This window comes from Falco punctatus (assembly GCF_963210335.1).
Source record: "Falco punctatus genome assembly, chromosome: 11".
Lineage (NCBI taxonomy): Eukaryota > Metazoa > Chordata > Aves > Falconiformes > Falconidae > Falco > Falco punctatus.
In genome coordinates, this window is record NC_137591.1 from 18,339,934 (window position 1) to 18,458,754 (window position 118,821).

The 118,821-nt window shown below is 40.0% G+C and overlaps 2 long non-coding RNA genes across 2 annotated transcripts; one reads left to right on the forward strand and one right to left on the reverse strand.

Moving 5' to 3' along the window:
• Positions 1 to 16,144: 16,144 nt before the first annotated feature.
• LOC308071368 lies at positions 16,145 to 55,649 on the reverse strand. Its single transcript, XR_013931117.1, has 2 exons — positions 24,667 to 55,649; positions 16,145 to 24,636 (listed from the first exon to the last, which is right to left on the reverse strand). It is a non-coding gene; the product is annotated as an uncharacterized lncRNA (long non-coding RNA).
• Positions 55,650 to 55,664: 15 nt separating this feature from the next.
• Positions 55,665 to 95,284, forward strand: LOC308071365. Its single transcript, XR_013931114.1, has 2 exons — positions 55,665 to 56,725; positions 64,467 to 95,284. It is a non-coding gene; the product is annotated as an uncharacterized lncRNA (long non-coding RNA).
• The last annotated feature ends 23,537 nt before the right edge of the window (positions 95,285 to 118,821 follow it).

Genomic DNA, 118,821 nt, shown 5'->3' on the forward strand with positions numbered 1-118,821 from the left:
GTGCTCCTGCCCAGGGCCCCACTGTCAAACTAACAACAATAAGTTTTGTGGGAAGTGGCAGATCCATGCCTGACTGTGCAGGGGGGAATGGCAGAAGTTATGTGTGAGTCGCACGGCTCAGGTAACAGAGAGAGCAGTGGTAGGGGGCTGTAGCTTGCTGGAGGCAGATTTTAACGAGCTTCTTCACAAACTGGACAGACTCATTTCCAGCACAGCCCTTGTTTCAGCAACTGATTCAGTCACCATGGGACCCCTGCATGTTGACAGAGAGCGACAGGACAGAATTTACCTAAAACTAACATAATTTGGAATAAAATCACAAGAACTGGTGCCAGGAAGTAGTTGCCTTGCACATTGTGTTGCTCAAGTTGTACCTAGCTGCTAAGGCGGGTAAGACACATCCAGGGCTGGTTACATCCTATCGCATAGCATTGAGAGTCTTTCTGCAAAAACTATTTATTCGTGTTTGCTTCGTTGTGCAGGATGCCAGTACTTTCCACGTTACGCAAATTATGGTGTTCATTAATCTTCATATGCCATAACTACATCTGTTTGTCTACAGTGTGGTCTATGGATTCCTTTTAGTGGGTGTTTGGGGAGCAATGGATCAGGGTGTTCCTCACCCTCCCTGCCAGTACTAGGTCTTTACGAAGCAGAGCTATGGTCCAGCCAGCCACCTTTGCCCCTTGAATCCCAGTCATACACGTGTTCACTGGGGAGTGAGCAAACTGTCGTTTTGGGGAACGAGTGTTACTAAAAACTGTCTTGTTGCCTAGAAGGCAGGATGAAAGGAAGGCAAATGCAGTCTTCTATCGAAACTGAAAATTATTTCTGTGCTTGCTTTGCACTCTTACAGAAACGTAAAAAAGATTATTGCAATTGTGTGTATTTGGATAGTATTTTGGTCTGACCTTTCCTTTTTTATTTTCTGCTGGCTTTAATTCTAGTTGTGCAGCTGTGTTCCTGCATACTCCCATGAAAAATCCCCTCAACAGTCATGTCAGAGGTCTAAGGACTGAGTGGCCCATGCAGGTTAGGGATGAACAGTCACTATTAGTGTAGCGTTTCTGCACAGCACCTTCAACAGCTATTTGCATGATATAAAGCCCTGATTTTGATGCACCTAGAAGATAATTCTACATGGTAGTGATTTATATTCTGCAAGAAATAATCTGCACCAAAACTAAAATTTTCCTTTTTCTTAACTATCATCTTATCCCTTTTTCTCCCAGTGTGTTTTGCAGGGTTTTTTTTGGTTTTGTTTTTACACCGTTTCTGGCTCTTTCAGATGTAGATACAAAGATAAAACCAAAGAAGCCAGACCAGCAGCTCCAGAAATGTGCCCTGGCACCATGCATCTCTGTTGTGTAGTGTTTCATTTGAGAAGCTTGAAAGGAGGCAGGTTTTTAAGAGCTAAGTGCCGAGTGTCTTCTAAAAGCCAGGCCTCTCAAAGCTGTATGAGAACAGCTACCAGGAACTGGGTGCCCTTAGATTTGCCAGCTCTTCTGAAGTCTTGCCATTATTTGGCATTTTTTTTTCCTTTGCAGTAAAATCTTTGGGTGTGTTGGTAGTGTGGAAGAAATAAAAAAAAAAAAAATCCAGCAGCTGTCAAGATCTGGCTATTTCCCATGCATAGAATGCTGATACCTCCCATCTTATGAATCAATATGTTACTAAGATGGATTGAGGGATGAGACTTCAAACTAATTCAAATGGCTGCCCACTCACTGTAGTGGGCAGAATATCTATTTGGTAGCAGTGACTGTAAAAGTAATTTTTAATGTTGTGTTTTATTTCATATACATTTAATCAAACTCAAGTGTTCTGTTTTTCAAGAAAATACTGGGGGGCACAGCCTTAAATAAATGTTTTGTTATGACCCCCTTACACACAGTCTTTTGGACTGCAGTGATAAGTTGTGGGTTATTTTTTTACTGCTGAAAGAACTTGTTTAGCATATGCAATATACAAAAGGAGGAAAGCTGAGTATTACAGCATATCACCAGTGTGCACTTACAAGAAAATTATCCCATGAAAAACAAACCCCTCTACTTAAATACTGCTCATAAACTGTAAGGCAACTAATTCTACCTTAATGGGTGAAATTACTACTTGATGGAGGAATAAAACCAATACTATTAAAATATTGAGCTAGTGTAAACATTAACAGGTTGGAATCCGTTAAATGCATGCTATTGTGGGAGATGGAGAGGCTTAGTTTGTTTGGTTTGGGTTTTTTTAATTATACCTGTGATTTATGAGAATTTCCATGCTTTTTTCTGAGTCTGTCAGGGCAGTTCTTTTCATCGATGCGTGAGAAGCAGAAGCTTAAATTTTGTGTAATCAAGTGAAACGTAAGAAATCTCTCTTTCATGGGAAAAGGAGAAATAATAGTGTGAATCAAGCATGGTGGTAGATGTTTTTCACTGCTCTTTTCTTCCATTAAACACTTTCAGGTCTCTATACAGTGCCATGGAATTCTGTTACCTTGCAGGTTAATTTAACATTCAGAATTTAATTCTGAACAGGCTACTTGTATGATGATGGAGAGCCTCAAAAATAGGGAAACATCATTAAAACCTGAGCATACAAAATATAAATCTCATGGAGATTTACGATATGGAAAGATGCTGGAGATGTGGAGGATACAGTACACGTTGTAATGGCTAAATGCACTGAGTTCAGACACTTATAAAATAGTAGGGGGGGGGGGGGGAGGGAACATTACCAGCAATAATATAACAATGTAAGAATTGCTACCAATGATCCAGACGTTTCATTTGAATCCTTGTCTGGATTGGTATGTGCTTTGGTTATTTTAGTTAAGTTTTTCATTTACACCGTGCAACTGTTCTACTGCGTGTGTGCTCATCTGGCAGCCATCTGTTCACTAGAGGGCAGCATTTGATAAAATGTTTAAAAGAGGCTTTTTCCACGAAAGTGAAGGAAATGCGTGCAGATCACTTTGATAACTCTCTTAACGGTGTTCTCGGATGTAAGTTTCCAGTTCTGTTTGTTGGGCTGGAACCTGGAACATTGTTTTGTTTGATGAGACTCTTTGAAAGAATTTTAAGGATTTATTCCACTAATAAATATGAATTGGTTTTAGATGGATGTGTTATTTCGGGTTTGTAGAAGTTACACCCTATAGCCTCTATCTTCTATCCTTAGCCTTTCAAATGTACATAAATTAATATTTTAAATTCTTATATTATTGTAAAAGAATAAAACATGAATAGATTCACTTGTCTATTAGCTCTTCTCTTTCTTTTGGTTTTGTTTTTGTTTGGGTTTTGTGTTTTGGGGTTTTTTTTCCTATTACTACTGCTTTTCAGGCAATCCTGTCAGCATTATTACTTTATTCAGCAAAAATTTTGGTTGCTGCAGAGTCTCAGTAGGTCTGTATGGCCAGGCACCTGTGGAGTCCCATCGTGGTGTTAGAGGCAATCCCTTTTCTTGTGCTGGTGTTGGTTCCTCGATGGTAGCCAGTTTGTAAGGCTCTACCAGGGCTTGCAGCCATCTTGAACAGGCTAAGAGCTCCACGCAGCCTCCTCGGGGCCAGGGGTGCAGATGGCCAGGAGACAGCCTACCTGGACTAACTGACCAGACAGGAACCCTTGAAGAGGTGTGATTTGGCATTTAGGATTAAATAAGCAGGTATTTCCTGATCCATCACTAGCCAAGAAAGGCCATTTTGCTTCTCTGAACTAGGTGCATCAAGCGTAAAGTGACTCCTGCCACCAAGCATTAAGGAACCATCTGAGGAGACTATGTCACCCTTGGCTTGCTTTCTAGTTGGGGGTGGAGGGAGAGATTGTTGAAAAGGGCAGTGTAACTGACCTGAGACTCGAAATGCCTTCTGGAAGTACACATCCTCTAGAGAAAGCATTTGAGTAATGAGACATCTAATTCATATGTGTCTAAAATTAAGTGGCATTACCTGGACTTCACAGCCACATACATCACTTTTAACCGTGATTCCAGTGCAATTTTCTGGTGAACAAGAAGCGGGTATGACCAGGGTTTGTACTGGAACCATTATGTATGCTGGGAAGTGCTCTGGTGGTTTAACAGATTTCACTTTCTTACCAGGTTAAGCAGTGTTGGCTTAGGTGAACTCTTTGTAAATGACTTCTTTGCTGGGATTGCTAGCTGTGTGGCCAAGGTGAAGGCTGGTCCTGAGGCTATGTGTACTCTGCCCGCTACAGGCGTGCCAAGGACACACCCAGCTCAGAAACGGAGCTGTGGTTAATCATGTTGTGCCTCTCATAGTTCAGATGCGGGCTGCCAAGCAGATGAAATTCTCATTTCCTATTTTAAGCTGTTAGTCTCCAGTACTGACTGCAGCTTTGTGGTTAACAATATTCCTGTGTAGTTAGCAAAATAGAAGGATTAATTTGGACAGGAGATATATAAATGGAATACCATTACCGTTATCTTTAGAATTACATCTTTCACATGCCAGGTAAATCCAAGAGTCAGTTAAACATTTTCCCCTATGACATTATTGCAAATGTCATTTGGTGCTTCAAGACTATTTAAGCAAAATAAACCTCCAGCCAAGCTGGAGAGTGATGTTTGTATCATCATATGTATGCTACTTTTTTGCTGGAATATATTGTCACAAGCTGGATTTTATTTAAGCCTCCAAGACAAATCAGTGTGTCTTTTTTTGTGTGTTTTGTTAAATATCTCTCTTAACATGTATCTGTTTGTCTTGAAGCTTTGCAGGTGTGTGGGCTGACTACTGGTTTGGAGAAGTTTGGGATACTCTCCTGATTTACGTGCAGTGTAAGATACCTGCTTCTTCTGTCCTAATTGCGTGTTTCTATCTACTGAAATGATGTCTCTGCTCAAGATGTGCTGCTGTTTTAAAGGAAGAGGAAGGAACCATCTGTAGCAGTCCTGGTAACTATAGCTTCCTGGGATAATTCAACAAAATCTTTAGTCCCTTTTTGCATATCCTGACGGGTTAAACTACTGACTGATGGTGAAACACTGCAGTGCCACTGAGGAGCATGGTCGACTCGGTGCTTGTATGGTCTTCATCCAACAGTAGAAAGAAAACAAACCGTTTGCTTTACATTTTAATCTGGGTAAGAGTATACAAGAATGTCTGTTACTGGTGCTAGGAGAGAGTAGTTTCTCAATGTACACCAAAGGCACAGGCACACAATCCTGTGCCTTCGTTTCATTCTAAATGGTTCATCAGGCTCACTCTGAAGCCTGAAGTTGAACCTCCCTAAAGATCAGTGCTTACTAATGAGGTATGGGGCAGAGCTGTTCTAATAGCACAGGAAGACTGAAGTTTTATGCCATCCTACCTTCAATGCTTCCTGAGGAGCGCTCTGCCCTTGCTGTGAATGCTACCGAAGTAACTGTACTAAAATAGAACCAGCTCACAGTACTGATGCTATGGCATGGTTAGTTCGTGTAACTGAAAGAGCAGAGTGGCCAAAGGAAACTTTCCAGAGAAAAGAGCTAGAGCCAGATTTCTCAGCACCGAAGATGATGTGAACTAGATAGTAATACTTAGTGGCACGTCTTGGGCAGAGATCTATTGAACAATAGCTGCATCTGACTACGGTGTGAAAACACTTCATTTTATTCCTGATAGCATCATCCTGTTCCTAGAATTTTGGTGTCCTAGAAGGTTGTAAATGTAGTTTCTCCTTTCTAGAGCCAATACAAAAGAGATTTTTCAGGTTTGATGTCCTTTGTATCTGTTCAAGAAAATTCAGCTAGTCCTTTAAGCTACCTCCAATGAAAGCTGCTTGTTACCAAATGACTTGGTCCAAGAGCTTCCCATCCTTTGTGAATTACACATAGTGATGTGCCATGCTGCAGTGTTGTCAGCCAGGCCATTAATATCAACTAAGCAAAGAGAATAGAGTCCTGGTCTCTTCACCAAGGTAAGGTACCAGAAAGGAGGTTAGTATAAGTGTCCTGCTGTATCTACCATGACACTTTTGCACCAGCCTTGAAAGCTGATGATGACTGTAATTGGTTGCCTCTGCACCCTAGAAGGCGGGAAGCAGCAGCATTCTGTCAGTCTTACCCTCATATTGCATCCCTTATGCCTTCCTTTCTCCTGGACTAAGGGTAAATGAGAGACTTGCTAGGAGTGCAGATCCCATTGCCTTCCAACCAGCGAAATAGGTGTGGCAGCAGCTCCCACAAGGGAGGAGCCCTGTTGCTCTTGTTCCCACCTGCCTGGATGGGGAGTCAGCCCACTGCCCTGCTCCCCAGCCTGCAGAGCACTGCTGAGGCTGCTGGCAAGGGCTGGCAGCTTCTGGACTTACTGTGCGTGGCATGACTCACGGCAAACTGCTCATTCAGGACTGTGAGCGCAGGCTCTGGCAGGGAATACAGTGGTAGTTGTAAGGGGTGAACGCGGTCCAGTTTGTTGGTGTTATGGTGGGAGATGGAAATAATCTTAAAACTGAATTTGTTGTAATCATGTGCCTTCAGTACAGAGGCCTTTCTGTACTGGCCTGTGCTGTCCATGTCTTAATACACCCATACTGTTCAGTTTAAAAAAAAACAAAACCCAATGTACGAGAGCAAAGGAGTCCCAAAGAAAGTCATGTTTAGTACTCTCTGGTTTTGGTTTTCTTTGTGCTGAGGTATTTAATTCAGTCTTTTACTTACATTGCAAACTCAGCTGTACCAAGAATATACAACAGTTGTTTCTCCCCTTTGGATTACTTCTCAATATCTGCAACCATGTTGTTCTTGTTGCTAACAGGATGACAATAGGCTTAATAAAACCTCAAACACACAAAAAAGCTCATTTGAATAGGTATTGTAATTCTATAATTTCACAGCTTTTTACAGGGCATCACTGGCCCCCGGGAAGAGGTGTATGCAGAGGTAACGTCGACAGACTTGGGCCTGTTGTTAGGAAATTCTTGGTGAGTAAATCTGTGATTATGCTGGTAGGATGAGGCCTGAACACCTCTTCTTCTGAGGCAGCCTTTTCACTACCAAAGTGGATTAACAAAAGAGGCAGATGCCAGTGACAAAGTGCCAATATTTGTTAACAGATGTGATCCTTGTAATGTAGCATGTGTTCTTAATTTGGCACTGCTTGACACCAGGAGGATCTCTGTAAATAAGGTGCCATTAGCTACGTCCAATAGGCTTCCCTTCTAAACTGGTCTTTGGTTAGTATCCATACTCTGGTTGAAACTGGCATTCTACCTTGTGAATGGGCACTATGCCACTCTGACAGATGGGCATGACAGTAGACCAGCCAGGGAAACATTAAACTTGTCCAAATTGAGTATTAGGGGCCAAACAGTCTATCCACAAATACAACATGGGCAGATTTGTGTTACCGTAATTGGTGAAGTGGATACGCTGCCACTACCTGAGCTCCTAGATGATCATTAGAGTGATCATCATTATTTCAAATTCTCAGACTTTGGTCATTTCCAGATTTTGGTTCTAGAAAAATTAATTTGACTGCTTTAACAAAAAAAAAAAAAGGGGTGGGTGGGTGTGTCTAAGAAAGGATTTGCTTTTTGAAAGAAACTTCCATGTTTAGTACAGAAAATATCGAGTGAGCCAGTCGTGTCTCTTGTTAAGTAGGTTGACGCCAGTCTTCTATTTATGTTGACTTCCAATTAAGTATTTAGATGAAAATGTTTCACACAGTATTTCCTTTCTCCAGTTTAAAAATTAAAAAATGTTGAATAGGATATTTTTCTGTAACTGAATCTCTAGAGCAAAAACGAGGTTGGTTGCATCAGTGAGAAGTCAACTGAGTTACTTGAGGAATTACTTGCTCTGATGTTTTTAAGAGGGGAAAACATAGATGCTTAAGTAACGTATATTTAAAGATTTAAATCTTTAAAGATTTAAAAAGGTAGTTGTTATAAGAATGTAGAGGTTTTCTCTGTAAAAACATACCGTCACAATTGCTGCTCATATAATTCCACTTAACTGCACCTTTACTTGCAGTTAAAATTGGTTTACTGTTTGAGTTGGAGAAAAAAATATTAATTTGGACTTAAAGTGAGAAGAGTTCTGAAATATCTTTGCAGAAATTTTAATGCTTTATATTTAGTAGATACTGTAGCATGCATGACTTGGACCTTGAAAGTCTTTCTGCAGCCAAATGGACTTGTGATTTGTAGCAATGCATTATATGAAGAAATGTCCTGTAAATGAGAGAGAGAGAAGATCCCACTCTCTAATATGAACAGTGCAATTCTGATACTTTTGTAAGGCTACAGTGTGTTTTCGGTGCAGTTTTGCAACATCTGCATATCAGCAGAGATGGATCAGTCAGATCTGCTTAAGTAAAAAATGCTGGAAAATCTCTCTAACCTCGGTGGAAAACACAGGTGCTTGTGCTTCCCCTCCCCACTGCAGCAGGACCAGTGGTCAGCGAAGCCCTGGAAGGCTACCTTTGCTAGGTAACAGAGGTTGAAAGGATAACACGTATACAGACTGCTTTTGTCACCCAGACTCTGCAGTATGGGCACGTTTTCCTACCACTGGAGAATTCATGAGCTTCTGTAGCCTTTGATACAGATGCATACGGTAACTTGTTGCCAATTTTGTGCAATTAGGGCATACAAAATGGTTTCCCTGTTAGGAATGTTGCATGTGCTACGACACTAATTAGGGGTTTCTCTCCTTTACATGCATGCCTGTCTGCCATTAATATTAATGGCAATTTTGCCCAAGCACAGGGGAAGGCAAGACCCGTGTAACTGTGACTTAAACTTTTGTCTCAGAAATTCCCTGTATAGTTGTTCTTGGAATCTGCTGGCTTGCAATTTACTAAACCTACCTGGTGGAAGTGGGTAGTGTGTAGATGCTACAGTTACCTTTTCAAGGGGTTATTTTTATTAACTATTCTGTGGGTTTTCCCCTCTGGGTCTCTGGTTTGTCCCTGTGGCTACATTACAAGCTTTTGCAGCTATTAAAAAAAGCCACAATTTATGCATATTTAATCAGATTTTTCCCCCCCTGTAATGAAGCTTCTATTATAAATAATAAAAAGAAAAAACAACCCTTCAGTGTCTTTGGTGGTTATACACTTACTCCATGTTCCTGCAAGGAGGTGCATCAGGCTATCTCCTGATAGATAAAATGAAAAAACCCGAATTTGTTAGTTAGTGTTTTCAGAGGAGAGATACAGGCTATGGCACTTTAAAACACTGCTGAAACTTCGGATTTAGTGCAGATTAAGGCAAAACTACTGCAGGTATGCAGTGCTCTGTGAAGGCACCCTAGCAAAGCCAACTCCAGGGAATGAAAACGAAGGAGGTCAGGGTGCTTTGAGCCTCCAGCTCACTGCCAGGTGATTGCAGGGGTGAGCAGAGCAAAGCAGCAAGGCAGAGAGGGTGGTGCAAAGCCATTTTAGGAAGAGATGGCTTCTCCAGAAATTGGGAAGGCACTTAGTGGTTACTTCTGCTCAAAAGTCACTTGAAATGGTCATTAAGACACTGTTTAATAGGATAGTGATGTAGGCTGGGACAAGATCAAATCTCTGTCTTAGCAAAGACCACTAACAAGGACATGTCATGTACGTCAAGGACAGCAGATGAGGATGATTTACAACTTGTGCTTTCATCTCATGAACCTACAATAAAAGAAGATATTTTTTTGAACAATCTATGCTTCTGGTTGCATGTACATTCCAGTAGCTAGAGCTGATTGTAGAGATTTACTTTTAGGTGTAGACATGCTGATCTCTTTGTTTGAACTTAGCTTTGGGTGTACTTGAACAAACTTTTCAGTGCTCTCAGTGGGTGAGGCTATGAGTGAATTATTCCAGCTTTTCCTGCATAGCTTACCTAGAGGAGCTGAGAGGAGAAGAACCATGTAAGCTAAAAAGCAGTGCTGAAATGAAATGAAAATCCACAGGGCTGTGCATGTTAATAGAAGACTGATGATATGCCATCATATCTTTGCTCAGGGAGAAGAATCTGTGCCTTTAATGCAACTTTATCTATGTGAATTACTTTCCTGACTGAGAAAATCATGGACTAAAGTATCTAAAGGGTATACTTTTTTGATTATATCAACAAAAATATTTCAGATTCTGAATAGGAAATTCCCCAAAATTTCTGGCATAAAGAATGAGCATGACTGTGCCAGCAATTGGCTTCACCTGGAAGACAAGATCTACTGCAACAAACAACAGGAGAAATAATTGCCCTTGCTCCTCAGAGGAAAGGTTTAAAATTATTAACATCAAGATATTCTCTGAAATTTCTCAGTGCTTCATTAATTCTTGAGGCTGTGAAGGCTGAAAAAGGAGAACATCTGCATTAAATGAGAGTTTGTACAAATTACCTTCTAAAATGCACCTAAAAATGTAGTTGAAGGCATAGACCCCAAAGCCAATTTGCTTTCCTCTTAATTTCTCTGCAATTATCATCTTGTCTCAGATTTGTACAAAGCTTAATTGGACCAGTAAATGTCTCTTACCAATATATTTGGGGGTGGGGGGGTGGGGGCAGTGGGAACCAAGAAGAAGGTATGTATGGATACATAGGTAGCTGAGAGAGACAGAGAAGGAGTGTTTGTGCTCTGGAACCCAAAAAAGCAGAAGATGGACTAGTGATGGTGTCCCAGAAATGTAATCAGAAATGGGCACAGATGTGAGATTCTGAGGGAGGACGTTTATAACAAGATTAAATGGCTTGAGCAGCTTCTCATCACAAATCTCATGACCACAAATTTTAAATGCAGATTGACATGTTATTGTTACTTTGTTCTTGTAAATGATGCATGGAAGTGAGTCAGTTGTGGTTTTTGGCACAAAGGCTTTGGTCAACTTGTGTCCCAGTGTCAAAGAACAGATCAAAGCATTTACCTTTGCTCATTCACCTCAAAGAAATCGTAGTATTTAAATGTATATGAGCCTTTCCTACAGTGATGTTTCTCATAAAACTCTTAGTGAACTGTGTATCATAACCTATGGTGGAGTGAAGTTTTATGAGATGACTGAAGCTGCAAGAAGGTTGTGTCTTGTGTCTTTCTCCAGGGAGAGTTTCACAAACAGGAGTCTGTTTCCTAACACCACTGGTAGCAGTGCCAATAAGGCAGGATAGATCCTTGTGCTCTTCCAACAGTAGCGAAAGTTCATTGTCTACTTCAGGCGTTCATTTTAGAAAATAGAAGCTTGATTCTGCATGCCTTTCCTCCTTGCATTTACAGTGACGTGAAGTGGGCTACAAAACTGCGTGTGTCACAGCACCCTCTAAACTAGCCGGCTGCAACAAGGTCTTTTACAATCTCATACCAACATACTCTTCATGCCAGTCCCTCTGCTGCCTTCTCCTAGTCTCTCCTCATCCTGGGCATGCATTTTCTCTCTCTCTTCTCTCTGCTTCTTTCTCATCTCTCTTCCTTGGCTGCTCAGCCTCAGCTGCACCTTATCTACATTGGCCAACCCACCGTCCCTGAAGCCAGCCCACAGTTGCATATTATCAATGCTAATTAACCCAGCTTCATTCCTCCACATGCATGTAAAGCTTTCTCCTCCGTTTTGCTGTACTGACTTAATGAAGATTTAGGGCATACAGAACCAGGGCCGCCGTGTGACTTCCCTCCACAAAAGCTGGCCCTTATTAATTTCTTTTCCCCACTGCACTGTGAATGTGTCTACACAGTGGATGCAGGGGGTGATGGCAGTGCAGTGGGTGGTTAGCATGCCAAACAGCTGCAGTGGAGATGAGGTGCCACTGCATTTCAGTGTGAACTGGAAACGCCCACAGGGATCCTGGATTACTCTTGGTTTGCTCATTGAGTACAATTGAAGTGTGGGGTTTTTCAGTTAGTGATAATCTTGGTCTTGTTTGGAGAGTGGTTTTGCTAACAATTGCTCTTCCCAGACAAGGAGCAGAGCGGTTAGCAGAAGAGAAGACCCAGGGTTGGGGGAACAAGGAAGCAAGTCGCTTAAGCCTGGTGTGAGTTTCTAAACAAATGCTATGGAGAAGGTAAATTGAGCTCAACAAAACATTAGATTACATTCATTAGTAATTAAAGACAACAACAGCTGCAGCCTAGAGGAAAATGCTGGAGATCTGTAAAGCTTTGCCATTAAAATGTATAGACACTGACCCTCTTTAAATTCATAGAGAATGCTCTTTACTTAGCTATAAAGGTTTAATGTAACTTAGCAGATCTGAGTTACTTCAGGAGAGCTTTAATGCTTGGCAGGTCTCTACATTTTATTTATGATATCAAAGCTGCAACTCAAATTTTTTACTCGGTGGAAGACATAAAAGAGATTCAGAAGTCATCCAAATCATCTTGTAATTAATGTTACCATGCACGCCCAAGACATTAAAATGTTAACAGTGTTAGAATCGTGTGCTTTGGAATACAGAGTGAGGGCTTTATTAGAGAGAAATACACTGCAGATGTCATCCACCCTAATTGAGGACATTGGGTTGCCTGCTGCTTGTTCTTATCAGTGGTTCAGATTTTTTTTTTTAATTAATTCATTTTCCTTACTGCTAGAATCTGCTCTCATTATTAGTCTATCTTGTCACTCATTTGCATTTCAAGTGCTGGGACTGTGGGGTACCAGCTAGCTGCCTTAGAAGAACACTTCAAGGGGTTACTCTATCAAATAGCAGCACAGTATCACAGTGAATTTGACATCTGGGTTATCTTATTCCCAGATGCTCCATGGTGTCATTAGCAGGATTAATCTTAGCTTTAATTTCATAATGATTCTTATTCTAATATATGTGAATGAACACAAAGTCTCTTGACTCATTATCACCAATTTACCCAAGATATGTAATCAGGCTCTTACATTCACCAACATTTATTTTTGCTAATACATCTAAAATTGTAGATTAAGCAAATACAGTTAGTTCCAGCTGAGTGAATGCCTAGTGAGGTAGCAGTGTAGTATTTATGCTTTAATTAAAGTATATTAATGGTAGTGTCTTTTAAATACATGCTGACCAAAATCTGAAAACAATACATTTATCATTCAAGTGATACCAACCCGTAAATTTTGTCACAGCACCTTCCTGTGACTGTTTATTATTTGCAACCATTTAAAAATAACTCAAAATCTCATTTTATAGTATAATTTTAACCTTTAAAGACCAAGCAAGAACATTTTATTCTTAAGAAAAATCCCTTGACTTCCGAAAGCATACAGAATTTAATTTTTGAAGTTAAATTAAAAATTAAACCCAAATACATTTTATACTGAAACTTTTGATTTTAGTTCCTGTTCTAGGTGGAGCTGTAATATAGAATGGAGTTTATTTTTACAGCTGAGCAGAAACACAAGATTCACTTCCACATCATACAGAGTTTCAAACTCTATTGCATTTTTAAATTGCAAGAAGAAAGCAAAATGTGAAATTCCTATGCACTTTTTTACGATGTCGGACTAAGTTTTTCATTTACCAGCTGTTGTAGCACAGCAGCAAGTAGTGGTTCATTATTGATGGATAAAATGTTCAAACATTTAAAGAAATGAAAGTCAGCTTTGAATTTTTAATTAATTAATTAAAAGTACTGCAAATGCCAGCTTGTTAATTGCTTTGCACCTGCAAGCCAACACAGGTTTTATGCACTCTTTCTTTGAATATTAATTTTTTTTGCATGTCTTCATAATGCTTGGAAAGTCTCCCCTGCAAACATATTAGTAAAGAGTAAATATTGAATCTAAGACAAAACTCACGGCTTCATCTTTCACTGTACACAGAATAGGATTTAAAGGAGGATTTAGATTTCCAAGGCTTCTAATTAAGTAGTGATAATCAGGCTTTCTGCTGAGGGTCACTTCCTGGGAGTAATTTGAGTTATTAAAATGCATGTTTTTATTTGTTCTGCTTTGCGAGCTAAAACTGATCCCTTTTAATATAGCAGCAAATATGCAAATTGGTGTTTCATTATATTATGCAATTTATGGCAATCTTCTCTAATTTACTGAAAGGGCAAGAGCCTGACCTTGTCATTCAACTTTTTTTTTCCTGGTAAGCTAAACTAATTATGTGGATCTTTTTGTGAAACTCTGAAAGTATGCAGCATGGTAAAAAATGTGACAAATTTACCTTGATTATTCATCAAGATGGCCTTCAATTTTGCTTGAATCCTCCTGCAGGGTGATGGATAATTTAAACTTACATATGGGAGCCAATTTGTTTCAGGGTTTGAAAATGGCTTCCTTTTTTCACAGAAATCCTGGAAAGAGCATCTGAAATCATTGAAATAATAAATGTCAGGATTTGAGCTATGGACTAAAAAAAAGTTCATTAAAAATACTTGCATGATGTATTATGAATTGATATGATTTTTCTTTGTGCTATCCTTCAATGCAACTTTTCAGCCAGGTTTTTATCAGTGATACGATGTTCTGCATTTTCACTGTTCCTTTAATAACTTTTCTTTTTAGATTTAACAAACTCACCATTCTTTTATGTTCCTTTTTGCCTTCACCAAGAAGTGTAAAGCAAGTTCTCCTCTGTCAAAGCCAGGAAAGCATGACTTAGTCTTCAGAGACTCTAAGGGAGGTTCTACAATTGCTTCTCTGTTGGTAAATAAACCTTTCCTGCCACTCTGCAGGCTGACCAGCCCTCTCTATCTCAACAGTTTTCTTTTGACTCTTCCTTCTGCTGCGTAACAACCCAGAGTCATGGGATTATTTTGCCATGTTAGATACTTCGGCTGATAAGACTGATTTGAGTGATGTGACTGGACCAGGAGGGATGCAAGAACAACATTGTAAATATTAAAATCCTGAAAGTATCTGAGTTGGAGTGGTCACAAAGGAACAGCTGGTCAGTAACCCTGAACTGAGTCAGGAATGGGAATACCTGGCTTATTCCCAACAGGTGTTTATCCTATTTGTTCTAAAAAAGTCTTCTGTGAAAGAGATTTCACATCTCTAATGCACATTCTTTATTCTCTAAACTTGGTCGGATTTTTTTTTTTTCTACATTGCAGATCTGGTTGATTCCTTCCTTCACATTCTGCAAAGACCAAGTGGCAGCCTTCCTTATGCTGGAAGAAGATTCTTAGAGCCTGGAAGAGGAAAATTGTTGTCCACCAGGGTTTAATCCATGAAGTTGAACACAATTTCCCCTTGATCACGATGACTACTATAACATTGCAGTCATCACTCCCACTAAAGTAACCTGTCCTGCTCATGTTTAAACACAACATGTATTTGTAATGGAGATATGTTCTTAATACTGTGTATCAGCTAGAAAACACAGGTTGTAATACTGTGTTTGAACACCAATCTCCTGGCTTTGGCTTGGGCTGTAAGTTAAAGCAGCAGTGTTCATTGCCATCAGTAGTCAAAGCTTTATTTTTCTTTGTAACAATGATCTAGCTTCTGTAGGCAAAAGTCTTATGTGATGCCGTGTGCTCTGCATGATGGTCAATGAAATATCACTCATCATGTTAGAACTAGATTCATCCTTCGGTTCGCAGAGTGAGGAGCATCAATGTATCCACTTGTAATTATAGCTTTGGCTTCTCCAAGTCTTGTGAATTTAGATTTCCTGTTATTTAAGGTACTCCAGAAGATCAGGCATGTGTGTTTGCATTGGAGGGCAGTACTCACATTGTGACTTTTTTTGGTTTTTTTTCAAAGCAAACTTGAATTATGAAGGAATGTTTTCATGGATTTCTTTGTCTTCTGGAAATGAGGATGAACAATTTGCATCTTATGATGAGGTGGTGAATTTTGATGATGTCAAACCTGACTAGAGAGATGGAAATCCTTTATACTGAACAATAAATTAGTCTGTTAATTACTTAATTCCCAGGCACATAAGAGTCCTGCAAGGGGTAGCAGAACAACTGAACAACTCCCAGGTTCAGGATTTTTAGTACCATTATCTTATAATTGCTGATTGGCACAGGGTTGTGCTCACTGTTCCCAAGGGGAGTCAGCAGTATGTGTGTCTGAGTGGTGAGGATTCCTAGGCAGCAATTTATGCAGTGGTTTTGATAGATGGAAAAAGGCAGTAAGAGTTTATTAGCAGAGTATCATTGTTGAGGGGGAGGAGGGGACCTGGAGCATGTGAATTCCCTAGCCGACAAATGAAAAGAATAAAACTGGAATAAGAAGAGTGGCAATTCAGACACAATCATTTACTCTAGGAAGAAGGCGGAAGTATTTGCTCATGTTTGGCAGGTTTCTTGTTTCGCTTTTTTTTTTTTTTTTTGCTGGTGACTGTATCAGGAGAAAGGCAAGTATCACTAACTAGAGGAGAAAACTAGCAGTATATTTAAATGTTTCATTGTAATGTCCCTTCCTAAGTGAACCTCCATTTAATGTTTAAAGGGCTAAAAATGCTGAGTACACATCAATAAAACAACATAGTTTTAACTTCTAATTAAGTTTTAACTTTGAATATACACGGATGTCAAAGCCACTAGTCTAATCAGTGTCTTTTTTATGTTATTTAGAAATAAGCTAACTTATTTGTAATGAGTAATGAAGATACTGGGAAAAAAAGATGCAACCTACTGCCAGTACAAATCTTCTTGCTTGCCCCTCTGTCATACTTTTAAAAAAATAGTTTATGTATTTATTTTAGTTTAACCTTGGTCCCCCAGTTCACTTGGATGCTCCTAGAGGTTACTGAGTATAATGTTCTGAATGCTCAGTAGTCCCAGGCAGGCTTATTAAATCAGTTTAGTACAGAACTTGTCTTGTTGCCTGCTCTGGGTAACCTGTATTAAGAAATTAAGTTTATATTAGAACTGAGCTGTCTGTTGCCAAGGGCTTTTATAATTGTGGAACAGTCTGTTTTCCTGTTTGTGTTACTCTTTCTCCCCCTGAACTTATTTATTTTAATAATATTTTGGAAGCTACAAAAGTACTGGCAGAATTCTTATTAATATGTTGTTATTAAAAAAGACAGACCTTTAATTGCAGGCAGTTAACACAAAATCTGTTGGCAATGTCTTGAACAGAATGATAGCACTTAGTCATTTTTATTATTATAGTGATGTTTGCAATGTTAGTGCTAGGGAGTTGTCGTGTATTTTTTATGATAAATTCTTTAATACAAACTCTGAATACAGGACTGAATGTTGTTTCTAGTTTTAAAACAAGCAAACAATAAAACAAGCTCCGTGTGAGCATTTAATAGGTATGAACTGAAACTCCTACTAGAAAATGACTTTTTCTGTGGAGGATCTTTTGTTATTTTCCTTGCTTAACAACCCTGCCCCAAAATGCACATTCCAGAACAAAGGAAAGAAAGCTCAGCTTAATATTAAGCTTTCTGAGTGCTTTGCCTCTAAAAGAGTGTTTTGGAACTTTAAGAAGAGAACTTTACAAAAGTTGAAGGGTAGGGGGTTGCAAAGGAGGCCTCTTCAACTCTGAGCATTCCTTTGCAAATCAAGGATTCTCTGTAGTATTAAAAATTTAGTGTAGACCTCTAAAAGGTGGAGCTATTTTATAGAACTGTTGGGGAGAGAAAAAAGGCAAAACAGTATTTCTTGTCTATAAATATAGTAGGCTCTCAGGAAAAAATGAAAATCCCATGAATCCCATTAAATCCACCAGACTGATCTGGTACAACAGAGAGAAGAAGCTGGACTTAGCAAAAAAAGAAACCGTGACCTTACAGGCAAGAGCCACATATTCATCTGAGACCCCGGCACTCTAATTTCACTGGGCAAAGTGGCTTCTTAGTGAAATGACATGTCTCTGTGTGGAGCCTTTTAACACACCAGTCAGTGAGGACTAGAGAGTACTGATGTATCTTCCAGCTAACTTTTGCTCTTTATCAGTTAGCTTTGGTGAAAGCACTGTTAACGCCCACAACACTAGACAAGTATAACTGGTACTATACTGATGTGTGCTGTGAGTTCCCACTGTGTGGTCATGCAACACAGAACACTCTTTTTCTGTTTGATTTTGACAGTTTTCTCCGCTTATGAGTCAGTGTGGTATTAAAAGGCACATGTGAAATGCAAAGAACCACCTCAATGGGAAGTTTGATGCATTGGAAACCAAATTATCTATTCTTTGCTGTGGGACAGTAGCATTGAGGAGTGTGGGCTGACACGGCTGCAGCTGGTTCCCTGCCCAGCCTCAGAGGAGCCCCAGCTGTGTAAGGCCACAGAGCCCATTGTCACTGTCTGCAGGGCCCAGAGCTCTGCCTCCTGTGAGCCTCCCTGGAAAATCGGCAGGTTTCAGCGGGGGAAGTGATACTCATCTTGTGTAGGCTCTGGTCTGAATGTAGATGTGCAGAGACACATGGTGACAGTCATATCGCATAACTGGAGCATGGTGCTCCAACAGGCTGATTACATTTCTCATCTTACTTCCTCTTCCCTCTGGTGAATAGACATTTGGTTCATACCTAGGTCCTCTTCACAGACAGCATTAGCTATGGTTGGTTATTAAAGTCAAAAAGTGTTTGGACTTTTTTCATCCTGTTTAAAGTACTTCAATTTTTTAGCATGTATACCTTGAGGATTTAAGTCATAGCCTTTCCTTGTTCCTAGGCATGTATGAGCTTGTGCGGTTCTTCCATGTTGCAACTAGTTAGTAAGAAAGGTGCAGAAACATGCTGGAATAAAAGACTGAGAATTGCAAGAAGCTGGCAGACACTGTGCCATACTATGAAATATGTTCTGTATTTTTCCATCATAATGAAGGAGTTTGGGAAAGCTGAATGCTGTTACATTGTGTGTGTGCTTTAAGCACAGGTATTCTGAAAGGGGAAAATGCTAAACTGTTCTGGAGTTGAAAGCTTATCATTCATGGAAATGTAGCAAGGTGAAAGTGATAAATCTGATTTTTTTTTCATCCAGAAGTGAGTTTACCTAGAAACGTTTCTCTTCCTTCCCTTGTCAGCACTTGCCACTGTGCCGTTTGTTACTGCTTGTAGGCTGTTGGGCCTCTGTGGCAGGGACCATCAGCTTTTGTGTATTTCATTAGTCCAGACTGGGAAATTATGGCGCTTAGAAGACAGAGAAAAACCAAGGAAAAAATGTATTTTTTGGTCATGGGAACAATAGGGATGACTGAAATCCAACTCTAAGAACATGGTTCTCAGTTGATGGAGATTGGTTTAATTCCTTCTGACAGTAGCAGTGCTTGGTAGACTTCTCAGATGTTCCACTGGATATGTATGTTTCACTTGGATATATATGTTCTTAGGACGTCACTTTCACATTTGAACTGATGGTATGGCCTAGTTTATACTTTAAGTTACTGCTGTAAAAAGAATGAAAAATACAGAACATAAACTTTGCTGCATGATATTTGTATTCACAACTCTGGACGATTAATTTTCTCACCAAGGAATGAGGACAGAAAGCTTGTTTTTCTGGGGGAGGGGGCAGGGACAGGGAAATAGAAAATTGCTCATGTGCCGTGGACCGGCCAGTGCTCTGCTGCTCTGAAGATGCTCCATACCCACAGCTGTGGCTGAGGACTGTGGGATTGCCCTGTGGGAGAATGAGAGCAGCTTGCTGGGGGGCTGTACTGCCCTTCTGTCACCTGCAGAAGTGGTGTCAAGAGCTAATCTCACCCGCCGGGATCCTTGCTCTGCTCTCCAGGGTATTGTGGAAGGATCGTAATCAGTGATTTCAGGCTAGATGTCCAGCTGTGTGGATGTGATGGCAGCATGAGCTAACAGTGTGGCCCTGCTCCTGCCTGGAATTTCCTAGGTACAAATATGTTGCCAAGTCTTCTAGAAGGTGTGGAGCCTACTGCATATGCTCTGCCCAGGTGCAATGGACTAAATCCAGTCCTCTGGGGATGTATTTCACCTGTATGCTCTTGAAACCCTGGACAAGTTTATAAATCCCTTGAATTTCACTGACAGAAAGCTTCTGGGTCAAAGACAAAACCTTTAAAGAAACCCAGAAGTAGGAGTACTTTCATCAGATCCCTCCCAGGAATCTGCAGTTGGACAGACTTTCCCCTTTCTATTTCAGAGCTGCTCCTGTTTTCTTTCCTCTCAGTGGCTTTCCCGCCCTATCTTTTGTCTGTGTTGCTAAGTGCAGTAGAAGGTAGTGTATTTCTTTGCTGAGTGGAATACTCTTCATTAGTCCAGGGTCCAACATTTCAATTCTTTCTTCCCTGCTTTTATTTAAGTAGTGAAAAAAGGTGGAGTTCTGTTGTGAAGTGGCGAAGTATTCAAGACACAAAGTACCTCAAATTTAAACACATCCGGGAAGACTTTTAAAAAAACAAGAGAGTGAAAAATCAAGAAGGAAAAATATAAGAAAGGACACATCCTAATCAAACCTAAGGTTCATACTCTTCCCCTCCCCCCCCCCCCCCATGCTCTTTTGGAGGGTGGGGCAGGGGAAGGTTTATTACATCTAGCATGCAGAGTGACAGTCCTGTAGCAAAGCGATTCAATGCTGGAGAGTTTGCAGGCAGAATTCAATAGCACAAAGGTTTTCAGAAAGTATTTTTCTTCCCCCCCCCCCCTTTTTTTTTCCTACAGCAACGATTCCTAGCCATTCATCATGAAGCACTAAAAATCAAAGAGCAATATTCACGAGCCTCCTAGTACAGTATGTTAAACCCTGATAACTGTCAGGAAGAGGCTGTCTGAAAGGGAAGAAGAGCCAGGTAGCAGCACAGAAAACAAAAAACATGTTGGGAGAAAAAACACTGAAGAATAAAAGGAGAGAAAATGTGCCAAGCAAAGGGGGCCAAGCAGTACACTTGCATTATATTTGTCATGCTTCCATTTTGTTAACAAGAGAGATATGTTACACCAGTGTAAAATGTGAGTTCTGGAGTTCTGTCTGTTTTCACAGAACCCTGGAGTGACCATGTATGCCAGTGGTAGATACAGTTCTTACAAATTGCTCTCCACAATCTGGAAATATGTTAGTTTGAATTTATTCAACTAATGTTTTATGAGAACATCTTTCAGCCTAGGGCTGGCCTATGAACAGTTTGCTGTGAAGATTTGATGTTCAAGATATGAACTGTTTTCAGTAGATGCATAGGAAATTCCGAATATGTCTCTTTTCTCTCTCTGGAATATTGTAAGTTTTGACGTTGGGTTCTGAGATGTACTCTCTCATTTGTAAAATCTAAGGTCCTGTTCAATGGACATTCTCTCATATTTTTTTAACACTACCTTTTGGTGAGAAGCTGTCATAATACAGGTCTAGAATATTTCTCAATAGTAAGCAGGAAGCAGGTGATTTTTTATTTTTATTTTTAGTGTATTCCAATTTGAGTGAATATTTATAAGATGTTTTCTGCAGAATACTCCTGACTCCAGTCTTAGCATTGTTGAGGCTAGATGGCTGGTAGCACGTTAAGGAGAACAGGGCTTCCCCATAGACCTCCCAGAAGAGTACACCTACCTGATGGACTCCCATGATGTCTCCATGTGGCAAGTCCCCCTGTGCTTTTCCTTTTCTCTGTCCGATCCAATTTGGAGCTGTTTCCAGCCATTTTCTTTATTTCAGGGGAATATTATGAACAAATAAAATGCATGCATGCGAGAAAACGGAGCTGTCTTGACAAGCGCAAAATAAAAAATGACCATACCAGAATGCTTTGGTAGTGAGCAGAGACTTCTGTGATAAATAAAAATTGAACCCATTGTTATAGATAGTAAATTCTGCTAGATTATTTTAGATGTCCCATAGCCACCAAAAATATGATAATGAAATATTTGGTCTCTAGAAAGGCTTTCAGCTTTATGCCTCTCTTTCTAATTGAAAGTGTGTTAGGATATCCTCAACATACCAGTATTAATCATGAGAGTTGTGGTGATGATTGTTTGTAGCCGTTCCAGAAATCTTGTTTGCCACTTCATAGATGATACTCAGAGAATGTGCAAGAATACACCGGTTTTGATACCCACTTGTCAGTTTAGATTCTCCCTACTCTTTTAAGAGTCTTAAGAACACTATTGCTTAGTGGGAATGTTTTTGATTGATGCTTGGCTTCTCCCACATCTCTAGTCATCACATGTGTCAGTGTCTAGCTAGTTAAGAGAACACATGAAAAGTTTCTTTCCAACCTAGGATCATTTTATTTCTTAAACCAGCTAGTAGGAATTATCCTCTGCTTTTCTGGGAGATAATGCTGCTTTTAAAACAAGCTCATCATCCACTAATCCATTTTCAAACCCTGTTAGGCAATCTGGGTTAAGTAGAGTATAACAGTTATCCTGCTGGATTGATTGTGTAGAGTTAGATCTTTTGCATATGGGGAGCCCAAGACCCCGGGGTCTAATAGTAATATTGCCTTCTCCATGAATAATTTATCGAATCTGTAAAGACTGTGTTCTATTACAAAATGTAGATTGGAGGGAAGGGGCTGTATTTTTTTTTTTTTTTTTTTTTAAGGTTCTGCAAAACTTGCACAGGCAAACCTGAAACATGACCAAACAGATGTTGGGAATGAAACTTACAAATTTTGTTTAAATCTGGAGTGAACTGGGCTTAGCTTTTCCGTGGTTATTGTTCTCCAGCAGCTTCATGTAGTGATAATTTATTCAGAAGCAACCAAGTTCCTGTTCTTTTGCAAAGTTATCTAGTGCTCACTTAGATTGTGCTGGTACCAAGCCTGTATTTGAATCCCAGTTCTGGTTTGGTGTCATATCTCAAACTCAAACCTTGCCTAACCATTGTCCCCAGGGCCCTGTGCATATACAGTTGCTTGTAATTATATGTAGCTGTTGTAGCTTTTGAGGAATATCTAGTGTTCTTGTTTCTAAGTAAGAAAAAATCAGTTTGTGTTGGTACTGAAGGTGTTTGAAAAAACATTCTGTAAATCTGTATTTTTCTATTGTGGTAAAAGTATAAGTAAAAGAGCAAACAAAATAGACAAATGTTCCATAGAAACACTGAAGGTATGTGTATCACTCTAGTGTTCAGAAAGTCAATATAAGCGAACCTCAAGTAAGCCTCTCTGTTCTCTGAAGAAGCACACGTTGTTCTGCTCTCAGTAATTCTGAGTGTAATAGGATTGTAATGCACAGTGATCAGGAAAAACAAGGGGCAGAATTCAGTGCAGAAGAGCTGAATTTACTCAACCCAATCATGCAGGTACGGATGAATACTCATCTTCATTTTGCATTTCCTCCCTATCTAAAACAGGTGCAGCTGGATGAATCAAAGAAAGAAAAGAACATTTCAATTCCTGTATTCATAGTGTTTTAAACAATGCATAAAATAAGTTTTTATTCATTATCTTGTTTTGCTTGTCTTTCCCTGCTTCTAGCGGGGTGAAAATTGGAAAAAGAATGCAAGGATCACGTTGTTTGTGTCCTACCGTGCTTGCTGTCTGCAGCCTTTTCCTACCCTCCAAGGCATCTCTATCAGGTAGTTTCTACAGCTCTCACAGATTCATTGTGGTAGTGTGAACAGCTAGATAGCAAATGCATTTCCCATTCTGACTTTGGATGTCCCAAAACCTTAAAAAATTAAGCAGAGGAAAGAAGCTATTTTGCCAGATCAGGACCAGGGCCTCTTCCATCTCTCATGTTAGTTTGTTTTAATCTCTAGTCTATTGGTTTCTCTGGAGTGGCTGTCTGCCAATCTTTCACTGGGTCACTTAGCTTTATGTAGTTAAATCTGTATGAAAACAGAAGCCTCAGTGTTATTCTTGTGCTTCCCAAGCCACTTGGCAAGAAGGTATTCTTGGATGGCCTTTTGGTCTGGATTTATCCAGAAACTCCCTTGTTGCCTATGGTTCTGATTATTTTATTTCTGCAAGATCCCACTGTGACCAGTATATGTTTTAAGGAGGTGCAGATGTGCTTCTCAGTGTCAGATACATGACCTCTTCAATTTCCTAACTCCTGGTGCTGTATCCTAACCGTGTCACAAAACCACATTGACTTCTTGCCTTAAATTTAGGTTTCCATTTCTGCACTGTGAACAAGAGAGCTGCTTAGTCTGAGTCTGAGTATGTGAAGAGAAGTGAGATTTGTTCCTCAGAAATGCTTTTCTTTATATCCCTTTTTAAAATATCATCCACAAATACTCTTGTAACAACATGAGCGGTGTTAGTCAGTATATGAAACAGCTCTACCTTTACCAAAGACAGAAATTACAGTGACTCCTGAAGAAAAAAAAGAATTCTAAGATAATAGTAGAGTAATCATATTCTCAAATCTCAGCATTTTTCTCCTCCTTTAATGACAAATGTCCTTGTTTTAAGAATTTCTTTTTAAATTTAATTGCAGATTTTATACATCATAGTATCTGCAAGTATTCCATCCATGAGTAATGTTACAGCCACTTTAGCTGTTCCTTACCTCCATTTACACTTGATTTTCTGTCTTTTCCTGGTAGTGTTTCTTATTCATCTTATTCCTTCCTATTTTTGTTCTCAGAAGACGTAAGTAGTTTTTACTTAGGCTTTGCAATATACATGAAATGATAGACACTCAGCATTATTTCTAGGACTGTGTAGGTGAAAAGGTGTGGTTTGATGTTCTTGGTTTTTCTCCATTGAACAAGTAGAGGGATTATTTTCTCCTTAATTCAATAGTAACATAAAGGTATTTTCTTAAAACTTCCCAAAACAAGCAGATGAAGAAATCTAAAAAATCATGCTTGGGCAAGGATGTAAAAACAGGGTACTCTTAATGTGAATTGTTTCACAAACATAATGGCTGAGACACCCCAAAAATAAGTTTACTATAATTAAATCATTTACGCAGGAGATTCCTAGCACAGAATATCTTTGACTCAGCTGACCAGTAAATTGTTAATATCAGGATTAAAAACCTGCACAGTGCAAATACTGACATATTACAATGCTAAAATTAAAGGATACAATCATGACTAGGGCCAGAGAAGATACTACTTCATCCAGGGCAGGATGTCAAGAGGAGGCAGGAGCTGTCTCACGAATGCAAGATGTGGCAGAGTGTTATAGAAAGGAAGTTTAGCTCCTCTTGCAGGTACAAGGCACAGCTGATGAGCTGACTTAGTGTCTTGCCTCTGGAGAAGGCAGGTTGCCCCAGATCCATCTACACTTGTCCTGCAGTGAAGATGCAGACACTGAGTCCTAAGCTCAGAAGGGGCTAGGAGCCAATGTCCCTCAAATATTTGACTCAACTTGGCAAAAAATTAAACTTAATTTATTGCCAGTTAAAATAAATACTTAGTAATTAACTTGGGTAGTGAGAAGCAGAAAGACAAACGTTAAAACATCAACTTTCCTCCCTCCTTTCCCAAGCTGAACTTCAGACTCCTCTACAGCCACCCTGAGCGGTGCAGTGGGGATGGGGGTTGTGATCAGCCCGTTGCAGTTGTTCTCTGCTTTTCCTTTCTCCTCATACCTTCCCTCTGCTCCAGAGTGGGCTCTCTAGGGGCTGCAGTCCTGTCGGGAGTACCTGTCTGCTCCAGCGTGGGGTTCTCCATGGGCCGCAGTGGATATCTTCACACCATGGAGCACCTCTTCCTCTGACCTTGGTGTTCCCTCTGTTGTTTCTCTTTCCCTTCACTCCTCTCCACCTGGTGTTTTCTGCCCTTTCCTTAAATACGTTTTCCCAGAGGTGCCCCATGCGTGGCTGTGGGGCTCAGCGTGGCTGTGCCCGGTGCGGGGCACCCCCAGCCTCTCCTCACAGAGGCGGCTCGGCAGCCCCTGCCAGCGCTCTGCCACCAATAGGTAGGCCCAGGCTGGGGACAGGGGGCTTCTTTTCTTTTCTTCACTGTTCATTTGTGAAGATTGAGCTTTGGTTTCTTCGAAAGAGCCCCCAGCAAGCCAAATGTAAAGTCCTAATACCTTTTTCTTTTCCAAAGGAGGACTGCGTTTCCTGCTGTAAGAACTGTTTCAGCAGAGACGGGTAGCTCATGATAAATTTAACTGTAATCTGCGAAATATATGCTAATGCTTTACTTTCGATGTATGAGCATTCATGCCACTTACCCATTGGTGCTAATTATCTAACATACATTACCATAAAGCTGGAATTGCGTGAGGTATGTTAGTGCTTCCTAAACTTTATTTCAGACAACTTTCTGGCTTATTCGTCAGTAGGTAATTTTATAGCTCCCGGACACAGCTCTCACAGAGTAACGTGGCTCCTTCGGTGTTTTCTGCAAAAATGACGAGACGCAGGCCAGCTGGTCCCCCACTGCTCGCTCTGGTGAAATGATATTCCCATCACAACTCCTGCTGTAATCACTTCTACTAATCTTGCACTCTCTCCTTCCCACATAGATTCTCCAGATCATTACACAGGTTAGCTCTCCCCCGCCTGCCCACCAGTCACAGGATTCAAACAACGAGCCTCAAATTATGCTGAGAATAAATGGAGATAAACAGCAAACCCAAGGAGACAAATAAGACAAACACCTTGAAAAGGAACCAGTAAGTGAAATAGGATGTGACAGGCTCAGGAAGATGAGAGGGAATGATTTCCTGGAATGCAGCAGCAATTTCGTGCCAGCAGCGATGTGCTGGCTGTACTTGACCTTCAGTAACCTTTATCCCCATCTCCTACTGCTGCTCCTACAGCTTCTCAGCCTGGTTCTCCTCCTTCAGTGCTGCTCTTGCGGTTTCTCTGTTCTTATCTGTACCTTATCTAACCGGTACAGATACTGCGTTTTCTGAAACTAGGCTCTTCCTGTGAAGGTGCTGCAATCTGTGCGTTTCCCCACACCCACCTGGAGGGGGATGCAGCCTGGCGGCTCTGCGGTGGCGTGTGGAGGGAAGTCCTCTGTGTATCTTCTTGACAGCTTTGACCTGACATTGTCATACATAGAAATTAATGTCCAACATTAACAGAATGATCCCTCGGGGAAAACCACTCAGAACTTTTTTCTTGAGACCTTCCAGAGGGGTTCTATTTGTTGAGTTTGGCTGGAAATTTTCTGGCAAAACAGGTTTTTCCCTGGAAGGTGTCAGTTTCTTGAAGTTAAAGCAGTTATTAGGAATGAGTAAATGCCAATAATTTCTTGGAAGATGCTTCCTGCAGTTTCAACATTCTGATTTGACAGGTCTGAAGCAAGACGTAATTTTTCTAGTTTGAAATATTTCATGAGTAGAATTACAAAACATGTCTTCTTTGAGAAACTGAAATAAAACTGAAATATTTTGAAATTGTCAAAGCAGAGAGTTTCTACTGACATGATTTTTTTTGGTGTGCATGACTTTTGTGCCCTTTTTTTCTTCAGTTTTGCCTCTTTGTCTCAGATGGGAGTGTGTGTGGGGGGCAATCCTGAAAATACTGAGAGGACATGGCTTTGGGTAACCATTCCCACCCTGGTCTTGTTCTTCCTCATTTGAAGGGAAATAGTCAAAAGTGAAGGATTTTCCATGTTGTATGAAGCTATTGTCAAAAAAACTTGTTAGCAGAGGCCACCAGCAGCTTTGGAAGGAAGGGAGTATGCCCAGTCCAATAATGCCTAGAATGTTTTAAGAAGGTTGCTTTTGTGTTTAAGCTGTATATCAGGATATCATTCCCTTTTGGCAATGCATAGAGGCCAATGGCAATATCATGAAATATCTGTATGAGTACTTCATTCCTTATTTGATTCAGTGTAGTACATCTCCTACCCTGTTCCTGAAATATCATTGTAACTGTTGTGTGGTCTCTGTATGTTCTTGTGTACCCTCATGCAGTGTAATATCAACACACTTTCTGTTACTAAGAGAAGTCTCTGTGTGTGAATGCATCTTTGTGTATGAAGCACTCCCCTCTGTCTCTTCTCAGCCTGTCGGGAAAAGAGTTTGATTGTTTTATAGAATTTTGCTTTGTTTGAAGAAATTATTGAGGGATGTTCAGCTGGACAGATGAGGTTTGCACTGAAGTTTGCAAGTGAGTTTATTTTTTTCTCCTCAGGGAAGAAGGTCTGTAGTCCACATCCAGCTCTTCCAAAAGTCGTCATCTCCTCTCAGGAATATCTTGTCTGTTTGCTGGCAGATTCACTGTTCTGAGGAACACAGCTGTCACGGGAGGTCATGGTCAGAGAAGGGGAGGGAGGTCTCACAGGTAGGTGGGGCCAGTCCTGCAGCACACTTTGAATTTCAGGGTAGCAACCTTGAACTCGTCTCTGCTCTGCAGGGGGCCCACACAGTAAGCCCGAGCACTGCGGTGAAGTGTTTGCTGTGACCTGCATTGCTGATCAGATGAACTGTTATGTATAGCAACACTTGGTATTTTTTTCAGGATATATAACCATTCCTAAATCTGAGTTGAAGTGACGTAAATGCCACACAGTTCACTATTTCATCAGGCCTGTTCATTTACTGAAAGTATTTTTTGGCTTTTTTTTTTTTTTCATAATTTCTTTTACCTTCACTTAAGCACAGGAAATTTTTGTATGGCCTGTAATTGATGAATTTCTTACAGCTGGTGTAAAATAGTTCATTTATACTGGAGAAGTCCAAAGCAGTCTTTTTAAGTGTCTTAGAATAATATAGTCCAGTAAACCTATGTGCTAGGGAAGCATAATATTGAGTATACCAATGACTGTCTCTCTTAAGAAGAAATTATTTTAGAAATATGAATAGTGTGAGACTTTTCTGATTTTCTTGTGAAGGTCCAGTTTGTGCTCTCTATCCATAAAGTATTTTTTATTGTTTTGAGTTCAGATGAGGCTTTACTTCACTGATATAGTTTACTTCATGGGTCCTGTCAAAGGTCCCCCAAAACCTGCAGCCTCATGATGCAAAGTGCTGATCTGATATAAGCTCATTCTGCTGGTTCTACTTTTATCAAGCATCGTTGATTGGTTAACTTTACATTGGCAAGTTTTAGGCTAGAACAGATGTCTTCTTTTCTTTCCTAGCTAATTTCAACTCAAAAACATGTCATCAACTCTGTATTACCTGCTTTGGTGAGCTGCACGAAACAAATTGCTTACCTGCACTAGTCAGGCTTGAATTTTTCCTTCTGGGTGGTGTAGTGGAGCAATGACGTGACATTAACGACCAAGGACAGAACAGCAGCCTGCATACTTGCAAGAGATTCACCAGTTGTGATTTTATGGCTTGCCTTACAATACCATTTTCCTTAAAACTTCAGCTGCAGCATTTGTAGGAGTATGTCCAAATTCAGCTTGTGCTTAAAAATTATAAAGTAGTGTGTTTACCCTATGAAGCTATAGGCCTAGATTGAGAAGAAATACTCCTAATCCTCAGAAGGAGGATAAAACCCCAAAGATCACTTGCATGGTATTTTGTGATAACTAACCACCTCCAGAATTTTTGAATACCTGGCTTGTGATTTTTGAACTCCTGAGGTTAGAGGTAGTGGGACAGTGAACAGTTATCAACACCAACTTGTGAAATCCCACAAAAACCCACCAGAGCCACACTTTCACTGATGACAAATAAATGGCGTAAAACATTTTCATAGGGAGTCAGCAACTAATTATTTTGCATTCATGTATGTTGCTGTAGAATTCAATGAGACCTCAACTTTAAATATTAAAAAAATAACTATTGCAGAGAGCTCATCAGCAGAAGAGAAGTTATTTGCAGTATACTTTGCGTAGAATATATGTATATTATCTTCACCTACTGTGGCATATCTTCTGCCATGCTTGTTATGTGGCTCTAGACTCCCATTAACTGAATCCCTGGTGGAAAGCCGTTTCCCTACATTATATTGTAATGCTCTTGTTAATGATAAATTGATGAAGAGCTGCTTTTTTAGATTAGGTGAGTGGTCCTTTGATAATGGGGTTGGAATCAGGCCAGAGGTTTTATACTACTTTGCCTGGAGGGTGAGAACCAACTAAAATATTCCTTTCTTGTGTTCTGCTAGAAAATGAGACAGTCAAAGAATTTCAGCTTTTAATTCTAAGAGAGCAGTTCAACACTAGTTTACATGGTGAGTATTTTTAGACTTTGTCTTTATCTTGCCCCATATTTCTAATAAATTATTAAAGAAAGGTACTTCTCATGTAATTAGAGAGCCAAGCACCTTTTAAACAAGATCAACTTCTGTACGTTTGAATTGACTGGTTTCATTTTCTATGGCAAAAGATCATAAGGAAAATACTTTTGCATGTTTCAAAGTTAAGATCAATTGTTATCCTTTTCCAGTTTCAAATGCACTAGATTAGTACTTTTGCTGTAGCAGAAAACTGTTAGAATATTTATGGTTTTTATTTTTACATAAAAACAGGCATTTCCTATTATTTCTTTCTTTGGGCAAGGAATGTGCAGTGCATTCTTAAATCTATGGATATTTTTTGCTATTAGCATGAATATAATTGAAATTAAGTGAAAGTAAAATATATTTTTGAAGTGACATATTTTTAAAGTTTCCAGTCTTGGTTCTGATGGTCTTTCTTAGCTCTGTACCTTGCCCTTTGGGAAAAAACATGGAGTGTGCATGCTTATCTCTTCTGATCGTGATTTGACAAGGTCATGCCTTGGTAGGATTGGGCTGCCTACTATTATCTTGATGTTGCTTTAAAATTTAGTGGAATATGGAAGAAAATAGAGGGGTCAGTGGAATTTTAATACACCTAATAGATGTAAAAATCTTTGTTATTGCTGACTGGAGGTGGCTCCATGTTGCTTAGGACAATGCCTGATAAGGATACAGGGCATTTAAGTGTAAACTTTATTAATGGACAAGAAAATCTTAGAATGTAATTACAGTAAAGCAGTTTTAGGTTAAGGTGACAAAATTGGGGTCTGGATTTGGATTCTGTCATGTTCAAATTTAGATGTTTGGTTTAGTCCTCTATGAAAATCAAAGATACAAAACAAAAAAACCCCTACACACACACACATACACACACGTGTTGCTTATTTTAGAATTAAGAGTTCGACACTTCTATTACCCAGTTTTGATCACAGGAAAATGAGAATTCTTTCCTGTTGAAGAATTTCTTCAGCCTTTTAGATGAGAGCAGACCTAATCTCACCACAGGAGAGCAGATTTAATCTCACCATAGGAGAGATTCAAATGTCCCTTACTTGCCTTCTGCTTTCCAACAAGCATTTGTTGTGGCTATCAGAAGGAAAATTCTGTTCTACATGAAAATCTCTCTCCCTCAGCTAGGTCCATGTTCTGCCTTCAGTTCACATCAACAGTTAGTGTCAAATCTTCTACGCAAACTTTCATTTCCAGATCAGAGAGAACTGCTGGGGATCCTAGCACCACCTGGTAAATCCCAGCACCACCTGGTATTTGGGAGTCATTTGCTCAGGTGTCTGCATGCAAAGATAGAGTATATCAGGCTCCAGCCCTAACTGGGAGGCAGTTAGTGGCAACAGAAGTATGTGATGGCAGCTCAGTGAAGGGCAGGAATAAAAGGTGAAGGGTTTGGGACTGTTGTGCTTTTTTCCCTAAGGATTCAAAAAATTATTTGTGGTCACTAGCATGAAAGGCTGCCTCTTGAGGCCATTGTATCCCATGGCAAATAGATGTGTTGGTAACGGAAGGATGTGCATGTTTTAATTATGCCACCTTTGTGTAGCTTGCGTCTTTAAGGCAGGCTTTGGGTACCGCTTTCACCAAATTGTTTTGTCAAGGACATGATCTCTGTGTTGCAGCTGGGTAGGTAAAAGGCAAAAGATGTGTCTTCAGTTTGAAAAAAAAACAAACAAACCCTGTTTTGAATTCATGAGTGTGCAGTGTCTGAATCTATAAAGGCTTTGTTCACCTGAGAGTTTGCCTTATAGGACAAATGTTATCCCCAGTGCCCCTGCCCCTGCAGGGGAAAGGGTGCAGAAATCTAAATATTATGTTTAAATTGATACTGGTTGTAAAGAGCTACAGCCGAAATACCTAAAAGACAGCTTTCTTAAGTTGATATTTGTTTCAACCTGTGAAAAGAACAGTGGCTGAGTGCTTGTTAAAGGTATATTTTCTTTTAAGTTATATGGAGAGAGATGTCAACTATTTACCATAAATGTATTTATACATTTGAATATATAAATGATACTGTTACTTACCTTTAGTAGGTTTCCCACTGACAGGTATGCTCAGAAAACATCTTTCACTAAACCTGAAATGTTGATATAAATATCTGAAGAAAAATACTAATCACAGAATACATTGAACAGATTTACTGATCTTGTATACCTGGAAAAAGATTTTCAAACAGACTTTGTCAGCTCAGCCTTGGCATTCCTTGTCAAACAAAAGCATGCCTAAAGACACATTTCAAAAGCAGACAATGCAGCACTTGCTAACCTGCAGAAAATCGAAAAGGATCAGGGAGGCAGAGAACAAACAGAATAGGTAAGCAATAAGAAATGGAACACAGTTCTAAAGAGCTGTTTCAGCGAGCCAAATATGTTTAAAGAAGCCTACATCAATAATTAAATATCAGTAAGTAAAATTCCAGTATACTTTTTTGCCAGTATTGTTTTAAGATTTGTAATATAGAAATGAAATTATTGATTCAGTATCAGTAAGAAAACGTAACTAGTGTTAGGGGAGGAAGAATCGGGTGGAGGGAAGAGAACGAGACAGGAGTATTTTTAGCGCAGAGATGCTAGTCTGGAATGTTAACTTTTCGTAACAGAAAGTCCACACTTCAGTATTCGTCCACTTCAGCTGAAAATTTGGGTCAGGCAGCTGTTATCTGAATTGACAGCAGCTATCTGATTAAAAGTAAAATGCTCTTTAAAAAAAAAAAAAAAAAAAAAAAAAGAGAAGGAGAGAGGAAAAAAGGCTGTGCTGTGTCACATTCACGCCACTCATGTTGCTTATGTTGTGTCACACTGTACAGTGATTTGATGCTACATAACACGACATGACATGAGTCACAGTTCACTGCGATCCACATTACACTCAGGTAGTTTGGCATAGGTCTAACTTTTGCTTTACTCTCATTTCCTATTCAGTGCACTCCATTTAGACTGGTTGGTTAATGCAGACAATTGCTATACACTCAAAACTAGAGTTCCCTACCCAAATACATTTTTCATTGGATATTAAAGTGGAAACTTCAGTGGATATCTTTTGCACATCCATATGCAGCTCCTTTGCTCAACATAGGAAGGGCATTAATGGCAACTTACACCTGAAAGGGAGGAGTTAAGGGGAATTTCCCATAGGAAATACAGCTGGTGTCTGTGGCAATGACTTTCTGAGTTAGAGAAATACTCTCTAAATGGAAAATAATTAGACTTTTTTCTGCCACCAGAGACATTCCCAACCCAAAACCTCATATTAACCTCCCAGCCTTCCCTTCAATTTCAATTTGAATTGAATACCTTTCTTTTTCAGAAGGATGTGAAATATAATTCCAGATCTGAATTTATAAGCAGTCTGTAGCAGGCTGAACGAAAACTCCACATCCCCGAATGCTTAGGACATGGACAATTCAACATCTTTTCAGAGCTTTGCACTTTGGGTCTAGCTGTCTTAATTGGATGTTTTCCAAAAACAATAGTCTATTTTCTTCATGGTCACCCACCTCAGACAATAAGCATCAGCCCTGGAGCACAGTTAAATTGCGCTATTGCTTCCTGTAATAGACTCTTGCCTGCCTGTCATAGCATCTCATAATCTTTCCTTTGTTCTAAACGGAAGTAGAGAGGAGCACAAATTAACAGGCAGCTTTGATGAGTTTCTTTCATTTTTATTGACAGCGTCCTGAAGTTCTAGATCCACTTAGCACCTCCAAAGAAGCGATAAGTGATTTAGCTTTTGGGGGACAAATTGGTTCTATTAATTCCAAGTGCCAAATTTACCAAAAATAACTCATTAGCTGTGCATTATGATTCACTAGGGTGCTCTGCTCTTGGCTAGATCCCAAAACTCACATTTGTGTACAAATGTTCCTATTACGGGGTGTGAGACTTATTAATGGTATACCATATGCACCAGTACATTTTTCCTCTTTCTAAAAGCAGTTTTCCTACCACAGATGAGAAGTGACCAGATTTTGAAGGGTTAAACCTATTCTCATGTGATAAAACCTGAGAAACCACAGCAATCAAGCTTTCATTCAGTCTCAGCTACTCACTTTCCCCTTTCCTGTGGCTACTACTTGAACCTAATATTCCTTCCTCTATGTTTAAGAAGCAAATGAGGGAGTCAGCAGAAAAATTTGGTTATGGACTTGGTTTCTGCTGCTAAGTTTAAGTTTGCTGGAGAACAAAAGTGCTCCCTCCATTCCCTTTTGAAAAAGCTGTAATTCACAAACTGCTTCTGCCCCCCAACTTGCTTCATGCTTTGATGGTTTGGATTCTTCACAACTGAGGAAAAGTGATGTCTGATACCGCGATAAAATGTGACTTACGTTCCTGTGCATTTAAGAGGTTTTTGTGTAGTTACACACAGATCCAAAAGAAAAGCAATGGATGATGTGAAAAAGGCTGGAGGTTTTTTCTGTCATCTCATCTCTTGGTGGTAGAGGCAAGGCTGTGATTTCCCTTTTACACAGTTCTGAATATGGTTCGTACCAGAGACAGAGCAGCCCCTAAGGAAGCACGCCCAGTCATGAAGAGTCCTTACGCTAACGGCGCTGAGCAATCAGGAAAGTGTCTGCAAGCCAAGATAAAACATCCTTTCCATAATGCAAGGAGCAGGCAGGCAAACCATCTTTCTGATATATGTAAGGAGGCAGTGAGGGTGATGACTGTGCCAGTGGGGCAGCTGGGACACTGACACTGTTGTCCCTGCTTTGCTACAGGCTTCCCATGTGGCCTTTGGCTGGTTGTTTGGGGCCCACCTGCAATGGCACAGTGTGGTACAAGTCATTCCCGAGTCCTACACCTGGATTTACGATCCTTTATCGTTCACCAACCCCCCTGTGCAAGCATTCTTCCTGCTGTGGGCTGCGGGGGAACATTTCCTCTTCGATATTTCTAATGCTCTGTGTCAAAAGGCTTTTACTTCTGCTTCTTAACTCAGTAACTGGAGTTTTACTTCCATGCTTCCCCTTCCCAATTCTCTGAGCACTTTGGGTATTAATTGAGTTTTCTAGTGTAGTAAGCTGAAGTTTTTCACCACATAAATGATTAATCCAAATAAAGTGGAGTTATTGAGCAAAAGTTAAATTGGGCTTTAATTTGCCTCAGGTCTCTTTTGAGCCATCTCCTTGGCTGCTCCTTATTGTGGAAATGTTTCCCTCTTTGAACATGGTTTTCTTTAAAAAACTATTTGCAAGAAAATGAAAGAACAAATTTTGTTGTTCAGGCATCCTGACAGCTGGTGCCAGGTACAGGAGATGTCTGTCTTCTGAGGAAGTTAGTTTCTCTATGAACATCCCTTCTGTCTTTATTCAGATCTGATGGCTGAAGGAAAAGGTGGGAGGAATCTGGGTGACCAGCTGTGACAAAATCCTGGTTCCTTCATTTTCTGTAGTACCCCTGATTCTGTCCTGTGGCCAAAGGGATGGACGGTGTCTCTTCCATTTTGCAGGTAATTGTGCTTCTAATGCTTTTGTCACTGGCCTTCCAGAAGGGCAGGTGTCCTTTAGCCTACCCTCTAAATCTGAGCTAAACCTGCAAGTGAGGGCCCTCTAGGTGCAAGTATGAAGTGTGATGCAAAATGAGGTGCAATACTGAGAGGAAAATGGGTACACATAGGGGAATCGGTCACATCCTAATTTTGACAGGCTTGCGTGAGCAAAGGCATATTGTGAGGCAGCTGCTTCTCATGGTGGGGCGTGTCATTACAGAGAGTCACACAGACTGATGCTTCAATACTATGTCACCTTTGCTTGAAAAATCAGGTCATATTATATGTAAGATAATACTGTATTCATCACTTAATATTTTATATAATTAAAATATTTAGCTAAGTAACAGTGTGTTGGGGTGGTGTGTTTGTGTATGTGTGGGTATAAATAAGTATAAATAAACAAGTATTAGTGGTGCAATAGCACTGAATAATTTATCCAGACCAAATGAGTTATTTTCAGTCTCTTAGTCTTGAAAATTTCAGACTGAACTCCTCAAGTTAATTTATTTATTTAATAGCCATATTGCAGTAATAGTAGCTGTGTTGTCTCAGGTTATCATAGCTAGCTTAAGGATACGATGGCTGAAGAGCTTGCCCATTTTCCCCACTTAGATCAGCTATTCTAATGAAAGATTATATTTTTCTCTGCAAAATGTTCTTCTTTTATAATCGGTAGATTTAGTTTGTATATGTCCTGATTTCTGATGGAAGTGGTACAAATGTTTAACAGCAAATTAATACAGAGCCCAGAGGATCAGTGAATGCTAATAAACCCCCCAAGTCTCAAAGTGAGACCAAGTGGAAAAAGGGAGGATGGACTGATGGGAGACAAACTGACATGAGCAGCAATAATGGTAGCAATATAAAATGACTTAGAATGTCACTGCTCAAGAAGATTTGCCCAAGACACTGCAGTGGCACCAGAGCACAGATAAAAGCTTGCAGTGTACATAGTTTGCCTATGCAGTGTCACTATAATCAGTGATTCCCATCAGGGTATAGTAACCCTTTGATTTTGATTCACCCCTTTGCTTCAGTGCTTGCCTTGGGCCGCACCAGATCCATCTGGCTACCTGTCTTGCTTTTGCCACCCGTCATAAGGACACCTGCCAACTGCTTGTCTCTCAACATGCTGCGTTTACTACCCCTGAAAGCAGTGCCTTCTGCTAGTCAGGGAAGGAGAGCACTGAGGAGCAGTGAACTGGCAGATTGACAAATAAGCTGAGACTGACCCAGGGCTGGCACCCTCCAGAACTCACTTATATTTTTGTGTTGGGCATGATCATCTCTAAGTGTGGCCCTGATTCCAGCTGTCATTTTAGGTCAGATGCATAATATCACTTTACAGAACAAGTGTAGTTAAAGGACCCTCATCCATCATAGCCAGATGGAGGAAAAAAATACAAACAAACAAAGTAGGTAACAGCAATGCTTGGGACATACTATGACTCTCTGGTGCTCCTTCAGCCTGGGAGGCTGGGCAGTGCCACTGATTAAGATGGTAACCTACACTACAACAGTCATCTGTGAAACTGCTGTGCGCTGGAGAAATTAATCTGAATACCTTCTCAGCACAAAGACAGCAAAATTATCTTGACTGATAATAGAACCCAAAGTAAGTGTACCAAAAGGGTAAACATCACATGGAGCAAACTTTCCACACTTGCTGTTTGGGAGCCTTCTCTTTATCAGGAATTAGCACTGATTTTGTAAATAAGATGTCCTTTCTGTGAGGAGACTGATGCTAGACAAAGAAAAAAAAATATCTTTTATTCCTTATTGACATCACCTTAAAATAGATTGAAATTGCTCTATTTGCAAAGGAAGCAGAAATTCTTCTTTTTCTTCCTCTGTGTATCTTCCATCCAGTTTTTGTTTTTGTAGAACTTCCCCAGAACAGTGGACTCATGCTGGACAGGTTTGTGCTTCCCTGGCAAGAGGAAGTGGATGCTACAGCTTCCCTGCTTGGACCAGTCCCTCTTCTCCCCATCTTTTTTGACTGCCGCTGGCTGCATACTGCTGGAGTGCTCTTCAAATGCATCCTGCCCCACTCATCTGGCAAACGTTCCGTTTACACTCTGAGATACCCCGAGATAGTTCTTGCTGGACCTTTTGTGAATGACACAGGGAGGTAAAATAACTTGCTTCGCCTCCCCGGTGTGATGTGGGTTCTCATTAGGGAACTGGATGGAAGCTTTAGTTTGTGGCTGCACAATTCTTTCCTATGGGCTTGTGTCTTCTGCAGTCAGCTGTATGCCTGGGTCTCTCAGGCTAGAATTGGGTGGTGGTTACCTATCTCGCTCCTTACAACTGTACATCCGGTCGTATTTTGTCAATAGTGAATAGTTAAATCCTGAGAAAATCAGACAATTTTGAAAGACAGTAATTACATATTTGTTCTAAGGCTCGTAAGGATTGGTTCCTGCCCTTGAGTTTTGCATGAGAGGTTTTAGACCATCTTCCTGCTGTCTTTTCTCTTTCCCCCAGAAAGCTATTTCAATGCCTGCAGCTCTGCTACAGTCAGGTAGTGATTAGAATATATTGTCAAATCTTTTAGCTTTTTTTTTTTTTATTGTTGTGTCACACAGCTCACCTGCCAACTTGTTTCTTGTTAATTCAACTCTTCTCATCTGCTTCTGTTTCTACACTTACTTGTGGGGAGATGAGGTGACTGGGATTGAATAGGAGATAGCAGCGGTAGTTGAAGCAAGATGAAAATGAATGATATTTTCAAATCCTAAGCAGGGCTGCAGAGGCTAATAATTACATTAAAAAGGCCCTCTGCAGGTAGGTGCAAATAGGCTAGTCTAAACAAGTGCCACTATTTTAATGTGGGCTGTTCAAGACGATGTCATTACCTGACTAGACTGCCACCTTTCACCTCCAGCCATTGTGCTCTGTTAGATCTCACTAACAGGGAGAGTGAGGAACTTGTTTGCAGGGGATTTGTTGTCTCACGCTCAGAGGCAGCTGAGAGACTTGCCAAATGACAGGAAGACGCTTACATTCACAAGGTGTGATTGCCTAAGTGTTTGACTGTGTCTAATTAGTTTGCCTTTGCTGGTTGGTAGCTCCACAGTCAGAAGCAGATTGACTCTGCAGGCTTTAAGCAAAGAGGTCTGATTGGTGTTATTATCATTTGTTTATTTAACCCTCCCACTAGCCATGAAATATTCCCTACAGTATGGCCTTTCCCTCTGTCTTTTAAAAAGGCATTTTTATGGCGCATGTTATGATGAATAATATTTTCTCCCATCATCTCTCCATAACTTTTAGTTATGTTGTAATTAGATTTCTTTCAAACATCTTCAGAACAGGCATTAGTATTAAGTGTTGGAGCTTTGAAATATGAGCAATATCTGATTACCTTCAGAAGCAGGTGATGTTAGCTTATTTTTATCATAAGTAACAGAGATTCTGTCTGCCTCTGTGTGTGAGTGCCTGTTTGGCCAAGCTTCTCTGGGGATAAAAAAATCAAACTGGTAATCTTTTTCCTTAGCAAGTGACTGCTGTAATGAGAAGTGACTGAAAAAAAAATTGAAAATAGGCCTTGAAAATCTTTATAAAATAATAGGTAGATCGCATGTAAAATCAAAAAGGGTTCTCTGAGTATGAGTGAAGACGAAAGCACCTTTCTTTCTCAATGCTGTTCTGCTTGGCTGTACCTCAGGGGTGCAATTCTACTGTGCAGGTTCTAGGGAATTCTCCAGCCTATGATTTTCAGATTTATGGGGCATGAGACCCAATTCTCTGAAAAAAAAAAAAAAAAAAAAGTTCTGAAAGGTGATTCCAAGAGGAGAAATTAGTTTTCTTTGTGGGCAAATTCCTTTGCCTTCTTCCTGGAGTGTACTTACAGGCAACTTTTCAACTGTGCCCCAAAAAACTCTGGGTTTGGAAGGGTTTGGTGCTCTTGTCAGATATTCTTCCCAAAGATACCACATCCTGATCTGAAAAGGAAAGAAAAGGCCTATATCCAGAGTCTCTGGGGTTGCGTTAGTTGACTTTGGCTAACATCTATTCTGTTTTGGTGCTTTGGATGTACTACTTGGAGATGTGCAAAACTTGACGGTACCAATGTATGTCTCCTCTTTTGAAGGACAGCTTACATCTCTGGCTATTATTCTTGTTTCTATCTGAATTCTGACTCCATCATGAGGATTTCCACACTATCTAGGAACTTGTTTTGGTTTTGACTACCATTTTTTTCCTTTTAACTGTCGAATAGGCTGGCTCCTTTCCTAAAGACAACTTAAATTATTCTCAGGACTGTGTCAAATTATAGAAGCAATGCAAAGTATATAACTGAAAGAATAGGTCATTATCCTATCAGTGAACAGATAATCAGATTAAATATGCCTATCTAGATATGTCTTTCTCTACTCCATTATTATTAAAAGTTCCAAGTAATAAACCCCATCTTATCATCTCATTATATGATGCAAATTTTATAAACAACTGACATTACTGTATCCACAGACATTATTCTGAATCAGTTAAAACACAAAGGAGCGCAGAGTAAGGATTCTGTCTTAGATCTGTAGACCACGTTTCAGGGCAGCCCCTTACTGGCTTGTGCAGCCCTTTTCCCTTGGGGACTGTGAGATGCAAAAGGAAGCTGCATCTCTGGGGGATGGTGCGTGGGTTTGTGATTCAGCTGGGAGAACGTGATGGCACATCTCTAGCCAGATGCTCTCAATTGGCTGATGATCTCAGCAGGTCCAAACAGTGTGTTGCATTGAAGGTCAGGTAACTTATTTACCCTAATATTATTGATAAATGATTTAGGAAAACTAAGGACAGTCTTAAATCTTCATTTTAATCTGAAAGTTAAATGTTTTATTTCCCTGTAAGCTGAACAAGTCCTCTTCCTTAACCAAGGCCTTCCCTCAGACATCTGCCAGACTTCTGCCTGCTCCAGCCATCCTTAAAATCTTCTAAGTTTCGTGACTGTTTTGCAGCAATAGAGGACCAGTTTTCATTTCTGGTTCAGGTCCCCTCCTGAGCTTGCAGGATGTGGGGCAGGAGGCTGCAGAAAAGAAGCCAGCCACTGTCCTCAGTTTTGCTGTCACTGTGGAATGGCTTTCAGCTAGCTCATTCTGTGAAACAGAAATCACAAAGTTGCCCCTTGAATTCCCATGTGGTACCACACCAACACAGCGTGTTGTTGTGTACCACTGGGCCAGACTTGACTCAACTTGTATAATTGTAGTACCATGTAGCTTATCCTAAGTCTTGAAAGATTTCTTCAACAGCGGAGAGGCTAAGATCTCAAAACCACTATTACAAGATAGCAGCAAAAGAAAATATGACCTATCAAGTTACCAGATTAAAAATAAAACAAACTGTTATTTTCTAGAGCTTTTACTAATTGTCACTTCTCCGCAATGTTACACAACTCCCATGTGCAAATGGACTTACTGGCAAGTTTCTGTGTGTACATACCAGTGCCCTGGCTCTACTAAACCCCCTTATCTTAGCTTCACTAATTTGCCATGTCAAATTAGTGTGATGAAACAAATTCTAATTACACTGAAAGATCACTTAGAGCATTAGCACTGCTGCTGTGGTCTGTTCTTGTGCTGTCTTATTTGCATACTAATCCAATGTGCCTAGGTAGATGACAAAATGAAATTATTTCTAATATATTTAAAAGTTTTTCCTGGGAAGGTGCTGACTCAGCCTTGACAGATGTTCCCATAGGCAGATACCTGGAAGGAGGAAATACGAGTCACACTGCTTAACCTAAGTGAGGATGTCATTTTTCTCCTTTAACTTCCCAGCTTGTTTGTTTGGTCCATTGGGAAAACAGAAGTCATTTTTTCATTTTAAAGATAAGCCAAATAATGACATCAAGAACCAAAAAATAAAATTATTACCCCTGTTTGAGATTTAAGTTTGTAGCATCAAAACGCTAAAAACATAGAAAAAGTTATAATTAAAAAAAAGTAGAATTAAAAAAAATATCTTTAAAAATGTCCTGCAAAGGAACAGTTGAGCAGAATTCCTAATGGCAGGAGTTACAGAATAAGAATGTGGGTTAATGTATCTGTAACTTCTTCCTTCTGTCTCGATGTGTTCAATGAGTTTATGCTTATAAATTAGTAAGTCGTTGTTTGTTTTCATAACCAAAAAGACTGATTTGTAAGTATGCCTGGCTGCAGAATTGATCTCCATCTAGGTGCTCTAAATGTGCATTTACTCACTGAGGAAGAAAAACCAGAAAAACTATTGCAAAATTTAGGCTCAGAATATGGAACAACCCAAAAACATGACTCTCGGAGTTTGATTTCCTGCTGGCATTACAACTTCTATTCCACTGGAAATACAAAGCCCATGTTAATAGGTTTTGCTTCACATTTTAAAGCCATGGGATTGAGATACAGAATCCTGAAAAGAAGGAAAAGGCAATGTCTTATGATTTGTGGGTGGGCCTGCTAAAATAGTTTTCCCACTCGTCTTCACATGTGAATGATTTCTTGCCCTTTTTTATCACACCACCATGCACAGGCCTTGTCTGGAGATTTTCATGGGAGTTAGCAGGGCTATTGCTTGCTCTGTTCCTAATCGTAATGGGCAAATTTATAGAAAAGTCTTGGCTTAGGTGAGATCTTCAGCATCTTGTTACAAAAGAAACAAGCTGCAATCCTTGTTCCACCAAGGTTCATGACAGAACTCTGAATGATTCAGATACGGCCAGGTTTAGTGTGGAGTACAGATAAAATGGGTGGAGATTGCTGCATATCTTGGTCACCCTGGAAAGCGTTGGGAATGAAATGAGCTGACTAGGAGGTAAAAATGTTTGATGTCATGAATAGGTGTATATTTACTTAGGGTACTGTACACAGTCTGCAGTGTGCATGCTTAATAACCTAGGCTTATAGCTTTTTCCATATGAATGTTTATTGGAATAGAACAGGCAAGAGTTGCTTGTATTCATACCTGCAGAGAAACCATTGTTTATTTGTGTGTAAGCGTGTCACATAACATACACAGAAAAAGAAACACTTCACAGTAGAAAAGTCATGGCATTTATTACAATTCAATAAAAAGTATCACAGAAATATTCATACACCAGAAAATTAACCCAGTGCCACAGTGCTCTGCTAGAAGAAGGGCACTTTTACTATCATAATGCCACAGAGGACGTTGGTCATAGGTGAGTAGTTGAGTCTGCAGGTAACTGAGAGAATTTTTGATGTGATTATGTAGTAGATGTACAGGAGATGACCTGTGTGTTGGATCACACGATGCACTGGTAAACTGGGACACATAAAATAGATATTGTATTATATTTTCATTCTATTTTTTCAGTTTTTTCATGAAATGCTAATTCTGCTACAGATCCATTATTTATGAAACTGAAAGGCTTTTTTTCCCCCTCAGTGCTGGAGGGATTTTCCACATGTAAGTCCCATTTAGTGTTAATGGCAGATACCAGTATACAAGCTCCATTCACTGGGAGGAAAATAGTCTAGCACACCTAATTAACTAATACTGAATCTCTTGCATAGATAATATTTCCTATATACATGGGTTTAGTATTCTGGTTAAAAGCACAGTCCAGCAAACAAACTCCAAGACTGCATATCTAGCTGAGAAATTCCATAGGAAAATTGCCTTTGTTTTATTGTTTAAATGTAGATCGTTCATTTCCTTTCTTCAAGAACAGTATAGCTTGTATGGTTCAGTCCCTTAGACTTATTTGTTTGTTACAATTTCACAGCAAAGCAGCAGCTTAGACATGGCACCCTATTGCTCTATAGGCAAGGCCCGGGGTCTGTACCTGAGCTTTCAGTAAGTAGGAAGGAGCAGCCCCTCAATGGATCAGTGTCAGAATCTCTGCATTGCCCTCGCTGAGTGTTGGAAATGGCTCTATGTCCTAATTGCTACTCTGAAGACTAAAAATCTACCTGTTTTCATGAAAAGTATGGCTTCTCATGAGAAGTATTGCCATCAGCTTCTAAATTAGTGATATATCTTACCACTAAAGACTAGGTAGGTACCTACAGCAATGTTGTACTTTGATACTAAATCCTGTAAGATATTTCTGTCGGCGATCAAGGTACAGCCTTGCTTTCTTTTCTTTAAAGCAGCTTCCCTGATACCATCATATCTATATTTTTTCCTCTTTCTGAGGGCTAGATACTGAAGCTAGCTGAAGAGCTGTCACTGTAGCTACAGTACTGTAGGTCAGCCAGAGAAAGAGCTGGTTTCACACGTAGTGACAGAAGACAGTTCAGCTTCTGGAACCAGGACAACATTCAACTTCCCTTTGCCCAGACCGTGCTCTTTGTGGAACACTGTAACAGAGGATGCAGACTTTCGTTATTAGGAAGAAAATTATGCAACAGCTACTAAGGTGTGAAAGTGGGTAGATGGGAATCTAATTTTCACCCATAAAGTGGATGAGGAAGAAAAAAAGAAGTGCAAGGTGTTTTGAGTTTGTTACATTAAAAACATAATGTGCTTATTTCCAGGGCACTAAAGTGTCCCAGGATGCTAAATATGGGCTTGTATAAGAAGAGCAAATTGAAATATTTTTGAAATTTACTTGGAGTTTGGGCTACTACAAAACTTCTTGGCTCAGTCCTCTCTCAATAGATTTACTATATCAGAGTTATGCTGTAATTGGTACCACGCTGACACATAATGTAAAGTGTTACCTACATTTAAAACTTGAAAATAGTATTTGAATTCCATATTCACAGGTAATAAGAGTTCATCTTCATGGTGGGGAAAATGAGTTTCAGAATGACAGCTCCTAACCTGGATATTTTTTTTCTTTCCAGTTCAGTTCATATGATTTTCTCAATATGGACATTATTCTGCAATCCTTATTCAGGCAAAATCCTCTCTGAAGTTTGTGAATATCAACACAATGATGATAGCCATTGAGAAAGGCTTAGCATTATGAATATATGTTTGTCTTTTAGTCTCCGTATTACCAGTGCAAGCTTTATCAAAAATGCTGCAATAGTCCATGCTAATACCAGTAGCATTATGATATGTCTGTAGTTCCATGTAAAACATTTAATTTAAAAATAACAGTAATTGGCATTTCAACCTTCTCCTTCCCAAGGATTTCAGAGCACTTCCCAAAAGTTAGTTTATTAATTCTCACGATAGTTTATGAATTTTCACAACAGCAAATATCTGTCAAGGCAAGTATATCTGGATGAGATACAAGCCCCTTTGGAGAACTTTCTGTCATAATATCATTGTGCTTTTGCACACGTTCCAATTTCTTTGGTGAATTTACAACAGAAAGTTCCACAACCCCCTGAAAAAGAGACTTTTTTTTCAGCCAGCTCTTCTCTTTACCCTTAGGTCATGTTAACTCTGAGCAACACGGTAAATCACAGGAATTTTGCTTTTGCAGTGTCTTGATTTGACATTTAAATTATTCTCCTGATTCAGATCTTCTGACAATCTGGCAATAAGGTTGACAGTTGAGTCCAGATTTACTTTTTCTGTGGCATTTGTGACAATCCCTGCATGAGTTCTGCTCTTTTAAAAACCAGATTTCTTCATGATCCTAGCCTGGCAGTCTGTATGGTGGGGATCTGTTTAAAGCTGGAGAAAGCGCCTGGCAGAGGAGGGGGCAATCTTTCCGCAGTGCCTGCAGCAAAGCTTGGAAAGATAACCACATATATTCCCTCATGCTTTATTCTTTCCTTAGAAACAAACATCTAAAGATGATGGACCACAATCTGATGTCTGTGGACAGACGGGAAAGGGGGGAGACATAGTTCTGATCTTTCTTATGCTAGAGAGGTGGGAAAGTATCAGTTTAGTCTGCATCTTCACAGATTACGTGGCTTCAGAAGATGAGAAAAGGCCACTGTTGGGGGAGAGCAGAGATGAGAACTTTTCTTCCCTTCCTTCCCCTTGAGAGTTACCATTCTCGGCAGCTGGCAAGCAGCTGAGCTGTGTCCCTTCACAATTAGCTCATCAGGCATGGTAAGTATCTGACAATCTCACCTTCTTCATTGCATGAGTGAGTGATTAATGAATGAATGTGGTTTTTGCAGAGTAATTCAAAGCTGCAGTATAATCACTTTGATAAGATTAAGATCCTGTTTGACATTTTAATAAGAATAAAACAAGCATTTGCTTGCTAGGACATGATCAGGAAATATTGTGGTTGCAGATAAATCAATGCATAAGTTGCTTTTTAGAAACTTTAGAAAATGTTACTTGTATTTGAAATACCACATACTTTATGTCTGTGATCTGACTTCAGCAGTTATTTTGCAAGGTTTTCTAACTGTTTCTGTAGGTTGAAGAAAGACAGGAGAAGGTAGAAGCCATGCACAGAGCTAAGATTCAGAGAAAACCCCTCAGAAGAACCCACACTAAAGCCACTGTCCGCATACGTTGTTGCTGTGGCAGTGTTGTGTTTTTCATGTGTTAAGCACCAAATGAAACATCACTAGCTGATCAGGAAAAGGTATAATATTCATTTTGAGTGATACAATTTGGACTACTGTTACACAGCAAATGTTTATGTATTTTTCATAAACTATATTGGTGACAAAATTTAATTAGATGTAGCTGGAAAACAATGCTTTAATTAAATTCACATTAACTAAAACTTTCATATTTTGCATCAAAATAGCTTTTAAAAAAATTGCGTAGAGTTGTTTCTGTGATTGTTCAACTTCTGTCATTCTCAGATTCACCTCTCTCCTACCAGTGAACACTAGATGATGACAAGGAAGGGTCTGAGTTGAAAATTCATAAAGAATTTGACTTCAAAATGCTCACTTCAATTTAAAAATATTGGATATATGAGATTGAGGAGGTTGTGGATGTGCCAACACAGATTTATTGCCTGTTCTTGTGTGCCTATTATTATCTAGGTGTAGTAATAATGTGAGCCTTTAGACTTGCCTTGCTAATTATGGATGGGAAGGTAACTCGATGGTTGCCAAAAAGCATTGCAAGGCCTGTGTTCATATCCACTATCAAACCAGGTGATTTAATCATTTTATTCCCAACATTTTATTCCCAAACTTTTACCAAAAATGACATCTCCCTGTCTTTAGATAATTGTTAAAGCAGGAAGGACCTAGGTATACTGCAATGAGTGATTTTTAACTAGGTCCTTTGTTTCTCCATCCATGAACGTCCATATGTGAAAAGGCAATTGGTTTCAAAGCACTGCTGCACATTTATTAGTGTTAAATATTATTTACAAAAGCCATGGGGAAGGTACTTGCATAGACTGTCCCAGCACCCCAAATGACACTTGTGTCTGTGGGAACCGAAGTGAGAGTAAAGATGAGTAATCATTTGATCTAAATAGGGACACAGCTGTATTTCTAATGGGATTCAGGCTTTCGAATGGCCAACTTCTTTCAACCTGCCTTAGAGGAGCTGTGAACTTATCATTCGGGCATGTGCACATAAATACAGCAGCTGCCATTGCTGATGGCTTTGAAGCACTTTGCAGTCAACTGCCGGAGCTGGTGGCTCCATGCCAAATCATGATGTGATTCTGATCCTGAGAGATTTTCATGCAAGACTGGGGACAGAGGTCATGGATCATATGTAATGGGCTGACACGTATTAAGAAAGATTAATGAGTCTGGGCACAAATTAATTGTGTTCTTATCAGATAATCAGCAGGTCTTGCTAACACTTACTTTCAACATTATAAAAGAAGAATATGTGTTGGGGTCTCTTGTGGTCAGCTATAAGGAAACAGAGTTTTTAATGTTATTTAAATGAGACAAAATATCAGTCTGGCATAAAATCTTATCAAGGTAAGCTCAGATCAAGGCTATTTTTCCAAGTTCCATATTAACAGAGAAAGGAGCTGCAACAACTGTCTAGATTTATTATAGTGTCAGGAAGAAAACCAGGGTAGAGCAGAAATAAGCCAAAGATTGTTGTTTGCAACTGTGATCTGAGAAAAGTAAAGCAGCATAAGGGTGGTGATGGGGTACAAAAGATGCTGCGAAGAAAATCATGTTATGACCCACTAACTAGAAAAGATTTTCTATTTTCATTCACTTAAGTGCTACTAAAATGTGAATCCAAAGAGGGATTCTGTTCTGTAGGATAGTTTTCTTTTAACAATCAGAACTTCTTGGATGCTCACTTCTTCCCCCAAAACCAAGAGTTGGGAATGCAAAGGCAACACAAATGTTAGGTTGCAGCATGAGTTACAGGACAGCTTCCCTGAAACCTTCATTTTGGTGGTAGATGGTTCCCTTCGCTGTGTGTGGCACCTGTGAAAAATTCAGCTCTTGACTGTTCCTTGCATATGTTTTCACTGGCCTGAATTTGTGGAGGGACTCCAGAACTGTATGTGTATTTGTCATGCCTATTCTCCATTGCTTTTTCTCTTGTCCGGGCTTTTTTTTGTTTTTTTAAAAATGAGATATATACTATTGAGGTTGCTGATTTAAGCAGTTAAAAGTCAGGAGATAATAGAAGCAGCAGGTTATTGTGTTTAAAATTTGTATCAAAGACCCTGCAAGTAGGCAATTAACATGTAGATTTTGAATGAGGGCATTTGCTCCTTTTTTCAATGCTTTTTTTATGGAAACAGTCTGTAGCCTGGGATGAGTGCACTCAAATACTTGTGTCAGATTGCATAAACCTGGAAGAATTTCAATATAGTCCATGAGGTTACTTTGGATTTGAATCAGATTGGAACATTTTGGCAGTAATTGGTATTTTTCTGGATTTTCATGCAGTCATTTGTAGGAAGTGTTTAATCAAATATTCCAAATTCAAGCTATTTACAACCCAAAGCTTTCACAAACCAAAGCAGAATGTTCTAAATATATGAATGACAAGCAAAGGCATACGAAGATAGATAGGCACAATAGCAAACTTTCCAGCCACCTCAGCTACTAATATAAATGGGTTAAAAGACAGGCCTCAGTTAAAGCCACCCAGGGGCAACTCTCCATCATAGGTTCTAGGATAATTCAATGGGAAAAGAACCAAAGGCCAATCCCCAATCCTTCCTGTGGGAATACTCCCAGGAATGTCAAGAACACATCCAAGAGAAGAATATGAATAGTGTTCACAATAAAACTTGACAGGAAAGTGGACATAGTTGTTCTTATTTTTCACCTGAGTTTAAGTCACTTGTCAAGGAAGAAAATATTTTTCTCTTTAGGGTTCTCAGAGAGTGCTTTACATGTAAACAAAAGGCAAGCTGTCCTTATTGAAAGAAATCCCATATATTTGAGCACGAGCATCACTTGGCTGAAGTGAATGAAGGTATATCTTTATCTGACAGAGCAATATTAGGATACTTAATGTTCAATGCCAGCAATGGTTTGGTACCACTTTGTGTGTGTGTGTGTGTGTGTGTGTGTGTATATATATATATATATATATGTATATATAAAAGCCGCAAGCTGAAATTGTTCAATTTTTTAAGTATCATTTAGCCATGTCCTCCAAAAGAGACTCAGAGCTTGCCTTTCTCCTTCTTCTTTAAGCCTGAGAAGTAAATTACACCTGTGCAGTTTCTTAACCCAGTGAGTGGGATTTGGAGGGACCAGTCCTATGTCTGGATGTTACTGTTTAGCACAATTGTTCCGGAGTTTTAGCTAAAAGGTGTGGTAAAATGGCAAGTCCTAGGGTGATTCCTTCCCTCTCAGAGTCTGGTGTAACATACAACTCCTGTAGTATCTGGCAGATATGAATTTGTGGAGGAACATAGGAAATGACAGAAAAATGAGTGAATAGAACAGCAACAGAATAGATGGAAGTATTAATTGACCAGTGAAACATCTGTGACACAGACCTTGATCTCTGTTTTTCCCAGCTATTCTTGTTTCTCTTTTCTACCTGCAGAAATTCACTAACTAGCATGTGAACACAGAAGCCTGTATGGCAAATATAAATTGACACAGTGCCACTGGAGCTAATAAAGCCTGGCTAGTTTACACTGGTTGAGGATCTGGCTCATTTTGTTTCAGTTCTCATTGTATACAGAAGCGAACCATGATTTAAATATAACGGGAATTTCTTCAGTTGTAATGAGCCCTTGTTTCTACATGTAGTACAGTGCATGAAAGTATTTTACCAGCCTGTCTTCCCCTCAAGAGAATGTCACTATATAGGTTTGATACAGTCAATAAGTTTATTTTTTTGTTTTGTAACATTGCCCACTTTGGGGTTTCATCACATTCACAGCAATGCTTTGAATTTTTATTCATAACAATGTGTAAGACCTTAGCTTTTCACTGCTGCTTGTTAGTGTACATTTTGGACAATGTTAACATCATTTCACATATTCAGGACAAGTGAGGAACTTGGTTTAAGTCCTTAGGAGAAGCTAAAAAGACTATTAACAAGCTGAGTCCATAAAAAACATCTGTTCCAGTCATGCTGCTGATTTTTTATTAGTCCTTCAAATCCATAGCAAAGATCTCTAGAGCAAGAAAAATGCTCTAGTGTGGAGTGCAATTTCCAATTTCTTAGCTAACCTGATTTTGTTGATTCATACATATGCATGATTCAGTGCTGTTCCTGAATACAAACAAAAAAAACCACCCTTTTGGGTTGTACTTTATTTATTTTCCTTGAAATGCCCTTGAAATTTCATTTGCTCAGTGAAACCAAACAAATAATTGCATACTAAAAGGAAAATGAAGAGTAGCAAGCTAAATAATTTGTAACATCAAATATTCCTCTGCTGTGGTTAACATTCTCAGTGAGGGGAAACAGTCAGCAATAAACAGCCCAATGTATCTTAAATGCAATAACTAATATCAATGTCAAATGCATGAAGTGAAAATACCTTAGGATATGCTTTCACAGTTCTGCTATATCGCTGCTAAATGGAATATGCTATATAACTATAATAGCAGTCATACTTGTCATATTTCTCCTGATCTCTAAGGAAAAATACCCATGTAGCCATTATGCAGCTTACATCTTTTTCTAGTCCAAGTCATATTTTTATGGGGGTGTTTATGGTGGTTTTTAAAAGTTTACACTCTGAAAGCAAACTTATCACAATTTGTGTATCATACAGACTATACCAAGTCACATTCCTGATAATTAGGGACATGCCGGTACTCTCTTGTTCACATCACTGCTAGCTGCTGTGTAGTAAATAACTAAAGATTACTTCTGATTCGGGCTATGTAATGCTCATCTGTATGAAAAGAAGCAAATAAACAACTTCTTTTAGGCAGAATTTTTAACAGTGACCCCATTAACCACAGTGGACAAAATTTATCACTGGTGTAACTCAAACAGTACCAGGGGAATAATAGCAGGATTGAATTTGACCCATTTTAGTTAAAATTGCACTCATTTCCCTCAACACCCCAGGCAGAGACTTCATATGGTGATGAGCACTTTTCACCGTGTTCCAAGTGTGAAATATTGCTGAACGTAAAGTTTATAAATTCAGATTGGAGGTTTTGAGTCAGTAGTTGTCAGTGAACATCCTGCTGAGAAAACAGTACCATTTGTGATTCCAGCACTTGTGTGGAAACCCCTTGCCAAAGGAGGCTGTAAGTCAGATCCTTCTCTGCTGGAAATGTCTTCTTTTGGGAGGGGAAGACTGAGTCTTTGGGTGCTGTCGCTGCAGACTGTGCAGTGCCATACTCTGGTCCCAAGAAACATCACTAGCTGAAGGTAGGGTGTTAATTTCATCACAGTCTGTCCTTCTCTTGGCCTCTGCTTTGGTCCCAGCACAAAAATAGAAACTCCTGCTCTTTTTTTACTCTTATGTATACTGTGGTGGTGATATTTGCTCTGTTAAAAGGTGAAGAATTGCCTCGGTGGACAATGTGTTTTAATGGCATTCTGCGAGGAGAGAGGTCCTGATAGGCAGCAAACACCTTCACTTCATTGTTTTCCTTCCACCTTTCAAAAAAGCTGTAGCAGACATGGATCAGAATGTGACTTCCACATTCAGTGATGTAAATCATTCCCCCTATGCTTGCTATGCTCATTTCTAATTTCTTTTCCTTATAGAAAGTCTCCTTTAACACTCTTGAAAGACTGTTTCTGTGCAGAAAAGGGAAATCAAATGCTTGTAAATTATTTTCCTTGGTTGATACAGGGAGGGCCATGAAGTTGTAGAGTAGCTGTACACACAGGCATAGGTAGCATGTTTGGTTGTCCCCTTAAGTATGGTTAAAAATTCTAGTCTATTAATTTCTGCTCTGTATGATTCAGCTAGTAGTAAGAAGAAATTATGCATTTAGAATGTATTTAGAAATGCCTTCTAGACAACTTAAGAAAGTTACAAACAGGAGCAGAGTGGGAAGGACAGAGAATGATGACTTATATCTATAGATGTCTGTAAAACATAGAGGACTGACTCAATTAGTGGAATATTCAAAATAATGGTGGAGGATAAACCAACATTTATGTGTCATTAGACATGAAAGTCAGTGAAATATACTTCCAGAATAAAATGCTGGAAGCTCTGCAATATTGAAGCTGAGTGAAGGATCTTCTGAGGAACATTTCTATTGGCTGCTTCTGTTGAGGGGATGGTTTGGAAGGTGGCTGGGAAAGGAGGTCACCAAAGACTAAGAAGTTGTTTAGGCTAATGAAATGTTTGAGAGATAACTAAGACCTTTGGATAGCTTGCTTTGTCTTCCTGGAAGGGTAAGGTTGAGAAAGCACATGACATTCTAGTCAACTTTGCAACTGAGTGTTTCTATGACTCTTTTTTTTCTTCCCCCCCCTCCCCAGCCCTCTAGTCCGTGTAGGCTCCCTGTGCACTGTGACTGTATAGAAGCATGTATAAAGAGGACTGTGGTGGACAACACAATAATATACTGGTAACCTCACTCAAGGCTACCTATTTATGCCTCACTGAGGCATATGCTTCATTTTCTGCCCAGCACTATTGTTCTTGTAAGCCTGCTTGCCGTAGTTCAATATAATGTTTGTTGCATCTGGCTAAAAAGTACCCAATAGACCCAACTGTTTCTCTTGTTGGAGATCTGTGAACTGCTTCCTGGCATGGTGTCAGCCTATGGAGTCCTTACGCAGCACATGGAAGCATCTGGAGAAATCACATTTTCATAATGTAGCAGCAGTAAGGCATCATTTGTTCCACTTAGATCAGATCCACTCTGCAAATCTGATAGGAAGATTTCTCCCTAGGGATCTCATCTTGCTTCCTTTACTTGTTCACTGAAGACCATGAGAACTACACAAGTGGGGTGAGCACTGTCTGACCCTTGGTAATTAAGATCACTTACCTTAATATGTTTGCTAGTTTGAACAGAAGAACCAAGCACAATGACTTAGGACATTTACAGGGCTGGTTTACTTCATGCATTAAATATTGGAAGACAATATGAAACAACCTTTTAACAATGATTCTTCTCTTGAGCCTATCCCATTTCTTTATTAACAAATGACTATTTTTCTTTTCTCTAAGGTGCTCTTTGGGAAGCAGATGCAGCAGATGGAAAGAGTTGAATTGGTTAACTAATACCAGCTTTGGGAAACTTCTGTAAAGTGACCATGATGCACTGCCAGCATCATTACCCTTGGGTTCTACCTGAATGAAGTAAGTTGTATCCAAAACAGTAACAAATCCTTAGTTCCTAATAATAAATACAAACTTTGGGAAAAACTAATATATATGTCAATCTGAACTTTAAATTCCTGTGAAAAAAACTTGGCCTCAGAGCTTCAGAAAATAAATATTTTTGCCACGTGGCAATGGTTGTGAAGTAAATATGTCCCGCTGCTCTGATCTTACATCCTGTCACATTAATGTTTCAGAGCACTCAATATAAATATTAAAACTAATAGCTTCGCTCTTCAGCTATTACTCCATCATTCCCTGAAATCATCATAAAACATTCAAAACCTTTTAGAACATTTACACACTTGAATCTGATGGTGGGGAAAGGAGACTAACAGAGCACAGCTCGCAAGCTTAAATAATAGTGGAAAGCTGTTTATGGAGTATGCTTTATTTATTCATCATTTCAAGTAAAGTTTCAGTTTTGATGGAGAGGAAAAAAAATCAAAGTATAGCTGTCAAGGGAGAAGGCTAAAGTATTGCTTTTCTATACTGTGGACTTGTGTAAAAAAATATGGAAAAAAGTTTGGGGTTGTTTTTTTTTTTAAAAACAGTCCATGAGAATCTCAGTCCAAGGTCAATCAATCTTAGGACTGTGGGTACGTAAACAGCTAATGGATTGTAAAGACACATACCAGTGTTATGAATTTTTAATGAGCAACTCTTCAGCACAGACCCCTATAAATCAATGATGACTTATTGGCTGGATCAATTATGCAAACTTTAAAACATTTAATGACAGGTAATGAACAAGTCTCTCGAGTCCACCAGTCAACAGTGTTTTGCAGTTGTACTTACAACTGCTTCAGTGAAAAGTCTGCAGGAAGCCTTTCCTCAGAAATGATTTAAAACTAAACTCTTAAGGCTGTGGTAAAATGTTAGAGCATGGTTGTGTTTCTCTTTGTATATAACCTTAAATAAGTTGGCAAGTGAGCACAGTTGTTAATGTAGTCATAGGCATGTATATTATTTTTTTTTAACCAATGGTATGTTGTGACCTTGGGAAACCTGCTTTCCCAAACTTTATACTTCAGGTTTCCTGCAAGGTGGTGTAGATATAAATGGTGCAATTTTCAAAGCAAAAGAGGTTGTGCTTGTGTTAGCAGACTAAATAGTTCCTTCTTTACAATGCTTTATTTTGAAAGTTAAGATAGATGTCAAAAAAAAAAGGGTTAGATGAGGGCAGTGATAGACTGTATTACAATTAACGAGCACAAGAGGACTGAAAGATGAGTGTAGGCTGAATAATACAAGACGGTTCTTATGGAATAACTGGTGGCATTATGGTGGTTTAATTGCTTATTAAAATTATTATCCAATGAAAGATGAAGGATTTTTTTGTGGATTTTTGAATTTAATAGTTTAAATTTTAAACATTAACCTTTCTAATGGGCAATTTAAGATAATTCTGCAGATTACAGGAAAGTTGTAAATTAAACATACCATTCAAGAACAAGAACAGGTATATAAGCCCCTGATCCAAGTACCACATTTCTGTTAACTTAGTGAAGGCTTTACTCAGCTTGACAGAGGCTTCCTGGCTGAATCAGTGAATTGAGTAAGCTCTCTTTATTGCCGTTTGCTTTACTTTCCTAAAGACAACAAATATAAAAGCTTGGAAGACAGTTTAATCTTTGGTCTGAAGAACCAAAGTTTAAGTGTTTTGTAAAAATGGTAGAATTATTGTATTTAAAAAAAAAAAAATGTTATCCTCACCTGTATTCTTTACAAGGAACCTGTGGTCAGAAAGCCTCCGATTATGCTGTGACAATATATCTGAATCCCTAGCTGTTTAAACTCACCGGTAAGGTCGTACCTCTTTCATGCTTGCTGCCAACAGTGATTCATGAGAAGTCCTGTGCTACCACAAATCTAGTACCACCAAAATGGGCTGAATAGCACCTTGCTCTGAAAGTTGCTCTCTCAATGCCAAGTGAGGTTTGATGTGAATAAGTGGATACGAGACACAGCAAGAAGAGCATGTTTGGTTTTTTTCATGTCATGCTCAAAGTTCGGGATGTAACACACACAAGGCACATGCAATCATGAGAGTAAATAGAGTCATCCAGGGATCCGTAGCAGTTAAAAAAAAACTATTCTGAACACAATTTACAATCTGAACACAAATTAACATTTTTTGCCTAGTATTTATTACTGTTTCACTTGTGCTGATGGATGAAGTACAGATGTGCCACTACCAGAACTGAAAAGTTGTCTCATTTCACCGTTCCCTGAGTGCCTCTGTGTCCTCATATGAAAATATTTTTTTGAACAGTAAGATCAGTACCTGATGGCAAATAAAGTTTCCTTCTTTCTCCAACCCAAGAGAAAATGCACAACAACAAAGCTTTGCTGAAATGTTCTTTTTATACTGATATGGATGCAACTAGCTTTTTAAGCCGTATCTAAGTGGTGTCAGGAAATATTAATAAAACTCTGCAGCCTTCTGGTGAAGTGAGGAGTGGCCCAAATGTTGGTTAGCACTTCCTTTTTCAAGTGGGAAATGGAGAGATTGCTCCTGGTGGTTAAGGAGCTCACTGAGAAATATGTTTGCTGTGGTCAACCTTTTATTCTGCCATCTGATATGCTGGCAAAACAGGGTATTTAAACAATAGCAGGAAAGTCTTGAAATTCGTGATCTTATTTCTTTAGACTTTTTAGCTTCTTATTGAGACTGACGTTACACTGCTGTCATTTTTCTATGTCACAAGTTGTATCAGTATCTCCAGCAGCTTCAATATACCCTGTGTGGAAGTTCTCCATTTTTATCTGCCAAAACTATCAGTCATTCTCCATTTTCTATATTTAGGGTCTCTCTTTGGCTGTAAGCATCATTTCTACCTGCACCTGCAAGTATGATGCCAGCTGACACTAGGAGAAAAAGATTTTAATGTTATTACCTATGAAACTGTGGACAGATCATATTTGTTTCAAGGATGAACTTAGTGCAGAGGAGTGATGCACCTTTTAATGTAGATATCTTGGCTGGACGGCTTTTTTTAGGAGCATGCTCAATGGAGAGAAGTAGGACTTAGGTTGACAAGCGAGTTGCTTGCCGCTGAAAGGAGTAAATACCCATCCCTACCCCCTTCCAACTGTGTCCGAGAGAAGGAAGTTACCTTTCTGATGCTATTTTACTTAACAGGTTTCTACACATGAAGAAGAAATGGGCACAGCTGGACTGGTAGGTTTCTGCAAATGAGCTAAAGAGTCAACAGTGACTGTATTATTTTTTGTTGTTGTTTTGTTTTAACTTGTCAAATTAGAGCCACCAGTTTAGAGGAAGAGCTGCAGCAGGTGGTAGAAGAAGGGAAAAAAAATGCTGACGTGATGTGTTGATCCTTCTGGTTGCTTTCATTTGACTTTCCCTGATAACAACTGAGTTTTTATCAGGTCTTTTTATATTGTTTTCTTCCTGACTGACACTCTCAGGTTATTCTAAAACCTTGGATCAAGTGAGGTAGCTAAGTTGTAGTAAGTGGATTCTTTTGTGTTGGAAATTCATTGTCAAATTTGCTACATAAGACAACTCCTCATTTCACAGAAGAAGTAACACCATCTCTTTCAACATCTTGTTTTAGGCTTCTCAGAGTATTTCCTAAAAGGCTGATGGACAAGATAATTTGATTGACACCAACCCAGTTTTTCCTGACATCCCATGCACATGCAAAATCTGACAGCTGCCTTCCAAACATCTCCACGCCTCTGAAGTTTCAGTAAATGCTTCTTCTGGGCCCATCTATTCTCTATGTTGCAACAATGGTGGCCAAAACCCACAGAGCTGGCATGCCCTGACTGAAAGTGTTTTCTCTTGTGTAATATAGCCATAAGTGAGTTATTGGAAGGGACCTGCACAGAAAAGTCTGCGGGTGACACATCTGTAAGTATATTATGTCTGCTAATCACAGAGAGGTTTTTCCATTGAACTGTGTAGTAAAATAACCAAAATGCCTTAGGTTTATGTTTCTGTAGCACATTGGGGATTCTCTGTCTGCACTATGGGCTAGTAAACCAAATACTGATGATGCGAGACACAAAAGAATTCACAGAAAAGTCAGTATCATTATGAGGACAAAACTAGCTCCTGTGACAAAAAAGCAAGTCACAGTTACCTGTCAGTTGCTTAGGCAGTACCAAGCTTGTGTGTGTTTATTTCAATTATTCAGTCATTTTGTTTGGTCTTGCCAAAGTAGCCTAATTAATAATGGGAAGTTTTCTAGAGCTTTGGGTAAATAGGGACAGATAAAGTTGCATAACATTGGGCTAACAGTCAAAACAAATTGAATTCCAATCCAATTTCTGTTTGGAGAAAATGGGGTTTAGTTTTTAAGTTAAAAAACATTAATAATTTTCACTTGTATTTTTTTACACCATATTCACACCTTGTGATTTCAGCTGAGATGGGAAAGAGAAAGTAGATAAATAAATACATAAAGTGTTTGTGGGAGACCTCTCTGGCAATATTTTTTGCCCACCTCAATCAAAGTATTGGAAATCTTATGAGAGAAGGATGGAAAGCAAATGTTCTTGAGTGATTTGCAGCTCAATTTTCAAAGCAGCGAGCTACAGATAAGACTATTTTGCTTGCAGTCAGATGTGTATCTGAACTGAAGTGGAATGCTATGCCAATATAAAGATGTTTATTTGCATATGCTTTTTTTGTTTTTAAAGTTTTCTCTGGGAGTTTATTTCTGAAGTTAGTGACTTCCTGGTAAATCACATTCTTTCCTTGCACTAAGCTGGGAAGCAATCAAGTCTCCAGTGCTCAATTTGGCAATATGTTTATTTTGCCTTTTTGAAAACATATTTTTGTACTTTTTTATCTACTTCAAAAGGGAGTACATTAAAGAAAGGGTCAGGAGATGATGACTGTACTTCAGAAAAGAAACAGTCATGGAGTTACAAGAATTTATTGAGGTCAATGTTGACAAAAATTTGATAGAGTTTCTTGAATAGTCTACTGATTTTTCAGTATATTTTTTCTGGTCCTCTAATGAAATTACTGTCACCCTTTTCTGAATGTGATATGTGCTCTCTATCTTTCTGTGTGTGCTCTCTATCTTTCTTTTCATCAGGACACTGTTAATCTCACTTCTCCCCTCTTTTAGCAGGTTTCAAAAGTACATCTTTGACACAGCCTTTTGCTGATGTGCACATGTATCTCCTGATCTCATTGTATATTGCCAAATTAAAAAACAAAGGAAGCCAAGCTGAGAGAGGAAAAAATTGCAATAGCAGAAATTCTTTTTCTCTAACTTTCCCACTGATTGCTTTTTTTTAAATATGGTTGTTACAATTAAATGAATTTGACATAGGAAGTTCCTAGTATACAAGGCTTACATTACAAAACTCCGGTGTTTTGGTATCACCTTGCTAATAGACGCATCATCTTTTATTTGCAGCACTCTTAGCCTTGTAGACAACTTCTCTCCCAGTCCCTTCACAGTGCCAAGGGTTGCAAGTCCCATTATTAGATATTATGAAGTTTCTGCAGTCCTTCTCTGGCCTGTATCAGTCTTTCTGTTATTTCTCCTCTGTGCTGGAATCTGCTCTGGCCTGTCTGTGAGCTAACTACTTGCATGCAGCCTTACATTGCTTTTCTCTTAACTCCCCAATTCAGCTTTACCACTTGGGGGAACTGATGCTTCAGAACTAGTAGTTCTCCAGCCAGCACAGGGACATGTATTGAAGAAGAGCTTGTCTGTGAACTCCCTAGAGCATTACAGGGGTTCATAGACTTTCAGTCCCATAGTCAGGCAGTGATCTGCCATGTTCCTTTGCCATTAGCTGCATATTTGCAGACATGTTGGCCATTGCGAGAGATGACTCTCACTATCAATGCCTACTTCCTAAGCACTTTCAGTTATTAGAAAGACTACATGTCTCCTTGATTTAATAATGGGTAAAGCATCCATCCCAGCACACTACTAGGATTTCGGTCTCATTCAATTGGGACTGGTCTTGCTTATTGTTACCCTGATGGCTTTCAGGCCTAGCCTGTTCCTGGATGTCTGTATACAAAAACCCGTGGTTCTGAACTTGAGTCCTAGGGTCAAAGTTCAGTTGCTCTGGTAAGATTCCATCATGGGGGCATCCTGGAGCACATGGTGTTTGAGATCTTAGTGCTAGTCCTGTTCTACTTCAAGCCACCACTGTTTTAGCCAATATAAAACTTTGGGAGTTATACCTCATGTGCAGCCGAGTAGACCATCCAGGGATTCTGTTTTCCCCAGCACGCCTTGTGTATCACTGCATCCCCATAGACACATCTATAGCTCTTCAGGAGGCGACTGTGTGGTATAAGGTATATGAGATGAAAAATGTGTTAAGCTTGCTGTCACTCAGAGCAGTGGTGCTATAACCATTAGCTCTTCTGATGTGGAGCATGATAAATACCTGGCTGCTAGTGCTGTGTGATTTTGGTGTTCATATTTATGATGACTCCTGTGTTTTGGCTGGTATTTCATAGTTGCATAAACATGAGTGTTCCACATGGCTCCTTACTTATATGAGGACAGCTTTATCCTAGCTTGGGAGAGGGTTAAAAGGGAAGAATAGTATCTCAGAAAAGGCAGGACTGGAAAAAGGATGTGTAAAAACACATTTATCATAAGGTCAAACAGTCTTCTGCAGATGAAACTTCAATCCTTTTATTACTCAAGGTGGGATTTTGGTTGTCTTCCTTGAATTCTGTAATTCATTGTGTCTCATTAAACAACTTAAATAAGGAAAACTAATCCTTGAATAACTTAATGTCTGAGTAATTGCAAACACTGATTTATTTTCAAACACCTCTGTGAGGTGAATAGATAATGTAAGCCTCATCTCATGCTCTACTACTGAGACTTCATGTTCAAGAGTGTCTACAAATTTTTTTGGTGCCCAGGAATGCCTTGGCTCGCTGTGTCTGAGAGACTATCTAATCTTGAAACAGGGGTGTAATGACCAATGTGTATTCACAAAGGGTGACACTGTGGTCTGGCCCTTTCCCAGCAAAACAGTCATTACAGTCAATTTGTGCAAAGATCAGCTGTATTCTGAGTGCACAGGGGACACAGAGGTTCTCAGAAGACCTGGTTTATCTGTGCATAGTGCAAGAACCTAAGTAAGTCCATCCCTTAAGAAAGAAGGCCACCAAACTGAGTTGCGGGTTGGTTGCATTGTTCTAATGAGTTATCTTGCTGAGCGACCACTCTGTTAGCACAGATTTTGAAAAAAAAAAAGAAAAAGAAAAAAAGATCCATTTTTGACAAAAAAAATCGCTCAGTGACAAAGGCATCTCAACATAACACATCTTGGTAAACTAATGTCCTTCACCGTTTAAAGTATGCTTCTTTTTTCAAACTGGAATTCATCTAGCTTTTTCTGGATACTAGTTTTGGTATAACTTCCTCCATCAGAGAGCTGTATTTCAAATATTGGTTTTTTTCTAGATCATTACTAGCACCTGATGCACTTTTAAGAACTGTGCAAGAACACAGTATGATCCAGAAGTGTATTAATGGAAGCTATACTTTTCCTCTTTAAGGAAGGAGGAAAATGTCCAGCTTTTTGGTATCTTTCTTGAAAAGTAGTCACCATAGCTAGGCAGTACATATGACCAGTGACTTCATCAAAGCCATAGCTACTTTTGAGCATAATAAAATAATTCCTTATCCCTTAAGACTGTTACAATCAGGCTAACTGTAACAGAAACACACCACTGAATCATGGCAGGGAAATGAACCTCATGGAGAAATAGGCTGGAGCATTTTAACAACCTGTGCTCCCATCAATATCTTCCATACATAGTATATACAGAGCCTGGAGTCCTCTCAGTGCAGGTGACTAAATAAGCATGTCTTCTCAGAAGATGGCTCCAGGAGGGAGTAAATACGGTGTTCACTTCTTGTTTAGCAGTCAAGGGAAATGGCAGTGGCCACCCCCTTGAAGGTGAGTCTGCTGAGCTGCAAGAATAGAAAAGACATGGAGTCAGAAGGAACGCAAGCAAAGGAGGTTGACTACCTGAGAAGTTAGACTACTTAGTGGGAGGGGGAAGAAAACAGGATAGGTTTTTGTATTAAGTAACTTCTCAATAAAAGGATTCCACAGTGAAACTCTGGATTAAGTTTTGCTGTTTTGAAAATGCACCCGAAGTAGTAATACACATTTCCCATCTTGTAACCAGGGATGCAGTAGTTTCCCTGAAACAGGTCATATGCTGGAGTTGTGCAGTCTGAGCACTGGAAAGCAGTCCTACTGCTGCCATTCCTGCAAGGCAGAAGTGAGAAAAACATTGTTCATTCAGGCTCTTTGGGCTATGGCTTTTAATTCCAAAGCATTGAATCAGGATACTTGTTAATGAAGAAATGTTGATACATATGTTCAATTAACAGCCTGGTAAGACAAAACATGAAACCTTTCTTCTTGTTTATTCTTAATGCATAAAACCAGCAGGATGCAGTGTGCTTGAGGAAGAAGGCAGAGTCTGCTCTGAGGGGCCTGCAGTGCTGAGACCTGTTCCTGCAGTAGTCCATGTTTATTCGTTAAATGGAGAAATACTCCCTGTGTCAGAGATATTATCTGCATTAGTCATCAGTACATGCAATAAGTGTTTGAACAGTCAGGCCATCAGGAGAGGATCTCGAGTGGAGATTTGGGGGAGAGCTACTTTCTTTACATTGGCTCTATGAGATTAACTTCCTCTGAATTCAAATTTAACATTAATGATAATCTGCTCTCTAATAATGTGTTGACCTCAGTCTCATTTTGATTTATGTTTTATTTTTCATTTCTGTATCTCAGGTCAGTGATGACAATACAGCTTTATTTCTCATTCCGTTGACTTGCTGACTTGTTCCTACGACAGTATCAGTTTCCAAAGGATGTTTCTTTAGCATCTAAGGTCAGGCAGGTTTGGGTACTTTCAGCCTAGTGTGGATGGAGATTTTGGTGTCAATTAGTTTAGGAAGAAAGGCAAAGCAGAGCAGAATGCAGATTTGAGATACACTAAGCATGCAAGACTCAGAAATTGTAGAATACAACACAGATGAGTACTGGTAATTTCTGCAGGAAAGGTCTGCACAGCAAAATGTCCATCTGTGCAAAGAACCACTAGCTAGCTCTGAATGACTTTTGCTGCAGGTCCAGTGTCTCTGAATGGCTTTTGCTCTGCCTGGCCTAATAAGGCTGCCCTTGATCAGCTGGGAGACTTACCCAGCACCATCCCCGTCCTTGGGTCAGTGCTTTTTCAGTATCTCTGTACATCCTCTACTGTGCTGTGTAGACATACTCCTGGTGATCCACCTGTCAATGCTGATGTTGATTTAGGGACAAGGGATCATCTCTTGCATATGAAGCCCAGAGGCTGACTTCTGCATTTGTGGCTATGACTGACTCGCATGAGCCTGACTCATGCTCTGCCTGGAGAAACTGCTCTGATCTATCTAGGTTAAAATGTCCTTTCTTCTTTTTAAATTGATATTTTGTGCCATATTTCCAGGTTTGGTCACTCTTGCAGAAGTTCATTTATACTGTTCAGAGGGATTTTTTTAATCTTTGGTGAATCAAAATTTTTGAAAAAACCCTTCACTCAAGGTTGACTGAAAAATCCTGTCTGACTTAAAGCAATATATTTGTCCTTTGTTTTTATAGGGTTTGAAACATTTTTTCCTTTTTAATATAATTGAACTACATCCTATAATAGTATGATATATTTCTAAGACTGGTTCTTTTTATAGGTTTTTTTTCTCTTAGTAAAAATAATTCACTGAGATAGGATTGTTTTTCTACATCACTATGGTTTTGTAATACTATAGGCAAGTCACTTTCATCAGTAAGTTTGTCCTTATGCCAAACAAGGGTAATATTCCACAGCTGAAGAATGTGATGAGCTTTAATTCATTGATAGCTGTAGCATGTTTCAGAAATCTGTCACATTCCCAGGAATATTCTCAATCTCAATATCTGCAGGGGAATATTCAGAGTTAACACTAAAGGACACTAAAGAAGAACAAAATTTTGTGTTGACAATAAAGGCTAAGTGCATGGCACTCTCTGCCAATGCTTTAATTTCACAAATCCTTGTCTGGAGACCTTTCTGGTTCTAAATTTCTGAAGGATGACTAGGATTTTAGCTGAATGACTTCTATTTGACTTTAATGGGAGATCTGCATTTTAAAACACCATGCAATACTTTGAAAAGTTACTCATAATGTCCAGACTAGCATTATTTTAAATCTGTCCTTGGGAATGGCAAATGATGTTATTAATATTCAGTTGTTGCAAGATGGATTCAAGCAAGGGGGGATGGGAGATGTTCTTTGGCATGGTTCTTAGCTGTTAAGAAAGTAATAAACCTTCCTTGTCTCTGATTTTATAACGGACAATAACCATTAACTGATCAACAGAAGAAATGTCAGGTGTGGAATCAATGCTGATAGAAAAATATTTCATCTGTTTACATTTACGAAGGATCACTGATAAAACCTTTGATCCCATTAAGGATATAAACTCTTCACATATAGTCGATGACAAGTCTGATGAGCTAGCTGAGCTCCACCAGCCTCGCTGTGCTTAGTGAATGTTCAGCTAAAAAGGGATCAAATTGACTCATGAATTTCAAGATTCCTAGGAAATTACCATTGTGAGGTGACCCAGTTTTTTGATTAGTGTCATGAAAAGACAGGTCTCACTGAGAAATAAACGTAATAATGTCAACCATGTGCTTAAGTTCTTCTCTCCGTTATACACATTCGCTTTCAAATTGTTTTGTCATTTTAGCATAAACTGTATCACTTGCTTTCATCTGAGAAACACAAGCTTAGCATAGTTCTGTGCAGAAATCAAAGATGAGCATGGAAAAAAGGCCCCTCTTTGCCTATTGAATCATTGATCAGACAAGCACAGCAGATATTTGCATGGATCTTTAGTAGTTAGGTCTCAGTAGCTGCCTTAGATAATTGTTGGAAGGGAAAGAAGAAAAGAACAGCAAACTTGGATATTTCATCCATCTGTTTTTTCAAGTAATTGCAGACCTTACAGGTTGCCCTCTTGCATCTGTCCTTCTTCAAGCACAGGGTGGGTCATCAATTGACACTGTTCAAGCACAGGGTGGGTCATCAATTGACACTGTTATTAATACTGTTATTACTTTGTAACCATCTAGTTTAAACCAGGAGCAAGAAATCATGAACTGCCTTTCCTTGTTAACAAATGTGCATGTTGAGGGGGAATCGGCTGGCAGGGCCAGGAGGCGATTGAGAAGGAGAGTGAGAGGCAAAGCAAAGGTTCATAAATGCCATTAAATCTGAATTGCAGTGGGACTGTTTCACACTGTGTTATTCTCTTGTCAGAAGGCTATTTGACTGAGTTGGAAAATACGCATGCCAATACTATGAACTCTAAAAGATTTAAGAAGTCTTCACAGTGACCAGCCTATGGTCAGTCACTGGCTGTTAGTTGGAACCAGAGTGTTCCCACCTTCCTATGTCACTGAGGGCTTATCAGCCTCATGCAATTGTTGGGATGCAACCATTCCTACCTCCATTTCTTTCCTCATATCTGTGTCATTTTTTGATCATCTCTTCCAGTGTTTTCAGCAATTCCAGATCACTTTTCTCTGTTTCCATTTCCCTGTACAGGTGCAGAGAACTTTCTGTGCTGCAAAGAAGCCCACAGCACAACCAAAGGATGGGAGGAAAACTGCCTCTACAAGGACAACATTAGTTCTTTCCCCTCCCTACTGGATATCCTGGGTGCTCACCTCAGGAATTGTGACAGCTCAGTGGAGAAGAGCCAGTGAGTATGGCCAGATAAAGCAAAGGAGATTTGCCTTATTAAGAGCTAGGTGGGAAAGTCCTCCTTGGCTCATGGGTTTATGATCATCACAGATAGCTTTACTGCAAAACCAGAAGTAACATGATTTTGTATTTTTCTGTTAGGATGACTTAAAAGTCAGCTGAATTGTAAAAAGGGGAAGAAAATTTGTCTAGGTTTGGTAAATGAAAACAAAAAGAGAGAATGTAATAATGTACAGTCTGAGTTCTTCCTCAGTGTGGCAGCAGCATCTGTTAAAAAATGCAGGACACTTAAAAGTGGCAAGGAGCTCTGAAACACTGGTTGAGCTGCAAAACTGGGCTGTATCAGAGGTGATGGCTTCAGCCTGTTAGGATAAAATTTCCCATTAAGTACTGAAATACCAGTGCCTGTGGACTCTGCTTTCTTTCCCTTCTCCCTTTCCTCTGCTTTTTTTTCAGTGCTTGCCAGTTATATTAAAAACTAATGCTCGGTCCTCTGAGGTACCTGTTGGCCTTGACTGGTGTTACAAGCCACCTGGTGATGGGCTGTAGTAGAAAAAGCAGTTGCCACTGGAGGTGAACACAAGGCGAGATAAAAACTGAATAAAAATTTGGCATTGTTCTTTGCAAACTGCACATTCAAGTCCAAGGTGTGAACAGCATAACCTTCAAATAATAAATGTGCAGACAAATCTTTCGGATGCACTGTGAGAGCTATTTTGGAAGACATAACTGCAAGCTGCGTGAGTTATACGTAACGATTGCATAGATGTGGACTGCTCCAGCTACATGTCTTTTTGAAACCAAAGCAGAGCATTTCATGAAGAGCACTGTTGGGTTTTCACTATCTAAGTTAATTTTGTGTTCTGGGGCTGTCCCAATCTCTCAGCTCACAGGAGAGTACATCAGGAAGAGTATTTAGTTCTTCCTCTGCACATGCTTTTGGTGGAGGTTTTCTCTTTTTGTCTTAGAGAAATGAAGAAGCTCATTTCTGTATGGTGTAATCTGGGTGACAGAGGTCAAGGTAGGAGGGAAGGAACTCCAAAAGAAATAACACCCTCTTCATAATAACCATTAGCCAGGTAGGCTCAGCTACCACTGGTGCAAATAATCTCAGCTGGTTAAACTGCCTACATTTCTCTTTTAAGTTAACAGTAGAATAGCCAAGTAGAAATCATTCCCCAGATGTTACAAGTGCTCTGAAATCTGTTTGAAACTATCTAAATACTTTACACTTCTTATAAATTCATATCTTCATCCCAGAAGAGGATCCTGTGCGCTCACCATGGACTAATAAACATTTAGAAAAGTTAAATTACTTAGAGATATTGCAGTATCATACAAATATGTGTAAAGTGCAGACACTCCCCAGCATAAAACCCAACCTGCAAAGGTCTTTATCTATTTAATTGCATTTTGGTTCACCCGTTTAATAAAGGATTATTTTTTAACCTCTCCAGTTCCAAACAGAACTTCAGATTCTATTATAACAAAGTGGAGGAAATCTTAAACCAGGGGCATTTAGTCCCCTGCGGAGTGAGAGAGATTGAAAAGGAAAATGGATTTACTGCTTCTAGATCAGTTTGTAGGCAATTTGTGTTTGAATTCCCCTGAAATCAATTTCTGCATAATATTAGTGGTCTGAAATGATGCAAAATCGTATTGGAAACCAGCCTCCTTCTGCAGCACGGAGAAGTCTTCTGCCTGAGTCCTTGTTATTCATCTGTTTTCCCTTCATTTATTCTTTCACGTTGCGCTCTGCCTTCTGACGAATGCAACATGAACCGGAAGTGGGAAGGAGCCAGCGGTTTCTCTGCTGCCAGTGTGCTTCATACATTTGTGAAGAAACAGACCCACATCATAAAACCAACTGAAAGCCACCAAGGTACCTCTCTAAAAAATGTAATGGACTGTACTGAAAGCGTAACTTTGACTGATGTGAGGTTTGGGATTTTATCCAGGTAAGAATTCATGCAGCAATGAGCACAGATAAGGCAGATGACCCAGAGTAGGGCCAAACTGTTTACCAGCAGATGTGTTTTTGAAAATCTTCCTTAACTGGTCATGGCAGCGGAAAATACCCTGCTGTTAAACGCATCTGCAATCCACTGCGCTCCCAATCCACCTACAAAAATTCTGACCTTTAAAGAAATGATGGAGAAGCTGGTGATTTTTTCCATGGCATTGAAGCTCAGTCTATTTTAGGCTCGAAGGCAATTGCAGCCCTTTTTGCTCCCTATTTCACATCACTTTTAAGTCTTGTTCTGGCCACTATGAACCCTTCAGCACTTCTCCCTGTGCAATCACTCGAGTCAAGATCTGTGATTTGTGATTTGCAGATGACATGTACATTTCTTGGCTGATGGCTGTTAAAGCAGTTTGCAAACCTAAGGCAATAAACTGCAGGGATGCAGTTGGAGCTCTCTATTGCCACAGTAAATTGCCATTCTCATGCAAATTAATAAGAAGTTTCTCATTAGTAAGATTGAAAATAAACTGCTGTACCTTTCCGATGTTTTGAATTTCTGCATTAATGTTCTAATGAAATAGTTTTGTTAATTTTCCTTACCTACCTTCTATAGATGGGAATATCATATTTAACTAGTCTGCGTGTCAAAAACTTGCTGTATAGGAAAAAGAAAAAAATGAACAGTTTCTGCATTCACCAACTTTAAGACCTTTAATCCCTTCAGTATGGAAATCTGTTACTTAAAAGATACCTAAAAAGAAAACCTGCTGGATTTTGTTTTAAGTGACACTATAAATGTACAAACAAAATGTAATCTTAAACAGAAAATAATATGATTACCATCAGAAGGATTACTGTGGTTCATTGTTCAGAGAGCAGGAAACACAAAATCATTGTTTCAAATACTCAGTCTTAGCTTGCAAAAAAACAAATGTATTGAAGTGCTTCAGTCTTAATATGCAGCCTAAAGTCTACATATTGTATAAATTCCTAATCCTGTCGAAATGCAGGTCTGAAGATTAGCAGAATGTATAATAAATGTGTCTATGTCATTACACATAAAAATAGTATTGCTAAATCAAGTGTGGCCCTTTATAAATGTAAAAAAGCCCAACTTAAGCAGATTTGCACTTTATAATTCTACAGCTCTGAGGAGAAAAAAGCAAGATTGACTGAAACAGATTCCCCATTTCTCTGATATAAATCAGTTTGTCTGCACACACACAAAAAAGCCATTGGCACAGATTTCTTTAACAAATACCTTAATATTTATTGAAATTTCTTGTACATTTAATTATTAATGTCAGCAATATTACAGTATTTCTATGAGGTTGCTATTACTGACCCTGTACCTGTTGGGTTTTTTTCCCCCTCATATTATTTTCTTTACAACCATGAAAGCATAACACTTACCAATTATTTTGTGTGATAGAGTCAAAAAGACTTATGGTTTCGTTGTCTGTCACTGGGTCTCTTATTTGTCAGCATTTCAGGGCTTGACTGACTGTCATCCTACAAAATATTGTTTAGTTTAATCATTTTATAGTTAGTGCATTTGATGCATTAATGATAAATGTATACAGAACTACTATTTCTTAATGATTGAAATGAGTCTTGTAGAAATGTTCGATGAAGCCAGAAGAAAATACAAACCACGTATACAGTTCTTTGTTCAGCAGTAGATACTGCCTAGACACAGTAGTGCTACCCTTATAAGGTGTGGTGATTTGGACTTTTAAGGTAGAATATTACAGGCACATTCCTATGCAAAGGAACATTCATTATATTAATCCTTTTCCCTTAACGAGGTAGAATAACTAGAATAATGGAGAAAGGTCAAATCACAAACCGGCTCTGTTGTATATATTATAAATATGAAGAATGTTAGGAATAATGTATGAACCTGCTCCTTTTACTGAACTGTGATACTTTTGCATGGCCTAAAATGGAAAATAAGTCAATAATCATCTTGTGGGTGGAAAAATTGTTTTCAGACAGTCTTTTTCCTCCCACACCTTTTAAATAAACCAGCCAACCAGAGAACTCCGAATGACTGAAGTCAGTCGAAAGCTGCAAGATGCAGCACTATTGAACTCAGTAGTAGAAGTCTCACTGACTTCAATAGAGGCAAATTCCTCCCCAACATTTTCAAAGGTGCCTGGAGGGTGTGTGTCACCAACTTAAGGAATTTTAAGGAGGTATTTCACACTGCTTGAAAATCTTATCTTTCAGACATGTCTTACCCAAATGCTGAGATGTAAAAATAGCTGGTATAACAAGCATTAAAATAGGGCAGCTCCTGTTCCTTAATGATTAAAATAGCTCTGATCCACCTTTTGTGATCAGCTGGCACGTTGTACCGGTTTTGCACGTTCTTAAGTGTACTGATCCAGATTCTGAAGGTCTTACATGCACAGCAACCCTCCAGTCATTGAGGACAGTGGGAGCTCTGCTAGAGTCAAGCCCTCAGGACTAGGCATAGAATTTCCTCTTAGGCTCATTGTTTCTTTCACTTGAAGGACTAAAAATGGCCAAAAGAACTAACTGTATCATTTATAGCAGGAAATGAAATGTCCTGGTAATCTAAGTCTTTGACTAAATTAGGAGCATCTCTAGCATTGAATATCTTTTGCAGGACTATTAACACATCTATTGGACTATATCTGGGTCTGACACATATAGGCACTGGGAGAGGAAGTACTGAAGACTCAGTTTAAAAGCATAGCACTGTAGACTCTGTCATTATTTTCTCATTATAAATTCACTAGGAGACTCTCAAGAGTCAAGTTTCTCCCTTTGTGTATGCCAAGGAGCTTCTTCCTAATGTTAGTCGTTTGAGGAAGGAACATCTGCCTCTCATCTGCTGTCTGGAAACAGAGGCACCACCCAGCCCAACGCCCTCCCTCACAAACACCTCTCCAAAGATCCCCAGACCCTCCATGCACAGAGCAGTGCTACTCGAGCAATTCAGTGGACAGAAGGAAGGGGATCCCTAACTTGTAGAGATCCATTTTCAGCCCTTCTCCCATCCCACTGCTATACCAGAGAGACAGTGCGTACTGTACCACTCCAGTTCTTGGAAGCAAAGAGGTGTAAGTTGTCTCCTACAGTGCAGAGGGAGGCAAAGAGTAGGGTGTAGGACTGGTGTGGTAGGTGGCACAACACTACTTCATAATTTGTTATCCCATAAATTCCTTGTGTTTCAAGTTGCCGTATAGCTGTGAGAGCTGTGTGATGCTCGTGAACAGGTGTTCAGCAAGAAAGCAACGTACATATCAACCTATACTCTAGGCCAGCTTCAGGCAGTCCTTTCTTTTTGTATCTTCAGTGAAAAAGCTCTCAGGGTACTTAAATGACCTTATGAGAGATCCAGATCTTCAGGCAAATGCATCACCTATGCTTTATCTGGGGAATATGCAGGAGAATCTCCAGCCCCCCAGTTTCTGTTCCTCTAAGGAAGCCAGCCTCTTTGGAAAAAGGTCCAAGGGCATGCTGAGGTCTGTGCGAAATCAGGGCAGACAGGTTTTTTGCCCATACAATTACTTTGGAAAATGGCAGCCAAACCAAAATCTTCTGTGGGAAAGGAAGAATGCGGATGAGATTTCAGATGGGTAAGGGTAATAATCAAAATGTTTTGTTTGAATGTTCTCAAAACTAAAAATTCCAGTATTGGAAAACTTCTGTTTGTTTTTAATTTTTAAATACAAACTTTTAAATATTAACTTTAAAAAAAACCCTGAAAACAAAAGAAAATACTGGAATGATCTCAGAAAGAGCTGTTCTAGTTAAACCAAACAGAAAATTTCTTGGTCTGGATAAATCTCCTTGTCCATTCCTTCAGTTTTTTGTGTTTTTCCGGAATAGAAATCAAATAATCTCAAAATAACACTGCCTGTTCAAAACAAGTCCTCACATGCCATTAGAAGTAAGACCCAGTGCCAGTGACCCTATACTTTACTAGCATAGGATTCAGGGCTTTAACATAAGAATACATGTGTATAATAAGCAAAGAAAACAGTTAAATCATTAAAAGGTAACAAATACTTCGGCTTTTCTACAGTCCAAGTGTCTTCATTAATGACTACTGAAGTCAACAAAAACATTCCCTCTTTGGGTAAGCATTGAATATGACTTCATATTTTCTGTTTGTTATAGGAAATGCTGCCATGTCACTAGTACCTCTGACGAGCAGAGAATAATAAGCAACAGATTCACTGGAAAAAGACTTCCTATCTGTTAGAAAAAGTTGACAGTTTTCAAATAGATGATGCATGATTTAGGTTTGTTGGTGAGTTATGTACACTGGCTTTTATATTAAATCTATCACTGAATGCACATTTATCATGGTAGCAAGAGAGCATCATTTAATAGAGCTGCTAATATTCCCTCTCAGGATATATAGTAGTAAACATACTTCTTTTTTTTTAATATCTGTAGTACATCTTTGAGTGTGTTGTATTCATTACAATGGTTGTTACATAAGGAAATTAATAGCAATCAGAGAAAGCATGATGGATGAAGAAGGAACTGTAGCACTGAGGAATGATCTGGGGAATAACTCTGATATGGTGATTGTTTTCTTCCAGCATGCTCTTTAGTGTTACCTTTTACCCCAGAAAAGCTTTCAGATCACAGCTGCTTCTATATTGATGAGTATGGGGAACAGGACAAACTCTAGCTGTGAACGTTCAATCAATCTCTGTATAGGTAGAATTGCCATTCTCCAGCTGATTTATGTAACAATTTTAGTTTGTGCCAGGAAAGCTATAGCAGAAATCCACTCCTGTGCAATTAGTTGTTTAAATCAAATATACATCCTTGCTGCACAGGACACTTACACCTACATTTTGTAGACTATTCTTGAAAAAATGATGCAGAAACTGGTTAAAGTTTACTTTCTGTTAGCCAAGGGCCGTAGCTGCTTCTTGCCTTCTTCAAATGTAGTCTATTTAATCTCCTGTAGTGTGGGAAATTATGTTCAAAATCTCTGTGATCCTCTATCCCTAGTAAGTTATGCAAGTAGTGACAAGTATACACCATAAGTCTTGAGATTATATCTGTAATGTGTGGCTACAGACTGTTGATCAAGAGAGCCTGGAAGAAAAACATTATTTTCAGGTGTGAAAAACCATCACCTTTATCAAATAATTTCTCTTGCATCTCTCCTAAGGCATTGTAGCCTATTTAAACTCGGGAGGTTAAGTTTGTAGCATTCATTATGAGTGAAAATTTAGTTCACACAATCATGATGTTCTCTTTATTAAGTGTTACTGTTAAACAATATTAAAATAAACACAATGTGGTTGGCCTTTTGAAAGGTTCACGGGATATTTATTTCTTTGCCTTGTCTCTTAATTGTGCCTGCTTTTTAAGATTCTGATATGCAAGCTAATGTTGCTGCTCTACGCCTTATTTGCCAGATATTATCTGATTTATCTATGTATATCTTACAATTTACAGTTCTGTCTGGTGCATATAATTGAAATGCTTAGGGGTAAAGTAAATGTCTTTTGACAGAGCTATGGCTAGAATCTTTGGTTGGTATGTTTTCTTGAACCTCAAAACAAGTCAGAAATAAATTCTGGCAGATACTCTGGCAGTTTTACTGTACCTAGCAAAAATACGTTCTGTAAGACTCTTCACCCACGTCATTATATGAATTATTAGAATAACAACAACTTTCAAAAAGTCTAGCAAGAGATATTCCTGTATCAAGACACCCATACTAAAAATGGCTGCCTCACCCACTAGTCCTGTCCCAATCTGATCTTATTTTTAGTACCTTCAGCTCCAGTTCATCACTACCCCTTGACAAATACTCTCCATCCTTTAGAATAATTATTCTTTTGTTAATAATTTGCAATATCCACTATTGTGACATGCAAAACATTGGGCAGTGTATATTGATCCAGCTGTGCTTGCTGCTCGCAGTGGGTTAGGAGTCCTAAAGGGCCACTTTGGTTAAACATTGGGGAGACTCTATATAATCCCAAGTGCAGGACTTCCCATGTGCATAGTATACATGTGCAATATGGGAAGGCTTTCCTGCTACCCATGGCCACAAAGGTAGCAGCACTTTAGGAACAACAGAAGATGCTGAGATTTTTACTGGAGGAAGGCAGGCTCCTGCTGCATCCATGCAGCCTTGCTGACCAGCAGAGCTGGCAGATACATGAAGAAAATTCTCTGCATTCCTCCAAAATGGGTAATGCTGAGCATGTGTTCAGAAATGTTTTCCCATCCTCTTGCTAGCGAGTGAGTTGGCTCCGTATTGCCTTTCACTGCAGGCTACATGTACTGGGCCCAATGCAGTCCTGAATTATCATCAGACAAACAATTGTTACTGGCGCAAGGTCATTTACTTGGACTGAAAATTCTTCAGAAAGCACTGTGTTAATTGTGAAAATTGTGTTCTTCCCTCCAACCAGCCAGGAAATAATCTGGGCAGGAGCTGGGCAGCAATTCAAGCAGGCACCATGACTCCACTTCTGGGTGATAGTTTCTACATTTACAAGGCAGTTTGTTAATCATTATTCCTTTCGTCTCTGTATGCAGCTCCTTTTCAAGGCACTGAGGTATCAAGGCTCGTATTTTCAGAGGCCCTGATTTCAGCAGGAGCTGCACTTCTGAGGATCAAGCTACAGACTCTTTACAGCAGACTAATCCAAGGGAAAAAACCCAAACCTCCAGGGTGTGGGAGTCAGATTTTTCTATGGAAAAAATGAGGCCTGTGTCACTTGCTCCTCCACCCTATTGGTCACAAAGCCTATTCTGGATAGAGAGATGGAGGTATTGCTGACTTGTCTTTCTCAGAGAAGTGGGAGATGGATTAGAAAGCATCGAAAGGCGCTTTTTTTTTTTTTTCAAGATTGTCAAGTGCTTGGCGGAGAAGCAGTCAGCAACATCAAAACCTGATGTGATTCTCCTGAAAAGCACTCTGATGCACTAGAAACGCCACACCTCCACTCCTGGGACCCAGTGCAGTTATCTGGGGAAAACAGAATGATTTCCAAACTATTGACTTGCCAGTAGGGCTAGGTCAGTGCGGCCTGATGGCTCTCAGCAAAAGGCTCCCAGTAGTCTTTAAAAAACTGACAAATCATAGAGCTATTTGTTGCTGCCTGTGAGCCAGGAGGGTATGGGACATCAGCTGCCATGGAAGGAAGGCTTGTAGGTGATGTGAAGGTGACTGGAAGCAGACTTTTCTTTGCTTGCAGGACTTCTCAGCTGAGGTATGACAGCTTTGGCAAAACCATTTACTGCCATCAAGAGGCAGCTATGAGAGAAGAATATGAAATATGCTACTCCTTATCCAGGAAACATACAGTGTTTTCCAATGACTGATTTATTATTTTCACCCTGTCCACCAATATGGAAGGGTATATCAGGGATCTGCCTTTCTTTGCTCTGAATAAATTAAGTCAGGCTGCAACATGTGAAATAATTGAGCTGACCAGAATTTACAGCTCTAGGTGGAGTTTCTTCTTTCTGTTGGGTTTGTGTGTCATGACAATAAGAGTTACCACATGAGCATGATGCAAAATGTAAATCCTCATTTCTTTCTCATTTTTCATTTTCATATTGTTTTATGACTCAGTTCAGCTCTAACATGTCCCAGCTCTCTTAGGCAAGAGTCCTTACAACGATTAGGTATCATCTTTAAAAATTAGAGCAACAGACAGATCATGTGAGCCATGCTCTCTCATTTTTCCTCTGATCTTCACATAGTAAGTCCCGCATGGCTCTCAGAGAGGCCTGTCTTGTTTAATGTGGACTTAGTTGGGCTGTAATTTATTTTACTTAATTATTTATGGCTACATTATGTATATTAGCTGCACTTGTCTAAATAACAAGGGTTGCAGTGGAAGACTGCCTGTTCAGCTGATTAATTCCTGTTACTTTCTGCATTTCTTAAGGTGATTTTGTGATGAGTTTAGATTGCTGTTTATTGTTCTTGCGCTTGTGTCTAGCAGGAACACTCTGGGACTACAATAAGAATAAGCACAGGCAGAACTTAAATAAATGGCACAATATTGGATCCGTTTGGCACTTCAGGATGATTTCAGAACAATAGGGAAATGTTCTAGAACTGAATGAATGAAAGATCACTCCAAGCTAATTTTTTTAGTAAAAAGTGCATTTAAATCAATAGCTCTTTCTGTTCCTAATTGTCACAATATTGAGAGTCTTGTCATTTTTTGGATTCTATTTTTCATTCATAAAAATAAGACTATTTATAGAAGTAAGACATAGTAAGTGAAAACTTAGCCAGAAAAGAGAAATAGATTGGAAGACTGGTTTCTTGGCAGACAGATTCTTTTGTCTGCTTCTTACTTCTTGCTAACAGCTTGCAGCCATGGCAGGCAGCTAGCAGACCAAGTGCAGGTTAACCATTTCAATATTTATTGATAGGAAGAATACCCCAAGCACGCTTTTAATATGGGCTCCTTGGACATAAGGGCATCAATGGCTCTATAAAATGTAAATACATTCTTAATTACCTCAAGTGCCCCTCCTGCCCAAGTGGCTCTTTTACGTAAAACACATCTCACTGGTAATGAGCACAAATATTGCTAATGGACCGTGAAGGGCATATTGTGTAATCTTTTTTTTCCTGGGTACCATGCTGACAATGTGTAGGGTTCACTTCTTGTTCAGTTCAGGAAAGTTCTCAGGTGTTTTGTTCCCCAGTAAGGGAGCTCTTCCTAAATGAGGACCACCACAGTCTTATTCTGACTGGTCCTGTATTTCTTGCAGTCTGTCTTGGGCTCTTAGTGTCAGTAAGAGGAGACTAAAGCACTTTCAAATGTGTTATAACTTCCGTTTTTTTCCCAAAGGAATTATTTTCCAAAAAATTCCTTTCCTTTTCCTGCTCCCCATTCTGTCTCAGGAATAAGCTCCATTCCTGTTCTTCATCCTTTCTTGGGAGTACCATCTCACACTTCTCCATGAAGGTCTGAGCTTGTTCATTCAGTTCTCACAGTTTAAGGTGGATGTTACATCTTGAAAACTTCTAGTAGGAGAAGCCCAAGCTCTGAGATACTAGAGAGGAAATTGCTGGATTTGGAACAGAGCCTGAATGAGGCCCATGGTGGGGATTTTACCATGAAAGGAGCTGTAAGGTATGAGAAATGGAGTTTGGAAATTTTTTTTCAGAGTGATGGGAGACTGCTTAGAGGCTGCAGAGTGAAAGATGTGTAATTTAATGGGTAGGGAAAAGAAAAGGGCCACAGTGCCTGTTTTGAGAGTCATAGGTGGATACTGGAAAAAATAAATTCTTTACCCCACACTGCTGCACACTAACTTAGAAAGCGTGCGCGGACATTTTAGAGTTTTGCATGGCTTTCTTGAAAACCTGCATGAGGCCAGATGATCGAAAGCTCTGAAACCTGCTGTGTCTTGAGATGCTGAGATCTAGGCCTGGCCCTGCTGCATTGCTGCCTGCGAAAACAGGCCATATAATTTCAAGCCTTGTTGCTTTTGACTAAACAAAGCATGAATAAATGTAGGCTTGGAATGGGAAGAGTGCATGTGTCTGAACAGTAATGCTGGCTCTGGAACAGCCTTCAGTAGGGGTAGTGAGGGCAAGCACGTTAATATATTTAAGGTGCAGCTGCAGTTCTCTGAGAGGGATCATATGATAACTGCAATGGATAGCAATTCACTCACCCAGAAAGGTCATTGTAGCCTTCTGTTTATTTGTAAAATAAGCGTATTGCTACTACTGGTAACTGTAGGTAGATGCACTCACTAGCTGCGAAACCTGCAAGTGGTAGCAGCCACAAGTAGCATGGAAATGTCTGTGTGTAAGTGAAAATTATGCATGCTGCTAACAAGAGTTTGAGGGGAGTTGGAGATGTGAAGGTGTCTTACCCTCATTCATTGCTGCTGACATACCTTAACATCCTTTGTACACCATGCGCTTTATCAGAAGGTTGTGGCTTCTGATAAAATGATGCCACTTTCTCCATTTTCATTCCTTGCTCAAAAATCAAAGAACTGTCTGGAAAGTGGGCAGAGCAAGAGGAAGAAATGAATGAATCACAGAGTGAGTTGGTGGAGACTTTCTAAGCAGTTCTTCTGATGCTTTCTCTCAAGCTCAGGAAGAGAATATCATGGGGGAAGTAACTTTATCATAGTCTTATAGTGACCCTTTTAATAGAGAGGATTATGTCACTCTGTAGACGATGTTACCCTAGCCAGTGACCTTTTCTCCCCTGCTAGTTTCTTCTGCCTGTGGCAGCAATGCTGTGAAGTTCTGCAGTGCTTCTGGAGTGTCTTGGGTGTGACAGGTCACACTGCTGCAGCCACGGCACTGAATGCAGATAGATGACTGTGACAGTAGAAAAGAGTCAAGACAAAGGGAAAAGACCCGGGGAGGAAAAAACTGAGCAAAAACAGGGGCGGAAAGGCAACTAATCTGGAGAACTTGCTGAGTCCTTTGGTGCAGACTGCATCCAGTGCTGGCACTGTGAAGTGTTTCAGGAAGGAAGTAGATTCGCTCTTTCTGCTCCTGTGCTATAATCAGATATTTATCTCATTTACTCTTCCCTCTTCTTCCCCTCTCTGCCGATATATAAACTCGGTAGTAGGAAGTTCATCATGCTCCACAAAATTAGCACATCTGTTATTTATATGCCTTTTAACTTCTAGTTACATTTCATAACAGAAGAGCTGAGGGTCCCAGCAAATCATTTCTGGTACCAGAAAGCTGTGGGAGAAGATTGCTTACTTTCTAATTTGGTGTGACCCAAAGCAGTGAGAGAAGTAACTTGGGGCTAAGTTGTTTCCTCTGGAGTGTTTTGTGCTGGAGTGGCCCACAGCAATAAGTGCTTAAGTGGCATAAGGGAATAGAGGAAGAGTATATAACCAGAGATGATACCTTTTCTAATAGCATTTTTAAGAATTAAAGAATATGACTTAGAAAATAGGATAACTGAAGCACAATGAGCTAGAAAAGGAGCTTTCTCATTAGGGGACAGAGTAATGAAAGACTAAAAGTTATCAGCCATGAGTTTTACTTAGGAGTGACTTTTTTTTTTCCCCTCAAACTTCTTTTTGGAGATTTACCAGCCTCTTCCATGCTTCCCATAAGCTCAGAAACAGTCATCTTGTCATGTTTAACATGGATATATACTACTCTGCATTTAAAAAAAATAATAAAATATTATAGCGTGTAATGCATATCTAGCAAAAACATATGGGGCAATTATCTTCCCTTGGATTATGAATCTTGAGAAAGCATAAAGCAGTTGTTCAAGGCTCTCTGTATCTGGAGGTATCATGTAGAATACCTGGAGGAACATTTGTGTCATTGCACAAATTCATTTTTCTAAACATAGAGAAATTTCTATAACAATTTTGGAAATGTGCATTAGCACGTAGAATCATTGTTGTAGGAACACTTGATCTGTTGATTTTACTTCCATGGTGGACTCTTTACAGTCTGTATCATTTCCACTCCACTTCACTGATGGTGGAAAAGCTTTTTTCATGGTTTATTTAGCAGAAAGTCATTTTGATTAGCAAGATGAGTAATACTTTACAGCTGTTTGCAATTACTGCATCTGTTCTATCAGTGGATTCAAATATTGGAGGCTATATTGACAGAAATGTGAAATGCAATAGAAATGGGTACAAGAGGGGGGACACAGACGCACATACACGCTTCATGGATTTAGTCATGTTAAGAGAAATCAAACAGCATGTTAGTCTCAAATCTGTGCCACAAAATCAGAGCTGAATTTAATAAATTCGGAAAGCAGAGTTTCCTTTTTGCAGGTGTAGAGGTTTTGTCACAGACCGCTTGGTGTAAAAGCTACGTACTAATTCTGCTCTGCTGAAATACAGTAAAAGTTTTGCCATTCACTCCAAAGGAGATCAGAACTGGACCCCACACAGATGGGAAAACAAAACAAAGTATCTGAGAACATCTGGAGACTATGTACAGTCTATATACACTAAACTTTATGCCTGAAAGCTTAAAATAAGGGATAGGGGTTTTAATGCTTCTGAACTTATTCCTCCAAGTACACAGCTCTCTTCTATGTTCTTCTATAGAAGGCTTGGTTTATTTAAAACACCTGGTAAATTCTTGCCTTATACTTTCCCAAGTAAGTCACTTCACCATTCCATTACTCCACATTAGCAGGAGTTTCATGCAGGGGAGAAGTAAAAGAGATACCAAGGAAGCTGGATGAAATAATACCCCTGTGAAAGTCTACCGTAGCGGGTTATGTCCTTCATTTAGTTGAAAAGGGGAGATGTTTTTATGTCTCAGTCATACTATGATTATAATTAAACACAGTAATTATTACAGAAATAATATTGACAAACTGGTATTCCCAGCTCACGATTTTCCCATGGGCAGTATAACATTTCTTCCCTGATTTTAATGTTTCTATATCTTTGTATTCTACAGGCTACTTTAAACAAGTCATTTTGGTGCAGGATTCTTCAACTGTTCTTTGTATGTGAACACCTCAGGGCATAAATCTAAGCTTCTTGGCTCTCTGAAGTCTCTGTGTTCTTAGTTATGTAGATGAGTAGGTGATCTGGTCTAATAGTTTTGTTACCATCTTTCAGGATGAATTTCAGAGTCATTTGGATTTGTCCATGTTCAGGAGACTGTCAGAAGCCTGGTGACTAGAATGAGTTCATGCCTCTGTAGCATGGAGTATCTCTAGAGTACTGATTTCGCTAAATCATTCCCCGTGATTTGGTCCTTCTCTCCAGACCTCATGGTTATTTGTGTTGTCATTTCATTTAACATCGATTTCTCTGGTTCTGAAGGTTTCAGAGTCACCTGTGATTGCAGCAACAGTGTCTCGGCCCATTTGGATTTGTTTGGTGGTACTTCAAAAACTAAATGAGGCATTTGCTAGATGTTCTGAACTGATGTTTTATTTATTGGGATAAATAAGAGCCATGAGGCAAAATCAGAGTTCCAGTGGAGAATGTGAAGTTTGCTGCTGGCTGTGAGGTGGAGGCTTTGCCCTGGGTACAGCTGAGGTGTTCCTTCAGCAGCACTGGAATCCAGCTCTGGGAACAAGCTCTGTTTACCACCTCAAGCCCCCTGAGAGGCACTGCTAATGTGCAACTCCCTCTCAGGTCAGCTGTCATCCTAAACTGTCTTCCTTTTTCTCCAGATTGCCAGTATGCTCTCTCTTGCCAAATACTAATTGGGTATATAAATGTTGAATGCATTTCCTTTAGGGACCCTGGAAAAAAAGGTATTTATAAGAGTTGATTCCCCACTAAAACTGGCTTGGGATGGCTCTTCTATGTTATTAAGCACGCATACTGCCTCCATCCTTGGATATGGTAATAATATTTTCATCTCAGCCTTGCCTTTAGAAAGATTGATGTTGTTTACAGTGCTTTCTATGGGTTTGTTTTGTATCAGAGTCCTGACATTCATCAGTGAAATTTATGTGATGTATTAGCTTGTCCATTTCTTTAGGTTAGACAGAAATGAACTGGGCATATTTTGATGTATCTGTATACATGAGACATCTTAATGCCACATTTCTTTCACCCATTACAGACTACTGAAAATAAGTACATTCTTATAGCAAGGATTAACACCAATCCCTGTAAAAGATCTTACTGAAATTTGATCTTTCTCATTTATAGGCAGAATTGTCTTTCCAGAATGCTCTTCCCACATCTGAAGCAACAGCTACAACCTACAGAGGAACGAGTCGGTGTTGTTCACAAAGCGGAAAACTGTACGTGAGTGGTCACTGTAGTTCTTCCAAATACTTCATGAAATGATGAATGTGTCAGTGTCTCATTGCATATTTACAAATGATGGAGGAAACTTGTTCCCATCACAGAATGATGCCCAAAGTCACCTGAAGAGATAAACTACTCCACCTTACTTCCCCCAAACAGGATGAACTCTACTAATATTTGAGCCTTTATTATATAGCTGGAATTGCTTGAGCATTTTGAAAGCCACATAAATGAGAGTAGACAGAAAAAAAATTATGATTCATGATGATCAAATGAAGTAGAAGTACTGTCTGGGAGAAACAAATTTACTAATTAACAAAACTGAGAAGAAAGGACTAAATTGTGAGATTTTATTTAGATTAGATGGTAATGTGACAAACTATTCTAAAAATCTGGCTGAAAATAAAAGCCTTTGGGGGAGGGGGAGAGGGAGGGGAGGGGAGATAGGGATCACTACAGCTGAAAAATTGAGATTCAGGTGCATTCACAATCACAAACAGCAGCACCTATGCTGTACTGTTAAAGAGTCTTTTCCAGCTCAGCTTGATGGGCATGTTGATGCAAGTTTGACGAAGAAAACATAATTCATTTTTGCCAGTGATGGAGATTTTGACACTTGCTTGAAATAACTGATAATCTGGCACAAGAGAGTTAAAGGATTACTGCACAGTATTTCATTTGACTGATAACAAAAGCTGTTTAAAAACTCTGAGAACCATGTTTGAAGTACAGTGAAGAAGCATTGTTTTAATGAATTTTGCAACAACTATAATAATTGTTTTTTCACTTATACCATACTATTTTCTGTTCTCTGGAAAGAAAAACAGGAAAAATGACCAGATAATTCGTTTGTCCTCGCTAATACTGTTCACACCCAGGATGGGGTACAGGTGGTGAGAAGTATCTGCATATGGCTGAGAAAAGCCATCAGAAAGCTCCCTTAGAAGTAAGTTCAAGAATGTCTAGATAGAATGCAGGGCAATACTCTTTCTTCCATGCCCCTCCACATGTTTTTTACATCTACCTACATTCCTTCTTTCTTGGTGATTTGTGACAGTAAAGGGATGTAACTGCCCTTTACCTATTATCTCCTGCCACAGGTTATGTATCACCTTGCTTAGGAGCAAACCTCAGGCTGGGCTCAGGCTGCCCTTAGGGTTCAGTAGGGGTGCCAGGGCTATCCCACCAGAGGGATGTACAGGCAGCCACAGAACACATTGGAAGTGCTTCTTGCAACATAAATGGCCTCCTCAGCTGAGCTAATGTGCTTGGTGGAGTTGCACCTTTTGCCTGACTCACACTAGATCACAGGCTGACACCAAAAGATGTGTCACCAATAAAATTACTGGTAGTACTGACTACTGTTGCAAGTACTTAGTAAACTACCCTGTGGTTTCGGTTGCCCCAGCGATTTCAGCTGCTTTGCCCAGCAGTCTGTGTGCTCCCCAGATGACTGGCAGTGCAGGGATTTGCAAATGTGAGCTGGCCTTCAGCAGCTGCCGAAAAGAGACGAGGACTTCCAAGGTAATGGAGCAAAGGGTCAGCAACACAGTCTTGCTCTCAGCATGCCAGTTGCATGGTGGAGAACCCCTTAATGTCATATATTCCTGAGGGAATGTAAATAGATCTATGCGAGTAAAAATGCAAGGGGACCTAACCTCCACTCAACATCCCTTCTTTCTGAATTCTGTGTTGCATTTGTTAGGAAAAGGGCAGAAAGGGTCTCACACTTGACCTATCTAGATGCGTGCATAGGGTGAGAACAGATCTCACAGAATTCCCCCATGCAGGATTAAGAAGCAACACCTCATGTTTCATCTAGGCTTTCTCCCTCTGCTTTCTTCTTTGATTTTTATTTTCTTTTCTGCCGTTGTTCTAGAACTGGATGTCTCTGAAATAATATTCCAGCCAGTCTGGGGATCTGTATGTGTTGGCTAATTAGTTCACAGGTTATGCTCTGAAAATAACAAAGTTTTATCAGTGTCAGGCAATGTGATTTTTACCATTTTTGAGATAGGGATGTCATATCTATCTCCTTTGCTAGACAGCTTTTGTGCCATGTTGAACAGCTACAAAGGCACACTTTTTTACTAGAATTGTGATACTAGACTATGATTAAAACTGAAACACATCAGGAATCATCAGATTTTGTTACATAAATATTAAATAGGATTTTTTTAAAAATAGCCAAACCAGTCACATCTTAAGTGCTTAAAATGGGACATGTGATTTCAAAGTGCTGAACGTTGATTAAAAAAAGAAAGGGGAAGACATCTTTACATCAAAAAGAGGATTGTGTGCCCTCTCCAACATTAATTTTCAATTTTACATGCAAGGCAGATTAATATGTATTTATGAGTGGGGTCTGCCTGTATGACGCAACTTTTTTGTGCAGTTTTGAGGTCATTTTTGTAGTTAAATATTTTCCATTCTGTCACACACTCATTCTTCTCATTTCTTGGTTTTTTCTTACCAGTATATAAGTGAACACTTCTGAGCTGCACACCACAGGGGACATACAATTCCAAAAAGGGCAGAGACAGATGGAAAAGTGGAGTTTCAACCTTTACAGATGAGAATGTATGTCCATTTAATAATAATAAAAAAAAAAACAATTCAAAAATATTTTCAGAAAATTGAAGTCCCAATAATAGCTCACAGGATTTATGGGGCAGCAGAGAATTATTCTATGACCAGCAACAAAAGTAATGGCCCAAGAACCTATGCTGCCACTTGATAGCTGTGTACACACAAAGGGCCAGTGGAAGGCTTACATTTCTATGACCTGCTTCTTTTACAATAAAAGAAATCACTGTTTATGAGCTTGAATAAAACAGAGAAAAGGGTAAAAGGGAGCAAGAAGGGAAAAAGAAAGGCTAGAAAGATTAGGAAAGCTAGTGGTCTCTTCCAGTAGAAAGATGATTGGACAAATAAAGATGACATTCCTACTGTCCCACTTACCCATTTGTATTTCTGCCCTCCCTTTGCACAGTAAATATATACCTGAAGAGAGATGCCTTAGCTTTGGTGTCTATTCCCTTCTCATCTGAGGACAGCCCTGTGTGAGGCTATATTGTACATGCTTCTAACAATTAAAATAGCATTGCCTTGAACTGAATTTGTTAGCTCAGAACATAAGAAATAAGTGTGAGTAGAAGAAAGGTGTCACTTTTCTCTCTCTTGGTCTCTTCACTATTTGCCCTCCTGCTTCTTCATTCCCAGTGGCATGAAAGACTCACCCAGCCTCAGTGACCTCCATGACAGGCTGCAGACTGCAGTGGTTTTCCCACTGCTGGGGCATTTTTCAAACTGGTGGCCCTCCAGACATATGGTCCTACTTCAGGAAGATGCAAAATGCTCACTGCCATCAGCCTCTAGAAGCAGAGCCAACCCAGGAGCCGCAGTGTTTGCTGGGGCTTTACTATGTTATCTGAGTCATTAGAGTGGGCTTGCTGGCCAGGAGGTTCTGCTGCTGTGTCTAGAGAGAGCTGAAAAGATGTCAGAGCTTGGGAGAGAATCTGCACTCCCCTGGCCTGAGCCCTAAGGCCGCTTAAGCACACTGCTACAAATTCACACACAGAATACGGGGCATTTCTGGTTTCATGTATGAACACAGCCCTCACCTGAGTCAGTGTTGGTGCACACACACCAGGGCACTGTGAGCACAGAAGTTTGTGGGAGCAAGTCAGGGTTTTTGTAAGTAGAGGTATCTCTATAGGAACTGCTAGATAATTTTTTCCTTGTGTCCAGGTCAACTACTTTGGAATTCCTGGGAGTATGTTTCCTAAGAAAATGGTAGAAAAAGACCTATCCGCAACTATTTCTTGTCCACCAAACCAAACACATAGATGTATTTTTCTCCCCCTTACCACTTCCCATCTGTCAGTAGATTATTTTTTCCTTACAGTCTCCTGGTAGATCTCCTTTCTCTCACTGTGGCCTTTCCAGCAGGATCCCTTACAGTTTATCACCCAGAAAATCCCCTTCTTTCCGTAAGTCTCAGCTTGCTCCTTTCCTTTGCCACAATTCACCCAAACTCTCCTTATTAATATAAAATAAAAAAGACATAACTTGCATTATGTACTCACAGGGTAAGGCCTGCAAATTCTATAAAAATTATAAAGTTTGAAAAAAGATGGGAAACAAAGAAAAGAATTGTTGAGTTGCTTAAAAGGTTTGTGAAAGTGTGAAAAGACTTACTTTAGTTATCCAATATTTGTCATTCATTTAATCAATTAATTTACTTCTCACAGCCAAAACACTGCCATTAAAAAGGCTTACTCAGATGCTTTACCCTGTTCATATTGATTCATTTTCAGTGAAAATATCAATAACTTTGTATAGATCTAGACCTTAAAGTTACTTAATTATTGATTGAGAAACAGTTGCTCAGACAGAGCAGGCAGATTTCTGCTGTGTTCAACAATAATAAGAAACCAAGCTCTTGCATGGATAGACATTGTGTAGGACCGTCCTTATTCAGTGTATTACTTGTCAGAGGGGAGCAGAAGTCTGCCGAAGTGCCTTTTCTGTCACCTAGTGTGGTCAACACTTCCCATTTCATTCATCAACTATTGAAAACTAAATTAGAGAACTGTGTACCCTTTTCAGTAATTGTTTCTTACTGTCACTCTGAAGACAGAATGAACTTTACTGGTGAAAAATGTAATGGTAAATAATACATTCAAATCACGCTGCTTTTCTGGCAGCCTCCAAGCATATTTTTGAAGCATGAGGACTATTATATGTTGAGATGTAATTGATTTAAACATTTGGTGGTTTTGGTGACCTGTGAGTTCTGCTGAAACAACTGGTCATGAAATCTTTGTGATCAGGAATTGGAGATGAACAGGGGTGGAGTTTCATCTCACATTCTGTAGCTAATTTCTGGTTTTGTAAGAAAACTTGGTTTTTCTACATTACCCAGAGGGGAAAAAAAAAAAAAAAAGTTTTCTAATGACCATGATTGTAAGTGAGGAGCACAAAGCTGGACCCTAAGATTTCTTTGGGGTAAAAGGAAAACCTGCTGCTGTGAATGCAAATGAGGTGCTTCTGTGCAGATCCTGAACAAAGGTATATCAGGATAACTAGATATAACCTAAGTCACCCAGTGCCTCTGTAGGACTTTTTAAATCTTACCGTCTTGCACTTCACAGCCGTGGGCTAAATGACAGGAAATGACAGGTTGCAGGCACTATGTGTGACAGCCAGAGCTGGCTCAAGGATCCTCAGCAGGACTAGCAAATTTGAATGTTGTCACCCCAAGAATGAGGGGTTGGGACCAAGCCCAGCTCTACATCCCACAGGAAAGGGAAGAGAGTAAAGAAGGAGCAGAGCTGAGCTCTGCCCTCCAGCAGTATCTCCAGCACTGCACAGCCAAGTTTTTTCTTGGGTGGCAGCAGCAGCACTATCCAGTGTATCCAAGTGTCTGCTGTAGGATGGTCAGGGAGTGGCAAGGAGCAGTTTTAGTGTGTGACCATGGGTTTGCCACTGTGGTGCCACAGGTGGCTGCCATTCTGTCCATGCCTGGAGATGAGCTTGTGGCCAAAGCCTTAAAAATACAGATGCAAACATCTGCATCAGCCATGTCTTATCTCTGACATGGGGCAAGAGCAGATGTTTCAAAAGAGGTAAGAGATCATAGCACAAACAATACAGAATAGTCTGTCCAAAATCTGCAATTTGCAGATACTAAATGTCAGTTCTGGAATGACTTTTATGTGAATTAGTATGAAGTACCTCTCTTTTGGGTTTTTTTTTTTTATTATTTATTTTCCAAGTAATTTATAAAAGACCAGAACTGATTGCCTCAGAATGCACAAACGCAATTAATGGTAATAAAGCCACATTTACAAAATACTGTATCTGATGTTAATCAGACTTCACTCTCTGTCAAGGTGTCATTTTCAGTAGTTCACTAAGTGGGATGGACCAGTTTGAAAATGGTTGAAGCTCTACAAGACTACTGTATCCAGGACAAACAGCAATGGAAAGCTAGGCTGGAAGAACGCAGTCATTTGAACTGGATATCAATTGTCTTGGTGCTGACAATGTCAAGGACGGTCTCTTGTCTATCAGGATCCTCTGAGTCAATTGGAGAACCCAGTCACTGGTAAGTAACGGACGTATGAGCCTTATATGTTTTAGATCCTCGAATCTGCAAAAAATAAACCAGGGAATAAATGGAAGGCTTTTGATCTCACCTGCAAACAAGAGCTGTCCAGTGTACAACTGGGCCAAATGAAGTCCTGAGCTGATGATATTTCCAGAAGGAAAAAACACCACCAGCAGCATGGCTTTTCTCTGGATGTTCTGCGGCTTTAGATGTTTGATAATACCGCATTCAGAGGCATGACAATAGAATTTAGCAAAGAAAAATGTAGTTTAATAATGTTTAAAATTATTTGTTTGCCCTGCAGTGTATATAACTACTAAAGGTAGTAGCATATCAAAAATAGAAAAATACAAGAATAATGTAGATTTATTCTGCTTTTGCGTATTTTACCTCTCTTCATGAAAACCAGAACATTTAAAATGGACAAATTGCAGAGTTCTGAGGCTTACTGTGTCCACAGGACTTGATTTTGCATGAAGTTGTGGCTGTTCAGTTGTTAGGATGCTAATAAAGAATAAATCCCCCTATGATAAAGGCATCTTTGTAAAACTGGCTTATGATCAGAGTCAGGCCAGGTTACTCTATATTGGAAATCGGCCAAGAAGATAGTAGATCATCCCTTTTCATATGTAAGGAATGATAATTGAGCTACATTAAGAAAGATTGCTTAAGACATACCCAGTATATATGACCCTATTTACAGCATATCTGCAGAGGAAATCCTCCATTTCAAATGCCAGAATGAGACACAGAGATTAAATTTCTGCTTTAATTTGTTTTGGTTTTGTGATGTCAAACTTCTATTGATTTTAATTACATGTCATTGAGTTCTGGGTTGCAAATTGCTCTCTCTGTTCTTTGTATGTGTGAAGGGCACAAAGCTTTCTTTTACAAAGATCGTATTCTTCCCTGACTCTGTTCTCCATATTCACTTTTGCCTGCACATGCCTCTTTTCCCCATGGAGTTCATACACAGAATGATGTGGCACTCTGGCTATCCTGTGTTCAGCAAAAACATTACAAATACGACCTGTACATTGGCATCTACGTGGGGCTGGGGCAAATGCAAATGTCATTGACAGGGCACACATAGGAGTTTCATTTTAATCATGCCAGGGAGCGACACTCATTTTAATGAAGACCGTGCACTTTATTTTACCCTGTGCCATGCATCAAAGAGGAAGTCTCCGTGAGTGTGTGGAGCACAGGAAGTAATTGGTTTTAGAGCAGTGTGAGGAAACTGCCTCAGCAAAATCTTCTTAGTCTGATGACTTTTTTATGTTGCTGGTGCCTCTGGAGAGTACATAATTTTCTATCTTTGCATGCAAAGATGAGAAAAACGGATTGGAGTCTTTAAAAGGAGAAACTAACTGCTAATGCTTGTATTCAATGAACTGTCCGTTATTCAGAGCTGGAAGGTAGATCCAGAGCACAAAGACAACTTCCTGCACAGACTAATTTTTTCCATAATACTCTAGGAGGAGCGGACCTGAGATGAATGGAAAGTTTAAATCAACTTACATTTTTCAGCGCTGACCAATTTGACAAAGAGGGCCTGTTTCTGAAAGGAAACTGATTTCTTTATCATAAGCTTAAAAATCAGCTCAGTGTCTCCTCCTTGTGTAACATCCATGTACTCTGGTGACTCCCTGGCTTACCTGCGGAAAACTTTGTTATGGAAAATCAGTTCAATTGAATTATTTTTGCTTGGTCTTTATTTTGGAAATTAACAGAAGTTATTAAATCCCATGTGGTTCTCTTCCTTTTACTGTCAGTATGTTGATGACCCTGTGTCTTGGTTGGCTCTGCTCAACAGGTGGAGCAGCTGTGTCCATATCAGGACTGATTCAGAAGTGAGAAAGCCCTGCACGAATCACTGTATTGTCCTAGATTCCTGCAGCAAGTTGAGTATATAAAAAATCATGGGTGTCTAAACACAGATTCTGCATATAATGAAACGTCAGAGCTATCTTCCATATATCTGGAAGACAGTGGCTGCTTGGAAGCAGGATATTCTTAGGACCCAATTTCCACATGACCTATGCATGGAAAATGTGTCTATTCAGCATCTAAATTTTGTGTGACTTCAAACAATTATTTCTGTGTGCATTTACCTTACTTTGCACCTGAGAGTCTTTTAAGACTGTTTATAAATTAGGAACAAAGTTATGCATCTGTACGCAAGCCTTTAACATGGTTACTGTTCATTGCTATGATGAAAATGTTTCAGCTAATGTGATGGCTTTGGCCTTAGATATCTTTGTTACTGTTTTGCATACTTAAAATCTCATTATTAAACCTTAAAGGCCCAGTAACTGAACTGAATAAAATAGCACAGCTCTCTGACTTCAGTAGGGAGTGCCTTATTTACACCAGCTGAGAATCTGATTGTCGCTTTTGCTATCGTAATTGCTTAAGTGAAACAGCCAAAGTAATTGGTGCAAACTAATACAACTGATGGAAAAAGATTCAGTGTTTGTCAATACCAACTGTGCTATGGAGAACCTAATCAATGCATTAGTCTATCAATTAATTAGTCTAGGCAGAAAATGGCTCCCTGTACTGTTAGTCCATGAAAAGATCAATAAAGTCAAATGTCTAGTTTAATGTTTCTCACGTAATGATTATATTATGAGAAGAATAATAAAAACAATGTTTATACTGTTTCGGTTACAATTTTCAAGTGTTCAATTAACAAAAAGATACCCAGTCAGTCCTGTTAGAAAGATAAGAAGCACAAATTTCAGGGTGTCTGCGCTATAGTTATTTGTCCTGTTTGTTTAAGCTGCGTATTCAAGGGACTGATACTCCTACAAGGAAATTATAGTGTGGTATAAGGATTCTTGTATGCTGATCCACCATTTTGTTGGTTCTTCTACATGAGAAATTGTGTCAAGAAGGTCTGTCTTTTAGGCCAAATCCTTTATTTTGGCAGGGGCTAGACTGAGCCACCTCTCTGGGATGACTGGCAGTTCACAGCTGTTGTTGTGTCAGTATCAGAAACACACTGAGTGGAAAACTGGGAACTCAACCTTTTTCTGTTTTAATTGGCTGTAGTCTTATTATTTCTGCTAAGTGTGGCCTGGTCACTCACACTTTGAATTTTGCATATTTGTGATTGAATTTACAGCAAAAATAAGGAAATACATCTTCTGTTACGATCTGAAGTCCCTAATTATGAAGCCTTTAAAGTCTGGCTGTTTGCCCTGTAGTATGAAAGAGAAGTAGCCATTCTTGCTTTCATGCACACACATATTTGGTGGTTATGAATTTTAAAAGTATGCCTTGCACTATGGAAAAGAAAGAGTTTTGAATATTACCTGTATAAAATGTAAAAAGTGAAAAATCGTGCGGAAACTGTAGTCACTGGCAATTAGTCAGACTTGGAGGCTGAAGAAAGCAGATTTTGCAAAGGGGGATGAAAAAAAAGGCCAGATTACCTGAAAATAAGATTTTACTGAAAGGAAAAATTTGTTGCAGTAATCCTGCGATAATCTGCTGTAATGAATACTAAATATATGGCAAATATAAAAATAAGGGTATCTACAGTCAGTGAATAATTACTGCTCTGAGATGATCTAGGCTTTGGTGAACATGTAGATTACTTTTAATGTTGGACATAACCTTTTATGTTTTTCAGTCCATTTCCAGACTACAATACTATCTTTAAAAGCTTAGTCTTTTGCAGAACAATAATGTGTTACTTCATGTTTCATATTCCAGTATAAATTTTTCTATTAAAAATAGATTAAATTTTAAGTAACTAGTGATGATATGTTCAATAAGAGCTAGCTGGATGAAAAATTAATGCCTGCAGTCCTTCTGTTTTGCAGGGATTAACTGAACTAACCAGAATAAAATTCGAATGTGCTTGCTTTTCTCGATTTCAGCGTATTCTACTAAAACTTGTAATTTGTACATGCTTTAAGGTATCAAAAATAAAATAATGGCTCACTTTGGTGTACGGAATGGTCACTTCTAAGCTGTTGCACAGCAAATCATAGGACGTACATGTCCACATCACTTTGTGTCCTCTGGAATGCCTAGTTTTGAAGTGAAGGATCCCACCCATATTGCCACTGTGCTAACACTGCAGTTGCCTTATCTTTCTGCAGGAGGTGTCTGGAGCCTGGCATTTGTGCTTGGCACTAAGCGTGGGACTGTGTGCCCCAAAGAGTTTACACCTATCTGTCAACACACAGAGAGGGCAAGGAAACATGCTGAGCTCTGATGGGACAACAGAGGGCCCGATAGCCTACAGTCTTAAGCCTGCCACCTCTCTAAGCATCTCTTTTTTTTTTTTTTTTTTTTTTTTTTTAATAGGCAAAGGAGACTTCTTATAGGAGGAATTTGAAGGTTAGTGAACTAACTTTGCTGCTGTTTAGGAAGAACCTTTCTGCAGCCTGAGCTACCAGCTGGGAGAAACTATGAAATCGCTTGTTTAAAAATACCACAGTGAGTAATAACACCACAGATGGAGTAATTTCCTTGGTATATATGGTATTTTATTTTGTGGTGGGGGGGTGTTAAATTTCTGTGTAAATTTGAAGGGGTTTAGAGAGTACAGAAATCAACAAGCACAATGCTGTGTTCCTTCCCTTTAAATAATATGCTCATTCAATCTAAATGTGGGGGGTAATGCTTGGTGCTGTTAGCCAATCTTATGCAATATAATATAATAAAGAACCAGAAAAAAGTAAGTATGACAAAAGCTCACCATAGGCAGGCTATGGAGTCATGTTCATTTTGGAGTCCAGGACCATTTTGAAAAATGGCTGGGTGACCTGTCAGGCCCCACATGGTTTGCCCTGTGTGGCACCAAAGCCCATGGACTCTGCAGCCAGGTCCCCACTGGCGGGGGATCTGCATGCACTTGAGTCCACCTGGAAGCTGGCGAGGAGGCAGAGCCGGCTGCTGTGCCAGTAGCTGCCCTTCTGCTTGCCTGGCCTGTGCGGTTAGCCACGTCTGGTCCAGTGGGAGCAGGGGGTGAAGGATGCCTTCCAGCTCCAACTGGGAGCAAAGAGGGCTGGTGCACACCAGCTGATAAGGCTGGCATGGCTTTTCTCACTAGTGTCAAGTAAATCCCCAAAGGCTGCAGATGCCAATAAGCAACTAAAAATTCTAGTGCTTGTCAGAGTCATATTACCCCAATGATCCACGTCTGTTGGTTCAGCAAAATGGAGGCTAGAAATGTCATGAGAATACGATAGAGATCCACAGAGCTCTCTAATTCTGCTTCCAGTCCCCTGGGGCAGCAGCAAGAACAGAGGTGAATAAAAATGTGAAGTAGCATGCACAGGGGGAGAAATTTCTCTCTGTAATCACAGAAGCTTTGCATAGAGCGTTATTCTTGACTTTGAACCTGCAAAACATTTTCCTTACTTTTGCCTTAGTTATGGTTTGTATTTTGGACTGAGAGATGCATCAGCTCCTTATCCCACTGTAGTTCTTGCAAAAATAACAAGCTTTAAAGCTTGTCCAACATGCTTCAGCAAACCAAGCAGTTACACTCACTGCACTGGACCATGACCATATGTACATGCAAGGCTGTCTTTTTGTTTTCCATTTCCATGTTCAGACAGTGTCACAATGTCTTTGATACAAATGATTTCATTGACTTAATAGTTGATTGTATACCACAGAAGTTTTACAATAGCCTCGGAGGTCATTTTTAATAACACTGTTTTGCAGAGTTCAGCCAGTGCCTTCAACATCTGCAGCTATCCATGTGCTTTCAGCTGTACCACAATTCTCTTCATGCCCTAGGTAGCCCCTTAGCCCACTAAGTGGGAGAAGCTTCATGAGGGAGTGCCCACACAATGCCACCGAAGGCAGGGATCTTTCAGGCAGGACAGCGGGTACCTTTGCATTGCTTTGTGCCACTGGAGTTGGTAGAGTTTTCACATATTGTATTTCACCTTTTTCCTCACTCCTAATGCACAGATAAAGCAAGCAGAATCTAACAGCTGCCACAGAAGCAATCCTCATCACCTATCTAGATACTCAAAGAGGTGAAGCCACTTTGTCCAGAGGCCTACATAGTCCAAACCTGATGTCTAGTCTACTAAATCAGCTCCTTGGGTAGCCTGTTGCTGTAGGAAAAAAATAGGTGATTTAATTGCTCATTTTTCATGTATTTCCTGAATTGCAGTCTGTCTAGAACATGACAGTACTCATTGGGGAGACATGGAAAGGAAATTTCTGTAAGCTGGAGAAGTTTGCTTATAACTGGTATAAAAATAATCTGGTTAAAACTGTGTTTAGTGATTCATGCAAAAGAGTCTTGAAGAGTCAATTAGACATGCACAAACTAACAAACTGCAAAAAAAGGCTTTCCCTCCATTAAATGCCTCTCTGTAATCATCAATATTCTTAAAAAGTGTAATGATTTCTTATCAGTGCTTGAATGAACCGTAAAACTACCTTTTGAAATATTGACATTTCCACAATTTTGAACACAAGAATGTTTTCCCTTCTATATAGAAGCTGACGGCCATTGTCTTGCAGTATATTTTATGCCTGCTGGAGAACATACCATATAATGCAAATAAGTACTGACTTAGTGGCCTGCATTTTTCACCTAACAGGTTGTATGAGGCTCCTTTGTTTCACATGCTTTAATTTTGAATTAAAGCTTAATCGAGGCATTCTCTGTGTTGGGGTATTTTGTGTGAGTAAGAGGGATAGCTATCTTGGTCTTTGAAATTGGAAACAGAAACATTTCACAAATGGTTTATGCTCATGTTTGTGGGGATCTTTATCTACATCAGATCTAAGGGATGATCTTCATCTGGGCAAATCACAGTAGCTCAGTTAATGTCCATGAACTGCAATGATTTACCATAGTCAAATGTCTGGCCCCTGCGACACTCAGTATCACAAAGGAAGAAATCATAAAAATAGAGTAAGCCATAAATAAAAACTGTTGTGTATGTTATACTGAACTTTCTTATTCTACAGTTTATTTTGTAGAATACAAATTAATTACAGGCATTGTTTATTCCAGAACTAATACCTACAGCTAGATATCTACTGCAGAAAAGTCAGTGGAACAATTTTTCCACCAGAAAATGCTCTTCCATCATATCTGAAACTCTGCAGAATGCCAGATTGACTTCCCCAACATCCCACGTCTGTCAGAAAGAAGTATAGGGTTGGCAGAAACTCATGATTTTTCAGGCAGACTGCTATTTATAAAACAGTATTTCAGGGTTTGCTTTTGAAAATACTCATATGTGTGGTTTACTTAATACTGTATTGTATTCTACATGACAAAACAATTTAAAAATGCAAAATGTCAAAAGAAAGCATCTGAAGTGATTTGAGACTTCTTTCTTTCCCCAAAAACATTTACTTTCATTTTGGAAAAAAAGTAGATTTTGAAGCCTCCAGGTCCTCTCTGGAGTATTTTTTTTTCCCCTCTCCAGTCTGTTCTGCTAATGACACCAAGTTGGCTCCCGGTGTGTTTGCTGGTTTTTTTTAAGGAAGGAGGCAGAAATAACAGATCTCCACTGAATAAAAATCCCTAATGACAGAAACAGAGGAAGTTATGGTGTGGGCAAAGAGCCATCCGTCCTTGGTGCCTCACAGTGGCTCTCTGTGAGGGCTGGGGCACTACGAGTTTCATGCCACCATTGTTGCGTGTTCCTGCCCCTGTGTCATAGTCCCTGGGCCCCTGGCAGGTGCCACTGCAGCTATCTGTGGAGCTATCTCGTAAACTGAGTGACTGAAATGATTTGATTTAAAGTCACCTTTTCTTTTGTGTCCTAGCACAGACAACACTGTACCTCGCTCTACGGTAAGTCTCTCAGGGCTACAGTAGAGTTCCTGATGTTGCCACCTTTGCTGGATTTGCCCTAATGCCCTAATATTCAAAACATTTTTGAGGAGAAAAGCTGGTGCAGACACATCTGTGTTTCTTATCCCAGTCTGGACTGAGGAAATCTGCCAGTTATCTAGAATACTCATCTAATTGTAGACATACCTTTATCTCTAGTCTGTCTTATAACTACATGACAGGAAAATGCAAATCCTTCACTATGCTACAATTTAACAGCAGGACTCACCGAAGCCTTACAATATTTATTAGGTCTTTTATTTATTGTCAGTTGCCTCCTTTTAAATATGGCACGGACACATACCGACACCTACACTGTATTTTACTTATAACAGTAGGTGTGGATCATTTTCGTAAACTGGTAAAAAGGATTTTAAAAGGTGCCTGTCAGCTGCAAAGCTTTTTATTATCCAGTGTCAGCCACTGGAAATTATGTACAAACTAAAGTCAATGGAACAGAAGTTAATTATCCAGTACAGCTATTGTTATTATGTAGAGGAGCCAGCTCTTATTGATTAATGAGTCAGTGCTATGTTTGCTCACAGGAATATTAATATCTTGTGCACAAGACAAGTCATTAAAATGAGCAAGGAAGACCTTGACTTTAAACTTAAAGTGCACATTGCTCTAGTTATCTGAATCATTTTGTCAGGTATAGCATCATAGCTATAAATTATTGAAACAAGTAGTTATTGTAAAGATAGTTCACACAGCCTGTTTTAAATTAAACAAGTCGATACACTTTTCCCATTATGTTCTGCACTGTTACAAATAGGAGACTTTAGGTGGGCAGGAAAAGAGTTAGGAGGCAGGATAAAACTCTGGTGCATGAGCCTTTGCCTCACCTAACCCCTCACAGCATGCAAAAACTGAGAATAACACTGTGTCCATGCTGAGCTGATGGAAAGTGTGGGTGTAGCGGACAAATGCGGGATGGGTCAAAAGAGATTTCTCATTAACTGATTGCATAGCATTGAAGATGGCCTGATAATAATTAGCAAGTACTAAGGCATATTTCAGAATTGAAGTCCAACGCTTTACCTCTTCTAGTATTCCCAAAGCCACCAAATTATGCACTGAAAAACCTACATTACTATTTTATGAAAATGTATGTTATAGCATTATGAACATAATAACACTTTACTGGAAATACAACTACACCTGCTTTTAGATCATGCTAACACCTGAAACTTAGAAAATCAATGTGGATCTACAAAGTTGAGGTCCAGCATTTATTTACAGTAATGCTATGTTCCATCACTCTGACAGAATAGAAGGACATTTAAGTGGGTATATATTTTCTTGCATCTGGTTTACTGGTACTTACCAAGAGCAAGCCAAAAGCAGTCCCGGTATAAATGAGAATAGTTAGGTGTCATGTGACTTAACAGGAGGAAATATCAAAAGGGAATTTAATTACATAACAGTATAAGTAGAACTAGGAAAAAAGGTTAAAACTTTGAATTACTGGAAATATTAAGCAGTATTTTAGGGGGTTTTGTTTGTTTGTTTTGAATATATTGTAGGTAGTGCCTCTTCCTTTAAAGATTCAGATGTAAGCTTGAATCCACACGTTGTGTCTCCCTAGGTTTAATTACTCCAGTACTTCATGGTAAGCATATGTTTTGGCACCTTGCCAGAGAGTACTGATCCTTTCAGAATTAAACCCTATGCTTGGTAATATGGATCTGTGGAACCAAACCTGTATCATCTTTCCTGTGAGCCTCTGCCAGCCTCAGTGAACAGTAAACCTCTCTTTCATCAACATAACTCGTTTCCAGGACCAACTGTTACTTTATTTGGCTCGTTGTGATGGCAGAATAAAAGGCAAATCTCCAGAAGACGCTGATCAGTTAGAAACTGTCCAGACAATAACAACAGTAACAGCCAGTGGTCTGGAAAACACAGTCTGCTAGGGAAGATTGAATGAGTGGCATAATTTAACCTGGAGAAAGAGAGACTGAGCAGGTGTAACAGACTGCAACAAATATGAAAAAGCTACGGCAAGGAAAGAGAATAATCTGTGCTTTGTGTTCAATTCATATAAATAATTTGTTCTCAAGGGTAGATAGACCAAAGGGTAATCAGTTTAAAATGTAGCGAGGAAGATGGCACTTAAGAATAATTGGAGGTGGACTGCATGGTGAGGTTGAGGGCATTTATCCCGTTTCCTTTTGTGTTCCATTGTTTTGAAGCTCTTTCATCACACTGGTCCTGCAACAGAGGATATGAATGGGTTGTAGGAGGAATATAGTCTATCTAGAGAGTTGCAAGGTGGAGGGAATTTGGCCTCTTTCATCCCACTTCCCTCTCTGTTCCAGCAACATCTTTAGCGGAGCCTGGGGCGATGTACAATATTGCTGCTGCTGTGCCACGAGTCTGGATGTGGCTGACCCAGAGAGCCTTTCAGGATACAAGAATTCAGCAGTGGGACATGCAGGTGAGAGAAGGAATGAAGTTTTTAACCATTTGGAGTCTCAGCCAAATGTCAGCAAAACTTCAGGCAAGGCAGCGAAGCTATCGTCTATCAAGAGGATAGCTCTTAGTGCAAGAAAACTCCCACCTGTGAACAGTGGAAAGATGAGAACATCTCAAAGTAGAAATTACAGAAATCTTCTGTAACGGAGCTGAAATCCAGAGTACTTGTATTCCTTCTGTTCTGGAACGCGCTGGCACAGAGAGCCACTTCATCCTGGTTCTGGGATGTGTGAGCATGTGGGTGTGCACACAGTGCCCAGGAGAATCCGCTCTTCCTGGGCCCCAGGGCCCTACATCAGCGTGGGCTGGGCTGGCACTGAGTCCGCTAAATGAGACAGTAGTCTGAAGGGGCAAATTCTGCTCTTAATTAGTCTGGCCCACCTTACTGATGTCAATTTGTTCTAGCATTTCCCTGGCTGTTGATGAGTTGCCATCCAAAGAATTGCAAAACAAGTGTTTCAATGCCAGTCACAATGCCATAAAAAATGACAGCTTCTCAGAGGACACCTTTAATGTTCTTGAACTGCATTACAGATACGATTTTGATAATCCAATGAATAAATATTTTGGATTGAATTTAGTCTATTTCTAGCTCTTTCAGTTATGGGTGGATTTTTGTTTCCACTCTGCTAACTTGCAAGGAGAAAAGGAAATAAAGAAAGATCTAATAATTTCAATTAAACATCTAATATTTTTGTGGGTTTTTTTTTAAATCCATTAAATTTACGCTGAAATGTTTTAAGGTTAATAGATTACCTCCGAACCCCAAGGAAATCAAGCTTCCTGTGCCTGCCTGTCATTTACTGGAGTGGTTACTTATCTGTCAATATTTCTTCCTTTTTTTCAAGTCCCAGGCCTACTTGATCTTGTCCATTTGGCACTGCTGGAGGAATAACAAGTTTCTTCCCGTCATGCACCATTCTGGGATACATCATGACAGAGAAATCTCAAAGCCCAGGTCAATTATAACAGAAGATGTGTAGCACCTCTGCCCCCACAGCGTCTTCTGGGGACCCACTTGGCAAAATGATATAAAACTATTTCCGAAGACTTCCCATGATCTGGTGCTACTTAGAACTAAGTCGCCAGCAAAATGTAAGGAAATATGCATATGCACTGCTGCTCGCTTTCCCCCTTGTTTGCCAAAGAGTCAAGTAATGTTTCATGTGTGGGGAGGGGGCTGGGGCTGGCAGATTCCTCACTGTACAGTAATTACTTTTTAATTAGAATTCATTGAATACAGATAGATACCTTCCATACTTTCTCCACTGATGATTTTAATATTCCCCTGTCAGGTATTATGAGGCAGTAGCTGACAGTGAGTTACACAAAGTAATCCTGTGGCTGGTAGCAACTTACATAAAGTAACTAACTTAACCATTTGTCTTGGATAAAATATGATCTCCGTCTTCACTTCTTTCCGTGGAGTCTGTCACTGGCATGTTGATGTAGTGTTTGTTTATTCTCATTCCTGCAGGAGGAAATATCATAGTTCATGTATCAAATTACTCTAACTGACTGGAACATTTTTATTTAAAATAATGTACAGTGATATATTTTCATAGTGTCGTTGATGTATTTTCAGGACTTCTAATTTTTTCAAGTATATAATCTGAATATCATTTATCTGAGCGTGCAGTTGTAAAATCTATGGTAATATCTGATCTCATTATAAAAATCAGCACTTAAGAATGGAATAGAGTAACTAAATCTGAAACTGACTGGATATTTGCGATATTTTGATAGAAATAAGAAAGAATTTCAGTTTTTTTCTTTTTGCTGCAGGGCCTCTAAACACAATCTGACATGTGATATATTTTTGAAGTCAAAGTTAATAATTCTCTTTACATAAAAAATAAATACCCCCTATTGAATACACGCTCTAAAATTAGAATTGCATATTTCTAAGTAATATACCTAAGGAAAGTGATTTATTCTAATGCAATAATGGCATAGATTTACAAAGCTTGAGTGATACAATGTTTCTCGTTATGGTTGTAAAATATTTGTTGCCACTGTGGGATTTTCTAGATCATTATTTTAAAAAAGGAAAAACCCACTTTGACAGATGAACTGGGGCCATTCTGAGCAAATCACAGATACTTCATATAACAAGGCCTCCAAAGAGGGGAGCACAGACTTATTACTATGGCAACCCAGATCAAAACACTATTTTAGTGGAGAGTTTCCAGTTTTACAATGCAATGATGATTGTTTATAGTACCATTGAAACCAGAATCAGCAAAGGTTCAAGAAATGAGCTGACAAGAGGAAAATCATTATAGATAAACTGGGGATACTTGAATGACATATTGTGGAATCTGCTATTATTTGATCAAATGATGAAATTGTTACACAAACATAGATAAATAATGGTAGATGATATGGTCTGATATAGACCGTATTTTGTTAGTTGCGTTATATCGTGTATCTGGAAGATAATTATTGGTTCAAAGCTGCAAAACACAAAAGCAGATTTAATAATAGAAATTGCTTAACTTTGATAATTCTCCCTAATAATTTATAAGTTTAAATTTTACAAATGCTTTCCTTCCCAAATCACTTAGTAACACCTACATAATAACAACCGTCACCTACACCTGGCATTTAGACAGCACCTCTGGTGGAGTGCTTTTTTTCCTAAAGTGCATCAGATGGCACTTGGGCTGGATAATACATGCTTAATCCCATAATAACTTTGATATCAGCTAATCAGTGCTTCAAGACTGTTAATCCTACAGCAATGAACCTCTTCAAACCTCTCTCATATCTGCAGTGGCAGGACAAGGGGATTTTTTTGTGGTAGTTTTTTTGGTGGCAGTAGCCTAGGAGCAGCTCTGGGCTCCCTCCAGCTGGTTTCTGCCTCATACCTGCTGGCCCAGGGAAGTGAGTTATTTCCCTCCCTCCTTGCTGTAATGGTCGTACTGGTTTGAATGTAGGAGCCACAGGAGTCTGGGGACACTGATCTGTTTTCTCTTAGGATTATTTCTTAACACAGGAGCCATGGATGAGGTTACTTGTTCTGCCTTCCTGCCAAGTTCATGCCATCCTTCACCTCAAAATCTTGCGCAAATCATGACCATTCCCCTTACCAGCCTTCTAGCTAGCCCCACCACTTCTCAACGTCTATGCTTACAAACCTGAGCACCCCTGTCCATATAACTGGGGCAGTGTGGTTAAAGCCTCTGTTCCCACAGCACGAACAAGGAAAGCTCCTAGTGACTTCTCTAGAGGCTGTAGGAGCAGCCCCTGTGCAGGTAGAGAAGAGAGAATAGTTCCCTGTCTGAGAAGGAAAGTTGGAAAGAAGAAAGGTGAATGAAGACTGATCCCAGCAAATTTCCTCTACCTGGAAAGAGTCTGATCATGCCTGAGAACACCCCAGGCACAGGTCTTCCCTCTGCAGCAAGAGGCTTGCTTTGATGGTTCTCTTGGTGGCACTGGCTGATGGGGCAGCTCTGACAGAGGCAGGGCCCCAGGGCCACGTGGGACATGGTCTTACCTCTGCAGCCCCAAAACAGTTTTCTCTGTGGGATCCTCAAGGTGAAAGTGCCTGTGAGTTCAGAGCAGTTTTATTCCCTGAAAGAAATAAGAGATTTACTTACATAAGCCTTTAAACATTGGACTGAGAGTACGAAGTGGATGAAATGTTTTCAGAAGGGTGATTTACTATGTAGTTTGTATATTATTGTGGGTGGAGAGAATTTGGCTCTTCATGGAAGCTTGAAGCAAAATTTTGCCGTACATTTGGTATTTCAGATGAGGCAGGGAAAGCATTTTCTGGTGTAGTCATACTTGGACCAGAATACAAAACACATCCTTTAGTAAACTGTGAAGCTTTAACTTGTTCAAATGACACTTACCCAACAAATCATTTTGAACTTGGAAGCATTAGAGAGGTCACATTTTTACACAGCTGATCTGCTGCTGAACAATCTTTTTTTGGCCATTAAGAACACCCAGGCTTTTTTCAACACCAGATATCATACCTCATCTGTAAATTACATTTTCCTGAGTTTATTATGACCATTTCAAGGAAAATTAAACCACTCCATTAACATCTGAGACAGGAGCACCCTTCAAAAATCCAATCCGGTAGAGCAGTTGATGGTATTTATTGCTCTTCCCTAATGCACTTGTATTTTCTCTGCCATGCGAGGACTATTCAGACATCATCATACAAGTATCAGCAGTGTGCTGCTTGTCTCAACTCCTAAGAGATGACACTGGCACATACTTAATCATGGAGCAATTATAATCTAAAAGACTTCCCAGAATACAGATTGAGTCCCCACGTAACTGTAGGGAAGCAGCAAGATTTTTCCATTGACTCCGGTATGTCCATACACTCTTGCCTTTTCTGTTTAACCTCACAAACGTCTGTCTTCAGCCAAGAAACAGCAACAAAGGTGTCAACATCTGTTCTGTTCAGCCAAGTACAACGCTGATGTTAAAGTTTTCCAAGATCACTGATGTCCTACATTATGAATAAAGGGCCTCAGAAATAATTCTTCTGCTGACAGAGTATTTATAAAATGTCTCCTGTCTTCAAAGTATGGTCAGGGCCCAGTCGTATATCGTGGAGCACAGATGAGGGCTGCTGGGTTGAGATGCAACTGGTGAGGACTGTGCTAGTCACTCGGAGGTCATAAGAAGCATCTGACACAAATGGCCAAGGTAACTGCAGGTCCCTCATTGCCCCTTGGTTTTGGCACGGTTACATTTATTCTAGAAATGGGGACATCCCCCTTTAATGTGATTCTCCAGGAGTTCATGTAATAATAATGGCAAAGAACATTTCTTCCCTTTATTCGTCCTCGTTCACCAATATTTACTTCTGGTTATCCAGCTTACCTGCTTGCCCTGTGCGGTGGATGTCCTGCATGGCCAGTGGTAGGCAACATCTGAAGACTGTAGTCACCTGTTTCCTCAATGTCATTTATGATAGTGCTTCCCACACCTCTGCTCTACACAGGTTATGGATAATGCTGAGGTTAGGGATACCAGAGAGATGGTTTCTGTCCTCCTGTGACAATTTTTGCTGGTTGAGATGACAGAGACAGGAAAGATTCTCTCTCTTATTTTACAGAATTATATACACCAGCACAGACTCTTTTTTAACTTAGGTCCTGGTCAGTCTGACACTTCCATTCTTTTGGTCTTCAGGCTCCCTGTCAGATCACTGTGTGAGGCCTCTGGTGGGTATGGGATGGTAAAAGTTACCTGAGCCTGAATTTTTCCACATCAGTTTAAAATACCTGAAAATATCAGGTGAGCTCATCATTTTGATATTAAATAGGCACGGTCTTCAAGGAGAAAAACCATTCAACACCCCAGTGATGACCATTGCATAAACCCCCTCATAGGCTGGGCAAAGAAGCAATATGAAAATTTTGAATATGAAACTGAGTATATGAGAAAGAAACAGAACAACTCTGGCTCAGAAATTTCTCTGCTCTCCTCTTGGTCATTTTCTTCAGCTCTTTCTCTCTCAACAACTTGTAGCAGTCAGAACGTCTTTAGTATTTTGTCTCCAGCCCACAGAGCAAGTAAGGTCTTTGTTTAACAGCAGCTTCCAGATACAAAATAACCCATACATTTGAAATGCAAAACAATTCCTAAATTTCAGAGAGCTGCCAATTGAAAATGTCTCTGTGAGGTGCAACAGTGGTTTGGAGAAGACTGTCTCCAAGAAAGAGCAGCACAGAGCCAGGCTTGCGTGGGTTTCTGCTCTCCATCACTCATGTATATGTTAAGAAATAATTGCATATCCTGATCATCTCCATGCTTAGAAGTCAGCACAGCTTTAGTACTACCCAGCTGTTCTGCCATAGTATAAATCCTCTCCATCTATCTCATTTATCAGCTTTGTGCAAGTGTTCCATCCAGCTCTCTGTACTGTTTTTATCAACAAGCACTGTCAGGTTAAAAAGTGGATGACTGACTTCCTCGAGCAATCTGAAGAACTCAGTGCCACGGAAACATGTTTATTGCTGGATAACCATACCCCTTTCCCAAGTGAATTTTTAATGGCTGGGGCTGTCTTCCATAGCGCGTCAGCCAGAAGGAGCTGTGATTAAGCCCCACACTCTGTGATTTCCATCCAAAATTTTCCACTCAGTGGTGACAAAATCTTATGTAGTTTTCACTAAACTCTCCTCCAGTTTCCCACTGGCTTTTAGTATGTGCAGATAATTCAGAATAAAGCCCCTTGTCACAGTAATATGTATTCTAGCGTAGCACAGAGGAGCTGTTTCACCATGTAAAAGCCATATTGCCAAGCTGTATTATGCTTTACCTGTCACCGTGCCAGGAAACATTTCACAAGGAAGGAAAACAAGGAGAGTGCATGTGTTGCCAGCTATTCAATATAGGCCATTTACTATTAAACTGTGGAAAGGTGCTGGAGTTTAAATGCACCCTGGTTTTCTTCTGTTACTGGTAGCAAAAAGCTGAAAGGTTTTGCACTGTTGACCTACTGTTCAGCGCTGCTAATTTGGACCTAGACTATCTCACTAGGTCTTTATGGTTCACTGGTCTTTTCGGATCCTCAAGGGGGATTTAGTTTGTTTGTTTTCAAAAGGTTTATAGCACCCCAGAAAGTGACGTTTGGCTGAGTGACCAGTTTCAGTTTCTGTGAGAAAGGATGGCCCAGACTGCCAGAGTCCACTGGTTGCCTGGGGGCATGGGGGCAAGGCTCATTCTTATGCAAAAACTAGGCACAACATCTTGGGCACAAGTGAATCGCCATTGTAATGCCTTCATTACCCTGCCAGCCCAAAGCTCTGAGGTTCCTACTGGTGCTCGCTATGCGACAAGTGGGGCCTTTGAATAGCACTAACAGTCACCGACAGAGAAATACTGAAAAATAAGGGGTAATCTAACTGCCATTTTGGGGGATGCCTGACAATGTCACCCTTCAGTTCTCCTTCCTGCCACAGGGACTGTTTGTGCAGTTCCTGCGAAGCGCTAGTTTAGTGACAGCCGTGGAGCTGGGACTGTAGGACATGTCCTCCCTTTAGGTAAGTGGAAAAAACAGCACGCTGCAATGTACATAGTCGCAGCATCTGGTAAGTCAAACTTTGTCTTCCTTTCTGGAAAGCGGAGTGGCTCTGTGGAAAGGATTGGACATGTTTTCTCTGCAGCCCCGCTCCGGACAGCCCACAGTCTGCAGAAGGGCAGAGGTCTGCCTTCAGGTTCCCACAGGCAGAAGAGGGGAGAGACTCACAAGTCCTGCCTTTCAGCAAGAAGATCTGGTATAAAGCACCGCACAGTAAGTCTTAGTAAGTAACTGTGTAGTTAAGCTGTGGCATTATGGGTATTTTTAGTTTGTATCAGTCAATGTTTTTATTGTTTTAATTGGTTTCTATATGGTTGCTTTGGGCTATTGTTGGAGTACTGGCGCATACTGTTACAGTGTGCTTTTGAAGTACAAATTCAGATGATGAACACAGAGTAGTGGTAGAGTAGCTCATGGAGAGGGCCTCTGCCAGGCTTTGTCTTCCTGAAGCGTGGAACTGTGTACCTGATTTCAAAATGTCCTGGAGTCTGATTTAAGTACTGTGCTGAAACCCAGAGAGACAAATGATTGTTGCAAAAACAAGGTTGATGAGTGTTTTGCGACAGCCTTGTTATAATGCGATCTACTGCAATCAGGTGTGTTATTCTGTCACTTGAGCACATATCAGCGTAATACAGTTTGAATCCAGGGCACAAGGGGACAGAGGTGCTCTCCATTTACAGTTGTTTCCATGTAGGAACCTTGAGCTACAGGGAGAAAAACCTGAGCCTGGCAAGGTATCATACTCTGAGCGAGACCCCATGAGAACCTTATAGTGCTTAAAATGTGGGTGAACATCGCAATGTGTGGCTACACAGCCGTTCTAGGTCTCTCTACAGGGGCTTACTTGGGCATCAGGGAAGAATAAGGCTGCTTTGAACCTTGCTTGGCAAGGCTGGTGCTGATGTCTGTGCCTGAACTCTTCCTTCCCCTGCAAGGACACCTCAAGCCACAGACTCAACTGACCCTTCTATTCTCTTTAAGTGCTTTGAAAAAGGCTATTTCAAAGGGGAGACAAAAGGCACAAATAGATGCAATCAGCCAGTCTATCTCTCTTTCCTCCCCCCAAACAGTGCTGTCTTGCTGAGCCTGGCAGTCATTTTATTGGTCCCCTCTTGAGTGGCCTCTAAGTCTCCCCACCTGGTGCTCTAGTGCTAATTGGTACAATTAGCCTCTCCCTCCCTGGGCTAATTGCTAATGACTGTCTCACCATCCTCATGGGAACCAAAAGAAACTTGCTCAAGGGGAAGGGTTGCAACCACAGAGACACCAAGGGAGAAGCAAGGAGCTGGGACAGCCTGGTTTGCTGCTCTCCATTCCTCTCACGTTCACTCACACAAAGCACGTAACTCTTTCTCGGAACAACATATAACATTTCTCTGGATCATACTACCAATAAAGTAACAGGGTTGTTCAGCACCAGGGAGCCTGTTGTACAATCTGTGGGGCCCTTCATGGCATTTGAGCACTAGGGCTGCTAATATGCACAAGGTAAAACTCCTTAGCTGTCTGCCCAAGGTCTTTGTAAGACGCTTCTTATGCAAACACCTGTCTGGAGAATATTGCTGGAAGTTGCTCAGAGGTAGTAGAAAAGTTAATATCCAGATTGTTTAAAAGGAGCTGGGAACAAAAGCCCTATTGGTTCTTCAAAAGAGTATTGTGATCTCTACACAAAAAATACATGCTCTTGAAACTGCTACATGTTTAATATTAATACAAGTATTTGTTTGTGACTGTATTTGAAATGGCTTCAGGTGGCAGGTTGTCCTCTGTCGTCCTCAGCAGACAGGGAGCCTTGGTGAGAAGAATCTGATGAGAATTAGACAATAGATTTATAAAAGAAAATATTGAAACTGTCTTTTCATGCTGGGGCCTGACAGTATTTAATAGTACCTTTGCTTTTTAAAAGTTAATTTTTAAAGTTTTTTAGATGTACAAATTAACTACTGCTCATAAATCACGTGGCATTAATGTAACCGGGATGAGTATCTGATAGCTGACTGAAACTGACACTGGACCTGCAATGACATGTGCAGCATCCCCAGCTCTCAGCAGAGAGCTCAGGGCTGTAAACTGAACTCGTGAGGCAGGTGAGAGCTGCACGCTGGTGCCAGGGTAGTGGCGGGTGTGTGTATGTGTCAGTGTGCTTTGCTTGCATAAAGGTAGTTGTTGGGATCTTAGAGGTACAGTGAACTACCTCCGAACTGTGCTCGTTGCACATGTGGGTGCAAGGTGACAATATATAAGCAAACCTGCCAACAGCAGAGCTCAGTTATTTTTTCTCATTTATACAGTGAAATGTCAGAGTCCAGATTTAAAGACAGGTCTGTGGCCAAACTCAGGGGGAAGAAGAGGAGTAGATAACAATTGTCTTCCTATGAGTAAATCCTGTGTTAGCTACCCTGGCTGAAATCGATGGGTGAGGATTCAGGGGGTGTGCTCAGGGATGTGACTTTCCAAATACACGGATCCAGATGAGGGCTGGGGAACTTTCCTCCATGCGTGTGTCACTCTTGCGATGTTGACGAGTAAACCCAGCTGAGCAGAAGAACACAGTCAGCTCAGTGGAAGCTCAAGCTAAACCCGAGTGGCACCAGAGCTGGTGTCATGTACTCAGAGAGCTCTGCCTGCATGGAAATAATTTTGTGTTGGTTTGACCTACAGTGTAACATCCTGCCCCATGGCTTAGCCGGGGAAAGGGAGGAGTAGAGCACGAGTCCCTGACAGTTTGAATGCCAACCTGGAGATCAAACCTCTCTAGATGATGCCATGCAGGACTGTAAATGGCTGTTCTGTTATTGTGTAGATACCGAGTGTATCACCAGGCAGGCAAATGGAGAGCTGTTCAGGGCAGAAACAGTGGGTTTGATGGTTTAAATTCTAAAAAAATACTGCTGAATGTAAACTATGTTCAGGTAAGAAATGCTATGGGAGTTAGACAGAAAAGATATTGCTGTGAAGTTGATTTTATGGACTGACCCCAGAACAAAGAATGCCTGCGGATGAGGGCAGCATGAAGGTATTTGCTGTTGTTGAGACCACATATGTGAATAGGCAGAAGCCAAGCCTCTGTCAAGCCTGCTAAGTGGCTAGTGTTTTCCAAGAGTTATTGCATTTGCCTAATGAAATGACCTCTTCGAGACAAGGCAGTGTTTATTTCAAGCTGTATAATGTCTTGCACTGTCCCAGCTTCTTCAACCTTCTTCAGGTTTGAGCTCAGTTTTTCCAAGCTGTGTTCATCTTGTAAAGCTATGCATACATCCAGGCACAGGGATGTACATCAAGATATAATTTGCGGATAGACACTGACATTTAGAAAAGAAACATCAGAGCAAGAAAACATCTGCCATGAACAAAGATTTAAGGAACTATTCTCATCTCATGAAGTAGATGGATGGATGGTGCAGGGCACTTCACTGGCTCTGCTGTGAACTTTACACTGTGCTGCTTGCGTGGGTAAGGCTCTGTGGTGAGGAGGGCAGAGGTTGGCACAAACAACCTGAAGCAAGAGGGAGGTAGGCTGGGGCACTGAAGCACTCAGTGCCCTTGAGTAAGTGGCTTGACTTGCTCGTTCCTTAGGGTGACCTTGGACAGGGCTCTTAGATTCCTTTTCCTCAGTCAGCCCAGCTGGCAAATTTGTTTGGGGGTGAAGAAACACCAAAATGACATTGAACAGCAAGCTGTGCCCCTGCGTTGCCCTTTCCAGGGTAAACAAATCATACCCCAGCATCCCCCCCAGCCCGCCATCAGGGCTTTTCAGCGTGTCCTTTGTAGAGCCCTGTGGAAAAGCATGGATGCAACATGAACTACACAAATGGTACAGTTGCATATTCAGATATATTGCAATGTTTGTTCATCTCTCAAAATGTGTGTACAGTACTGATCACTGTATTAACTGTGTGCTTTCTGCTAATTAGCAATGCAAATATAGAAAGATTATTCTTCCCTCCTTTTCCATAAGCAGCCAAAAATGCATTACTTTTTTCCCCTGTTACCTTTTCTGTGATTAAAAACAAAAAGGATGCTAGACATAATAACCAGTGTATTCAGCATCTAGTGGAAAGATAATATTATAAGTGTGAAAGATGGTTTTCCTGGAAAAAGGACAGTTTTATTCATTGGCTAACAGAAAGCATTAGTTTTACAGTTCAGGGTAGAAGCTGCCATAATTCTGGTCATATTGTTTCTTCTGGCAGGGAATAAACTCTCTCTCTTTTTTTATACCTAGAGGTGAGTTTTTACTCTTTCTCTTTGAATTACACTGGTGGTCATCAGAGTGGTGGTGGAACAAGAGTGTGATGTTGCTGGAGTACTTCAGATGTAGTTGCTCAAAGCACTGCCACTATAATTCAAAGTGAAGAGAGTAAAACTTACAGCAGGCGCTCCAAAATGGAGGACACCGAGGTCTTTGTTTACTGTCCTCGTCCTCCTTCCCTTTGGGCAAGAGCCAGCGTCTGACATCTGCGTTGCTAGGTACATGGCGTTACCCAGCCAATTACGCACCGCTGCAACACGCGACCCGGCTGCATGCACAGGACGAGCATGGGGGAATGGGGTGGGGAGACCAGGCAAGAAGAGGGTGACCCTGGTGCCATCTGGGGACATGCAGTCACTGGCCAGTGTAGGGACTGCTCCCCGTTAGCAATAGCTTTCATCAAGACCAGCAGACTGATCTGGGAAATAAAAAAGATTGGAAGGCACCTGGTACAGATGAAGCATGGCACACCTGGAGTTGGCGGCACTTTGCTGCCAAAGAGCTAGTTGGGCTAAGAAGAAAAAGTGAGTTTGTTTCCATGCTTTTTTCACTCCAACCTCAAGTTTTGTACCTCCTGCAAAATATTTAAGCAGATTTATCTTTTCCTATACCTTACCGTAACTCACAAAATTGTACTATGCCTGTATTCCTGGCAGGATGTGTATTTATGTATGATGGATCTGGGTCAAAATCGGAGATATCAAAATACAAAGTTTTCAAGAAATCTGAGCATTTGCAATGCTGTCATTTGTAGTTCCCTTTTGTGTTTGTTTCTAGAAGGGATTCTGTGGAGAGTCATATGATTTGTTGTGACCATTCTCAAATAATCATTGTTCCAGAAAATTACTCAATCCTTTATTCACCAGATAAAGTGTGGATGTTCTCCCCATGGAGCTGAATGCGTGTACTTGGCACAGCTATACCCCAACATGTAAAAATAGCAACCTGATTGTGCACAGAGCTCTTCTGAACAGCTGAGCACAGAATCCCCTTGCACTAATTTTCTTGAAATGAAAACAGATCTGATCGCTGGCCTAAGCTGGGCGTTGGGACACCTGAATGGAGACAGGAAAAGTGTTTTTCTGCCTTATGTTTCACACGGCTCCTGTCTGGGCAGTGAACACCACCAATTCTGTCCTCAGCAATACCTCCATAGATGAGTCTATTCCTAACTTGAAAGAATTACCTCTCTGGACCCATATTAATATAATGGCACTTAGCAGCGTATCATTGACAGTGTGTGTACATACACAGAACTTTCTTCTAGTCAGACATTCCCCTGCTTTTTTTTAAAGATGCTTTTTAAGGGAGAAGAAACCAAACTTTTCTTTAAGGACTACCTGAATGTCTCTGTAATTTATGGCAGCCCCTTGACACTGGAAGAAATTGCATCACATCCACATGAAAAAAACAACCTAGTGGAAAGAGTGAGATTAGACATAAACTTGCAAGCTCTGCTTATAATATGGAGCAACAATACATGAACATACTGTTCTTTTGCTGCTACTGTGGAGAAAGAATGAGGGTAAAACGTGTGAGAGAGCCACAGTTAAATTACTCACTATTAGCCCCTACAGTGTGCTTCCAACCTGCGTTGATATATATATACAGAGAGAGCGAGAATGTCACAGTTAAATTTTTTTTACTAGTATAATGAGGAAAGAGACCAACAGAAGAAGTTCCCTTGGCTAATTTTCTAGCCAGCAGCCACTGCAATGTTCCCACTAGGAGAGACTGAAGAAGTGAGAGAGTGATATAATAAATAATGACTGGCTCTGCTGGTAAGGAGAAATTATCACTGTGCTTGGGGGATCTAAGTATGTGCTCACCCAAGAAACAGGGAGGGGGAGGGGGCCGGGAGCGCTCTGTCGTGTCTTGAGAAGAACATTCAGCAATGTTTGAATTAAAAAGGATTTCAGCCACTGCTTTGTCTGCTAAACTGGGGACGGGAAAGGCTGGATGGAGCAGTTCTGAATGAGGTGCACAAAAAGATGTCAAAGGAGATTCCAATCTGAGCTCTTGGTTTAAATCTGCTCCCTGAAATGGAGATGGAAAGCAAAGGTGGGCTCACGGCTGGGCCCAAGGGTGTGAAGTCCCACTGACTTCTCCAGGGAGCACACTCGTGTGCCGTGGACACAGCCCATGGTAGATCCTGCCCTTGGTGGGCTGCTCGCCCTCTGGCACAGGGCTGAGCAGGCTCAGGCCATGGAGGAATCACCTCCTGGAGGAGGTCCAGACAGAAGCCGAGGAGACTGTGTTCAGCTTGGGATCTCACAGCAGCCTGGGTTAAGGCCGCGCTGCTGGGATCCATGAGCTGTTCCTGTGGGACATAACACTGAAATGGTTGCAACTGGCTGTAATGTCTCCTTGGGGAAAAAAAAAAATTAGCTACATATTTTAAAATCTGAAAGGCTTTTTTTTCTTTAGCATAGTTTAAAAGGGAGAGCAAACCAAGATAAAGTCACAGCAGTACAACAGAGCAGTATGTGCATGTGCCTGTGTTTCTATTCAAAGCTCTGTCTTGCAGCGTGGCACTTGCCCCTGCAGGCAGGCATAGTCCTTAGAAACAGAAAGGTGCAGTTCGGAGAAAAGGTCTCTTACAGGAAAGAAAAGAAGTGTTATAGCTCAGCCAAACACAAGTTATTAGGCATGGTGCAGGGCAGCTGGGGAAGGTGCGATGGTCTGTGATGCGGAGGATGTCGGTTCAGATGGTCAAATGGTTCTGCCCACCCTTAGGTTCTATTAATTAAACTACATGGAAAAAGTCATGGGAGTTGTGTTTGCTAAAATCTCTTGACCTTCCATGGTGAAAGAGTGAGATCAGCTATTCTTGTGAGATTTGTGTTATTTTAGCAAAAGAATCTCCTTAGAAAGGCTTGAAGAATTTTGGAGCCATCTAACCTGAATTAGATTCCTGGATCAGGCTTGAATTGCAGACGCTGGTTTAAACCCCGTAGCTAAACAGGGCCTCCTTTCCCATTTCCAAAAATAGTATGCTACTTTCTACATTTCACCACATGTGCTGTTTCATATACAGAAATAAATAATCTGGGATTTAGTATGATTTAGTTCATTTAAATAAAAGCAACTTTCACATAAATAGTTGAATATTCTGCTTCCTAGACTACATTTCAAGCTTTTTCGCAAGACAAAAGCAGCAGTCAGGTTTTTTTGTGCTCCAGCATCATGAAAATTTGCATGGTGAGATGCATTTCTCACCACATGCGGACTGCAAATTGTATTTGAAATGGAAAGTATCAATTAAATAAGCCTTTCTGAACTGTCTGGTGACAGCTGCCATACTGCTGAATGTTGATGATACTTGCAATATCAACAGATTTGGGCCCTTGCACTGGAGATTATAAAACACTTTCTAGCCATTTAAAATACTGATTTAACAAGCAGATCAGGATCATCATTTCAATCATTGAAGACAGAAACGTTTACTGGGAAGCCTTTTCTCCCTGGGCACACCCAGTAGCATCTACACAGGTGCTGGTTTTGTTCAGTGGTTTCAAAACCCTGCACAAGCTAATGGAGGGGCAAAATGAAATTGGTGCACTAAGTCAGTGGGAGGCTGGGCTGACTGTTCAGATAGGCAAAATCCCACTGGGAATCCAGGGATGGTTTGAGGGTCTGAAGACTGAGGAGGCTTCCCCTGGAGGGACCCCTTGGCTGGTCTAGCCAGGGGGCTTGCCCTGGCTGGGGACATAGGGCTTCACCTCACCATCTCAGCCCCAGGAGGCATCAGGAGGCAAGGCTGGACACATGCAGAATTTGAATGTCTTTTAAAACTAAGCCAGTCCATTTGCTTAAGGCAGGGGGGTGTTTGTTTGTTTGTTTGGGGTTTTTTAATGAACGTGGCAGGTTTGAGTGAAGCTGCCTTTTTTTTCAGGTTGCAGTTCCTGGGCTGAAGTGAAAGACGACAGACATGCCAAGGGAGAGAATTCAGCTGGGACCCTCAGCATAGACCGTGTGTGCCTATGGAGCTGCGGGCTATTATGTGGTAGGGGTTTTGCCCTCTGGGTTTCTTTTTTTTTTTTTTTTTGCTAAGTTTATAAAATCTTGTATGTAGTCCAAATGAAAAAACTTAATTTTTTTAAGTTCTTTAAAATCTTCTGAAAACAGGTAGAGGCAGCCTTGTTTCCAGAGAAGCTGCAGCCCACAGTGAAGGGGAGGTGTTGTTAAAGTGTATGGTACATGGAAAAAAAAGTAATTTAGCAAAACCAAAAATTCCTCCACTAACAACTAAACCATCACTTTAAAAACACCCCCATTTCTCTAGCACAAACTTTCATTTTCCGCATGCCTTTGCCATCCTTGCATGAAAAAAATCTCACGTAGATGTGGGGCACAGTCTGGTGTGCCTGTGCCAACACACAGAATGTGTGCAATCCAGCTCCTACAAAGTCGTGGGGAAAGCATGACCTGGGTATTGCTTTTATGAATAGCAGATGCACTGCATTTTTAATATAAGCAGTGTGCCTAATCATGTCTAGTGTACAGTACGTAGGTTAACGATATAAACTAGACCCTGAGAAATACAGCTATTGTAATCTTTTCATTATTTATCCATTTTAATCTCTCTCTATTAGGAGACTATGTATAATTTATTTTTTATTTCTGCAGTGAATAATATAAGTTCTCTTTATATTTTTTATTTGAAAATTCTGTTTTAAAGCACTCTGTTGGATAACATTAGCTATATTTTCCTTTTTTTGTTAATAAAAATCAAAATAATATGCTAAGCTTTTGTACAAGTATGCATATTAGAATGCCCTTAATGCAGCAGTGTGTGTGACACTCCAAAGACTTGAGAACTGCTTCAGCTGTACACTGGGACCTTGAAGTTGTATGGCCCAGCACCAAAGACCTGAAAACTCATGCTAAATTGTTGGATTTCTGTGCTTTTAAAATCCTGTTTAAAATTTCTTCTCCTCTTCGATCCTGTTCAGATTGTGCTCCTTAAAACTGTTGTTGCCCTCATCAGAGCCACTCATTTTGCTGACAGAATTTTAATGATGACTGGGCATGGACCTTAATGCTGCAACCTGAAATAGGCAAAATCCCAGGTGGAGAAGGGGTAAGTAAGAGATGTTCTGGTTAGAGAAATGTGATCCAGGAACCACAGCTTCTGCAAGCATCTTGCTCAGTAGCCTTGAGCGCCTGTCTCAAGCTTCCCAAAATGTCCAGTATTCAGGGGTTTGCTCCCGAGCGAGAGTGACAGTGTCTGGATGCAAATGGCCTTCAAAACAAAACCTCCTCTTCAAAGATGCAAATTGCTAAATATTAATAATCATAGTCTGAGGGTCTCCTAAAACAAAATCCCAACAAATTGCATGGAATGACAGTTGAATATAAAAAGGATTGCCTCCATCGGTTTGTTTCTTAAAGGGGCAATGGAGAAAGACAAGGACAGAAAAACGTCACCCAAGTCTCAGTCCTGAGAGACTCCTCCTCGAGCGGCCTCCTTCTGGCAGGCTTGTGCTAAAATTCTGGCTGCCGTGGAGGAGACAGGTCCCCACACTGGCCACTGCACAGAGCTGCCATCAGTCTACACACTCCAGGAAAACTCAGCTCTGATTTTAGGGGGGCTATCTCAAGTCCCCACAGGAGGTGGTGGCAAGCAGAAAGTCTGCTCCAAATCTTGTCCTTGAGAGTTCCTCCTCTCTTTTATGGTTGCCATCACTCCCACAGGTATTTATCCCTCTGGAAAAACAGAGCTGAGTAAAAGAAATGGGGCCATTCTGATCCCATGGGATTTATTTACTGAATTAAAGGATTGGTGCAACCTATTAGATATGAGTCTTGCTGGTCTGTAAAAGTAAGGTTAGCTCCCTGCCTTTCAAAATTTCCTGCATGACCATGAAGAGCCAGTGTTGGTCCATCTTAATTCAGGATTAAAATTCTTCAGGAGGTACCGGTTTAACTCCTCTGTGGTCTCCGTGCTGCCTTCCCTCCCCTGCAATTATACCAGCAGCAGCGTCTACAGTAATGGAGAACAGCTGTATAGTTTAAGCAAAAGCCAAGAGGTTTGGACACCAGGAAAGCAACCCTCCCCACTCCCTGCCTCATGGAAGGGAAGACGTTGTGCCCATGGATGTAGGGCCCTAGGGTGGTTTTAAATTAACTGAAGACTCTACTTCTGTGTGAAGTTTGGCTGCAAGAACAGTCTGGTAAAACACATATTACCACTTTCCTACATTATAGTTAATCACTATTTTCTAGAATAGTTAAACTGCCATCCCCTCCCAGAGAATAATTACTGCTATTTAATTGTATTTATAATTTAGTATACACCTGAAAAATATGCTATAAAATATCAGGGGGGTTCCCTTTAATACTGGTGTTCCATTTACAAACTGTCACATTTATAATGCGTCTTTAATCTTCTGTGGTCTGCTAGAATTTTATATTAAAGCCTGCTTTGTGCTTTAAATATTAAAGATTCTGCAGTACTTCAAAAGGTGATAATGCCTGATGCTCTGGTGGTGCTTAAATCTCAACAGCTAAATATATTGAGGAATGTTCGGTGGCCCTGGCTTAATTAAACATGTATGTGTATTTTCAAATGCAATCTTTTTCTGCTTGTTAGGTTTTTGACAAACCTCCAAACAGGTCCAGGTGGAACAAAGCATGTAAACAAGCTTGTGAATGCAAGCTTAAAACACTCAAATTAGCACCTTCTTACAATTAATATGCAAACCCTGGGATCTCTGTTATTGATAATGCCATTTAATATTATTTGCAGCTGAGCCTTATATTCTAGCCTTTTCATTTTTCTAAACCATGTCCACTTTAATTACATGAAAATGTACTGTTAGAGACTAGTCATGCAATGAGACCCTATTTACTATGAGAAACTTATTCTACCCTGTGTAACATAGTATAAATTACAAGGCTGAGATAACATTTCAGCACACCATTTGCTTTACAGTGTTTAATGGTTTAATTTGGCACATACAGCTAAACCTGGAACCATTGAGGTATGCACGTAGGTTAACATGTAGTCTTTTTATTATTTTCATTGCTTGTTCCCCACCCCCCATGAGTTAACAAATTCACTTATGGCATCTTCTCCTAGACTGGATTCCAAGTGCTATAGGGGAGGCAAACTCTCTGTGATAGGAACAGGCACAAGACCCACTGACAGGGCTCTGCTCAGAGCCAGGGCAGGATGTGAGCTCCCCTCAACACCCTGCTACTGAGTGATACGTTTATTAGGAGCAGACTTTTTTATGCAAGTAAAATTGCTCTGACTGCAGCATCTGCTCTTGCAGGTTTGTAGCAGTAGAAAAATGTTTCAGAAGTGCTTTGTTCTTTCTAAAAAACAGGATGCCAAAGCTCGGCAGCACCAAAGCATGCAGAGATATGGTGCCCCATGGCTGGTCCGCTCATGCAGCTGTTTTCATTGGCAGTCCCACTAATCTGGCTACTCTTACCCAGTTAAAGTAATTGGTGCAGTCATAGATAGTGTGTGTAATTAAGGTCTTATATTAACAACATGCTGCTCTTGCTACCTTAAAATTAGTCCATATCCAAATGACCTGACCCATCATTTCTTTTTAAATTTTGCATTTTGAACTGTAGATTTTCTATTAAACTAAGGTGCTGCATATTAAATAAAAAAAAAGCATGTACAAACAGACATATTCATGCATAGGCCTATGATATAATACATATATCAACAAACCAAATAGCTCTGCATATACGTGTGAGCATTGCCTCCCAATTCTGCATAAATAAGAGGCTGGCCATAATTTGAACAGGGAAGGAAATATTCCATACATGAAGAGATATGGAGAATTACTCCATTTGTTTTAGTGCAAATATGCAGCAATTGTCCGAATGCATTTGAAATATGATGAAAATATCCATGAATGCACCTGAGAAATGTTCTTTTATTCTACTATAATAGGTAAGGTGATGGCAGAAACTGGGGAAGCTGAAATAGAGCTACTGCAGTTTTACAGGTGAGGCAATGTTAGCAGGAAATGACAAGCAGGCTATAGTTATTATAATACCTAGGGCAAAGCAGCAAGCATGCACAGTGATAGACAAATCTAAATTAATGATAGCAAGGGTGGTGTGGCATTTTAATGTAAGCTTACTCTACTGTAGGGAAACTTGTAAGAATATTGTAAAATAGGTGAAATACCAGTCCTCATATGTGACTAACAAAATGTTTTGTTTAGAAAATATAAATACAAGCTGGAATACCGCAGCTGCCTATTATTGAGGGAACTAACTTTCTTTTGTATTTTAGCAACACCTTAAAAGCCTAATGATTGCTTTTGGCAAACATAGGACTACTATAATTTTAAATCTGTCAAACGAACACCTTGAGAAACCAACCCCCCCATTTCATCTTGCATTTTAATGTTCTCCTTTTCAGACAGAGGGGACTGGTTAGCTAGTCGTCATTAAGTCCTTATGAGTCAAAACTGTTTCCCTGTTGGATTCAGCATGTTTTCTCAGTCAGTAACCACTACCTATAATTAAAATGTCGTCCTAACAACATCAAGGTGCAGAGAGTAAAAGAGTCAGTTCACCTCTGGAACTGCATGCTTTATGGAGCTCCACAACCCCTCAGAAATGGAAGCTCAGAGAAACTGTCTCTGTGATCTTTAATGGATTTTTAAAGATGACAAGAAAGGAAATGGGAAACTAAAGGCATGGAAGACATAAATTCCCTAAAGGTGCATTCTGAAGTAAATCAGAGCAACTGAAAAAGTGAATTCTCTGAGCCCTGGGATATCTCCCAGGTTTTTCAGCTGGACACTTACGGCTTGTCGGGTCCCTGAACACCTCTGCTCTGGGCATGCTTTGACACAGTGAGTCACAGAAAGATGAACAACATCACCTGAAGTGCTGTTTGAGGGGCAGAAAATTGCTCCCATTGCACACTGTGCTGCCTTTACTCTAAATCACATGACTTATTACAACCTTCCCTTTATAAAAGAATTGCCATTTAGGTGTGTTAACTTCTCTAGCTGTAATAGGCATGTTTCCCTCCTTATTTCCACAACAGCTAAATGCAGTCAAAGAAAGAGGTGAAGATCAGGTTTTACAAAATCAAACGTGGATTGTTTTCAGGGCTACAGCTGCACGAAAGCTAAATAACAATAGACAAGAACAAGAAACCTAAAAAGCTCTGTGTTACCCAATACGTGTTATATAGATATGTCTGTTTCTATAAAATGGTAGAGGAAAAAAGAAAATCAGTTTCCCTTCCAAAGATATCTGACTACAGTTGCGCTTTGTAGTTCTCAGTGAATAATACAAGCTGAGGCAGAAGACAGTCAAACTCTCTGGAAGAAAAAAAGACTATTTTGAAGCACTTTCATTTATTTATTCAATTTATGAAATCGTGTAATGTATATTCATCTAGTCAAATAGAATTTGGATATAGGGTTTGCAAGCAAAATTACAATGTAGTCTCATGTCTTAATAATGAAAATATTTTAGCATATGCACAAACACACAGACTGTATATATTTGAGTGGGAAGGGGTTTTGTGCGGATGTGGTTCAATCTCTTCTTGATATGTGGTGGTCCGATGGTAAATGTACCACCTCCCTTGTTTTGAGTGTGGTGCTATCGTTGCTACCATCCCTCTCTGGCTTCTTTTCATGCGGCACCACCTGACCATATATATATTCCTGTTGCATTGAGGACCCAGCTTTGCTGGGCATGAAGGACCCAGCACAATCTGTTATGCTGGGGAACCAACAGCACCCAAATGTGTCAGAGCAGTCACTGCTGTCTGTGTGCCTGATACCAGCCTGCTCACATCGTACCAGAGTGTTAGACTGAAATGCTGGAGGAATTGCCACATCATAGTACTTGATTACTTTGGGCTCTTCCATTTGTGCACCCTCGCTAAAAAGAAATTAAAATCAGTTTTAAAAATTGACCTCTTACCCCTATTTGTCTGCAATCTATTAGTAATCAATTTGATTAACTGTGATTCTTGAGTTTCAAGCTAGCTTTGGAGAAACTTTAATTCCCATCTTTTATAATTTTTTATGTGCATTATATACCATGCACTTATCTACCCTCCAGGAAAAAAAAATAATCCTTACATATAGTGAAAAGAAGAACGTTGGGGAAGATGGTGGCAAGTATTGCAGAGGAAAGTATTCTGATCATATAATATCTATACCAGAGCAGTACCTTTAGACCACATGTTTGGGAAGTGGTGTTCTGGCTTTCTTCTCCAGTGTGTATGGGTCCATGGAAAACATTGCACTTTCCCAGTCAGTCACAATTTTACCCATCAACCATAAATAACACCAGTCAGATATGAGAAAAAGAAACATTTTCTGTATTCTCCAGCACTGTGAATCATTGATTCTGCTTTCAAGTGTGAGCTAAAGCATGCAAGGAAGGTGACTTGTTCAAAACGATTAGCATTATAAACCTAACATTGCAGCCTGGAAATCAGTTGCAAGGTTCATGTACCAGCATCATTCCCTCTATTTGCATTTCAGTAAAATTTGTTTTGGGAGGGCGAAGACAGGGTTTTTAAAAATATGACTTTTTTGCCGGTGTGGAGTGCAGCTGTATAAGAGGTCAGAGGAAGTTGCTGAAGCACGGGAATTCAGCGTTTGCTTGGACTGAAGGCAGGCTATGTAACTGCAGCTAGATCCTTTGGCAACAGGCACAGCAGTTTCCTCCCCAGCAGGAAAAACACAAATGCAGAGGCCACAGTAACTCTGGGTGCAGTGCAATACAATCTATCACTTCAT